The sequence below is a fragment of the Peromyscus maniculatus genome, chromosome 18 (genome assembly GCF_049852395.1).
Source record: "Peromyscus maniculatus bairdii isolate BWxNUB_F1_BW_parent chromosome 18, HU_Pman_BW_mat_3.1, whole genome shotgun sequence".
NCBI lineage: Eukaryota > Metazoa > Chordata > Mammalia > Rodentia > Cricetidae > Peromyscus > Peromyscus maniculatus.
Genome location: NC_134869.1, coordinates 2,299,610 through 2,443,275, shown reverse-complemented (window position 1 = coordinate 2,443,275; position 143,666 = coordinate 2,299,610). Strand labels below are relative to the sequence as shown.

General features: G+C 45.7%; 2 protein-coding genes across 18 annotated transcripts in view; both read left to right on the top strand.

Annotated features, from left to right (window-relative positions):
• Rfx4 (regulatory factor X4) overlaps window positions 1-14,002 on the top strand; it is a 154,480-nt gene extending 140,478 nt beyond the window's left edge. For all 5 annotated transcript variants that reach the window (XM_006986974.3, XM_042263156.2, XM_076554462.1 and 2 more), the window contains 2 exons: window positions 1,475-1,613; window positions 12,730-14,002. In XM_006986974.3, coding sequence (XP_006987036.1) covers window positions 1,475-1,613; window positions 12,730-13,002 — 412 coding nt within the window. In that variant the 3' untranslated portion in view covers window positions 13,003-14,002. The remainder of the gene's footprint in view (window positions 1-1,474; window positions 1,614-12,729) is intronic.
• A 10,520-nt stretch (window positions 14,003-24,522) lies between these two features.
• On the top strand, window positions 24,523-131,498 carry Ric8b (RIC8 guanine nucleotide exchange factor B). Of its 13 annotated transcripts, none has more exons than XR_013045776.1 (13): window positions 24,549-24,660; window positions 33,091-33,138; window positions 56,088-56,696; window positions 67,332-67,426; window positions 81,261-81,489; window positions 82,170-82,265; window positions 90,763-90,907; window positions 105,416-105,560; window positions 116,382-116,501; window positions 119,529-119,612; window positions 123,639-123,777; window positions 124,369-124,544; window positions 130,147-130,352. XR_013045776.1 is itself a non-coding variant. In XM_076554456.1 (11 exons), exons 1-10 carry the CDS (start codon window positions 25,383-25,385, stop codon window positions 119,566-119,568), a joined length of 1,611 nt encoding a protein of 536 aa, XP_076410571.1. In that variant the 5' UTR covers window positions 25,238-25,382; the 3' UTR covers window positions 119,569-119,612; window positions 130,147-131,498. The 13 variants fall into 13 exon arrangements, 9 of the variants coding, with proteins under 9 accessions (XP_076410576.1, XP_076410575.1, XP_006987035.1 ...); XR_013045773.1 differs by lacking the exon at window positions 24,549-24,660 and adding an exon at window positions 24,661-25,466 and having other exon boundaries at window positions 130,147-131,498; XR_013045775.1 differs by lacking the exon at window positions 24,549-24,660 and adding an exon at window positions 25,986-26,084.
• Window positions 131,499-143,666: the final 12,168 nt, after the last annotated feature.

The window sequence follows — 143,666 nt, the reverse complement described above, 5'->3', positions numbered from 1 at the left end:
CCCTCTGGTTAGTCTGCATGCTTTCCTCAGCCCTATAACCGTGGAGAACTGTTTTGTGTGACCCCCACAATTGCAGGTGAGGAGGAGGGAAGAAAGAGGGAATGGTCCCGTAGCTCCCCAAGGTGGCTGGCAAATTGTGGCGCCCCAACTGAGCATGTCTCACCCCAAAGCTGGAGTTTGTCCCCCACATCCCCTTCCCAGCAGCTCCCTGTGTAGCTTTCTGCTCACCTTGTAGCCTTATAAAGCCCCACAGTGTGCCCTTGTCTCTTTAGACTCTATTTAGAGGTTGTCTACCCCACCTGTGGTATGGAGGTCTCTAGAGGACTGCAGTGATGCTCCAGCTTCAGGGAGCCCCCACAGCTTCCAGGGGTGCTCTGTAATCTGGATCATTCATTTTGCCCATGTTGTGGGCAAACCTGGTGAGGTGGCCCTGTGATGCCCAGCCTGCACATCCATTCAGAAGATTACCTGAACTTCAGCAGTCCTTGGCCTGCTCTCTCCATCAGGAGCCAGCGACTACACTACACTGTGCTTACTAAGCATACTCGTGACATTGAGAAGAACCCCACAGTGCAGGGAGCCTCACCTGCAGCTGCTCACAGGCCTGCAGACTGGCTATAGAAGCCCCAGAGTAGCTGGGGTGCAGGGGCATCTCAGGCAACTCCCAAACAGGTGGCCCAGAAGACAGAGGGCTTAAAGGTGTACATAGGCCTGTAGGTCAGTATGTGCCCACAGTTCAGATCCCCGGGGTCTCCACGTGGCAGGCATTATTCCCTGAGGCATTTCCCTGCATAATCACAATGAACTCTTAGAACTGTATTTCAGACCTTTTTTGAATCTACAAGGATGGCAGAATATAGACTCATGTGGCCACGGGTCCAGTTCTTTGCCAGGACAATGTTATGAGATACAGTCATGGTAGTAGCAGCATGTATGCATGTGTGACCCTATGTGCATGTGGCATTGCCCTCACATGAGTGGTCCCAGTATAACCTTGTGCATCACTTCGCAGATGAACTACAGATCACATTGCTGGGCAGTAGCAGAGCCTAGCTCTGAACCAGGATCTCTGACACCTGCTTTTTCTCACCATGAAGTTCCCTCAGGTTCTTCACCACCACTGCCCAGCAAAAAGTCCAAGGATTGCAAAAACACGAGTCCAAAGCAAATGTTTTCTCCCTGTCTGACTTCAGGACGTACGATGGGCTTTTGATCCGATGGGAGGAGAGGCTCCCATCAGAGTGATGTTCCACGCCCTGAGTGCAAGCTTGCCGAGAGTGCTGAGGGAAAGGCAGCGCCAACCTGGGCTTTAGACTCGCACAGCGTGCAGCGGGGAGTGGAAGGAATCAAGCAGGAGGAAAATGGGTGGTGGGGGGACAAGGAGAAAAAACAGACGCGGTTGATTTTTTCAAGGTGTCAAACTGACTGTTCTCTGATGTGACTCACAGTATTCATTGTGCTTGCCGCATTTTAGGTACACGGGAAGCTATAACTACGGGAGCTATGGCAACCAGCATCCTCACCCAATGCAGAGCCAGTATCCAGCCCTGCCTCACGACACGGCCATCTCGGGACCACTCCACTACTCCCCTTACCACAGGAGCTCTGCACAGGTGAGCACAGGGGGGAGGTCCTGCTGGCTCAGGGCACTTGGTGCTCCGTCAAGTCAACTAAACACAGTTAATAAGTCCACTGTGTATGCCGCCCGTAGGTCCCCAAGGACAGCAGCTCGTTGCCCTTGAGTGGTAACTGGCCTACCTTGGGTGCTTGTGATCACACGTTTCCCTTATGCATCCAAGTCACTTGACTCTTAAGTTCTGACTCTCTTTGACCTCTCTGATGCCATGATCCAGCTGTTTCCATTGGCCCTTTCTAGGCACCCACCTCACAGTGGGCCTCAGTCTTCTTTCCCATCACCACCCTCATGGCATCTGTCAGGATCTCTACATCATGATAGCTGGTCTCTTGGTTTTCCCGGTGTGTTCAAGCCTGGCCCTCACAGAATCTTATCCAGAAGCATCCTGAAATGGACCCTCTCTTGATTACTCTCACCCACCACAGCCTAGCAAACTGATCCCTCTACGGCCAGTCTGGGGTGGTGGGAAGTTGAGGAAACATCTAGATCACCACTGTCGGGTGTTCTAGTTATCTGAGACACCCTCCTGTGTGCTGTCCCAAGCAGGACTGATCACCAAGCCCATTCAGTTCTGTTTGTTTTTTGTTGTTTTGTTTTGTTTGAGACAGGGTCTCTCTCTACGTAGTCTGGGCCATGACCTTGAACTCATGGAGATCCACCTCCTTCTACCTCTTGAGTGCTAGGATTCAAAGTATGTGCCACCACACCCAGCCTCAATTTTGTATTCTAAAATGTCTTTGGCATCCTAGCTGTCCGGCCTTAGCTCAAGACCTTCATGCCTAACCCAGATAACAGCAGGCCCTCTCTGTCTCTAAAGCTTGCCCTGTCTGCAGCTAGAGGGGTCTTTTGGAAAAAACAAAAACAAAACGCTGAGTCTGGTGCCATATTGCAGTCATCTCCTCAGCTCACTTCTCAGTATTTTGTTCCTTCCTGGCCACCGTACCACCCTCTATCCCCATGCAGAGCAGCAGCAGCAGCTGTGCACAGGTGTAGTGTGTGCATGCCACACACCAGCGCCCCAGGCTGCAGGCACTGTTCCCCAAGCTGGGAATCTTTTCTGCTGACTGTCTGAACATCTTGTGGCCTTGTGGGTCTCCTGAGAGTACCCCCTTCCTTCCTCCAGGTCCTTAGCAAATTCCTGCCACTCTCTGGGCTTTCTCTTTCAGTCACACTCCCCACATCCTGTCAACTAGCCACTTCTAACTCTGCAGGAGCGCCTCCAAGGCAGAGATGAAGTCTCCATCCCCAGGACATGGCACACAGAACCCTTCAAGGTCAGCTTACTTCTTCCAGATACTGCAGTATGGCAGGCTCTGTACTGAGCACTTGGCACACACTCTGGATCACCCTAGAGGAAGAGGAAATGAGACAGAGTAACTTGTGCAGGCATCAGAATCCAGGAACTGAGCCTGCTTTCTGGCTCATAAGCATCCCCTTGCACTGTTTCTCAGATGCGGCTCTCGCTTTTGGAGTGGAGGGAAGTAGCTCTAGGCAGACCCAATGGTTGCGGTGGGCTTTGTCTGCTCTGAAGGTTGAGAAGCCACAGGTGGTTTTCGTGTCAGAGAAAGAGAGCTCTCAGGACCCCTGTAGGATAGACACAAAGGGGGGCTGGTGTGGGCAGGGGCCTAGGAGTGCAAGGGCAGGATGGAGGCTCTACAGAGGCCACATTGCATCAGCCTGCAGCATACAGATTGGCCTCCAAGGGAGGTGCTGAAGAGAATGTATCCACAATACAAAGGCACTCAGGGTAAACAGGCATCTGTTTTGATTTCCATCTCTGTACCAAGGGAAGCCTGGTTTAATCCCAAGACAAGGCAAGAAGTTGATTCCACTAAGTCATCACCTAGGGCATTCATTAGAGAAGGATCTGCGTAAGAGATGTCAGCTCCTTAGGCGCAGTCTCTGCTGGGAGCAGAGCCTGGGCTTCTCTGGCGATTCCCTCGATGATTGAGTTTCTGTCAGGATCACACTCAGCGCAAGCTAGGCACTCATTCGTTCACTCCTTCCCTCCCTCCCTCCCTCCCTCCCTCCCTCCCTCCTTCCTTCCTTCCTTCCTTCCTCATGTGGTTGCTGGGAGCCTGCTTTATGCAAGCAGAGCTGCAGCTTCCAGAAGTCCTGTAGGGAAGTAGGCAGAAGCATCCTGCTTTAGTGAGCATGTGCTCCAGCCAGAGACGGCATCACCACACCACAGCTTTGGGTGTTATCTTCCTTCTTTCTCTACTGCCTCATGCCCCTGCCCCAGGAAGTTTCAGGAGCTCCTTTTGCGGGGTGATATTTTTAAAACCATCACCATAAAAAGAAGCCAAGTTCTCCTCAAAGCCCACAGAGACCCTGGCGATTAAAGATAGGTCTGCAGTGTCCGTTTGGAAGCCACAACAGTACCCAACTGGGACCTTTATCACTCAAAAGCTGGTCTTAATAGAAATGGCCAAAAACTAAGCTACAGTCAACAGAGAAACACTGTATATATAGATGAGGACTCAACCAGCCTCTCTACCATCTTGCCTTGTGGCTCTCAGACAAGGGTGTTTGACACCCTGCCATCCCCATAGACACACACACACACACACACACACACACACACACACACACACCACTTTATGGTTCATGGTTTAGTTAGTCTCCATCTGTAAAGTGGGGTGGGTAAAAGTTAATTATATCATATCTCTGTCCAAGTTGTTGGGCAAGGTCAGCATTGAAATGTCCTTCTCTTAGGGAAGGTCCTGTACAAAGACAAAGCTGCTTTTGTTTCATTTTCCATTAACATTTAAGCAATTTGCACCTCTGGGCACTTTGAAATAGATGGGTGCATTCGTTCCCATAACAACCTCAGGAAGACTACATTTTCTCCAGTTCTTAAAGATGGAGCAGCAGGGGGCTGGAGAGATGGCTGAGTGGGTAAGAGCATTGACTGCTCTTCTGGGGGACCTGGGTTCAATTCCCAGCACCCACATGGCAGCTCACACCTGTCTGTTACTCCAGTTCCAGGGCTTCTGACACCCTCACACAGACATACATGCAGGCAAAACACCAATGCATGTTAAATGAAAATAAAATATTGAAAAAAAAAATGAAGCAGCAATCTCAGAAGGGCCATGAGCCCCATCCAGCAAAGCAGACTTGCGTGCAAATTCGCCAACTCTCAGCCCCAGCCCCATGCCAGGGCTTAAAACCACTGTGTTGGGGGCAGCAAAGCCTAGAGACTGGCACTAGGATTCTCACTGAATGTCAAGTTCTGAGAGAGAAGACACACGCACATTCAAGGTCTTTGATTGAAAGTTGCATGTGCAAGGCTGAAATCCATTAGGGCTGAGAGGTCCTGGCTTCCCAGAGCAGAGGTCAGCAGTCTGGAGCACCATGAATGGATAGCACACTTCACTGTAGAAGGTTTGTGGGGATGAGGAAGAGGTAGGTCTAAACTCAAGAAAATTCACAATCAATGTTTTTTAAAGAAATGTACTTTGCACTGGTGGGGTGGCGTACACCTTGAATCCTAGCACTTGGAAGGCAGAGGTAGGCAGCTCTCTATAAGTTCAAGGCCAGCCTGGTCTACAGGGTGAGTTTCAGAACAGCCAGGGCTACACAGAGAAACCCTGTCTCCAAAATCCAAAAAAAAAAAAAAAAAAAAAATTGGTTCTCAGCAGAAGAACACCTACAAGTCAAGACAGCAAGTAAATACCTGTTAGGTTGAAAGACACATCTATCCATGGACTGTGATATTCACATGCATCCCAGCACTTATGTGATCAAAGTAATCTGAACTCACATGCTTATCACATGGATGTGTGTATGCTTGTCAGAGAACTCATTTTCACAGTGTGTGCTTGCTTATGGCCAATATAAAGGTGAACCTCCTATCCAGCTTGAGTCTCAGAACTGCTGAATTTGTGGGTGGGATATTTCTGAGCCTCAGTCAGTACCTGACCATGCAATCCTTACCCTGTCAGCAACCATAATTGTGAACATGGCCCAAGAGTTCAAAAGTCATGTGATCACCCAGCATCCATATGGCTAGGCATGCACTCCAGGAGGCAGGAAAGTGTTTCCTTTCTTCTCATTGGAATGGCTCAAGGGCAACATGACCCATGCGGTCTTCATCTGCCTGGCTCCAACCAGCCCACAGCCAGTGCTCCACCAATCTTCTAAGGGTGCTCCACCCTGGGAGCATCTTGGACCACAGTAAAGGAACACACACACACACACACACACACACACACACACACACACACACACACACACACACACACACGGCTAGGAAGACAGCTCAGGAAGGTACTTGCTTGAGTTTGTCCTCTAGAACCCATGTTAATGTAGTAGAATGTGTTTATAGCCCCAGAGCTGGGAAGCAGCTGGGACCCACTGGCCAGTCAGCCTACTTGGCAAGTGCAAGGCCAGTGAGAGACCCTGTCTCAAAGAAAAAAGAGTGGTAGACAGCACTAGAGGAAAACACCTGAGGTTGTTCTCTGATCTCCACGTGCACATGTACACACATGCAGACATGTGCCACCGATGCATATGTGCACACTCACATACCAATCAACCATAATGTTGCAAAGTCTTTAAGTACAGAGCTAGTTTCCCTGGGCTCAAATCCCAGATCTGCCTGATTAGTTCTGAGCTTCAATTTATTCATCGGGAAAATGGAGATAAGTTATAATACCCATTTCACAGGGTGTAGTAGCCATGCTCAGTAATTAATAAAGATGAAAATAAGATCTGGCTCGCAGTTAATACTATTTGCATTTATCATATTCCCCTTTGCCATCCAGTTATAATAGTCTTCTATTTTATGTAATTACACAGTATCTGTTCTCTGCACGGCACTGGTTCTGCAGAGGTTCTTCTTCTCATCCCACTCACACTCCCAGGACCTAGCACAGAGCTCAGTCCTTAGTGATTGCCAGGATGTCAGTGAAATGAATGAGCCTTGTTTGAGTACTGTAAAATCAGCATTGGGACATTCCAGGCAGCCACTGAGGCTCTTTGGCTCACTAATAAACCACAATCCTATGCCCTTCAGAAATGAAGAACATTGGTAATGGTTAACACATTTTGAAAACTTACAACATGGTTTCTAAGTGGCTTCACACCAATTCATTTGATTAATCTTGACCCTAAGAGCTCAGCAGATGTGGACAGTCTGACAAAGAGTTTGGGGAGCCACATCCTACTTCAGAAGAGGCCGCGAGGAAAGCTGCCCGGGGCAGCCCCTGGCAGGCCCTGGGTGCAGTGAGAGCCGCCTTTCACAGGAAAACAGTTTGCACTCCTGACTCAGCCACCTTTCACCCCCTGCCCAAGCAGCAGGCCATGTGGTGGGAGGCAGGGATAAAGGGCTCACTCTTCCCTTTCCATGAGCAGGAAAGTCCACCCTGGAGCAGAGAGTCGCTTCCCAAAATAGACTTCCTAATACAGTTCCAAAGAGGCCAAGAGTCAGTCACTACCAAGATGGACTTATACCATAGCCTCTTGCCAACTGCTTTACACACACACACACACACACACACACACACACAGAGAGAGAGAGAGAGAGAGAGAGAGAGACAGAGAGACAGAGAGACAGAGAGAGACAGAGAGAGAGACAGAGAGAGAGAGAGAGAGAGAGAGAGAGAGAGAGAGAGAGTCAATAACACCCCTCATGCACTCACTCCTTTCAAGAAATGGTAACTAGTGATTTATCTTATCTTTAAAAATCAGCAGCAACAGCTTGTGATTTGATCCAGAAACTGGTAACTTCCTGTCATAGGCTCTCAACAAAAGCCCCTTTATTCTGGCCTGAGCTCTTGGTACCCAGAGTTTGTACCCAGCATGCTTAGAGGCCTTGCATGGAGCCAGATGTGAAGTGTGAGAGGTGAGATGGATGCTGCTGTGGTACAGCCTCCGCCACTCCAGCAGATGACAGAGAAGTCTTCACTGGTCACATTCATCACTCGGCCAAGGCAGCCGGCACTCCACTGTCTTGCCTTTCAATGGTCTCTTACACCAGGGGTAAGCAAGTCACTGACTCATTTGCAATTAGCTGACCTAATGGGACAGACTTTTCCACGCTGGTAACAGAATTGTATTGTCACACTGCAGATATTTTGAGCCATTTCCAGGCAATTGCTCTTTTGATTCTATGACACAACCTCTGGGCACAGCTGTGCTGAGGGTCCTTGATGAGGCACAACAACTACACTCTCTTGAGCTTGGTGGGAAGACTTCCAAGTCCACACTGTGACATTTTACCTACCCAAGTCAAGGCCAGAGAGGCCAGCAGGCTTCCAGTGGCCTGGGTCAGCACTCCAAGGCCTAGCTCCGTGGAGGAGGAGAGGTCTTGATGAAGAAAGATGAGAGAGGAAAGGGTTTTGGGAGTGGTAGGTAAGCCAAGTTTAGGTCAGTCAGATTGATATGGGGAAATCGTTCTGGGTTTTTGTCATGCTCTGTGACACCCGGCTCGGCTCCAGCTTTTCCCACTTCTACAGTGTGAGTCTAGATTTCATGACCCTGAAGGTCCTTTCTGCTGGGAATGTTCCAGTGTACATTTACCAAAAATGATTGGCACCTGTTAGGTGCCAAGCACTGTACCAAATTTGGGGGACACAGTATGAACAAAACAAAGCCCCACAGGGAGCCTCTGAATGTAAGCCAGTGGAGAAACGGCTGCCAGGCAGGGTGGAGGTGGTGGGGCATTTGGCTTCTTGAGATGGGATGTCCAGAAAAGTCACTCCAAGGAGTTGATGTTTGAGCTGAGAGCTAAAAAGTGGGGAAAAGGGCAGATGTGACGGGAACTGGGGGAAGAGTAGTCTGGGAAGGGCCTGAGGGAGGACCAGCTCAGTGTACCTCTAGATGAAAAGGGAGCCCTCTGTGCCAGCACCATCCCAAAGAGGGGCCAGGATGACATGTGCCCAGCTGTTTCACTTAGGAGAGCATCACTGATATTTCTTCATATTATCTTTCTAGTGCGGCTGGGATCTTAATTCTTTTTTCTGAGAATCTCCATTCACAGGCCTGAGGGCCCACCATGACTCCACCCAAACAGTGTCCTGGGGCCTCATTCTGCACAGCACATGGGTCTGTGCCAGTGCTGGAGATCTGATTTGGGATTATGAAAACCTTGGCATGCTGTCTGCAGTCTCCTTGGCAACAGCACTTGGTCCTTCTCCCTGGAGTTCCCAGACACCTCCTACACCCTCTCTCTTAACTGTTCTTTTCTTGTGCAGCGGCTGCCCTTTGCTGTGTAAGCACGAGGTCCTACCTGAGGGAAACTCTCAGCCCTCCACCTGAGACCCCTCTTCTCAAGCCCTGAGTAGTCAGCTCTCTTCACCCATGCCAACCTCCTCTCTGTCGCCTGCTTCCCCTGGGACACAGCTCCGAGAGGCAGAGGGGCTCCTTTGCCCATCTAGACTCAGGGGACAGCCATTGTTGTCTGCAGCTTCTGCTGTCTAGGCTTCAGCCTGTCTGTCTCCCTCACAGGAGGCACCTCCCACCTAATCCCGGGGTCTCCACTCTCCAACTGTCAGGGTAGACATATGGGGGGCAGGAGGATCCACACACCCTCTCCTCCATGGTGCCCTTGTCACTCTTGTTCATTGGCTCCTGTCCTGTTGGCCATAAGCACAGTGAGGACATCTTCATGCTGACGACCTGGAAACATGAACTCCAAAGGGAGCCTCAGCTCCCCCACCCCTCCCTCGCCATCATTCCAAAGAGGCCTTGTTTCCATAGCGTTGCTTCCGACAGGGAAGAATGTAAAGGGAGGCCCCTCTCACTCCTGACTCTCTCCAGAGTCCTCTTCCACATGTCTCCGCCAACACCTGCTCCTGGGCCTGACTCGTCCCAGAGTCCCCTTTCCTGCTGCCCCCCGCCTCTCCTGACAATGTCCTCCCCGTCTCCTGACAATGTCCTCCCCGTCTCCTGACTCTGTCCTCCCCGCCTCTCCTGACAATGTCCTCCCCGTCTCCTGACTCTGTCCTCCCCGTCTCTTGACTCTGTCCTCCCTGTCTCTTGACTCTGTCCTCCCCGTCTCCTGACTCTGTCCTCCCCGTCTCCTGACTCCGTCCTCCCCGTCTCTTGACTCTGTCCTCCCTGTCTCCTGACTCCGTCCTCCCCGTCTCCTGACTCTGTCCTCCCCGTCTCCTGACTCCGTCCTCCCCGTCTCCTGACTCTGTCCTCCCCGTCTCCTGACTCCGTCCTCCCCGTCTCCTGACTCTGTCCTCCCCGTCTCCTGACTCTGTCCTCCCCGTCTCTCCTGACTCTGTCCTCCCCGTCTCTCCTGACTCCGTCCTCCCCGTCTCTCCTGACTCTGTCCTCCCCGTCTCCTGACTCTGTCCTCCCCGTCTCTCCTGACTCTGTCCTCCCCGTCTCTCCTGACTCCGTCCTCCCCGTCTCTCCTGACTCTGTCCTCTCCGTCTCCTGACTCTGTCCTCTCCGTCTCCTGACTCTGTCCTCCCCGTCTCCTGACTCTGTCCTCCCCGTCTCTTGACTCCGTCCTCCCCGTCTCCTGACTCTGTCCTCCCCGTCTCTCCTGACTCCGTCCTCCCCGTCTCTTGACTCTGTCCTCCCTGTCTCCTGACTCCGTCCTCCCCGTCTCCTGACTCTGTCCTCCCCGTCTCCTGACTCCGTCCTCCCCGTCTCCTGACTCTGTCCTCCCCGTCTCCTGACTCCGTCCTCCCCGTCTCCTGACTCTGTCCTCCCCGTCTCCTGACTCTGTCCTCCCCGTCTCTCCTGACTCTGTCCTCCCCGTCTCTCCTGACTCCGTCCTCCCCGTCTCCTGACTCCGTCCTCCCCGTCTCTCCTGACTCTGTCCTCCCCGTCTCTCTTGACTCTGTCCTCCCCGTCTCCTGGCTCTGTCCTCCCCGTCTCTCTTGACTCTGTCCTCCCCGTCTCTCTTGACTCTGTCCTCCCCGTCTCTCCTGACTCTGTCCTCCCCATCTCTTGACTCTGTCCTCCCCGCCTCTCCTGACTCCGTCCTCCCCGTCTCCTGACTCTGTCCTCCCCGTCTCTCCTGACTCTGTCCTCCCCGTCTCCTGACTCTGTCCTCCCCGTCTCCTGACTCTGTCCTCCCCGTCTCCTGACTCTGTCCTCCCCGTCTCTCTTGACTCTGTCCTCCCTGTCTCCTGACTCCGTCCTCCCCGTCTCCTGACTCCGTCCTCCCCGTCTCTTGACTCTGTCCTCCCCGTCTCTCCTGACTCTGTCCTCCCCGTCTCTCCTGACTCTGTCCTCCCCGTCTCTCCTGACTCTGTCCTCCCCGTCTCTTGACTCTGTCCTCCCCGTCTCCTGACTCTGTCCTCCCCGTCTCTTGACTCTGTCCTCCCCGTCTCTCCTGACAATGTCCTCCCCGTCTCCTGGCTCTGTCCTCCCCGTCTCTCTTGACTCTGTCCTCCCCGTCTCTCTTGACTCTGTCCTCCCCGTCTCTCCTGACTCTGTCCTCCCCATCTCTTGACTCTGTCCTCCCCGCCTCTCCTGACTCCGTCCTCCCCGTCTCCTGACTCTGTCCTCCCCGTCTCTCCTGACAATGTCCTCCCCGTCTCTCCTGACTCTGTCCTCCCCGTCTCTCTTGACTCTGTCCTCCCAGCCTCTCCTGACTCTGTCCTCCCCGTCTCTCTTGACTCTGTCCTCCCCGTCTCTCTTGACTCTGTCCTCCCCGTCTCTCCTGACTCTGTCCTCCCCGTCTCCTGACTCTGTCCTCCCCGTCTCTCTTGACTCTGTCCTCCCCGTCTCTCCTGACTCTGTCCTCCCCGTCTCCTGACTCTGTCCTCCCTGTCTCTCCTGACTCTGTCCTCCCCGTCTCTTGACTCTGTCCTCCCTGTCTCTTGACTCTGTCCTCCCTGTCTCCTGACTCTGTCCTCCCTGTCTCCTGACTCTGTCCTCCCCGTCTCTTGACTCTGTCCTCCCTGTCTCTTGACTCTGTCCTCCCCGTCTCCTGACTCTGTCCTCCCCGTCTCTTGACTCTGTCCTCCCCGTCTCTTGACTCTGTCCTCCCCGTCTCCTGACTCCGTCCTCCCCGTCTCTCTTGACTCCGTCCTCCCCGTCTCTCCTGACTCTGTCCTCCCCGTCTCCTGACTCCGTCCTCCCTGTCTCTTGACTCTGTCCTCTGCATTCACACAGAGCCCAGTCATTTACCATTTCCTCCTTGCATATCTTCCAGGACTCCTGAATGTGAACCTAACAGAGAGACGTTCTTTAAATGACAGGCACTAATAATAACCTTGGAAGCTGTTGGCTTGCTTTCTCTTCCACAGCCTGCTCAGGGCTGTGGTTCATGACTGAATTCGACTGTAAAATGCTATTTTTAATGTCTTGTGTTTTACCTGGTAGTGCTGTTCTCTTGGATTGATGGAATAGGACTTACCACATCTCCATGGGTAACGATAAAACTCACATCCATCCAGCAATCACACTTATCTGGACATACTTGCTAGTGTGTATACACAAAGGCACACCCAGCACCAGCATCCACCACCACCACCAGCAACATCTCCACTACCACCACCCATCACCACCACCACCACCACCACCACCACCAGCACCTCCATCCACCATCCACCACCACCACCACCACCACCACCAGCAGCAGCAGCACCTCCATCCACCATCCACTACCACCTCCACCACCACCAGTATCACCACCACCAGCAGCAGCACCTCCATCCACCATCCACCACCATCACCAGCAGCAGCACCACCACCATCCACTACCACCTCCACCACCACCACCCGTACCACCACCACCATCCACCACCACCTCCATCCACCATCCACCACCACCAGTGCCACCACCACTACCATCACCAGCATCACCACCACCCAGCTGGGGATAGTTCTCTCTTTGAATTTGACTGCTCAGAATGTTGCAGACTCTGAGCTCACAGATAGTCATACTGTGTAAGCAGAACACCAGCCAGCCTCTAGTCATGAGAACTTCTGTGACTCTCCCACTCATTGCTTCCTTGGACCAAAGTTGGACAGAAGCTCCCTGATTCCTTTCCATCAACTCTTGTGAATAAGTATCTTGCATTTTTTTTTTTTAGCTTAAATAAGTTTGCTTTTGGGTGCAGGGTGCAGGCAACTTCAAGCTAACCTTAATTTTGTGGACTTTCTTTCTTCTCCACAAGTACCCTTTTAATAGCCCCACTTCCAGGATGGAACCTTGTTTGATGAGCAGTACTCCCAGGCTGCATCCTACCCCAGTCACTCCCCGATGGCCAGAGGTGCCGACAGCCAACACGTGCTACACAAGCCCGACCGTGCATTCCACGAGGTATGGAAACTCTAGTGACATGTACACACCCTTGACCACGCGCAGGAATTCCGAGTACGAGCACATGCAACACTTTCCTGGCTTTGCTTACATCAACGGAGAGGCCTCCACTGGATGGGCTAAGTGACTGCTTTCATAGGAATCCATATTTAATATTAATAATTAATAATAATAATAAACCCAATACCCACTCTCCAGAAGACGTTATCTCTATACATCGTAACTTGCGGGCTGTTCCTAAGCATCCATTTTCCTAATGAACAAGAGGATGTTCAACATGGGATGAAAATAGACTTTAGTTCAGAAACAGGACTTACTAAAAGTCACTGGGATTGGGTTCCTGTAGCCAAGCCAGACTTGACTGCTTCTATAGAGCACTATTGTGGGCAGGCCAATCTGTGCCTTTCCCCTCTGTTCCATGACCTTGCATGGCAACCACTCCCTGTAGGGAACTTACTTTCCTGTTGACAAAGCTCTTTAGTCTTGAAGGATGGATACTGGAGCCAGACTCTGGTTTGTGCTCTTGGATGGGCACATAATTTACCAAGAGCATTTGCCTTGCCATGAGTGTCATCTCACTGTCCAGTTAGCAGCCCTCAGCCATGTTCTCCACCTCCTACTTCCTGGTGGTGTCATCACTACTTCCTGGAGCCCTAGGGCCAAATGGAAGCTCCTGAAAATGCTAAGCAACCTGTTCCACTCATACCTGCATAGCACCTGCATTGTCTTGGAATGTAAGCACTGTTCTGAGGACCGAAGAGGCCTGTTGCATTTGCCTTTAGTTGATTGATGTCTGTAGGGACCAGTTCTTCTACGTTCAAGGATTTGTCCTACATTTGCACAATGGCTACCATCAGCAAAAGGCAGGAGAGGGGTTTCTTAAGTTCTGTGGGAAATGTGGATTTATGGCACTAAGTATCATTCTTTGCTGTGTTGCTTTGTGAAGCTGGATGGATCAAACTTTCACTTAGCAAGCACCAAGTATGAAAACAGCTGTCGTGGTTCCTTCATAAGACTAGAATACTTTCCGACACTTTGCTAGAAAAAAAAAAAATCAAAGCTGTGCCTTTGAGTCTATACTATACTGTGTATGTGTGGAAATAAAAGTGTATTGTACTTTGGGAAAATTTTTTCGTAGGTAATTTTTTTTTGTCAGATTTGTAGCTATTTGTGAGGTTTGTTAGAGATTAACATAGGTTTTCTTTCTGTATTATAAGATGCACCAAGCAATTATGGTGGACCTATTACCCTATGGGTAAGAAATAAATGGAAATATGACATCGGATGTTTTAGCAAATGTTCTGTAAATAAAATGTTTGATCACACCACCCAGTGTGATAATCATGTCTACAGCTAAAATGGAAATAGTTTCACTATCTGTACAGTTGTGCAAGATATGAATGGTTTCACACTCAAATAAAAAGTATTGAAGTGACTAGCTTCCGTTTGTTTTTCATTTGCATTGATGTGCCAGGGGTGTGTCCACGATATAAATAACATTCGTAAATTCTTGGGGCATGAGTAAGCAGAACAAAACTAAAGCCAGGCGGTGGTGGTGCACGCCTTTAATCCCAGCACTCGGGAGGCAAGAGGCAGGCAGATCTCTGTGAGTTCGAGGCCAGCCTGGTCTCCAAAGCGAGTTCCAGGAAAGGTGCAAAGCTACACAAAGAAGCCCTGTCTCAAAAAACCAAAAAACAAAAAACTAAAAGGTCTTGCTGGGTGTGGTGGGAAAGCCGAGGGTAGAGAATAGTGAGTTCAAAGCCAGCCTAGGTCTGGTCTTAAAAATAAATAAATAAATTAAATAAATAAATAAATAAATAAATAAATAAATAAAAGCAACTAAACAAACAACAAAAGCCTTGTATGACTGTGTGGTTTTGTTTATTCAGTTCCCTTTCAACTTGTCATAAAATAATAATACAGTTCGGGTAGGCCCACACATCCCGTCCTGACAAATGACCGAGGGAGTGTAGTACCTATAGCCCATTGAAGGTTTGTAGATCTGCTCTACAAACTGGGATCTGTCCTACATTTGCCTTGCAGCTCTTGCAGGAAGCATCTTCTTCAGCAGCAGCAGCATTAAGCATTCCCCTGGTACTAAATTCATCATGCTTCAGTGATCATTGGGTGTAAAGATATTCAGGTGCCTTGCTTTAAATGAGAATAAACAGAGCAGTAACGTCCCTGAATACTTAACAAGAATGGAATTCTTCTCCAGCACGGCGTTTTGATTCTGTGATGAAGGGGCGTAGGGTACAAAAGAAGTGGTTTCATTTTACCCGAATGTTAAGGATGCAGGAGCTGAGAGAGTCCGAGCCAGGAACTTCTGGAAGCCTGTACAGGAGAGACTGTGTTAACCCAGAGGTATGAGGAGGTGACAACTTCATTTGCATCTTGAAAGCTTTATTTTAAAGCCAAGCCCTTGTGTGCTATTACATAACATGTTTATACCTGAAAGATAATTTTAAGATGGAAATTATTTATGTTACACATAGCCTCCCCTTATTCTAAAAAAAAGAACACAGACGCTGGATCTCATTCTCTCACGGTAAATTAGTTTGACCTTTTGTTCACAATCCATTAGCTTTATATGATGAAAGCAAGAGAGAGGATGAATGAAATTTTGAATTTAGCCACTGTTAAGAATAAACCTCAGGATGCCGGGCCCTATTGGTCTCTCAGACTTGAAAGTGAGTGCTGTATAAACAAAGTTGTGGTATGTCTGAACTTTGACTTAATGAGCACAAAAACAAAACACAACACAACAAAAAACCCAAACAACATCAAACCACAGTCATTATCAAATTCTCTAACCAGGTAACAGGTTAAGCAGCACCCATTTACAAACAACAGCCACTAGTTCATGAGCTGCAAGGGCTCTAGGTGAAAACTTGTCAGCTTTGACGAGAACCTGAGGCTGAGAGAGAGAGAAGCAAGCGGTTCCATGACTTTCCAAGTAAGTGCATGGTCCTCACAGCATAACCAGGAATGAGTGATACTAACAAAGAAAGCAGCTTGAGATGAGTGCCAGCGGGCACAGGGCATCCTCCCCAGGAGCTAAGGGCATGATCTGTGTTCCCAAACATGCTAAAACCTTCACCCTAAGTCATGGAAAGGTTCTAACCAGGAAAGGCAACAGCGGCTGGGGGCAGGACTCAAGGTATCTTCTCTTTCTGGTGGTTCCTCTCCAGTCGGCAGAGCGGGGATGGGCCAGGCTGGCAGCTGGGAGTGGGTCCAGTCACTTGTCAAGAAAAGCAGAGAGTCCTGGCAACAGGACATTTTCTTGAAAGGGCCTCTGACAGCATGAGGCTGGCTGAAGTCATGAACATTAGTCAGGACATCACCCACGCTGCAGGTCCATGGCGTCCTCAGCTTTTGTCCTGCTGTGTCCTTTGCCAGGGCTCGAGTTATCCCACATCTAGACAGAAAGGGGACATGTGGCCTCTCGGAGAAGGCAATCCATGCAAATTGGGAATGCTTAACCACGGGGTTAAAGGCCCAAAACATTAGGGTAGCCAGTGGCTCCTTGTCATTTGACCTTGGATGTATTACTTCCATATTTTGGACCTGAAGCAGGCAAGTTAACTGGCACTGAGATTTCAGATCATGGTGTGTATGCTCAAAGACCAAGGCTAGCAGATTTGGGTAAGGAGAGGGACAGACAAATTAGATTGCATGATTCAGGGAGGCATCTCCAGCTGGTGCCAACACTCAGACTGAGGTCCGTCCCTGCAAGCTCAGCTGGTACACCTGCCTATTACCTCCAAAAACCCCACCGCTGTCTCCTATCCAATCCCGTTACCCGCCTTCCCCCACCAGGAGTCTTTTGCAATTTTCCCTCCATTCAGAACTGGCTTTGATCCATTTGCCTTGAGATCCATCAAAATGTCTGCCCTCAAGCTGGAGATGTACAGGGAGCCTTGGGACTCTGTTTCTCTCTCTGGTAGATGGCAAAACTTTAAAATATTAAACCTGGGGAAAGGGCATGACATAAAGATGCTATTATAGGCAGATGGAGAAAGGAAGAGTCGCCATGGGTCTCCAGGAGCCTAGGAGGAAAGCTCTCTGAAGTGAGAATAAAGACTTTGAAATGAGACTGGAACAAATGCGAATATGTAAATCGCCAGAAGCTTAAAAACACAAGTGATGGATATTTTTATTCGTTTATTCTTATTAAAGTGAAGCAGTGGTGAATGAGGCCGAATCCTGGTCCCACCAAAGATGAGCTAAAGCAGGGACATTCCTATTCTAGAAGGGATGTGACTTAGAGCCAACAGTCCATGTGGTACTGTAGCCTAGGCACCAGCATTTTAAAGCTCTCATATGTATTTAAGGTTGAGAAACATGACCTTTCCACCTTGAAGCTTCAAGATTCAGGGACCTACTACACCTGAAGTTCTGTTTTTGTTTGTTTGTTGTCTGTTTTTCCTACAGGGTTCCAGGGTAGCCAGAGAGGAGAGCCATTGACTATGAACAATTGGCCCTTCTCTGCAGCCTACACTGTTCTGTGTCCTCAGCAGCCAAACCTCCCCCTCTCCGTGCTGTGGACGGCCCTCCATCCACACCAGTCCCCTCTCCGTGCTGTGGATGGCCCTCCATCCACACCAGTCCCTGCCACTTTGCGCTGCTCTCCTAACCTGGAACTTCACAGCTTTGGTTCCTTGGCCACCTCTCAGGCTCAGCCAGCCTGGACGCTGTCCTCGGGGACTCCGCTTCTTCCTGGGAGGTCAGGGCCTTCTGTGCTCTGCCAGCCTCCTTCCTGGGCTCTTGTCCCACTCTCTTCCTGAACCTCAGACCCCCCTCCCCCAACACACACACACAGTTTGCTGCTGCTGCTGCTGCTGTAGGCGGGGCAGAAGACGTGGGCCACGGAGTTAAGAGCTGTTGCTAGGAGTGTGGGTGATGAGAGGTGGTGGGCGAGAACCAGGACTCCCCATCCTCCGCCTCCCTTTCTCATTAGAAACGCTTCAAGAGCTAACACCAGTTCTTTGAGATCCTTTATGAGAAAGAATCAGGTCTGACCATGACAGCAGGGGTGAGAGAAATCAGCTTCAGAAACAGCTGCCGGGCCGATGTACGGTATTTATAACAGTATAATAGAAAAGTCGGAGGAAAGTTTGAAATAAGTTCGTTCTCAAGAAACTGCCAACCTGTGCCCCTTTGAAGGTCGGTGTCCAAAAGGTCCCGACACAAGACTAACCTCTAAGAGGGCAGGAATAGATGGTGTCTTAGGGGCTGAGATGCAGTCAAGGCAAGACAATCGTTAGGAGGCTTCTGCCTCACTCTTAGCTCACACTCAGTGGTCTGTGAGAGCTCTGAAACCTACCTAGGCTATCACTTGGGGTCTGCCAGGTACCAGGCACATTAAAGACACCACATTTACACCTAATCAACTCCCTGCCTGGTCAGCGGTTACTCATTTCAGTTTACACCCTTGTTCAAGGGCACACAGCTTAAAGGACAGAACTGGGATTTGAACACCCACCCGCCAGGTCCATCTGAGCTTTCTATGACAGCACACGGCCTTCTTCCTTCCTCCCTTTGTCCCCATACTACCCTACCCTGTTCCTCCCTAAGCAGCTTTGCAGCTTTTAAATCAAGCTTGACCGGAGTAATACAACCTACTGGTGCCCAAGAGACGCTCAGAAGTTCTGGGAAACTGTGCTCATTAAACCAAGGCAGTTCCTAAGCGAGGCTCCAGATCTTCGCCTCCACCCAAGGTGGCATTCCACACACTGTACAAGAATGACAGCTTTTCCTCTGTCATTTTCCAAGGAATGCATGGCCAATACATGATCAAGGACCAAGATTTGGTCATTCTATGAAGAAACAGGAACAAAGGAAATCAATAATAATGTTTTTCTTTTCTTTTCCTTTTTTTTTTTTTTAAATCAGGTCTCAAGGGGATTTTTATTACCAGGTTGGGGAAAAAAAAGCACCACAGGGAAGGAGGAGCGCAGAGCCAAGCATTCACTAGAATGAAGTCACTGGGGTGGGGGGGGGGTAGGAGAGGCTTGGCCACCTCTTGCTGTTAAGGTCACCACCCTTTGACAGAGGTGACCTCTGACCTCCGCAACCCTACAATTCTATTTTGACTGATCCTGAAACCCATGAAATTCAGATGTAGGCCCTGCCCAAAAGTTGAGCTAAAGCTGACTAATATGGGAAAAGCTCCCGGTATGTGCCCCCAGCTGAAAGGAGCTGCCAGCTCTTTGGCCAGGGATGCAATTTATTCCGTCCTGCTCCTTTCAGAGAAATGCTAATCCTTCATAGGCAACTGGAGGGGAAGACTTAAATGTGTTGATGATGAATGACAATAATCCTTTGTCCAGTGCCGCCTCCTCCTAGGGTTGACCCTTAAGAGTTTAATCAAATGTTGGTAAGTAAATTAATGCTTTACTGCAAAAGGAGGTGCTGGGAGGAAGGGTTGTGAGAATATATTTCCTCTGACATGTGAACTTCAATACACTTAATTGCAAAGGCATTGGTTTGAGGAGGTGTTGAAAGAGTGCTTTAGATTCTTTCTTTATTTACACACACACACACACACACACACACAGTCACTTTAGACCCATACAAATCACGCATCACATTGGAGTTTTCTTTCGCTAACAAATGCAGCAGGACAGTTGGTCAGGCAGTGTGGCCTGTCCCAGCAGCAGCAGCAGGCAGTTCACAACCACCTGTAACTTAGCTCCGGTGGACCTGACACTCTCCTGAGATCCTTGGGCATCTGCATTTACATGTGCACATATATAATGTGTACCTATGCATACAAACACACATAATTAAAAATAAATCTTTAAAAAGGAGTAACAACAGCAGTAGCAGAAAAAGAAAACAAAAGTAAAAGAATAACCCAGGAAAAACTATCTTAATTCTGAAGATTCAGAATGTTATTTTAGGACACCGACTCCCCTGGCCCCTCATTTCAGTCCAACTAACACTGGGCATGGCCACTCCATGCCAAATCCCATATGCTGGCCACACGGACAGCCATCTTTTTTTAACCCTATGACATCCCACAAAGTAAGTTCATTGCAGCTGAGAAAATTAACATCCCAGGAGTGCAAGTGATGTGCCCTTAACACCCAAACAGAGTGAACATCCACGAAAGGTTTTTTGTTTTTTGTTTTTCTCTGTTGGTTTTGAGAAGGGTTTCGAGACATTTGACAAGCCATAGGCTTTTGAGACTCACAGTGAGTTGGGACTGAAGACTAGGTGTCTCCATCCCCTAGGCCAGGATACATGTCCACAGTTCTGCACTGCCACCCAAAGGGCTGGCTTCCCAAGAGGAATGTGAATGGGATTCCAAGTCAATAAGCTGCAAATAGAGCTGACCAACATTCCAGAACTTGGATAAATAAAAACTCCTGAAGGACAGGGCCCATTTCCTGTGCTAAATATGAAAACTTATTGTATCTAGCCAGTGTAGATCAATTATCTGTATGCTTGCCAATGGCTAGTGGTATAGGCTCTGAACACCGAAAAGATTACTGAGGCTGGGCATCACACATTCTGAAGTGTGCACGCCACCACATGCTTGTGGAGGTCAGAGGGCAGCCTGCAAGAGCTGCTGCTTCCTTCCTTCCCCAAGGGAGGACCCAGCCATCAAACTGGGGCACTGGACTTGGCAGCAAGTGCCTTCCCTGGCTGCGCGTCCGCCGAGCTTTCCTCCCAGCATTTCTGTCTCTCCAGGAGTCCCTACAGCACACCTCCTCTGGGAAAGCTCTCTGATTCCCGGATCTCCCCATTACTTGTTTTGATTTGTGTGATAATTATGTCCAATTTCCCTCTTATCACTAAAAAGAATTCATTTCCATCTGGTTGTTTCTTAGATCCGCAAAAGATGGGATCAATTGTTTCTACTTGATTTTATTTATTTTGTATGGAGTCTAACACAATGTGATGTTTCCAAAAAAAAAAGGAAAATATTTGTTAAAGGAACAAACTACATTAATTAGTTTGCTATGAAAGGGGGACGTCATTCTTCATTAAAAAATGAAATAAAGATAATTCATTTTGCCATTTTATTCAATTTCTCAAAAACCTTTATATTGGAGGTCACCCAAAAACTAGTTCACTGAGTCATCTTCTTTCAAAAATATTCACTCACTGGTTTTTAAATCCCAACTCTGGCTTAAATCCACTGGAAAGCTTCTGAAATGACCAATACCCAGGCCTCAGGACAGACAGACTGAGAATTCCTCATCTCTGCACATTGGTAAGCAGAGAATCGACAGGTCATTTTCACAGCCTGTCTCGTGAGTGTGCTTTTCTACCGGATGCATGCAAATACGGTTTTGTTGTATGCAGATGTAGTTTTGTTGGTTTAGAAGCACGGTCCTTTCGAACTAAGCACTAGAATAAGACCCCAGTCAATCCTGGTGCCCACACTGAAACCACTGGGTGAAGAGAGGCTGAGTGGCTGTCTCGAACAGGAGTGGTTGCCAAGTGACAGGTCCTGTCTTTGAACAACTGGAGTTTTCTGAACTCCTGTTCTGGAACTACAGTTACCAGGCTGAGCTGTCTAATTTCTAAATTTCTGCCTCTAAGGGAAATGGCCGAAGAAGTATGGCACCTGGAGTGTAAGGGTTGGTTGTCAGGGCTGTCGTGCCAGGAGCCCCTTCAAGGCTTTCAGTGGCACATTCCAAATACCCTGTTGTCGTGGCAAGAGGAAATTCTACAGCAGGATATATAAAGTCCCGAGTAAAAATAAATAAATAAATAAATGACTAGTATCTGTTTTTAGGCCTTTTCATTGGTCCCAACTCAAAAGGCCACGAATCTTGAAATCAGAATACAGAGCACACCCATCCCTTAGCTTAACCAGCAGATTTGTTCATCTATGAGCAAGATAATCAACACCCAAACTTCTCTTTTCTTTATAACAAAAGATGGTGCCTGTCCTATTGACCTTACATTTTCCTGCTATTGTAAAGGTTAAGTCAGATGATTTATGTGGAAATATTTTGAAAATAGCAAAGCTCTATATATGTATTTGCACGGAAGCTTTGTGTTAGTATCTCTCAAAAGTAATGGCTTTTAAGTGTTTGTCGCTTTGATTACCAAAGTTCTACATCCTAATAATTTCTTGGTATCATGCCACCTATACAATCAGACAAACTAGATTACGTGCTAGACTAGAGTTTCCAGTCACTGAAAGTATCACATGACCAGTATTTAGGGAGGTGAAGTGATGTAGTAGTCTAGTCTAGGCTCTGTCCCAGAGTCTGCTTTAACTATTGACTTTGGACAAGTCACATCATTTTTTCTGGGACTAGAGTCTCATCAGTGGTTAAAGAACAACTTGAGTTAGAGTCGAAGATAATTTGATTCATAAAATTAGAATATAAACACTTAATTAAAGTTACTAAAATATAATTTCTCAAGCTACTAATTCATGTAAGTCCACATTTTTCTATTTACTCTGAGAAACACAGAATTGGAGCCTAAAAAAATAGCCTATTTCTGCCAAACCAACATTTCAAAGATGTGTAGGAGCCCCCATTTTTTTTTTCTAGACAGGGTTTCTCTATGTAGTTTTGGTGCCTGTCCTGAGTCTTACTCTGTAGACCAGGCTGGCCTTGAACTCACAGAGATCCACCTGGCTCTGCCTCCCGAGTGCTGGGATTAAAGGCGTGGCCACCACAGCCCGGCAAAACCCCCTGCCCCCTTTTTTTTGAAAGAAAAAAATCTTTAGTAGGATACTTTCTTCTTGTTAATATTCTCTTCTGGAGACCTTTGGCTCCTCTACTGGCTAGTTTTATGTCAACTTGACACAAGTTAGAGTCATCAGAGAAGAAGCAGCCTCAACTGAGAAAATGCCGCCATAAGATCCAGCTGTAAGGCATTTTCTGAACTAGTGATTCTTGGGGGAGTCCCCAGCCCGTGGTGGGTAGTGCCATCCATGGGCAGGTGTTCCCGGGTTCTATAAGAAAGCAGGCTGAGCAAGCCACGGAAAGCAAGCCAATAAGCAACATCCTCCATGGCCTCTACATCGGTTCCTGCCTCCAGATTCCTGCCCTGACTTCCTTTGGTGATGAACAGTGATGTGGAAGTTTAAGTCAAATTAAATTTTTTTTTCCCCAAATAGCTTTTTGGTCATGGTATTTCATTGCATCAATAGAAACCCTAACTAAGCCATTCCCAAATAAATAATTACCCAAATAGGACTTCATGAAGTACTGGACAGCTTTCATTTGGATTTCCAGTTTGTTACTTAATTTACCTGGACCTGTTCTCTATTAAATAGGAACAATCCTTTGTCAATGATCCAGTAAGTGCCGTTTCAATGACCCATTTAAATCATGGGTAGTAAATGTCTGTAGACGTAAAAAATGGCTACCTATTTTAATCTTAGGGCTGTAGTTTACAAGACTTTTCTTATAAGTATTCTCCTTTGAGAGTCAGATTAAAATTTTTCTGACCTAATTTACAGATATTACAGATACATACTTTGGATCTGAACTATCTGGGCCTATTTGTTAAAGGCTTGGCCCCCAATTCGTGGCCCATTTGTTAAAGGCTTGGCCCCCAATTCATGGCCCATTTGTTAAAGGCTTGGTCCCCAATGCATGGCACTGTTGGGAGGTGGTGAGACATTAAAATCTAAACAAAAGGAGTCAGGTCTACAGCAGCATGCTGTTGGGGGGATATTGAATCCTAGCTCCCTTCTGGATCTTTGCTTTCCAGCTGCTATGAGGTGAGCAGCTTCCTCTGCCATGCCCTGCCAGGGAGCCATGATGCACCACCTGGCCACAGGCAACGGCACAAAGGAACCACAGACACAAACTACATCTATGTCCTTCCCTTCACTGATTGGCTTCAACATTTGTCTCAATAACAAAAGGTCAACAATTTCCTGCTCTTTAATGATTGGTTCAACTGTATGCTCAATAAAATGCTGGCTCCATTTGAAGTACAAACTGCAGGAAATCTTGGGGTCCATGGGCCCAGCTTCTGTGTTGTTTAATTCTAAACTCCCAATATCTACCACAGTATAACAGAAACCCAAGAAAACGAATCACCATTTGCCAGCTCCCCTTCCTCTTCAGCAAAGCTGAGAAGGCAAACAGGGAAGACACCAAAGATGATTACTTGGCGGTAAAACGCTTGACATTTTCTTGCAGAATTCTTCTATTTTCTATGAAAAAGCCTGGGATCACAGAACAGGCTCCAACTCCAAACTTAATTTTAAAACTATGCATTTTAATTTTTCAAGACTGATCATTTTAAAATAAGAACAGGAGGGCCGTTGATGGCGATGTTCAGGAGAACGGACCTCTTGGTGAGGTTGAGACTTGCTTTGAGGGTTGCTGTATTGGATAATGCCCAGAAACGCACAGGTTCTCAAATACTGGTTGAATTTTTGAGGAATTAAGCAAATACAGGTGAAGTGTGAGTGCCTGGCAAAGAACTAACACTCGGCAAACATGCCCCTCGGTCGTCACCACTGCCCTCATTCCTACTCTGTATGACACTGACGGGTGGGTGGAGAGTGGCCACCTTTGGGAAGGACCTGGATTCAAATCTCTACTTTCTCATTTACTAACGCCTGGGACTTAGGCCAAATTGCTTTATCAGTTTGGGTTCCACAAAGAACTATGTGCAATTTCCCACGTTGCTGCAGCCTAGTGGTAACACAGCCGCAGCCAGACGAGAATTCCATTCACCGAAACCGCTAACTGAGCATAGAGGGAACTCAACCGGCGCTTGACAGCTCCCACCAGGGGCCGGCAGTTTCGCCAGCGCTAGTCGGTCCAACCAGCCACGTCTGGTGCAGGTCAGCAAAGGAAAAAAAAAAAAAAAAAACAAAAAACCAGCCAGAACACGGCTTTGACCCTCCCACTAACGGTCCCTCCTCCTCTGGCCCCAGGCGGTCGCAGGACTCTGGTTTCCGGCCTTCGGAGGACTACAATTTCCAGTATGCCCTTGGTGGGAAGTCTTTCTCGATGGATGACTACCAATCCCGGCATGACATTCGGCTCACTAATAACTCCGAGGACAGCGTGGGATGACCCCGTTGTACGCCGGGAATTGTAGTTTAGTAGCCGTGGGCTGGCAGATGGGTGGGGAACAGCCCGCCAGTTCTTGTCCGCTAAGGGGAATGATTCATAGAGTGTCAGGAGGGACAGTTCTGCTTGTGAAAGGCCAGTACGAAGCTGAACTCTTCTCCAAGGCTGGTAGGCCGAGGAGAGTAGGCAGGGGCTGGGCCTGACCCGGTCCCTGGCGGCTCGTCAGGCCTCCGCCGAGCCCTGGGCCTTGCAGGGGGAGGCCTCGAGGCGCCGGTTGCTGGGGGAGCGGTGACGTCTCGGGGTGAAAGTTGAGGGGCGGTGACGTACGGCTGCCCGGGCGGAGGCTGGCGGGTTGGAGACTGGAGGGAGGGAGGGAAGGAGGGAAGGAAGGAAGCTGGGAAGGAGCGAGGTAGCGGGGGCGCGAGGCGTTTACCTGGGAGGCAGCGGCTGGGGCGCGCACAGCGGCCGCGGCTCCCCCGCACCTGCGGCCATGGATGAAGAGCGCGCCCTCTACATCGTCCGGGCCGGCGAGGCGGGGGCTATCGAGCGGGTCCTGAGGGATTACAGCGACAAGGTAAAGAGCTCTGGCCCCGGGCGTTCGCTGTCTCGCCCCGGGCCGCCCTCAGGGCTTGCACTTCGCATCCTCCCCACCCCCCCACCCCCTCATTCCGGGGATGCGCATTGCTCTCCCCCGAAAACGTTTCCGGCTTGGGCATGCGTGTTTGTGCCCCCAGCCTTTCCCACCCGTGCATCCTGCATCTCTGCCCCCTCCCGCACCCCCCCCCCCCAACTGTAGTGCCCACTCCTCCGATTCCTGGCCCAGCAGCCTGTGCTGTGGTCTTCTTCCTAAGCGTGCAAGTCACACCCCCAGGATCCGTAGATGCGCATCTGCCCTGTGCCCCACTCCTGGACGCGTAAAATGCATGCGAGGCTTTCTCACCTGTATACTGTAAAAGTACATGCTTCTCTGCATAAATATGGCCCTTGACGTGCATAAAACATACCAGCAACGATGGCAGTTCTTTATGTACCAATACTATTGTATGGTTTTCCAGGCGTTGATGTCTTATATGTGATCTCCTTTGATCCTCAGATTATTTATAGGGTAGATGGTATCATCCTTCCCATTTTATAGATGAGGAAACCGAGGTGCAAAGAACTGAAATCACGCCCAAGGTCATGGACATATGTTGTAAGTGGGTGGAAAATCCTACTCCTAATAATACCTATTACTTGTATCGCATTAACAGCTTTCTATTCATTATCTCATTTAATCTTGACAGCAGTCCTGTGAGGTATTACCTGTGTTTTGCAATGGAGACTCTAGATGGGCTACATGACTAGCCCAAGGTCATTCTCGGGAGCCAGTCTTCCCACCTAGGTCTTCAAACTGTCCATTCATTGTTCTTTGACTTTACAGGGAAATGGTGTCTTGTTGTAAATACCACTTCCTTCTCTGGAGAGTCTTTCTCCAGAACCGTTAGCTCTCCCTTTCTTTTCCAGGGGCTTACCATGCTCACCTGAGTAAGTGGCCTGCCTGGCACCTCTAGCCTTTAGGAGACTAGGCTTGTCTGAGGATGATTGATGATGATTTGTGAAAACACACCCTAGATATGACAGATACCTTAGTCCTCATAGTTCCCTTCCTGCTGGTCAGCCCCCTCTCGTCCTGGTCAGTGTCCACTACTACACTTTCATACAGCTGCCAGGATGCCATTTCTGCCCTTAGTAGAAAACACCCCCAGAGGAGACATACTTCTAAAAGAACCTTCGTTCTCACTTAATCTTCCCAACAACCTTGTGAGCAAAGTGAGGACATTCCTCGTTTCACAAATAGTGAAATTTAGGATGATAATGGAGCCCCAAACTCACGCAGCCAATGAAGATGGAACTGGGGTTTGAGTCTGGCTGTCTAGGGCCTTTTTTGCTGTGCTGCTTTCTTTGGGGGCACACATGGGCTGTGTTCTAGTCACGTCTTAGCCCCTTCACCTGACATGCTTCAGGGCTGAGCATGCCTGCCTGACTTAGGAGAAACTCATTTCATGTGTAGGTGTACATATTTCGTAGATTGTATTATTTTAACTTGATTTATTATTGTTTTCCAGAGAAGATATGGGGGAGCCACAGACTGGTTTTCAAAAGGAAGTATAATAATTTGGCTATTGTGTTGAATTAACTAATGTTTATTTAGCACTTACTATATGTCAGATACCCAGCAATAATGGGAACTTTCTTCTACAGGGAAGGGAGGAAGAAAAACCTACACTGAGATCTTAGTCCACTAGTCACTGTTTTGTGGCAAAATCGATTAGGTCCTCTATTTATTGGCTTCCTCCAGTTTATCCCTTCCTCTCCTTGATCTCCCTTCAGGGGGATCTCCTTGATGTTCCTGTCACTCATGGCCATGTCTTGTCAGAGCTTAGCTTCCCCTTTCATACTGTGAATGTTTGCACTGTTGTCAGGTCATCATCATCTGTTGTTTAAGGTGCTGTCCCGAAGTGCTTCAGAGGATTCCCAGACGCACTCTGTGGTCAAGCCTGGGAATGTTCTGATCTGGCGTCAAGGGGACCAGTTAGCTCTTTTAGGAGAAAGCACTCAGTTTACTATCAGTTATAGTAGGAACAGTAGAGTAGGGCTGACTGGAGCATGAAGGAAACAGGCGAGCTTCACGTTGCATCCAGCACTGCCCCTCAAAGGGAGGAACTGTGTGACATGAATAGGAAGGTGATCTGTGCTGTGAGTAGTTGGGCAAGAATAGAAATAAACCCATTTATGTGTATGAGTCGGAAACCCCGAGAAAATAGATGGACGGCATGCCCTTCAGTTTTCTTGTCTGGAGAAATGGATTTGAAAAATGTTCTGATGTAAGAAGTGATTGTGGAGCATTGAGTCCAAACAGAAGAGGAATGGATGATGCCGAGAGAAATTAGTTCATTGTCTGGAAGAAGAGGAGGAGGGCTCTTTATGTTATCTTTTCTCATAAGCTGGTTGTTGCAAGTAGACAGAAAGAAGACAGGGTCTGGCATCAGATAAACCTCAGTTCTGGTCTCAGTTCTGCTGTTAATAGCTTCATGACTGTGGATAAGTTATTTCAAGCCTCTAAGTCCCAGTTGCCTTGTCTGAAAAGGAGGGATTAAAACATTCTTTTTATTTATTGTGTGGATTAGATTCATTGAAATGCAATGCCAAGCACTGAGCATCGTGTCTATGAGGTCTTCCCTGTTAAGTTATGAGGAGTTAATAGTCTGGGTCTTTGATGAGGTGGTGTGGCCAGAGGACAGGCTCTAGAGCCAGACTCCCTGGGTGCTGATCTTCAGTTTACAATGTATGTGGCCAAGTCCGTGTTGCTTAACTTTGCTGTGCTCTCTCTGTCAAATGAGAAGAGTAGCCTCCCACCCTAGGGCTTTGGTCAGGACTGAATGGGTTCTGTGTCTAAAGCACTTAGAACAGGGCTGCTGCTGAAGGAGTCCAGGGCTGTTGGCCTTCAACAAGGCATGTGGCACTGAAGTGATGTAACACAGTTAAGACACTTGGGGACCTTTCCCACTCCTCATCTTAACCTTTGCACCTCCAGTGGCATCATCATCATGGTGTATCTCCTGCCGCTTTCAGAGCAGCCAATAGCTTTGTGACTCCAGAATACACCCAGTTTCTACTGTAGTGCAGAAATTCATTTCCAAGCATTCTTGCTTCATTCGCTGGCCCTTATTATCCTAGAGAGAGAAATCTCGATCCCAGAAAGAAAAAAACTTGTCTGTTTGTCAAGGGTAAGTTGCTTCAGAATAGGAAGATAATTCTTTAAATTAAGAGTAGCTGTTTCTTGTGTGGTGATATTGCATGCCTTTAATCCCAGCACTTGGGTGGCAGAGGCAGGTGGATCTCCACTTTGGAGGCCAGCCTTGTCTACAGAGCAAGGTCCAGGATAACACCAGGGCTACACAGAGAACCCCTGTCTCAAAAAAGAAAAGAAAAGAACAACAAAATCACAATGTTACAATGAACCTCAGAGCCCATGTCAGTGAAGCTAATGATGGTAAAGAGCCTCTCTACTAACCCTGGTGTCAGAAAAGACGTGAAGGAAGACCGAGAGCTTTGGTAGTCTAAGCTATAGCAACACATCTCAAAATAAACAGTTCACTCTGTAACTAAAGGAAGAGGACTTAGGGCTCCACAGTTGCAAAGGAAGTAGTACAGTGCTCCTAAAAATAAAACCAAACCTGTCACTTAATAGGTGAGGAAACTGACTTGATCAACTGTGACTGATAAAGCCAGAGATGACATGCAAGCCACAGAGGCCACCTGGGCATGTCACTGTCCCACCATCTCCAGCAGGATTCCATTTGGGAAGTATGGCACATTGATGGTCAGATGAATGATGAAAAAGTTACTTAAGATACTGTCACTTAAGTAGGTCTCCAAGAGTTAGTTACGGGACAGGAAGACTGTTGGTAGTCTTGAGCTCATCATTATATGCTTGAAGAATGTGACTAGGGGAAAACTAACAAGGAAACAGTTCTAGAAATGCAGCCTCTGCATTTGAATGGGGATTTAAATATCCTGAACCATGTAGAAGGATGTTTTGCTTTCCATTTTTGAGGCTGAGCCTTTACTTTGAGCTTGCCCTAGGTTTTTGCATAGAGATATCCTTGTTACACATTGTACTTATTTCCAAATTGTTTTACAGTCTGTTTTGACTCCTAAGAAGTAGTCTTTGAGTGTACTTGTAGACATCACCAAATTCTCTAGTAGGTCAGCATTTAGCCAGATACTAGAGCAGAGACCATGCAGTAACAACAGTAGTGGCCATTTAATGCCTACCTACCATGTGCAAGGTGCCAGCTGTACCATGTAAAAGAATAAGGAAACCTTATGGATTGTCAAGTGCAGTATGACCAGGATTGCCCTTAATGAGCAGTATCTGATGGCTGAGTTTTCTTGGGGGGGCCTCTCATAGGTAATAAAACCTGCAGACATGAGTCTGGTGTGTCACCGAGAGGTTCTTGTTTGCCTGCCTGGTCTTTAAGTTGAACAGTGATTTTACTCTTTGATTTATATTCAACTTGCTCCTGTTCTGGAAATGAATGTTAGTTGGCTAACAGCTCTAGAGAGGCACGTGTTCCCATCATTTGAGCTTTAGAAAGGGGAGGAAGGCGACAAGATTGAAAAGCTCAAGGCCAGCCTGGGACATTCAGAAAGCCCTGTCTCAAAACATTACAAGTATTTAAGAAGCATTGGAAGGAGAGGTAGGAGAGTATGTTAGGTCTGATCTAGCTTGGGTAAGTGAAGCCAGCCTTCACTTCAGCATCTGCTGGGTACAGTGGTCTCTGGGGTTGAGTTTCTAAATAGCTTGATCCATTGAGAGTTTAATGGATCACTAATTGGAAAATACACTAGTGCCCCCCATGCTAGTATATTTTCCAGTTAAATTAAGCTTTCATGCTGGCTATATGGGACCTTTGAGAACTTCTGTTATTTTTTAAAATACTGTTTTTATTATTACTTTAAATTTATTATTTGAAATTATTATTTTCGATCAAACTTGCTATGAAAAAGCAACAGAAAAGTGAAAAATTAGCCCTTGGTACTATTCTAAATTCTCACCTAAAAAAATAATTCTATGTAGGAAACACTTAGAAGATATTTTTGTAACTTACTGAGTATCTTTCCAAATAAGAATTACTTTTTTTCCTGTCCTCTGCTTATAAATGCCAAAAAAACATTTAGGAGAAGTATTAAGTTTGAACAACTAGACACATTTATTCCAAATAATTTACAGAACTAATATTTTATGTAGAGTGGCAAAAACTGAGCCTTTTTGGTTTCTAAGTATAAATATTTTCATTTATAGGGAGCCTCTACTGAGCAGCCCTGAGAACATTAGCCTGCTGCCTCCTCATCTTTAATGTAGGCTTCCGTGACCCCGGCTCTGTGAATTCCTAAGTCTGGCCTCAGATTCATGACCTCCTCTACTCCCCCTTCTTCCCTCCCCCATTCACTTACTCTATCCTTTATTCTTAAGATTTTTATTATAAAATAACCCCAGTGCGTCACCTTTCTTTTAGTTGTACACAGTATTTTATCGGATGGATAGGATATATTCAGTAGGATATTTTGACATACACGTTTTTCAGTGTTGTATATTCAGCTCGCCTCTTACTATATTAGAAAACACTGTCGTGAATGTGCTTACATAGATGATTTTTCTCTCACTCTACATGGCTTCATTAAAATAAACTCACAGGAGGAGGAGTTCTGGGTCAGATGGGGTCAGTATTTTTGTGGCTTGTCATGTGTGCTGCCAGTCCCTTCCCTTCAGAGGTTTGTGTCCAGTGGCATTGCACTGCACCAGCTTGTGATGCTCTCCTCACACGGCCCTCTGCCTCGTCTTGCTCCGCTTGGGCTGGCCTGTGAGCTGCCCAAAATACTCTTCCAGAAGGTTGTTCCTGTTCTGTCCTGGACTTCCCCCGGTCATCTGTAGCCTATGCCATTTCCGATTTAAAGTTTTACATCTCGTCCTCGTCTCTCACATACCTGTTTCAGTTGGTCTGATCCATTTGTGAGTCGCCTCTTTGAGGTTTCCTTAAATGACCCTTATCTCTCTCTTTTTTTTTTTTTTTTTTTTGGTTTTCCGAGACAGGGTTTCTCTTGTGTAGTTTTGCGCCTTTCCTGGAACTCACTTGGTAGCCCAGGTTGGCCTCGAACTCACAGAGATCCGCCTGCCTCTGCCTCCCAAGTGCTAGGATTAAAGGCGTGCGCCACCACCACCCCCGGCGACCCTTATCTCTTAACCGCCTGTCTTCCCTTTGGCCATTTCTCACACTCAGACCGCCTCCCTCCAACACTTTTGTAGCTCATTCTGTTTCAAAAACTGTTTCTGCAAAGCTACAAAACAGAACTACCAAAACGATGTCTTTCACACATACTGTTCTTAACTGTGGTGGGTTGCCACTTGTGTTGGGCGAATGGACAGTGAGAAAAACAGGGAAAGCGGTAGAGAGCTCGGAGGAGTGGCTTGTTGGTTTGCCTTAGGAAGAAGAGTTCAGGTGGGCTTCAGGAGAGTGCTCCTGGTTAGAATGTGGGAGCCGAAGTCTGTGCTCGTCTTGTGACCTCCACTCTTATGCAAACAAGCCGCTTATTCTGTCCATTCTCCTTTGCTTCTGCTACAGAGTGGAGAGGACACTGTGGCCAGTCATTTCAGGGGAACCATGACACTCTCTTCCCTTCCAGTTAATTTTTTGTTAATATCATTAGCAGCAGCAGCAGCAACAGCAGCAACAACAGTATCCTAATATACACTGCTTACTACTTGTCAGGCAGTGAGACGGTGTCTTAATGTACCGTAGCTATCACAGCCCTCACAATGACCTCTTAGCTAAGCACTATTTTCACAAGAGAGCCCAGGTACAGTTTACTTGCTGAAGTCACAACTAGTTAGAGTGAGGGAGCCTCTTTGTCTTCTCTGCAGTTCTCTGATGATTTCCTCCTCCTCTCTGTCTCTCTCTCTCTCTGTCTCTCTCTTCTTTTTTTTTTTTTTTTTTTTTTTCCCCCCACTGAGACAGGGTTTCCCTGTGTAGCCCTGGCTGTCCTGGAACTCGCTCTGTAGACCAGGCTGACTTCGAACTCAGAGATCACCTGGGCCTGCCTCCCAAGTGCTGGGATTAGAGGTGTGCAGCACCACCGCTGACCTCTGATGATTTCTCAAAGCATAGAACACAGCATAGAAAAAGCTAGTGCACTGACGGGTGTTTCCAGTTTCTGTCCATCTGTGTTTGCATTCCCGTCTCCCTCTGTGTGCCATCCCCTAATGGGTCCCATTTCTCTCTCAGAGCTGCCAGCTTCCTGAATGTATGGTTCACATCTCTACAGCTAACACCTGTTTATCCCTCCAAGTCCGGCTCAGTTATCCAGGGCCGTGTGCTGCGTCCACCTCCTCTTGGGTGGCCGCTGCCTTCATTCCCTCTTCTCACCTGTATTTCCGCCATGGTCTTTTCATGCAGCTCTACACTTATTTTTTTATATTATTACATCAGTCTTACTTGAATAAGAATATTGAGATGAGTATTGAGATGAGAAAGCACTATTTCATAAGAAAATTAGTGTATATATATATATGTATATATATATACATATATATATTTGTTTGAAAATCTTTAAAATGTATTATTAAAATGACAATGTCTCCTTTCTCTCCCCCTCAGCATAGGGCTACTTTCAAATTTGAATCAACAGATGAAGATAAAAGAAAGGTAAGGTTTGGTGTGTGTGTGTGTGTGTGTGTGTGTGTGTGTATGTGTGTGTGTGTGTGAGAGAGAGAGAGAGAGAGAGAGAGAGAGAGAGAGAGAGAGAGAGAGAGAGAGAGAGAGAGACTGACTGACTGACTCCTGGGTGTTTTAAGTGGTGGACTTGTTTTCATCTGATGGTTGTTGATTAGTTTTTGGTTTCACTTCAATTTCTCAGGAATCCTGAGAAGACAGAGGTAGCAGGTTTAGGATGGGTTACACATAACCCCTCCTGTTTGTCCCCACAGAATCCCTGGGCTTAAGTAGGGGAAAGGTTCAGGTGGGACTGTCAGTAGATTTTCTTACTGCTGAAAGGTTGCCTTCTTTTGGTGGCAGAATTCCAGGTTGGACAAAATGTCAGGCTCGTGTAAAGCTTGACTCTGATGGCTGAGTTTGGGGAAAGCACCTTTTCCTGCTGCTGTCCCCCAACCACGTCTTGGCACTGTACCTACTTACATTGTTACAGTTGTCTCGGTCACCAGCACATAGTCACTGAGGAGAATGGAGTCAAGAGAAAGTAAAGGACTTACTACAAGAGAGGGTGCATCAGACGTGACCATTCAGTGTGTGGTTGCCTTCCTTGGTGGGTGAAGGCCTGGTGCTGAGGATAAACCTGCCCTGCCCTTTTGTTTTTCTGGGCACCATACCTCTCTCCCAGCCTCACAGATTCCAGTGTCAGACAAGACTATGGCTGAGTCCGTATGCATCTCTTGCTGATGGAGGAGTGGCTCAGATGCTGGAGTGTATTGATTACCTTACATGTATCCATTTAGTTCTCTACATTCCATATCTCATATCAATGCCTGCCTCTCCACCTCCTAAGATTGATTCTCCTAATTCAAACTTTCATCTGGATCATCACATTAGTTTTTTTTTTTTGTTGTTGTTGTTGTTGTTGTTATTGTTTGTTTTTGTTTTTGGTGTTGTTTTTGGGACAGGTTTCCCTGTGCAGCCCTGGCTGTCCTGGAACTCACTCTGTAGACCAGACTGGCCTTGAACTCAGAGATTCACCTGCCTCTGCCTTGAGTGCTGCAGTAACCTGCCTGGCACTCCATTAGTTCTTGCTCTGTCCTTTCGCTTTCTGGTGACCTGTGGGTCTCGCTGCTTGTCCATAAATCTCAGACAGCAATCTGGCCATGTCATTTTCAGCCTTAAGATCTTGCAGTGACTGCCTACGCTGACAGAATGACATAATAGTATCAGTGATCTGATCTTTGCCTACTTTTGCAGCCTGATTTTTCTGTTTCCCTTATATTTGTATTCTAGTATTAAATGTTCATAGCTACACATACAGACACATTATTTCTTCCCTTCTACATTGCTAGTTTTCCTCTTCTTATCTGTTAACTCCTCCATGATAGACTCTGAGGACCCATCACAGCTGCAGTTGTGAATGCACGGAAAACACTCAGGAAGTCATCTACTAAATGAGTGCCTTGGGTGCAAAGAGGACTGCTTTTGGATTTGGACAGAGTTAATAAGACAAACGATACCTTTTGCAGTAGAGATTTATGGAATGAATATGCTTTTTGGATAGCTTTAGAATTGGCCTTCTTAGGAACAGTCAGAAGCTGGGAAGTGGGCAGCAAGCGTGTGTGTATCCTAGACAATCTTCAGGAACTAAGTCTTCCTACAGAGTGGCACAGTGTCTGTGGAGGAGAAACTGGTAGGTGGTTATTTAATTAAGATGCTTTTTGCCCTTTGACCAAAAAAATACATCACTTTTGGAGACCTGTCTTATGTTCAGATTGAACCCAAGTGAACAAAATTTTTTCATTAAAACATACACAAACAGAAAAGATTGGAACCAGCCAGTTAAAGGATACTGGGAAGAAACAATGGCCATTGACAGAATGCTATGAAGTAGTAACAAGAAAAACTGAAAAAGAACAAAGTAAGGTATTTAAACAGAGCATATTGGATGTTAGACTCAAGATAGAATTTCAAGTTAGGAAGGCAGCTACTATTTTTTGATTGGGAGAACCCATCTTGCATTTGCTTTTACTCATCATAATAAGTACATTAAGAGCAGGAGAGATCACCTGGTCAATAAAGTGTTTGCCTCACAATCAGGACTCAAGTTCAGTCCATAGACCCAATGGACAAGTGCCAGGAGCAGTGATACATGCTTGTAATCTCCACGCTGGAAAGAGAGAGATGAAAGGATCCCTGGAATACATACACACACACATACACACACACACACACACACACACACACACACACACACCATAGAAACCACACGTAGATGGAAGGATCCCTGGAACACACACACACACAGATGGAAGGATCCCTGGAATACACATACACACCTGCACATACATACATGCATATACACATATGCATAAAAATCTAAATACAGTTGCTTTACCCCGTAGAAATATTAGTTGAGAAGGGAATTTTCCTAAATTAATTATACATGTTGTTTGTTTTCTGTGGAATAGTAGAAAAACCTGACATTTTCTAACTGTTCTTCCCATTTGCTGTCTACATGAGTTTGATTCCAGATACTCAAGTTCCTCACCTTTCTAGTATTTGCATATAAGTATACATCGTACCATATACTTAAATCATCGCTAGATGCGTGTTAGGGTGTGAATGCTTTGTAAAGTTGTAGTGCGTTGTGAATAATGATGAAAGTCCCTATATGTTCCGTGCAGAGACAGTTTTTTTCCTAAGAGTTTTGGTCCAGAGGTTGTTTGAATCTGTTGGTGTGGAGATTGCGCTCTGCTACTTTTAGATCTCTGGAGAGTGACTTGTGCACTGGTGTTGACTGCAGTTTGTGTGGAGGTTTCTGCTTCCTGGGAGGTCTGTTATAAACAAGTGTCATTAGGGACCTAGCTAGGTGATCTTCATTAATGGAAAACATTGGCAAACAAATCCATCTCAGTCTCCAATGGTTCGAACCATTAGTGACTCTGATGCCTACGGTGCCTTGTAGACACTGGCAGGCAAACTGTGGGACAGCTCCAGTGCCAGCAGCGTTAGAAGGTCTCTGTGGAAACGGTAGTAGGACTTCACTACACTGAGCCCAATGTGAAAACACAAGGAATCGAGTTACTGTGGAGTCTCTGTCCTTGTACTGTCCTAAGTGTGCGTCTAGAGCAGTGGTTCTCAACCTGGGGGTCTCGACCCCTTGGGGATCGCATATCAGATATTTACATTATGATTCATAACAGCAGCAAAAATTCAGTAATGAAGTAGCAATGAAATAGTTTGATGTTTGTGAGTCACCATAGCATGAGGAACTGCGTTAAAGGGTTGCAGCATTAGAAAGGGTTGGAAGCCCCACTCTAGAGCCTTCTGTCAGTACCTACTTGGTCACAAAATCCAAGACCTCCCCTCCTTTCATAAAGTACAGTGCTGTGCCAAAAACATCAGCTGAAAATGCATCCACAGTGATACCTTCCTTATACTAAAAAGGAAATTTGGTGACAACCTAGAATAGTGTAAGGGGCAGTATCCTTCAAACAAAACAAAACACCTTCATTGTACTGACTCTGCGTGTGATGACAAATGAGTGCGCTCTAGATCTGGTTCCCGACACACCGTCGTGGTGTTCAGTTTTACAGAGATTTACTTCCCCCACCAGTGCGTGAAGTATGGAGACGGTTGCAGTGAGCCCTGAGGTTTATGCTCACACTGCTGGCCGGAGTGTGGTGAAGCCTCGTGTGGAAGGGCTTCTCCAGCATGTGGGTTCTCAGTGCCCACTGCTCTGTGGCTCTGTCCCATTCTTTACCTTTGGAAGTCTAGTTCAGAGGACTTGAAATTATGATCTGATACCTTGTCTTGTCTCCTGTCTCATCACTGTTGAGCATCAGGCTGCAGTGGGGAGCCACACAGGGAACCAGCAGATGGAAATGGGTGTGTTTTTCTTAAGGAATAGTCAGATGTGGTTCTCCTGCCTGTGTATCCGATGCACACTGTGACAGGTGCGTGTGAGTCGTTGTGGGTTTGGATGGAAGCACCTGCACTTGCTTTACATCCTCACCTGAAATGACGGCTGTGATTACCTGTCACACATAAACAAATGTGTCACGCAAATATGTGAGATGGGGAAGGGAAATGAGGAATAATCTAGAAACCCACGCCGGGACGGTGAAAGCTCTTCCTTTGGTTTTAACACAAAACGTCCCTCACACACCAGTAGAGAGTATTGCAGTAACAGTTGAAAAAGGTATGTCACAAAATGAATAGGGCTGGATGACAGCTCGGAGACACAGTTGGCCTAGCGTGTGTGAGGCTCCCAGTTCAGTCCTCAGTACCGGGGGTGAGGGGAGTAAAACGCTTGCAGCTCCTTAACTAAGAACACAGATTATCAACTGTGGAGCAGCTTCAGGTGTCTAAGATAACTGTGTAGAAGGAGTGTTACCATACCCAAACCTCAAGCGTATTCATCTTTTCTCTTAAGCCGTCGGGGAGTTGCTAAACTAAAATTGTGAGCTCTAGGACACAAGAAGCCTGAGTTACTTGTGTTCTCAGCTCCCACCACCGTAGGTGGGAACTGCAGTGATGGGTGTGGTGGTGCACGCCTTTGATCCCAGCAGTGATTTCGAGGCCAGCCTGGTCTACAGAGCAAGTTCCAGGACAGCCAGGGCTCCACAGAGAAACCCTGTCTCAAAAAACAAACAAACAAAACGACAACAAAGAGATGAGGGAAAGGAGCCTGGAGGCCGAGTGGAGGCCAGAGCTGCTGTGATTAGGGCTTGCGGTGTGGTTTTGTTCTCTCCCTTCTCTTAGTTACACGTCAGGGTTGCAAACACGGCTCCCGATGTTGTTCACTGAGGGAGCAAGGTAATGTGTCTGAAGAGTGGTCAGAGCTGTAGCTGTGATCAAAACTACACAGAAAAATGCAACAAGGAAATTCACTAACATTGCTACTTGAATATTACTGCTGTGAAATAGCTTCTTTTGTAAACTTTTGGATTACAATAGATTGCATTTATTTAAGAACATAATTATATAATGGCACAGTATAATACAAAATAGTATTTCAGAATAATACGATTGGATCATGAACATAAAGCAATGCTTTCTTTTTTTCTTTTTTCTTTTTTGGTTTTTCTGTCCTGGAACACTCTTTGTAGACCAGGCTGGCCTTGAACTCACAGAGACCTACCTGCCTCTGCCTCCTGAGTGCTGGGATTAAAGACATATGCCATCACCACCTGGCTTACTTTTTTCTTAATTGTATATTTTTTCTAAAACTGAACTTTCTTAATTACCTTATTAAATTAGAGTAGTATTATTTACAAAGCCAGTTTATATATGAAATAAATGTATATGAATATAAAAGTCCATTTTGTTATTTCAGATCTTTTTGTTTGTATGTTTTTACTAGACTAGGGCCCCCCACCCCCACCCCACCCCCACCCCACCCCCCGACATTAGAGCACCGGTAACCACACACATCTCAGTAACCCTGTGCACTAGGCCTGTGTAGGCTTAGGTTCCTGAGGTGGCCTGTGGGTTTGCCTCGGCCCATCTGCAGTTGTGTAGATGCTGGCGTCACCATGAGCTATAGGAAACAAATGGCAAATGTTTGTGTTACCTTCCTCCAAGGAAAATGTGCCAAGACAGTTAATCCTCAACTTGGAATCCACTCTTAGGAATAGCCCCAGGCATGGGTGCTTGTTCTGAAAGTCTTTGTCAAACTTAAAGAGCTTAATGTGGCTTATAAATCTGAATCAAATTTACTTGATGACTTTAGGTACATAGTACAGATATAGTGCTCACTCGGAAACTAGTCTCTTGACAGAAATTTTCAGGCTGGGGACAGAATTCAGCTGTAGAATGCTTTTCAGCATCGTCAAGGCTCTCAGAGTCTTCCTTCCCCTCCCTCTCTCCCTCCCTCCTTCCCCCTCTCCCTCTCTCTCCCTCCTTCCTTGTCTCCCTGTCTCTCTGTCTGTCTCATAGTTGAGCTGTAAAATGCTTTCTAGCATATCCAAGGTTTTGGGTGCCACCCCTAGATGGTAACTTAAAATATTTTTTATCCCATTAAAATGTGCACACAATACCAAATTCACACCTCAAGTTTTTGTTTTTAAAGCTCCTGCCTAGCAGCAATCTATTACAGGTCTTGACTTTTAGGCAGAATGAACGCGTAGTAGCAGTTCAAACCAAACAATTTGAGTTTTATTCCAAACTGTATCTTTCACTGTAGATATTTTGCCAGAGAATCGAAGGGATAAATCTAGGGGAGATGGACAGAAAAACACTTCTGATTTAGGGTCTTTATGTGATCTTTAAAAAAAAGAATTGTGTATGTGCAAGCTCATCCCCATGTGCCTGTGTGTGCACATGGGGATGGGCATGACACTGTACATGTGGAGAGCAGTCTCTTCCTGGAGTGGCGCCTGCACTCCCCACCGCGTTAAGAAACAAGGTCTCTCTGGCTTCTGTTGTGGGCTGCCAGCTTTTGCGGTTCCTCCTGTGTCTACTTCTCCTCTCTCCAGAGCAGCTCGGACTCACGATGAATGCATTCTAACACGTCTAGCTTTTCCAGGTTCCAGCCTGGAGCTCAGATTGTCAGGCTTGCCAGCCGTCTCCCTGGCCCACCCTGTGTGATCTTTATGTTTCTTTTTGGGACTTCTGGGTGAGGTGATAAGAATAGTGTCTTTAATCTACATTGTAGAGTTCGGGATATATTTTCTCATCTAAACATGCCAGTGAGTTCGTCTTTCAGCCATGGTAGTGTATGGAGCTCTATAAGCCCTCACCCCAGTGAAACCTATGAAAATTATTGTTAAAATAAACACAAGGTTCACAAGGTTTTTGTTGTTGTTTTTTAAAAAACTAATCCAAGAGTATATAATGAGGAAAACATACTGAAAAACTTCTGGAACTCAATAAGAAAAGTGAATTGGTGGTCTGTGTACTGAGCCCTCCAATAAACAGGTGCAGTTAAGAACACTCCAGCTGCTAGTTGGAAGGCTGTCTTCTCAGGAGGGATACAAATTATAGTTCTTATCTTCCGTCAAGATTTTCTCCTTAGCTTTAGCTTTCAGTGGTTGGCTTTCTCCTTCCACATGGGCTCTGGGGATCTGATTCAAGCTGACAGGCTTGTTTTCCACGTGCTTTGACCAGCTGGACCATCATGTGGTCCCCAAAAGCATCTGTAAAACAGTATGTCTGTAATGTGATGGTGTGCAGAGAGCATATATAAATACAGTGTTTTTGCCCAGCTACCACAAAGGTGAATGGTAGCAAAGCTGTATTGTACTAAAGTGATTCCAGATGGTAACTGGAATCCACAAGAACAAATCGGAAGAAGCAGAAGTGATAATAAACAAGGGCAATAAAACAAATATTGTGCCAGGAGGTGGTGGTACATTGTTGCACAAATCCTAATTGATAATAAAAACTCTGAGCCAGATATTGGGGCAAATACTGAAAGATCAGAGACAAAGAAACAAGCCAGTGAGAAAACTTCTCACCACTACCAAACCCTCAGGCCGAAAGGGAGGCAAGATCCTGTCTCCATGAGTCCTCAGACTGAATGCCTCTGAGTCCTCAGCCAAAAGGGGCACCGAACTCCTGTCTCCTTCTACCTTATATTCCTTTCTCTGCCCAGACATATCACTTCCTGTCTCAAGCTTCTTAGTGATGGAATTAAAGGCACGTGACTCCCAAGTACTGGGATTAAAGATGTGTGCTACCACTGCCGGGCTCTGTTTCTCTTTTAGACTGGATTAATCTCATGTAGTCCAGGGTGGCTTTGAACTCAGAGATCCAGATGATCTCTGCCTTCCAAGTGCTAGGATTAAAGGTGTGTGCCACCACTGCCTGGCCTCTATGTTTAATCGAGTGGCTGACTCTGTCCTTTGATGTTCAGGCAAATTTTATTTGTTAGAGTACAAACAAAATATCACCACAGTGCATGCCTTTAATCCCAGCACTTGGGAAGCACTGAAACATTGTCTTGAAACCCCCCCCAAATTATTCATTTTAATTATTGTTGTATTTGTGACATTTGCAGATATAATGTATATAAAAGTATTTCAAAAGAAAAAAAGGAAGATTACTATATAGGAATGATATTTTTATAACTTCCAAAAATGAATATTAATCTGGAGCAGATCCATAAGGTGCATATAGTAAGCCTTATAGCAGTGGTTCTCAACCTTCCTAATGCTGTTACCCCTAAATACAGTTCTTCATAGTGTGGACCTTCAATTATAAAATTATTTTTGTTGCTACTTCATAACTGTAATTTTGCTACTGTTATATAATGTAAATATAAGTGTTTTCTGATGGTCTTAGGTGACCCCTGTGACAGGGTCATTCCACCTCCAAAGGGGTTGTGACCCACAGGATGAGAAACACTGCCTTAAAGTGACAGCTTAAGTACATATCTCAGGATTAGATATTAAAGACTATGAGACTTCATTGAGAGGAGTTGAAGATCTAAATAAATGAAAAAACCCATGTTTATGAATTAGAAGACATATCAGTATTCTTCCCACTGATCCACCAATTCAGCGTAATCACGTCTAGAATTCTGGGTAGCTTCTTGTTAGAAGTTAACAGGCCAGTTCTGAAATTAAATCAGGCACAGAACAGCCAAAGGAATCATGGAGAAAAATGTGGTGATATATTGTGGACCCTAATAAACTTGCCTGAGGATCAGAGGACAGAGTCAGCCACTAGATTAGACACAGAGGCCAGGCAGTGGTGGCACACACCTTAAATCCTAGCACTGGGACGCAGAGATCCATCTGGATCTCTGTGAGTTCAAGGCCACACTGGAAACAGAGTCAGGCATGGTGGCACACACCTTTAATCACAGGAAGCGATATCTGGGCAGAGAAAGGTACATAAGGTGTGAGGAAACAGGAACTCACTCTCTTTAGACTGAGGATTTCATAGAGGTGAGAACTAGTGGCTGGCTGTTCTGCGTCACTGATCTTTCAGCTTTCACCCTGATGTCTGGCTGTTTTTGTTGTTGTTGTTTGTTTGTTTGTTTTTTAATTAAAAGATTTGAACAACAGAAAAATAAAAATGGTGGTGTGTATGGTAGGGTGTGCTTGTAATCCTGAGGACAAGGTGTCCAAGGCTAGCCTTGACTACTTTGAAAGTTTGAGTGCATCCTGAACTGCATGTCTCAAAGAGGGGTGGGGGCAGACTCAACAGTTTCAAAATGGACAGAGTGAGCCATGGTGGCCAAGACTGGCAACTGGCAGGAAAGTCAGTGTGGCTGTTAACCAAAGATAACTGTGTGTAAATGATGGGGTTGGTCCTTACCTTACCCCACATCTCACTCAGCATGAATATGGGGGCTGCAGGGATAGCCCAGCTCTTAAGAGCACTAGCTGTTCTTCCTGAGGATCCAGGTTCAATTCCCAACACTCACATGACAGCTCACAGCTGTCTGTAACTCCAATTCCAGGGGATAGACACCTGCACACAGACATACATGTAGGCACAACACCAATGCACATAAAATAAAAATGAATAAAATGTTTTTTTTAAATGAAAATTTAATCAAAGATCTGAACCCAGGAGGTAAAGACTTAAAACTCACTGGGGAAACCAGAAATCTCCATGTTTTCAGATGATATCAAAAACATAAACAAAAAAACAGACAAACTGGACATTTTTGAAGTTAAAAACATTTGTGCTTTAAAAGATACTATGAGGAAGAAAAAAAGATAATCTGCAGAATTAGTGAAAATATTTGAAAATCATCTATCTGCTAAAAATTTCACCTAAATATATAAGGAACTCTTTAAATTTTTTTTTTTAAGTTTTATTTATCCTTTTTATGTGTGTGAGTGTTTTGCCTGCATGTGTGTTTGCTTACCAGGTGCATGCCCGGTGCCGATAGAGATCAGAAGAGGGCACTGGATCCTCTGAAACTAGTTGCAGATAGGTATAAGCCTGTAGATGCTGGGAACCGAACCTTGGTCTCTCTGCAAGAGCAACAGATACTTTTAGCTGCTGAGCCATCTCTCCAGCCCAAGGAACCCTTAATCAGAAAACAACTGAATAAAAGGAACAGAGAACTGAAGAGCTAGGTTTACAAAATAAAAAGTTGGCATCATTAGTTATCAGGTAAAGGTAAATCAAAACCACCATAAAACCCAGCTCACCCCTACTGGGCTAGAACAAGAGGTAATAACAAACACTGACAAGAATGCCCAATCACCAAGCCTTCACACACTGCTTGTAGGATGTGGTACAGCCAGTCTGGAAAATAACCTGGCAGTTAAACCAGTTACCATCTAACATACCACTTGCAGCCCTAAGTATCTAGAGTGGCTGTCTTGAGTGTGTTACAAAAAGAAATGTGGGTATAGTCCACGTAAAACTGTACACACACAGGTTTGCTGCCTAATAATCAAAAAATAGAAACTACGCAGATGTCCAACAGCATGTAAATGATGAGGAAAATATTCCTACAACAGAATATTATTCAGTTAAAAAAGAAATAAGTAACTGGTGTGTGCTACCAATGAATGGACCTTGAAAGTGTGCTAAGTGAAGGAAGCCAGACAGATGTGTGATTTCTGTTAGTGTGAAACATCTTAGATAACAGATCCTTAGTGACAGAAAATAGTGGTTGCCAGGGACCTAAGACTAGGGAAAGAGAGGAGCCGAGATTTACTGCTAATGGGGATTGAGTTTGTTTTGGGAGTGATGAAAATATTCTAAAATTAGATAGAGATGATAGCTGCACAAGCGTGAATACATACTCTAAAAACAAACAGGCTGTATACTTTAACAGTTGGGCTTTTTGTGAATCTATCTCAACAAAGTGGTATAAAAAGAAGTGTTAGTAGATAAAGTCTACTATACACCTTTCCTCTTACGAGCCCTGTATGTCTGTGTGCACCTTTAACCGTCACGCAAAAGCTTCACAGGCTGTACTGTGGTTCTTCTTGATTCAGACCTCAGCAGCCTAGTCCCATGGCCCTGGGTTACACCACATCAGGCTGCACTGGCCCGTTATGTGCCGTATAGCTCTGCTGTCTGACTTAGGTGTCTAGGACTCGAGGGTTGTGGAGAGCGCAGACTTGGACACTGAACTATTACCAGCATTGAAGGGTATCAGAGCATGCTTTCCACCAGGGGCTGGATGGGTAACTAGAGCTCTTGGCCTCTAGAGTTTTGTTGTGTGGCAGACTTTTTCAGAGACATCAGAATTTTGTTGTTGTTGTTGTTGTTGCTAAAAGTGTAAGGTTCCCTTATTCAGTACTTTATTCATTTCTTAGAAATTTTGCTTATATGTCAAGGAAAGTGGAATATTTATATGTCTGTGATTGATAGAACTCATAGGGACTAGACATTGCCAGTGATCCTAATTATTCCACTTATCGATGAAAAATTGAGATAATTTTTTCCCAACGTCATGGCTTGTGGGAGAGCTGGGGCCAGAACAAGTCTCCAGTTCTTCTTCTTATCTTTAATGGTCATCACTGTGTAGCCCATCCTCAGAGAACCTACGTTGTAGTAAGGGGCCCCGAATATCTTCCTGTACAGGGACACTCTGAGGTATCCTGCACCAGAGATGTCACATTCTGAATACTTCTTCTGAGGCCAGTTTCCCAGCAGCGCTCTGCATGTTGATGACAGTGTGGAGAAAGCCTTTACCAGGTCTGCTCTGGTCGATTCTCTTAGTTTCTCCACGGTCCTCTCTATTTCTGTTCATGTTTCACTATTCTTTTGTTACCCACATCCAGCTCCTCGGCAGCCTTCTTCTCCTGCCCTCATACCACACTCACCAAGAGGCTTCTCAGACTCAAGTCCCTGGGTTATTTATTCAGTATTTTAACACCTAGCTAAGTTGTTGTGTATTGAAAGACACTTAGCACTTACTAATTTTACATATGTTAAATCTCTCTAATATTATAATTTAATTTGAGTCATGTTCTGTTATTGCTTACTAACCCTAAAGAGATGTTTCTTAATATTTCTCTTAAAACTTTTTTCTTATTTGGGGAATCCTGGCATGCAAGAAATGAAGATATTTCTGTAACTGCCAGTATTAACTTAAAAACCTCAATTTTCTTAAAAGACTAAAGTTTTTCATCTACATTGGAGAACAGGACTTTTTAGAAAATAAAGACACTTAAACAGTAAGAGAAACATAGTGGACTGGTTTTAATGTTTGAAGAGAAAGCATTTTTACATGCGCTTTTCTGCTTTCAAGAAAGGAGGGGCAGCTGAGAGGTTTCTAAGTTTTCATTGACACCCAAGCTGTCTTTCCTATCTGTTAATAAATGTTCAGCATCTCATTCTCAGGATTGCTAATTAGCAAAGAAACTTGAGCCAAACCAGTTTAACTTAAGATTGTTACTCAGAACACTTTTCAGTCTTTCCAGTAGATAGAGAACCTCACCAGTGGGTTTGTGCTACTGAAAATGCACATGTCCAAAAAGAGAAGGTGGAGATGGAATTTTTTTTTTTTTTTTTTTGGTTTTTCAAGACAGGGTTTCTCCGTGTAGTTTTGGTGCCTGTCCTGGGTTTTGATGTAGACCAGACTGGCCTCGAACTCACAGAGATCCGCCTGGCTCTGCCTCCCGAGTGCTGGGATTAAAGGCGTGAGCCACCGTTAGGAAAAGCCCCCAAATGTATAGGTGCAATATTGATGTAAATAAACATGGACTAAGATGAGTGAGTATTCATTTAGAAAATCTGTTTAGCTTCGTCTTTTTATATAAAAAATATTCAAATTTGATCCCCAGAATCCTTTTCTATGACCTTTATTAAAAGCATGTTTTACTATTCTAGTAGTAATTCATGAACTGTTTAGTATTTTTTAAATACAATTTTTGAATAGTTCTCTTACAGAATGGACAACCAATTTACTAAGTTATTTCCCACTACAGATGCAGTAACTTCCCTTGTCTCCCCTCTCTCCCTCCCTCCCTCCTTCCCCCTCCCTCTTTCCTTCCCTCCCTCCATCACTCTGTCCCTCCTCCTTTCTTGCTTTTGCTCACTTGCTGTATACAGAGGGCAAAAGTTTAGAACTATCAGATTCAGGTGGCTGACCTTCAGTTCCGGTTAAGAACTAAAATTAGATCCCTGTGGAATATATATCCACTGACATCTGGTGGAGAGCATAACCTTGAGTGGCCAGAAAGACATCATCCAAGGGACTTTGCTTTGACTATAAAAATTCCTTGGACATCTCTCTTCTTAAAAAATTTAAAAATTCCTGTGACTTCTGTATTGTAATTTGTAACACACGTTTAACATACACATCCCACGTCCCAGTATTTTAGTATCATTGTGGTCCAGAAGATGCACTAGGACCGTGATGTGGGGCCACATCCCCAAATGAATGTATAGAGTCTATTTAAGATTAGAATCCTATGCTGTCACTCTAGAGGGACTGGTTGATGCCAGTGAGTCCAGATGAAGTAGCACTGTAGTCAGGATGGGGAAATAGCAAGGGGAAGTCCATGGTCATTGATGAGAAAGTAGCAGACGAAGTAGAGCAGTACCACTGCAATAGAAGAGCAAAATGTTAAAAAAAAAAAAAAAAAAAAAAAAAAAGGAAGAGAGGAAGCTTGCAGGACAGTGTTCAAGGACTCAGGTCTGTTTAAGGGGGAAAATCATAGTCACCATCTCCCTTCACTGGCCTAATTTAATACACAGTAATGATTAATGTTAAGAACACCCATTTTGACTTCATTTCTTGTATATGGCAAGTATCATATTTAATTCTCCTTTAATTCTCCCAACAACCCACAAAACAGGTTCTCTTGGCAGATGAGGATGTTAAAGGAGTGTGCCATTTTATCTGAAGTCATGAAGCTGGGAATGAGACCCCGAGCTTTAGCAGAACCTGTTAAATACTGGGAACGTACTATTCTGTAGCTCGCACTGTGTGAGTAGTAGCGTGCTTGGTACGTGTATTTGCTGACATTCAGTGTGTTGGACATACCCAGGGAAGAGCAGAAATACATCGCAGGGCCTGCCTTGCTCCAAGCTGATAAGAGATGAGTCGCCCCAGATCCAGTTCAAGGTCACAGCGTTCAGTTCTGCAGCAGTAGAGATTAAGTTCTCGGGACTTAAAGCTGTAAGAGATTACTTCCTGCTTTGGGATGGAGAAAAAGATGGCATCATTTGAAGATAGGAGTAATTTAGCAAGCTGGGCAGTTGAGAAGACACTAAATATGGGAAATAAAATGAGAAGGCAGAGCAGTTCATACAGCTCTTGACAAGTTACTGTGCCTGCACCAAGGGTATTGTGTCACTGGTAGTTGAATTAAGTTTATACAGGTCACTTGTGGGGACTCTGAGCTCTGCTAGCTATTGAGCTTGCTCATGTTTTGTTTGACGTGACCACTGTGGGACTATGACAGCAAAGTCCGCTATCAGCACTGATACCTTCTTGCTGGCAACTTTAGGAAAAAGTCACCTCAGTGGGTAGTACTAGCCAGGTTAGCCAGCTGGACACCAGGGGAGTTCATGGGCTTCATTTTCTTTTTCATCCTTTTCAAATCATCCAGTTCAACTTTCTTTGTCACTGTACTTTCCCCAGGTCACCTCCACTGTCTTAATTCAGACCTCTGTCCTTTCTCACTGGGCTCCTGCACAGCCTTAGCTGCGTGCTGTGCCTCTGGTCCTGCCTCCTTTTTTTTTCTTTTTCTTACCCATTTTCCACATTAAGTCAGAGTGCTGTTCCTTCCCAAGGTCCACGTCTCACGTTCTCCAGCTTAGCACCCTCCCGTAAGTTCTCATTTCCCTTTGGAGGGATCCGACTCCATCCCTCCCATCACACAGTCTAGTCCGTCTCATCTTTACAGAAAGACAGGAAGACAGCTTCTCTCCAGCAGATGGTCCCTCTGCATCCCTCCAGTGTCTCTTGCGTGTCTTGAGAGGTCTACTGTCTACTTCCCCGCTTCCAGGTGTACTTTAGAAAGGTCTTTATCAAGGGCCTTGTGGTCCAGCACTGCCAGAGCCTTAAGCTGTTTGATCTTTTGTCTGCATTTGAAGCCGCTGAGCATTCCATCCATAAAACGCCCTCTTCAGTCTCCCAGAACACCCACACTTCTGAGTTTCCTCTTCAAGCCCAGTCGTTGTCGTGGTGTCGGCATTTTCCAGGGCTCCTGTGCCGTTCCTTTCTGTTTTTCTCTATGCACTCCAATCCAGTCATAAGTGAAATGTTCGACTCATACAGAAAGCATAGTTTTGACAGCTGCTTACGGCTCCAGCACATACATTCAACTTCCTCTTTGTCATTTTTATGAGCATTTTAAGTGTATTGGGACCTTCCAGAGTTCCCTAAGCCTGTCCTCTCCCCTCATCCCTCTCTTGTAAGTGTGTTGATGGAGCCAGAAGTTTTCTTACACACAGTGAGCCCGTCAATCCCCTGCTCCCACTACACCTGAAGCCTTCCCCAGTCTCTTCTCCGTAGGTAGCCAGGTTGGTTTTGTTTTGCTTTTAAATTTTAGCTGGGCTTAGCTCTTCTTTGCATAAACTCTTTAGTGACTCTTCATAGCAGTTGAGCTAAGTCTGTGAGACGCCACATGGCCGATCCTGCTTACCTTCAGTTTCGTCTCACGGCAGCAGCGTGCCCCAGACTCAGTGCGTGGGCTTTCGACACCGCAGACATACCTGGCTCTGCCTGTACTGCTGTCCTCTGCTCTCTGCGGTTAGCAGTTTCTCACACTCAGAACTTGCCGAAGCATCACCCAACTCACGTTTCTCCAGCTGCTTAGCAAAGCATCTTGCCTCCTTCTGTTATAATGCTTCATAGTATTTTAGCTGTTTATACTTATTTTCTGCTTTCTCCATTAGTCTGTGATCTGCTTAGCATCACAATTATGCCTTTGTCCACCCCCCACCCCCTCTGGCCACACACACACACACAGAGTACCATGAAAATCCTACATACTCAAGGTATGTGCTAGGTGGCTGGCTGATCAGTGTTTCTCAGTGAGGGGAGAGGATTGTGTCTCTTGGGAGACTTTTGATAACGTCCATCGACGTTTTCTATTGTGATGACTTGGTGGCAGTGCTGGTGTGTTATTAACACCCTCTAGAAACTGAAAATTCCCATAAATGTCATAAAACACAAAACAACCTTCCAAACAAAGAATTTTCTAATCTAACTTGTCAATAATACAAGAAACTTCTGGTGAAGACTGTGAGAAGCTTCGATTTCCTTGTACCTCTCCACTTGACTCTAAATCCTTAGACCTTTGCCATTGTCTCTCCTCCTCACCTGGACTTATAAAATAGACACTTAGGGAATTCTTGACTGTGGCGAAAGAGAGGAACAAATGAATGTACAAACCAGCCATGGTAAAACCAGCTTGTCTTTTGGTTAATATCAAAATTTCTATTTTTGGTTAATACCAAAATTTCTTTTTAATAATAGAAAAAGTCGCTGTTAGACTCTGCAGTAGACCATACTAACTTCTGTTACATACAAATTGCTGGCATAGAAAATTGTGGAAAGATCATGCAGGAGACCCATGCTTCAACCGTGCATTCTGTTCAGATGATAACTTAACTATAAAAAAAGCATCAACACATTTAAAAAGACAAAGAGCAAGATAGAAGTGGTTTAAGGAATTAAGGTGTTACCTTTGACTCTTTTTGCATGGAACAGTTTTGAGATAACCATATGCAGATTGCTCTGCTCTGTGAATTGATTGGGGGTGGGGCTCATTTCCTTCCAAGTTGTCAAGTCAAACTTAACTGTCTAAGCAAAGTCCTGGTCTGGACTGGGCTGCCATTTCTAAGTTGTGCTGTGGACAGGAAGAGAAAGTGAAAAAGCCGAAGCCACGGTCTTAGAACATAACGGCCCTGATTTGGCAGGACCTCAGTGGCATTGTCTCTGACTAGCTGGAAAAGTGGCGTAGCCAGGCAGCCGTGGCTGCTGCTGCTCTGTTCCTCCCTAAGAAAGGGAAGATGGAGTCATTCGTGAGCAGCTTTCCATTTCTACCTCAGTGCCTAATGATGAAACTCTAGTCAGCACACTTAGGAAGCTTTATCTGTTTTCTTCTCTGGATCCCAGTTAGTTTTCGTTCTTGTTATATTAATCAAAGACAACTTACAAAAGATAAGATGCTTATCTATAACAGAGCCTCACAGATGATTTGTGATAAGGACTGAGGGCTTTATTGTGTTCATTTTCTCCTAAATGCTGGAGCATAGTACTTTTGTGAAATGCAATCGAAATTAACCACTAAAAGAAATAACCATATTCTTAGTTGTCCCAGCAACATTAACTTACTGTAGAGATTGCTAAGTGAGCACTCTCAACTTTTATACCTGTCTCAGTCTCTGTCCTCATCTCTCTATGGTCTAGTAACTGGCTGTGAGTGGGCAGTTACCCACTTGACATGGTTTCAGAAGGGTTTTCTGGAAGTCTCTTTCAGGTTTGCATGGAGATTGTGATGTCAGGTTTTAAACAAAGGTGTTCTCTTTATGTTTAAAAGTTGAAATTTGCTTTTAGAATAGTTTTAGGAGTCTCCTAGGAGTGTACGGATGATAATAGATCGTTGGGATGTTCACATTCGCCTCCTAGCTAACCTTGCTTGTTTCACAGCTGAAGCCAGAGCTGACTGAATTCTACAGATGCATAGAGAAACCCTACCTTTCCGAGCTGCGAATCCACTAGTTTGCTGGCCTGGCTGCAGTTCACGCTAAAGCTGCAGTGACAGCATGGATTGCATTCGGTGTATCCACTTCAAGTTCTGTTTGGGAAGCCCTGGAGAAGTGGCTCCGCAGTCCTGGTGCCCACATGGGCAGTTATCACTGTCGTAACTCATTGCCAGGGCTCCTGAGGGTACCAAGCATGTATGTGCCGCACATACATACGTGCAGGCAAGATACTCATAAACATGAAGTAAAAATAAATCTTTTTAAAAATTACCTTTATATAAGGACCCTGTAGTAATTGGGAAAATGAGATTTTTAAAATGTCAGGAAATAAAATCAGGTATACATGGTTATAATTGTTTGTTAAAATAATATGCATGTTATTAAAACTCAAGTAGCTTGGCTCAGGTTAAAGACCTTTGTCTGATACATAGAACATAGTATGGTTGTGAGTATTGTTTTTGTTATTATAGTTTTGAGAAGTTTACACATTCATGCAGTGTATTTGATCACACTCATTTCTTTCCCTGATTCCTTCTGATCCACACCCCTGCTCAACTTCTTAAGTTTGTATTTTAGACAACATATGCATTTAGCTAATCAAGCCCTTCTGGAGAAGGAGCCTATGTGGAGGCTTTTTTTCACCACAGAAGTCACTGCTGCTTTTTTCCTTCCTCAAAAGAAGCATTAAAACAGTGTTAATAAGATGATAATGTTGGCAGCTTGGGAACTTCCATTAGTTCTGTGGCTGTTTCCTGTGCTCCACCTGCTCCGGTAACAGTTACAGAAAAGTGAAGTAATGAAGGACTGTTGTTATGTCTATCCATGGCATCGCTCGTGAGATGCTTGTGTTGTTATTCCCATTATACAAGTGGGAACTGAAGCTTAGAACATAACTGTTCTAAGTTAAATAACATGCCTTAATTATACAGCTAGACACCCCCCGCCCCCCAAGCTCATAATGGCAAAGTCAGATATTAAGGCAGGCCTTCCTGGTTCAGACAGTAGTACAGTACGGTTTCTCCTTCTGCAAAAGCAAGTCCTTGTGCTGCCGGACAGCTTTAGTTGTGAGGCCAACCGTAGGAAGACAGGACAGATGCACTAAATACAGGATGGCCACAATTGTGGCTGTGATATTCCCTGGGAGGAGGAATGTTGGGGTTAAGGTGGTTAGGGCACACTGACAGTAAAATGTAAGCTGAGCTCAGAAAACGGCTGAGCTATAGACAGAGAGGGGAGAGGGTCAGAACACAGACGAGCTAAATGTGAGGACTCAGAGGAGACCTAGTTAGCATGAGAGAAAACTCAAAAGACAGGTTAGGCCAGCCAGATCACTGTGTAGGTAAAGGTGTTTGTTCCCCAGAACTCACATGTTCACTTGTTGGAAGGAAAAAACGAAACTCCCAGAGTTGTCCTGTGACCTCTGCTCGCAGACACACACACACACACACACACACACACACACACACACAAATGTTTAAAAAAACCTTAAAAACAGTTCAGAGGGTCTTAAATGCCAAACTGAAGACTAGGATATTTTATCTTGTGAGTGTGCATAATAGAAACCTGTGCTAAACGTTTACCCCATGCCAGGCATTGTTCTGAGTGCTGTATCTGTGTGATGTTAAAGATAAGTGCAATGTCCAAAGAAAAAAGAGCTTACCAAGTTCACACCAGGAGTAAATACAAGAGACAAGCATGGGATACAAACAAGTTAAATGCCAACTCCTGTTCCTGATTACACCATCCTATTCTGGTTGTAGGGTCCTTGGTAAGACGAGCAGGTTTCATATGCAGAGTCAGCCTTAAAAAGTAATGTGCCTCACACATGGATGGTTTCTAATATTAAAAAAAGACTTGTGATCCAACAACAATACTCATTCCTATCCCTGCCCTGCTTACATATCGACAGCCAAGGACACTAAAGAGTTAATGTATCTGTGCCCTCGGCCTTCAACTCTGCCTACTGTTCTGTGTCCATGTGTCTGCATTTCTGCATACATCTGAGAGTGAACCTAAGATGTGTCAGTCTGTGTTAACTGTATTCAGTAGTTCTCAGAGTGTGGTTTCTGGACCACCAGAGGAGCAACATCATCAGAAAACTTGGTAAAGGTACCAGTTCTGCAGCCTCTCCCCACGTCTATTGAGTCAGAAACTGGAGGTGAGGTACAACAGCTTTTAGTGGGCCCTTGAGTAGTTATGATGCATGCTGATGTTTGAGAACCATCATTACAACTAGACTTTCAGTTCAGGAACAAATTGCTTAGTTTGTTTCTGATACTCCATGGTATGGGCATTGGAGAACTGTTGGGCTCTTACTCTTTGGTTTTTGTTACTGGGACTTATGCTTTGACTTTGTAAGCATACAATATGTTTTAAGAGTAAAATCAATTAGAAGAGTACTCATCTTTGGCTCAGTGATAGAGCACTTATGTGCCTAGGTCCAGTCCCCAGCACCACTGCAAGCTTGATAAATACTGGCAGGGCAGAGTGAGAGAAAAGCACAAGAGGGTCGTTGAAATGCGGAAGTAGTCCATGCAGTCAGAGTCACAGAGAAGGCTGCCTCTTCGGCCCTGTGCTTGGTTTAAACATAAACATCCAATTTTTCTGACTGATTCAAAAGTGGTACATAATTGTTTTCTTTTAAAATTCTTTGAATAGAAATTACTGTGTCCAGTAAAATAGTAAGTATATCTATTCAATACTACTTGCTTCTTACTTTTATATGTTCTTTTTCATGTGTTTGTGGTATGCATGCTTATGTGTATGTGTAGGCACATGTATGGATACACATTTGTGTGCAAGTCAGGTGTGTGTGTGTGTGTGTGTGTGTGTGTGTGTGTGTGTGTGAGAGAGAGAGAGAGAGAGAGAGAGAGAGAGAGAGAGAGAGAGAGAGAGAGAGAGAGAGAGAGAGAGAATGAGAATTCAAGATTGATGTAAGGTGTCTTCTTGGTCACCCATAATCGTATTTATTGAGGCAGGGTCTCCCATTTGAATCCAGAGCTCACCAGTACAAGTAGTTGAGCTAACCAGGTTGGCCCAGCGATCCCATTTCTGCCTCCTGCCCCTTGGGTTCCAGGCAGGCTACACGCTCACCCAGCACACGTGTGAAGTCTAGGGCTCTGAGCTCTGGTCCTCATGCTCGCATGATGAGCCACCTCTCCAGTCCTGCACGTTCTCAAGTACTTACGTTTTCAGAAGTCAGTTGAGATCTAAAAGCTGGTATTGCTTTTTAAAAGACAGAAAAGCTATTTAACAGTCATTCCATGAAGTGTGTCTGTCGGTCATAAGAAATGGCATGCTCAGCAGAAACCAACATTGACAACTGCTGGAGAACAGAGACTTGTCTTTAGTTGCCAGGTGATCTTGGCTAAACCTTTAGGTTTAAAGGATAAACTCCTCAGCATCTCCGACTTGGTATGCTTTCTTCATAGGTCTCAGTTTCTCAGTGCTTTTGGTAGGTCTGTATAGCCTTGGCTGTTCTAATTCACCTTCATACTGTCTTCCTTCTTGTGTCTGAAGAAGAAAGGGACTGTGTAGATTTCTGTTGTTGTTTTTGTCTTGGGTTTAGAAGGTAAAGATATCTGTGTACTATACCATATTCACATGTTACATTTTATATTTATTTAATGCCATAGTTATTTTCTTATTCTTTTTTTTTATTATGTGTATGGGTGTTTCGTTGTTATGTATGCCTGAACCATGTGCATGCAATGCCCATGGATGTCAGAAGAGGCATTGTATCCTTGGAAGTGAGTTACTGATGGTTTTGAGCCTCTGTGTGGTTGCCAGAAATCAAAGCCAGGGCCTCTGGAAGAGAAGCCAGTGCTCTTAATGGCTAAGCCATCTCTCTAGTCCTGTATTCTGGGTTTCTTATACAGAAAGATAGATCATTTCTTTCTTGAAAAAAATTGTGTGGTGGTAAAGATTGTTTGATTTTACTCCAGGATTGTACCACATGAGAAATAGTATGCACACTATGTGTGATTGTTTTAAATTTGACATATCTTAAATGGAAGAATTTCCCTGCCCAATGTAATTTTAATAACTGCCATACTTTCTCTAGCCCTAGACAACACCCATTTAAAATACTGCCTTAACAGTGACGTTAAGACATTAAAAGAAAGCCTTGTTACCAGATGAGACAGGGTAGAGTTGCCATGGTTATGGAATTTGGTCTTTAGCTTGTCAAGTAAAGCTCCTTCTTACCTTTATTTCGAAAACATTTACATTAGAATTAGTACTTTTGTTAGTTGTATGAATAGTCTGTATCAGGAAGTTGCACATGACCTCAGAGTCTTGGCAGAATCATGTTTGACCCCAGGTAGCTTCTTTTTGAAGAGTTAAAGTCTAATGATAAGACTAATAGAAATTTTATTTTAAAAAAATCTTATTGGTGCTGGAGAAATGGCTTAGTGGTTAAGAGCACTAACTGCTCTTCCAGAGGACCTGGGTTTAATTCCCAGCACCCACATGCAACTCAGGGGGACACAAAACCCATGGCAAAACACTAATAATGCACAAAATTAAATTTTAAAAAATCTTACTTCCTTTGTCTGTTGCTTTTAAAAAATAATGAAATACAGAAATGTCTTAATAGAATGGTAACACTTGCTTGGTCTATATATGAGATTAAGTTTGAGAGATGCAGACCTGCAGTTTAAGAAGAAAGTTAACATTGATTTTGAGGCAATGTTACTAAATTTGGTAATACAAATACTTTTGAAACACAAGATAAGGGCTGGAGAGAGAGCTCAGCTGTTAAGAGCCCTTGCTGCCCTTTCAGAGGACCCAAGTTTGGTCCCAGCACCCACATCCGGTGGCTCACAACTGCCTATAACGCCAGCTCCAAGGGAGCCAGTATCCTCTTACCTCCCTGGGCACTCACACACAGCTATGGGCCAGTTCTCCAGCTAAAGCCTTACCTCTCAGGAGGGAACAGCTGTGTTTTGCCTTGATTCCCCTCTATCCCAATACTACTCTTTTTAAAGTCCTGCTAAGATTAAAGCTATAGAAAATACTTTATTCTAGTGATCTAAGATAAAATACGTGGTTTTTAAGAGAAAAAACAGTGGACCAAGAAGGCAGTGACTGCATCTCCTAGTTCTACCTGTGCCACCAATCCACTGCCCAGTGCAAGTTCCTCACCCTCCCTGGCCCTCAGTTTCCATAGCTGTAGAAGTTAAAGATGTGTACCAAACAGAAGCTGTCTTCTGGTTCCGATGTTTTTGTGATTGATCTAAAAAATAAAGTCCTCTTCGAGCCAGATCTTTAGCCTACACTGGTAGAAAACATTCTGTTTAAAATAATATCAGCAAAGTAATGATTTTTGCAAACTTGTTCTTGTTTTTCAGAAACTCTGTGAAGGTATATTTAAAGTCCTTGTAAAGGATGTCCCAACAACATGTCAAGTGTCCTGCCTGGAAGTACTCCGCATTCTCTCCAGAGACAAAAAGATTTTAGTTCCTGTAACAACTAAGGAAAATATGCAAATACTGCTGAGACTAGCCAAGCTGCATGAGTCGGATGATTCTTTGGAGAAGGTGTCAGAGTTCCCGGTTATTGTAGAATCGTTAAAGTGTCTGTGTAACATCGTGTTCAACAGTCAGATGGCCCAGCAGCTCAGCCTGGAACTGAATCTTGCTGCAAAGCTCTGTAACCTCCTGAGAAAGTGCAAGGACCGAAAATGTATCAATGACATAAAGTGCTTTGACTTGCGCTTGCTCTTCCTCTTGTCACTTTTGCACACTGACATCAGGTCACAATTGCGCTATGAGCTCCAGGGACTCCCGCTGCTAACCCAGATCTTGGAAAGTGCCTTTAGCATCAAGTGGACCGATGAGTATGAATCGGCCATAGACCATAATGGACCTCCTCTCTCACCTCAGGAGACAGACTGTGCCATTGAGGCCCTCAAAGCGCTCTTCAATGTGACGGTAGACAGTTGGAAGGTGCATAAAGAGGTAAGGTTGGGAAGAGTACACACGGCTACCTGGAATTACTTCTCTGGGTTGCTGCACACAGAGAAGAATGCTAAGTTGGGAAATGAAAAAAGTTCCCAGTTCCTTCATTAGTCAGTTCTCTAAACTGCAGGGTATTTCTTAAGTCGTATTTTTTCAAGGGTTGGAGAGTTGGCTCAGCAGTTAAGAGCACTAGCTGCTTTTCCAGAGGACCTGGACTCTATTTCCAGCACCCACGTGGTGACTCAGCAACCATCTGTAACTCTAGTTCCAGGGAATTTGATGCCTCTTCTGGCCTTTGTAGGTAATAGGCATGCATGAGTTGCAGATACACGTGCAAACATAGCACGAATGTGCATTAAAAAAAAAAAAAAAAAAGAATAGGGTAAAGAAGGACTACCATTTTGTAGGATGGCAGATGGTCTTCTGAGTTGTGTAATCATTTATCTTTTTTGAGTGCCCTTCAAGAACGAGGTTCGAGTGACAGACTGGAGAGAAAGAGGAGGCTAATGACAGGACTTGCATCTTAAAAGTTACGATAAACCCAGTCAGTTGAACTTGACTAACCAAAGCTGATAGCTGCTGAGAAGAGTAAAAACCATTGAATGCACCTGTCATTAGTCTCCAAGGTGTGACTTTGTAGTGCCATGAAGCCCTCAGAGGCCTAAAGCCACAGCCAGATATTTATGTTTCCATACAGCCCTAGGAAACAGGCTGCTTATACCAGAAAGGGGGAAATGCTGTAAACCACTCAACTTATTTCTAGATGAAGATCTTTCTCTGTGGCCTGGACCTTCCAACAACTCCAAGTGAGGTGGATTTGATAGTTTATATTTGAGTTCCCACAGGAACAGTGTACTCAACATCAAGTTTAGTTTGAGAAAGCCCACAGTTTTAAGTGAAGGGGACATTATCGTTCATCAAGAATCCTAGCATTTCACGTTTTCTTTTTCATGAACTTGAGGAAAGCCAGTGCAGTTCAGGACCTGCCTCTGCGGTCACCGTTTGTCCTGTCTGTTTGAAGTCATTGTCACCCGTGTTTTTGCCGGCAGCCCGCTGGAGAAGGGTTGTCTCAGCGCAGCTATGGTGGGGCACGCAGGCATCTGATTGCACAGCACGGATAGGTCTGTATTGGGAAACCAGATATTTGAAGCTGAGTGCTGGCAGCTGTTTCAGATGACTGCAGTGTAGTCAGCTTAGGAGACTTGGCAGGAAAGGATGTGGGAAGCCCACATGCTCCATTTATGCTTGGAAACCAAATATTTGCAAGTATTTAAACTGTTACGTCTCTGCTTAGATGGTACCTTCTGTGGTTATTTTCCTTACGCTGTTTGTTTTGGTGTTTTTAAGATCTCCCTTTAGTTGTGAAAGCGCCTCTGAGACTGTTGGTTTGCCATTGTTACACTACACTGTTTGGATGCCTGACAAGATGGCTTCTGCCTCAGTGGCTGCTCTGCAGTGTATGTGTGGGAGGCACGTGGTAAGAATCGGTGCATTAAGATGGGCTTTTGGTAGTGTTTCAGCTAAGTGACAGTGGACTGGAGTGCTCTAGAAATGGTGAAGTAGCAAAGCCTCGTTCGGTGTTCCAGAGACACGGGCTCTCCCCACAAAGGGTCAGTGGTCCTAGAATAGGTTTATCTGTGTGAGCCAGGGCGCAGTTAATACAGCTTTATGAAGTATGTGTCATGAATGTGACACTGGGCCAATACTGAAGTTTCCAGAGATATAAACAGTACTGAAAATAGGCTCTTTGACAACCTATTTATAAAAGAATGTCTTCATGTGGCTCTGCATTCAACAGTCGCTCAGCAGATGTTTATAAACAATCACTAGACATTGTCCCAGGCATTGGAGAATGCACTGGCAAATGCTGAGCATTGTCTTTGCCTTCGTGAAACTTTAGTTGTATAGGTAGAAAGTCAGCAAATAGTCGTGTTTAGTGCTAGGAGAGGAGAGTGCCAGGATGGAGACACTTCTGGATTAGCCACCTGCAGAATGCAGGACAGAAGTTTCCTAGAATTAAACACCAAGACACAGAAACCAAAGCACAGAGTGCTTTTTCTGGGGTACTCACTCCTCAGCTCCAGTACAGAGAGGCTGGGTGGAAGAGTCCACTTCCCTGGAACCCACTGTCTTCTGTTTTGATCAAACCAAGGACAGTTACTTCAGTTCAGTGAGCCAGTGGAATGGCTGATGCTTTACATACCAACCAAAAAAGCGATATGAAAAAGCTACTGAAGAATCCACTTTTAAAATAAATACAATTTTTCTTCTTAGGGAAATAATATAAACTCATAGACTATATAAGAAAAAGCCACATAAGAGACCAAAAGTGGCAGACTGCCTGTAAGCTTGCCGCGCAGAAGACAAGCGCTGCTTGCTTTTTCCAGTCCTTCTTTACTGCGTAATGTGACCAGAAGGAAACATCTTTACAAAATGCAGTCACTTTGTAATCCCCATCTCTTCCACGCTGTTCTGAAGAACAGTGGTCTTCGGGGCTGCGTTTGGGACTCAGGTTCACCTCTAGCATGTGTGAGCTCCAGATTTGAGTCTCCAACTTACCAAAATCGTTTCTAAGAATAAAAGTTTCAAAATGTGTTCCTTCTGGCAGAAAGGTCCCTAGGAGCGGCCTCTGGGGTTGAGTCTCCTCGGTTCCTCATCTCTACACTGAAAAGAGAAATTTTAAAAAGAAAAAAGGAACCTTTGAAGAATTATAAACCTTTGGGAAACCATAGCTATTGCTATGGTTGTCTCTTTAACCTTGTATTGTAACTAAGACTTTGTTTGGAGAAGAAAAGGTTCTGCAGCCAGGACAAACTTGAGGACTGCTCTCACTCAGAGACACTAGGATGATGACGCTTATGAAAGAATCCTTGTAAGTTTAAAACACTTGTGAGTATAATTATAAAATAGAAGTCTTTATACTTATCAACCTTTAACAAACCTACTTTCTCATTTAAGAATGAATATAGTGAATTTTCTTGTGAAGTCTATATTCCTGAAATTGATGGGCCAAAGAGTTCAAAAGTTTCCAGTTTTTAAAAATATGTATTGCCAAGTGTGTCCATCCACACTCTTAAACCCTAGGCACCCCACTGGAAATCTTTATGCCTGTGTTAGAAACAGCTAAAGAAAATGGAGGTGGTCGGCTGTGGGTTGAACTGTTGAGCAGGTGTTTCATGACTTCTCTCATTTACGTCTCACCAAAAGCAGAAAGTTAATGACTGAGTTTTTCCTGAGGCTTCACAGATCAGTGCCCTTTCTTCCTGCCTCCTGCAGATGCATCATGGTGGGTCCTGAAGAGTCCTCCTTAAAGCTGCTGTGCTTGCCACATGGGGATTGAGCTTTCCTCTCTCCCCTCCCTCCTGCCCCCTTCCTCTCCCTCTCTCTGCAGTCTCCCCCCTCTCTGCAGTCTCCCCCCTCTCTGCAGTCTCCCCCCCTCTCTGCAGTCTCCCCCCCTCTCTGCAGTCCCCTCTCTCACTGCAGTCTCCCCCCTCTCTGCAGTCCCCCCCTCTCTGAAGTCTCCCCCCTCTCTGCAGTCCCCCCCTCTCTGAAGTCTCCCCCCTCTCTGCAGTCCCCCCCTCTCTGAAGTCTCCCCCCCTCTCTGCAGTCTCCCCCCTCTCTGCAGTCTCCCCCCTCTCTGCAGTCTCCCCCCTCTGCAGTCTCCCCCCTCTCTGCAGTCTCCCCCCCTCTCTGCAGTCTCCCCCCCTCTCTGCAGTCCCCTCTCTCTCTGCAGTCTCCCCCCTCTCTGCAGTCCCCTCCCTCTCTGCAGTCTCCCCCTCTTCAGTCCCCCCCCTGCAGTCTCCCCTCTCCCTCCCTCTTCCTTTCTTAAGGACTTGAGAGAGTAAGGTGGCATCTCTAGCAGGATTACTTCCAGAAGGGTAGTTTTAAAACAGTCGTTTTTCCTATTTTATTTTCCCCAGGATCTCTGTTGATGGAGCAATTCGTGCTCTCCAGAGATCCCTGACTGCGTTCCCATTCCCTTCCCTTGTGCCCAAGTGTCATGCAGTAAGAAGAAAGCCCGGGGCTCAGCAGACAGCTGGGAGACAGACAGCTGGGTGTAAAGGGAGAGGTCAGAAGATGAAGCGCAGGGAACAGGAAGCTCTAGAAACAGTAGCTGAGCGTGCCACATAGGAACACAAGGCTTGTCCTAGAGAATTCAAGGAAACGTGGAAAAGGATAGGAGCTCAGCTGTACAGTGTTTGATTGTTGAATCATTTCAGCAATTACGTATTTCGTGCTAGTTTGAGCCAGGTTTTAAACAAGGCACAAATCCAAGGCGAAGAAGCGTAACCTGCTCTCAAGGCACTAACAACCTAATAGAGAAAAGCATACAGACACAGGTAAATGCACAGTTGCGTCTTACTGCATGTCTGTAATAGAGCTTTATTTTATGTCTCTAGAGGCTGGGAGTCCCAAATGAAGAGGTCATATCTGGAGAGGTCCCCCATAGTGTGTCATGAGGTGGTAGAGACGTCACATGGGAGGAAAGCCTGCATAAAAGAGCATGTGGATGTGTGAGGGGCCTGGAGTTCCTCGGGATATATTCTAGTGCACACCTGCTGACAGCAGAGCCCCTGTGACCCCGTGACTTAAAGCCTGTTGTTTTGCCGGGCAGTGGTGGCGCATGCCTTTAATCCTAGCACTCGGGAGGCAGAGCCAGGTGGATCTCTGTGAGTTCAAGGCCAGCCTGGACTACCAAGTGAGTCCCAGGAAAGGCGCAAAGCTACACAGAGAAACCCTGTCTCGAAAAAACCAAAAACCGAAAAAAAAAAAAAAAAAAAAAAAAAAAAAAGCCTGTTGTTTTCTGTCTTGGTTTTTCAAGACAGGGTTTCACTGCATAGTCGTGGATCTCAAACTCACAGAGATCTACATGCCTCTGCCTCCCAAGCGCTGGGATTAAAGGTGTGCACTGGCTGACCTTAAACCCTTCTTAAGAACCCTATCACCCATGTCCATTGCCACAGAAGTTAGATTTCAGTGAGTATGAGAGGGGCTTTTCAAACCATGAGAAGCTGTTTCGTACAGTGCGCACTATTTTTTCAATATTCTGTATACTTGCAAAGAAAGAACCTCTTTAACCATGCATAGCAGAACCAGATGCCATATATTCCAGGTCTGGGCTTCTCTCAGGCATGGGTCAGCTAGGCCAGCCTTTGGATGACTGTTTCTGCTCCTAAAGTGGATCTCAGGCATGGGTCAGCTAGGCCAGCCTTTGGATGACTGTTTCTGCTCCTAAAGTGGATCTCAGGCATGGGTCAGCTAGGCCAGCCTTTGGATGACTGTTTCTGCTCCTAAAGTGGGTCTCAGGCATGGGTCAGCTAGGCCAGCCTTTGGATGACTGTTTCTGCTCCTAAAGTGGGTCTCAGGCATGGGTCAGCTAGGCCAGCCTTTGGATGACTGTTTCTGCTCCTAAAGTGGGTCTCAGGCATGGGTCAGCTAGGCCAGCCTTTGGATGACTGTTTCTGCTCCTAAAGTGGGTCTCAGGCATGGGTCAGCTAGGCCAGCCTTTGGATGACTGTTTCTGCTCCTAAAGTGGGTCTCAGGCATGGGTCAGCTAGGCCAGCCTTTGGATGACTGTTTCTGCTCCTAAAGTGGGTCTCAGGCATGGGTCAGCTAGGCCAGCCTTTGGATGACTGTTTCTGCTCCTAAAGTGGGTCTCAGGCATGGGTCAGCTAGGCCAGCCTTTGGATGACTGTTTCTGCTCCTAAAGTGGGTCTGGCCCAGTTTGCGTGAGAGAGGGAGGGGTAGTAAATGCTTAGACTCTGACCCAGGAGGGACGATGCGGAGGAGGCCTCAGTGTCCTGTCTTCAGTTCCCTGTCACACTCCTGCCTGCCTGCCTCGCTCTCCTCCCTGTCTTTGTTCTCTTTCTGGGGTGTCGTGTCATTTCAGCGGAGAGATGAAGCTACTGTCGTCCTAAAGACAGCAAGTCTGATCAGAGAGACAGTAAATAAGACGTGTGTGTGTGTGTGTGTGTGTGTGTGTGTGTGTGTGTGTGTGTGTGTTGGGGGAGGGGTGTTGTACACATTCAATCAGACACATAACAGAGATCAAAGAACAGCTTTGTGGAATTGGTTCTCTGTCCACCTTATTCAGTGATGGAACCCATGTCATCAGGCTTCTAAGACAAGCATTTTTACCTGCTCAGCCATCTCTCTGGCCCCCTGCTCTTTGTGGATTAAAAGTTGTTAATGATACTAGTTCAAGTGCATGGGAAAATAGATTTTAAAAAATTAACCTGAGTTAGAAGAGAGATCCAAATATAAAAAATGAAATATTAAAGCTTTATCTCAAACAATTCAAACATTTCTGAACTAAGCAAAGACTTCTAAAGAATATAAAATAAGGACCAAACCATAAAGGAAAATTGAGCAGTTGACCTTGATTAAAATAAATTCAGGTCAAGCAGTGGTGGCACACGCCTTTAATCCCAGCACTCAAGAGGCAGAGGCAGATGGATCTCTGTGAGTTCAAGGCCAGCCTGATCTACAGAGTGAGTTCCAGGACAGCCAGAGCTACACAAAGAAACCCTGTCTCAAAAAAACGAACAAATCCATCCATCAGTCAATCAGTTCAAAAGATGACAGTGTTGCCAAGGATAGGAATAGGCCCCTGGAACCCCAGCATGCAGGAGGCGGAAGGCAGTCTAACAAGGCATCCGGTGAAGGACAGAGATCTGCAGCACAGCGCCTTGAGCACACTGAGAGTGCCTGCGGATCCGTGCACGGTCAGCCCCGCGGTGAAGTAGGCAAAGGGCTTCAGTGGGAGCTGTCCAAAGAGCTGCGCGGTGACCGGGAACAACAACGTGGTTCTGCTCTGTCATCTCAACATGCTACACCAAGAAGCGAGCACGTGTGCAGTCGGGACCCTGCAGCTGGGAAGAGTGTGCAGTTGGCTGCGGAGGGTGGGGTGCCCACTTTGTGAGGAGTCTCCTAGCTGTATGCTTGGAAATACTGCTTGGCAGTGCTCTCTAAAAACTTGAGAATGTAAAGTGTTATGTGTATACAGTCCCCATGATGCAGCATTCCCTCTCCTGGGCGTGGCAGTGAACCCAGTACATTCCAGATGACATGTAACAAGTGCATTGATGGCGGCAGTCTTCAAAATACCCCAGACAGGAAACAAAGTGTCCATTGAGGAGGGCGGATAGGTACACTGTGATGAAATGTCTTCAGTGCACTCATGGTAGCAGTGCTATTGTGAAGAAAAAGGGCAGCCTGCATATGAATGGAAGTCTTCCATGTCCTGTGTCAGGCATGATGTCGACTGCTCAGAGCGTCGTCTCTCAGGCTCCCATGCTGCTGCTGTGACAGATGAGGGTGGGTCAGCTCAGCACTTCAGTAGCACAGCTGTCGAGCACCAGAAAGAACCACTCCACTACAGCCAATACAGATCGTCTCAGCCGGAGAACCGCGAGTCTGTTCTAGTCCAGCCAAACCAAGTTCAGGGGCAACCAAACTCACTAGTGTGGTGTTGGAAGTTAGGGTTTCGGAGGATGCTGTCTGCAGTTAGGAGAGTTCGGGGGTTCTTAATACTGGCATTGCGTGAGTCTCATGGTGCTTATGATCACTACTCGTTTTGTGAAAAGTCGTTCGACTGTACACGTAGAGTTTGGGATGCTTTCCCTATAGTAAACTGGACACTTGGAGTAGAATTGACTGTTCACCTATTTAAACACAGGCCTTCTGTCTTCGTGAAGAGAATCAGTGGAGGAAGTATATGAAAATTTAGTTAAATATGTGCAACACCAGATTATCCCACAAAAGAAACTTTAACAAGACACAATGATACAGATCAGGTAACCCAAAAAGGAGCTTCCTGGGGGTCAAAAAGGAATTAACAGCAGAAAGTAGAGGCAGCCCGGCCCATGTTTAGAAGTTGCTCCGGACAGGGACACAGAGACTTAAGTAGATGCAAGGTCAAGGGGACATTGCAGACAGAAAGTACAGCTTGGGAACAAGGGGTATGGAAGGAAGGGAATGTGCTGGAAAGAGCTGTTTGCAGTTGCAGATTGGGGAAAGACCACGTGGATAGTTTTGTAAGAGGCTTGTCATGATCACAGTGAGCAGAGTTTGTTACCTCCAGAACAGAGGGCTGTCTGCTTTAAAAGGAAACAGTCTGGGTGTTGGGCTGCACACCTGTAATCTCTAGCAGTGAGCAGGAGCAATGCAGGACGTGAGTTCAAGGACAGCCCGGTTTACGTAGTGAGACCCTGTCACAATGAAGCAAGATCTGGAGATGGGGTTCACTGGCTTAGGCAAAGCCCAGGGTGCTACCCAGTTTTCACAGCTGAGCAAGAGATCTCTTTTCAAGACAGTTTTCTCTGTGTAACAGCTCTGGCTGTCCTGGAACTCACTTTGAAGACCAGACTGGCTTTGAACTCAGAAGAGATCCACCTGCCTCTGCTTCCAGAGTGCTGAGATTAAAGGTGTGCGCTACCAACACCTGGTATAAATATCTATTATTATCTGTTAAACATACATATATTTAATGTGTATATATTTATTAATATCTTAATAAATACATATTTATTAATATATATATATATATATTTTGGTTTTTCAAGACAGGGTTTCTCTGTGTAGCTTTGCGCCTTTCCTGGAACTCACTTGGTAGCCCAGGGTGGCCTCGAACTCACAGAGATCCACCTGGCTCTGCCTCCCGAGTGCTGGGATTAAAGGCGTGCGCCACCACCACCCGGCTAATATATGTATATTTTATATATAACCTCTTATAAGAGATAATCTTATCAATGGTTAAGTAGTAGTTTAGTTTGACGTAGGCTTCATGTGCTTTAGGGCAAGTAAGAGAACACTTACTTATGAGAATTTTCACTCAAGAACTGAGGCCGGGTGGTGAATGCGACAGCCTTTGTTCCGGCCCTCCAGTTCATCGCCCTTGGTTCCCACTCACCTCCGCTCCCACAGTTGCTTTTTCCGCACTGATTCAGTACTAGCACCCCATTTTCTTCCTCCCCTCCCCCCTCACCTTCATATTTTATACAGAGTTTTATAGTCCTATTATGCACACCATTTTCTATCATCCTCACAGAACCTGATGTTTGTGGGAATATGTGGGAAGAGACTGGAGATGAGTGGCATGTGACTGATGTGAGGTCATAACCTAGACTCCTGCTTGACTCCAGGTGTAACCCTGTCCCATTCTGTGACTGAGGCCTTCATCTGTCTCAAATCTCTAAGTGATGTGTTTGTTTAAAGTGTTTTCCAGCCTTGTTATGAGTAATGAAAGTGTGTCCTATTATCTGTTAGAGTCTGAGAGAGGAATCTTGAAAGACTGTGAATTACGTGTGTGTTTAATAAATGCACACGTATTTCACTTTATGTGAACTTATTTATATACTTAGAACCTTTTAAAATTATTACTTCTCAATTAGCTAAGAGACTTTCTGTAACATATCCAGTCTATCATAGTTACCTCTTCTTTGCTGTGTCCTCTTTATTATGTATAGAGGACCTTGATGCAGGTGGTTAAATGTATTGTAGTTGTGCTAGGGACATGGTTTACTGTGTAAAGCGCTTGCTGTACAGGCGTGAGGACCAGATTTCTGCTCTTCAGCACCATCATAAGAGCCAAGTGGGTGTGGCAGCCCGCCTGTAGTCTTCATGCCCCAGTAGTGGAGACATGCTCTCTGGATCAAGCTGGCTCACTAGACTAGCCCTAAGTGAGTTAGAGATTCAATGAGAGACTGCCTCAGTAAATAAAGTATAGAGCAATAAAGGAAGACATCCAAAATCGACCACTGGCCTCTGCACACAAGTGTGCACACATGTAGACACACAGCACATATGCATGTACATTGCACACAGACACACAGACACACACACACACACACACACACACATACACACACACACACACACACATACATCAGAAAAGGAAACTGTAATGGCCCACGACCTCATTATAGATACAGAGGTAGCAGAGGTAAAAGAAGTAATTATTCAGAACTTGGTTTATTTCTCATTGTCGGTCTCCTCTCTAGCTCTGTGTCTTTAATTCACTGACAAGAATAAGTATGGGGAAATGAAGGGGATATACAGTTTTGACCATTTGTGGTACTATGTGGGGCCTGAGAGGTTAAAAAGATGGAGAAAAATGAAATGGGTGGCCATCCATGGTGGTATATACATATTGCTAGCACAGTACTCAGAGGTTCACAGGTCTATATAGCAAGACCCTATCTCAGAGTTGTTGTTGTACTCATGACTTTTGAAAGCTAAGAGATGAAACAGTCGTTAAAAGCGGACAACCAGTTATAAAAGAACTGTCTCAATAGAGCTCACGTCTGTCTGAACTTTTGTAAGGCTGGTAAACTGGCATGGTCTACTCCAATGAACAAAAGACTAGACTATGGAAATTCTTACGTGGAACTGGGTTTTCAGAAACATAAAACAGGGTAGCTAGATCAACACCAACTGGCACCAGCCATTTCTGCAGGTGGTTGTGGCTATTAATTCATGTGGAATGGCAATGATTTGCTTTGGAAATTTTGGAATATCTTGCCGTCTCCCTGTGTGGCAGAGGAAAGTTTGGGGCACGGTGATGTGTTATTGCACCAGACTCCTCCGTTAAGGCTTTCAACCCCAACTCTCCTCTCCTCTCTTTCTCTACTGCAGGGTGATTCTCATCAGTTCCGTGTCATGGCAGCTGTCCTTCGCCATTGTTTACTAATCGTAGGTCCAACTGAAGACAAAACAGAAGAGCTGCACAGGTGGGTGACCTCTGCTGACACCTCGGTGAAGCACACCGTCCATTCTTGTTATCACTGTGTGCTGACACCTCAGTGAAGCACACCGTCCGTTCTCGTTCTCGTTATCTCTGTGTGTGTAGTTCTGGTGGTTAATACGAGCACAAGAAAGTGAACGGATTCTATTGAATCAGGGAGGCCAGAACCGTGCCTCTGTGTGAAGTTTATGTGCTGTTTCTGTGACTGTTGTGTTAACTCCAGCGAAGGACTTTGGCACTTGTACCCGACACTGAAGCCCAGAACAACAGCATCACAGTGACTGAACAGTTTCCGGGCTCTGTTGTGCCCAGTGCTTTGTGGAGGTTAAGTTAGCAGTGGTAGAGTGCTTGCCCGCCGTGTGTGAGGAGGTTAAGTCAGCAGTGGTAGGGTGCTTGCCCGCCGTGTGTGAGGAGGTTAAGTTAGCAGTGGTAGAGTGCTTGCCCGCCGTGTGTGAGGAGGCCCTCAGCAGTAACTTATTTTAATCATCACACCCACCTGTTGAGGTAGCTTTTTTTAAAAAAAATAAATAAAAAACAACTGAGGTTTCCTTTTCATTAGTACAACTTAACTAATATTTTCATTATTTCATTTAAGGATATTTAACAAAAGTATATTTTATACAGTAATTTAAATAAAAAACAGCAAAATAAGAATATATTCATAGTGTCTCTTTTTATATTAGGTAAGGCTGGGGAGGATTGGCTGGGTTGGTAAAAGTGCTGGCCATGTAATCGTGAGGGTCTGCGTTTGCATCCCCAGACCTCATAGAAAAGCTGGGTACAGAACAAGTGTTTGTAATCCCAGCGTAATCTCTTACGGGGACATGATAGGTGGAGACAGCCCATGGGCTAGCTAGCCTGGTGCATGCAGAGACCCAGTATCAGAACAAGGTGCAAGGCAGGCACTAAGTTGACCTGGGTTGATTTCTGACCTCCTCATGTGAGCAGCCACATTCACACACAACAGTGTGCACATACACCACACTTACAGAGTGAAGTTTTATATGTATGTATGTATATATGTATATATAAAATAAAAATAATTCCAATTATGTAACGTATCTGTTAGAGACATTAGGGAGTATTGTTAGAGTTCATCATCCTCTGGGGCGGACAGCTCAGTGGAGTGATCGTCTTGCTGTGCACAGGTCCCTGGGTTTAGTCTCCTGCTCCTGCACGGAAGAATGAAAATTACTGTTCTCTGAGAACAGCTGAATGAGAGGTAACACAGTTTCCAGTTCTCTGACTTGCTGTAACTTAGGTTTGTAGTAACAAGATGTTTGACTTCATGATAAGACTGCTAGTGCTGTGTTCTGAAAGAATACTAAGGACGGCCAGCTGTAGAGGCACACGCCTTAATCCCTTCATTTGGGAGGCAGAGGCAGGATCTCTGAGTTCGAGGCCAGCCTGGTCTTCAGAGTGAGTTCCTGGACAGCCAGGGCTACACAGAGAAACCCTGTCTTCACAACAACAACAACAATGCCATGTTAAATAATTGAGCTACAAAGAAAACTCTGCCATTAACTCAGCTTTATAAAGAACTTAGTATGAGCTTCTTCTGTTAAGTTACCTTGTGGGCACTTAAAATTTTCCAGATAGAATTTAAATAAAAACTTTATGAAAACAACAACCATAGAATAAATTATACACATGATAACCCTCAGCCATTATTTTTCAATCAAATCTATATTATTTTAATTATGTGGAGTAGTATATTTTGCATCATGCTGAGTTTATAGAAAGGTTATTTTTATAAACTCTCTATCCTGTAGCCCATCAAATGTTTTCTTCTTGATTGAGAAGTGTAACTTCGGAGGTGGATGAGGTGGTGCACATCTGTAAAAGCAGCGTTCCAGAGGTGAGGGCAGTCAGCCTGGGCTCTGTGCTGTGAGATCCTGACTCCAAAAATTGTGCAAATACTTCCATACCACAGATCAAACATTCCTTTAATTTTCTGAAGACAGTGCCTGCATATCTGCCATAAGTCATATTCTAAATGACTGCATTAAGTGTTTTTGCTATTTATGTCCCCCCCCCCACAATCAAGAGACACTAACAGTTCAACATTAAAATTAAAAGCGTTTTTGGCTAAAAAAGCTCAGAAGTGAATTGGTTTTTTTTAAAGAATCAGATACCCCAGGCTGAGGAGCACACAGGCTATAAAGAGAGAATTGTGGTGGGCACAGATAGTTCTGCCAGGAGTCTCTGAAGAAAGGATTTCAGATCTTAGCACAGTATGTTGTCAAGAGAGTGAAACTGCAGAGATTGTTCAGATTTTAAAAGGAATCAGATTCCTTTTCCTTCCTTTGGAGACTCACCCTTGTAAAAACCTTTTTCTTTATCTAAAAAGTTACTGCACTGTGAACATAAAGGTGCATCCCAGAGCTAGTCAGGATTATGACATGTTAATATAAAGGTGCATCCCAGAGCCACAGTCAGGATTATGACATGTGAATATAAAGGTGCATCCCAGAGCCACAGTCAGGATTATGACATGTGAATATAAAGGTGCATCCCAGAGCCACAGTCAGGATTATGACATGTGAATATAAAGGTGCATCCCAGAGCTAGTCAGGATTATGACATGTGAATATAAAGGTGCATCCCAGAGCTAGTCAGGATTATGACATGTGAATATAAAGGTGCATCCCAGAGCCACAGTCAGGATTATGACATGTGAATATAAAGGTGCATCCCAGAGCCACAGTCAGGATTATGACATGTGAATATAAAGGTGCATCCCAGAGCCACAGTCAGGATTATGACATGTGAATATAAAGGTGCATCCCAGAGCCACAGTCAGGATTATGGGTATTTCTCAGAGGCTTTCCTGGGAGATTGGGGTTGCTGCTGACTTAGCAGTGCCCTAGAATGGCCTTGCCTGCCCTTTTAATCAGAAGAAAGTGATTAGTATCAGTTTGGACAGTGATGACTCCAGGATAATCCACTTAGATGCTGAGAGCTGCACCAGGGTCAGGAGCGCTTTTGAGAGGGGTTCAATCTGCCCCTGCAGTGTCCTGAACACAGCACCGTGTAAAACTACAGGTGCCCACCCGGTGCAGGCTAGGTATTTAAGGTGATATTTAAGTCATTTTTTATTCTTTTTAAATAATATTTTTATTAATTTGTTGAGAATTTCATAGTGTATTTTGATCATATTCACTCTGTCCCCATTATATTTCATTCTTTAAAAGTTATTTCCATTTTTTTTACTCCTTTTTCCAATGTTTTGGTGTTTTTAAGGAACATTGTAGTACAGGTAACCCTAGACAGGGTAGTATGTAGGTATGTGATGATTACATAAGAATCCGTGAGGCCTCCTGGCCTTGGCGCTCAGTGAGCTGCTAACAGCAGCTACTTCTGCTGTCTCTTCTCTGCTGTAACAAGTGTATTGACTTTTAATGTAATACTCAGCCCAAAAGTTTGTATATTGCTTCCTGAGTTTTCAATATCTTGTTTAGAAACTTGATTATCCTTTGATCATATAAAAATACTTGTTTTCCGATGCTCTAAATTTTTTCCCGAAGCCAAAAATTCCATTCATATGAGATGGTAAAGTGCTTTAGAAAAGAGAAAAAGAAAGAGCCTGGCAAATCTCTGGTCCATTTCTCTGTAAGTCGTTGTCATTGCTTTCTCAGGAAGTGCAGGCGGCGGCGGCGGCGGCGGCGGCGGCGGCGGCGTGCTCTAAGATGGCCACGTCAGCTCGAAGGGCAGCGCAGCCTGACCTCCATCTCCACTGCTCGTTCTAAGTGTGCTCCTGCTTCTTGACTTTTGTCTGTTCCCAGCAGCTAGAATGTTAACAGTATTCACTACCTTTGTATTAATCGATGCCCTACTTCTGTTCTGTCCCTACTGTTGGCTGGAAAGTATTTTCAGCACTCCTTCCCACAGTTAATAAGCTTACTCATTAATACATAGGCCCCCAAACTTGGATATTTATGATTTATTTTGGAAAGGAAATAGATAAGGACAGCCTCCATGCTTCTAGGGAGGGTGGGACTCAGACACGGGTTAGCTGGTTTGAGGCGCTCAGTTCCAGTTTCTTGTACACACTAAGCACATGTGCTCATCCATGTCTGGTCCATGTTGAATGAATGGTGCATGGTGTATAAAATCCTCTTCTTTCGTTTTCATGTTAGATGTCCAGCTTCAGCTACCATTTATGAAAAAGGCCTTCCTTTCCCTGTTGATCTAGGTGCGTGTGTGTGTGTGTGTGTGTGTGTGAGAGAGAGAAGCAGGGGGGAGGGGGGGCAGGGAGAGAATATTATATTTCTGGGTTCCTTATTCTTTCCCATTGGTCTGAGTATCTTTAGGCCATTTGTATACCTTTCTGCTTGAAGTAGTGTATTGTTTTCAAATCAGGAAGCGTCATCTTCCAGGATTATTCAGGCTGTTGACATTCCATGTGAGTTTAAAGATGACTTTTTATATTTCTATAAAAATATCATTGAGATATTGGTAGGAATTATCTTGAATTTGGAATATTCAAATCCTAACAATATTGTTTCCTAATTATATGTATCATACTTTAAATATTTGAAAATGAGCTGATTTTATTTCCATTTATATTTATTTGTTAGTGAGCACTTCGCTGTGTGTTAGGTACTAATTTGAAGCTTTAGCATTCAAAAAACGATCAAAGCATATAGTCCATTCTCTGAGGCTCACCAATTAGTAGAAAAGTGAGTAAATGAGCCATCCGCTCCCCCTCCCCATGAGCACTGTTTCAGGCGTCGTCAAGCTCCTATGAGAGTACAGAGCACGGCACTTCTTTGGAGAAGTCAGAGAAGGAGGTGCTTGCTGCTCTTGTTCACTCTGGCCCCTTTAAACCTCCTCTCTGTGAGTCTTTCTCCACGGCCAGCTGAGGACTGCTCTAACGTGTCCAAAGGACGCCATGGTGCAGGCCCTGATGGGTCTGACACTAAATGGGGAGTCAAGACATGCATGTTATGAAAAGTTAAATGGCAATTCAAGGAGAGAATAGAAAGAGACCACAGGATACTTCTGAGTAGTGACCGAGTCCAGTAACAATTGCTGAAGGACAAGTCCACTGTGGTCTGGAGTGAGGGCATTCCTCACAGGTCTGTCTCTGCCTGTTCTTCCCCACCTCCCACCTCCAGTGAATAATTTTTCTGTTATCTTGTTTTGTTTGGTTGATTGGTTTTGTTTGTTAGTTTGATTTGGTTTTGGTTTGGTTTGTTTGGTTTGATGTGGTTTGGTTTTTTGAGACAGGGTTTCTCTGTATAGCCCTGACTGTCCTGGAACTCACTCTGTAGATCAGGCTGACTTCCAACTCAGAGATCTGCCTGCCTCTGCCTCCCAAGTGTTGGGATTAAAGACGTGCACCACTACACTTGGCATTTTTCTCTTATCTTGAAGATTTACAGTTTACTTTCTTGCCTGCCTATCCCTAAACATCAGTTCATCATTTCAACCTCCTTCTCCCTCATGTCCTATAAGTCTCAACATGGCCAACTCCAGATCAGACAGGCAACCCCCACAGCCCTGTGGGAACTTACCTAACTGACAGACAGTTTCATCTCCACTACACACATAGTAGGTCTGTTTCAAATTTCTCATGGCTCCTCTCAGTCATAAGGCTCAAGAACTCTTCGTTTCGTTATGATGCATGCGCTTAGGACCTGCAGTCCCATCTGAGGAAATGGTGTCACCTGATCAGTTACCGCTTCCTTCCTCTGTACATGAGTCTGCCAAACCTTAACAACCTTCGTGAGGCCTCACATAGCCTGTCAGCTAATACCATGCTTTTACTTAGCGAGACGGCTTGGCAACATGGGGGAGGCGGGTAAGGTTGTGGCAGTCCTAAAAGCCTCCAAACTGTGTCTTGGCATAGCCATAGAAGCCTTGAATTGTCTCAGCCCTTACTACAAGACTTCAGGGGAAATACCGTGCTAAGTGTCCCACAGACTCTGTATAATGAATCAGGCAGTAGATTCCCTTCATGGCAGCGTGCCAGTTACATCAATTTCTTCTGAATGAGAACTGTCCCTCATTGTGTGAGATTGGATGACTCCATGGAATTAGATCTGAGGCAGTGGCCTCACTCTTCAGGGAGCATTCTGCTTTGACAATATCCTTCTTCCTATTGTTAAGGAAAACATTTTCATGGCACTGATCCACTCTTTCTGCTGCCTCTGAAAGCCTACCATTCTACAAACCAGATGGCTCTGTATTCAAAATAGTCTGCCCTTCTTCTTTCCTAGACACAGTCTGCTTAGCGGGGCCTTCGCATTCACGCCATCTGGAAATGCTCAAATGCTTTTTACCCAGGTATTTGAGGGCCTGGCTCCTTCTCACCGTTTAGAACTTAGTTCAGATGTAACTTGCTCAGTTAGGCCTTTAGCAGCCTCCTAATTTAGACTAGTGTACACACACATAAACACATCCTTTCCCTGTTTTATCATCTGCTTCGTTTTTTCATGGCAGTTTTCACTAACTAAAATAATACTGTTCCTTTATTTTCTTGCATGTTTATTATTTTCCTTCTGAAGTAATAAGCTTTAAAAAAAAAAACCAGATGAAGCTGGAGAAATGGCTCAGCGGTTAAGAGCGTGTTCTGCTTTTCCAGAGGACCTGAGTTCAGGTCTCAGCACCAATGTCAGGCAGCTCACAACTATAACTACGTCAACTCCAAGGGATCCAAGGCTCTCTTCTGGCCTCCGAGTACACATGCACACATGTGCACACCCACATATAGACACACAGACAGACACAAATGAAAGTATTTCCTTTTGAAGAGGAATAAAAGAGCTTACCTGCCTTATCCTCTACTATATCCCTGACACCTAGGCAAGTACACGTATGTGCATATGAACATACATACATGTATGTACATACATGTACATATACATACACACATACATAGTAGTAGGTACAGTAAAAAGAAATTGAATGGAAGGGTAGATGGGTAGATGATGATCTTGCCAGCCATTTGGCAGTAATTGGAAACTCAGGCAGGAACTTGCTCAAGTCCTCACCCTTGGCAGCAGCAGTAACTGTTGCAGTCTGTATCTGTTCTTGTTTCCTGCCCTTCTCACCAGTGAAGTGGCTCTTCCTGTCCATGGCTATTCTATACCTTTTGCTTTTGCCTCCTAAGACCTCCTTCTGGATCTTCCATCTCCTTGAGGGTAATGTGGAAGTCTTCAGAAGGTGGACATGCTAAGAGCTGTCTCATTTGTAGGAGGAAAACAAATCCATGTCAAAACTTTTTTCCCTGGGCTGGTAGATGACTCAGTGGCCAAGAGCGCTTCTTGCTCTCCCAAGGCATCTAGCTCACAGTCATCAGTAGCTGTGGCTTTGGGGATTCCAGTGCCCTCTTCTGGCCTCTGGGGGAACCTACAGTCACACATGCATACCTCTGTGCACTCACAAGCACACGCGCACACACCCGTACACGTGTGTGCACATACATATACACTAAATAAGATGTAATAGTGTTTTAAGCTTTATCCCTCAGCTGTTATATTGTTTCTGTCCCTTTACAGCAGTGTTTTGAGTGTTTCCTGTGCCATTGGTCTCCAGAGGTTTTGTCATCTCTAAGCCTAGTAGGAAAATCCTTTTTTTTTTTTAAAAAAAAAAAAAAAAAGTGATTCTTTTCTCATCCATCACATCCTGACTGCAGTTCCCCTCCATCCACTCCAGCCATTCCCTCCCCCACTTCCCCTCTCCCCCAGATCAACGCCTCCTCTGTTTCCCTTTAAAAAAAAGAGCAGGTCTCCCAGGGATATCCACCGAACACAGCCTAACAAGATACAGTAAGACTGGACACACACCCTCATGTCATGGCTGGCAACCCAGTAGGAGGAAAAGGTCCCAAGTGCACACGAGAGTCAGAGACACCCTCACTCCCAGTGTTGGGAGTCCCAGAAGAAGGAGGAAAGCCTTTTTGAACACGCCCTCAAGTATGTTTACTTACATGTAATTATGTTCATACACAGCTGTTTTATGTGTAGTAAGTCATGGATTACATATAGAAATAAACAGTAAAGGGGATAATAAATTAATTTTTGAAAATAAATTTTAAAATTAACACACCACAAGCATATTGTATTCTCAGTTTATAGCCTTTTCTGTATATTTTACACATTTGGCATTCAGATGTGTTGCTGCTTATGATGGCTTTATCGTTATCTCACTTCTCAGGATATATTGTATGTATCAGGCAAAACTGATCAGTCCACACAATGGATGTAAGCTCATGTTTTGTATAATTTCCACCTTTAAATTTTTAGCTTTCATATTTATGTTTTATTTATTAGGTAAGTTCTCACAATATAACCTGGCTATCCTCCAGCTGACATCTTGCCTCAGCCTCCTCAACGCTGGGGTTACAGGAGTCTGATATCATGCCTGTTTAATTTACAACTAAAAGTAAAAAATTATGTGTGTATTAGATGGGTCTGTGTGCTAAGGTGCTCATGTGGAAGTCGTGCTTTTTATACCAGAGATCAGCCTCAGGTTGTCAGAGTTATACAGCAAACACCTGTACCCCTAAGCCAGCTCTCTGGCCCAATTTTTAAATTTTTAAACAAATTTCTGGTGGTGCCTTCTGGTAATTCCAACACTCAGGAGACAGAGGCTAGAGTGTCAAGAGTTCAAGGTCACTGTCAGCTGCTCAATGAGCTTAAGGCCACGCTGGTGTGTGGGGGACTCACTCTCAAAGTTGTGAATTCAAGGCCATCGTAGGTCACATGAGATCCAGTCTCAAAACAGAAGCTTGATTCCATGCTGTAGCCAGTTGGGTTGCCCTGGCTTTCCTTGCGGTACAGCAGACAAAGAATTCTGCCATTTCCTTGTCAGAAAGAAAATAAAATGTACTACTATTGTAAGTAATGTCTTCAGTTCGGGTTTCCTTCCTAGGAGTCACTTAAAGTGGTTTGCCTGTTTTGTAAGAATTGGCTCAACTTAAAACTTAGGAAGCAAGGCTGAAGATTTTGTGCAGGGATAGCGTGTTTAACATATGTGCGGCCCCAGAGAGCAGCCCACAAAAGTATAAAGCAGTATGTAACCTGCCTAAGCATATGCCAACTTCATTATGACCAACCAATTCAGATTACAAGTGAGTGACCAAGGAAAAGGGGGTCACGGCTGCCCTTCCTGTGGCCCAGAATTTTTCCTCTTTCCACAACTTCCCTGGTGTTTGTGAGTGGGAGTACCACATATGACTCAGGTGTGGGTGCCAGTGTTAGTGCATTGGTTAAATAGCAAAGAGAGACTTCTTTTCAACTTTTCAAACGGAACTAGACCAATGTCTGTTGTCTTTTTCTGCACCCCAGTGGATCATTTTATGTACCTCTCTGCAGTTGATGTGCCCCACCTCACTTGATAGGACATGGCTTTGAACGTAATGTCTCTGTGGCTTACCCTATTCGTTTTGATCACACAAATCAATTAACATGCAGTAGTCAGAATCGTGCCCTGCTACTTTGCCTAGACAACTCTAGTTTATGGTGTCAGCAAACCATGTCACCATGAAGAGAAGCAGGAAGCCAGATAGTCTGGGTGCTGGCATCTTCCTCCCTCCGTGAACCACCACAGCAAGGCCCGGATAGTGAAAGTTACGGAGTCAGAACAAGCTGGAGAGATATGGCAGTGCCTAATGTCATTAGGAATTATGAAGCTTCGGTAATCAAATTACTGTAGTGTTTCCATGAAAATAGACATATTGACCAGCGAAGCAGAATAGAGAACCTGGAAGTAAACCTATATGCTACAAATGTGTAGTCAGCTGTACTAACAGGTGTGAAGAATACATGTTATTCAAGAAGTGGTGTTAGGAAAACTGGGTCTCTATGTTAAAATAATGAAGTTACATTATGACCCCACATTGTACACACACACCACAAGAACTAAGAGAGTATTAAAGCCTTAACTATGCAGTCTAAAACAGTAAAAGTTCGACTACGTAGGGTAAACAAGCTTGTAGAGCTTGGATTGGGCGACAATTGGTGGCAAGGATAGCTAGGTGGGATTCATCAGCTGAAAACCTGCACTGCATGGGACACGGCCCGAGTGAAAGCACACCTGTGCACCAGGGAGCTGTTACAGGCTCCCCTGCTGCCCCCTTGGTAAGGAGAGGCATCTGAAGTGTATATAGGGAACTTTTTGATTTGTTTTGCTGTTGATACAGTGTCTTGCTTTGTAGCTCAGGCTAGTTTTGAACTAACTATGTAGCCTTAACTAGTCTTCGGTTGATAATCCCATGCTTCAGCCTCCTGAGTGCTACCGTACCCAGCACAGGACTCTTAAGAGCCGGGGGGGGGGGGGGGGGGGGATAAGAGAAGAGAGAGAGTGGGGAGGGAAGGAAGGAAGGCAAGAAGGACGGACGAAGGATCTGAATAGACATTTCTCCAAAGAAGACATGCATACGAAAGCATGTTTAGCATCACTAATCTTCTGAAAAATGCAAATCAAAACCTTAAGATTCCCCTCACATCTGTTATAGTGGCTGCTTAAAGAACACTACAAAGCTAGGGTGTTGGAGAGCATGTGGAAAAAGAGAATCTTCGTACCCTGGCAGCAATGTAAATTAATATAGCCCTTGTGGGAAACAGAATGAAGTTTCTTCTAAAAAAATTGAAAATAAGAGTGCCGTTTACTCCAGCAATCACACCGATGGACATATATCCAAAAGAAATAAAAATCTTTGTCCTAAAGAGATACCTGCACACTCACATTCATCAGATCACTATTCCCAATGTTAGGGACATAAAGACTACCTAAATGCCTCTGAATGTCTCTCCAGCTTGTTCTGACTCCGTAACTTTCAGAGGGGGGAAGGGCAAGGACCAAAGGGGAGGAAGATGCCAGCACCCAGACTATCTGGGGAGGAGGGAGGGAGAGAGGGAGCAGAGAAGGGGGTTATGGAGACAGCTTAAATGCTTGTCAACAGATAAATGGATAAAGAAAGTATAGGGGAAGGGAAGGACAGAGATAGACAGAGGAGGTAGGATAGGGAGACAACCTGAGTGTCCAGCAGCAGCAGGTAAGCGGATAAAATGTGGGAGGTGTGTGCACGTAATGTGCTGTCATTCGACCTTTGACAAGAAGGAAACCCTGCCGTTTGCAAGAACGAGTGTGGGTATAGAAGACACTGTAATACTACCTTAAATGAACCAGATACAAAAGGACAGAAACTCAGGGCCAGGAAGTATGATAGTTGTGACCAGGGACCAGGGGAGGGTGTGGGAGTGGTGTCAGTCAAAAACCAGAGGTTGTAGTTGTGACTTGTAGTGTTGCTGTCCAGCAGGGTCTGTAGTTAACAGGACTGTAGCATGTATTTAACATTTGGTAGAAAGGATAGATCTTAAGGTTAAGTGCTCTTACCACAAAAGAAACAAAAATTAAACCTTTTTAAAAAAAAAAAATAATAAAGAGAACAGAGGAATCTTTTGGGATTTGTTTTGGCTGGCTTTCTTTCCAAGCTTGAAAATACGCATGTAAACGTCAAATATAATATAAAGAAACTATATTTGATCATAAGGTTTGTTACTGATGAGTGTGAGCCGTTAGCATGCTCCTCGCTATCATTTGGCATTCTGTTGAGGTCAACCATTGATGGAAGACTAAATTTCAGGTTGTCTTCCCCTTCTCACAGCTAGTAAGGGTCAGTCAAGGCACCAAGGAACTGTAAGTAAGCCTTGCTTTTGAATCTGCATATCAGGAGGGGGCTGGGAGCATGAGCTGGAGGATGTCATGGCACAGTGATTAATGGTCTCCAGGAACTGAAAAGGAGAGTAATATACACAGCCTTTCTACCCCCTGGAGGAGGAATGCAAACACCATTGTGTAAATGTGTGCCTCGTCACTGACTTCCTGGTAGCTGGGGATCTCATGCACTCTTCTCCCACAAATAAAACTGTCAGAGAAGTGACAGGGCTCAAAGGCTGACCCTCCTCACTTAAAAAGAATAGCTCAGACACAGTGAGCCAGAAAATTAATTTTGTAGCCGTTTGAGAACTGAGTTGTTTAATAAGAAATGAAAAAATGGGAACTTTTCTTGAAAAGCCCTAAACATCAAATATTTGCTGATTCCAGCTCTACATTTTGCTTCTTAAATATGCTGAATTCCTGGAAACTCCTCCTTTAGTGAATCTGAAGGAGAGGCATCCCTTTGTAATGGAGTGACCATCTCAAACTCTGTCGGCCGGTCTGTGATGGATTTAGAGAGTCACACTGCTGATGGATTCCAGAGCTGGCCGGCTTGTGTTGGGGGTGCTAGCATTTCAGAATGGCTTGGACCGTTTTAGAAAGTGATTCTTCAGTAAAGTTCTTCTCTCTTCTCTCCAGTGACTGTGGTTTTTAATAACAGTTTCCAAATGCTTAAGTGACAAGCAAGCCATTTTAAACTATAAATAAGGAACTATGGATGTTTGAAAAGAAAATCTGAAGTTTGTGTGAAAAGCGGTATTCTCTAACTGCCTTTGAGTGTTCACAAAGGACAGAGCAGAGACTGTGACAGGAACAGCTTCAGTGAGGACAGCAGGAACTTACACTTTACCAGAAACCATTGAGTCAGAAAGATTGTCCAGTTATTTTTTACCTACAATTTATATTATTTTTTATTCCCACTCATTTTCTGCATTATCTGATTTGTAATGGATTTTTTACTAATTTTTATTTTTCTGTAATATAAAAAGAATGAAATTTTGATTCGTGGAGAAATAAAGCCATGCTTCAAAGTAAAAGAAAGAAAAACGTCTGTATCATTCTTATTTGTTTGTCTTATTTTTTAGTGTCACTATAAATGACAGTTTAAATTGCTGGGATCTAAATTAAGACAACACCAGCTGGATTAAGCCCTGGCTGTGGTTCGACTTGTAAACTGTATTTGCAAGAGTTTATTTTTAGTCAGGATGTGGTTATTTTTAGACTCCCTTCTGTGTCACTGGGAAATGCAATGCCTGTCTTTCCATTGTTTATCAGGAAGTCCTGGGGTACAGGCTGTTAAGATCCAGTTCCATGCAAACACTGCCTCTCCTGGTAGACAGAAATACGAAAGAGTACAGGGAGGAAAGTATGCACACTGAAAACATGCCTGATTCTGAATTTCTACACACATTTGAGCCTCGTGTGTACTGAGCAACAGAATCGACTTAGGGAATGCCAACAATACAAGGTTTGGGTTCCCCCTGCTGGTGTGCGTCCTAGGTTTGGGTATAGTCCTTGAAAAGCAGAACAGCCTGGGCTAGAGACTGGAAACAGGCAGTGTTGGCCTCTTCAACAGACCCGATGATGAGAGGGGGGGGGGGGGGGAAGTACCATTTCTTTTTCCCTGAAAGTGTCATATAAAAAAATAAGATAACTTAAAAACTGTATTTTGTACACTAGAAGAAACTAATCCTAATCCTCTAGTGTTTATTTGGATGATGTTCCCCTGATAAGCTGCTCCCACACATTGCTTCTCAAGGGTATCATGTTGTAATCTAAGGGGTGGTAAACAGTATGGATCCACAGAAGGAGTCCAAGCCCCTGAAGAGAATTCAGAGCCAGCGTTATCACAGAGAATTAAAGAGCTGGCATTCCAGCTGCTAATTCCCGTCTTAGCATTCCAGAGAGTGACGTGACATCCTGTGATTGTGTCTGTCCATTTAACATCGCTTCTTTTTAATCTGTCACATGTATGCTTGAGACGGGTCTTTATTTTCCCTTAGTAAATGCCAAGTAATATTAATGGCTCATTTTGAAAAAGAAAAATTTTAATTGACTCCTAAAAGTCACCTCCAAACTTTGTATTATGCTTGCATTTTAAAAGCCTATTCAGTCAAACTAAAATATTGTATTTTCAAATTGCCTTTCAGCAATGCCGTCAACCTTTTAAGCAATGTTCCAGTCTCTTGTTTGGATGTTCTCATTTGTCCATTAACCCATGAAGAAACAGCTCAAGAGGCGGCGACTCTAGATGAACTGCCCAGTGATAAAACAGCCGAGAAAGACACCGCTCTGAAAAACAATACCCTGGTATACAATGGCATGAATATGGAGGCCATTTATGTTTTACTCAATTTTATGGAGAAGAGAATTGACAAGGTAAGGCTGCTGGAGTGGAGTCCTTGGAAGGTACATCTAAAGACCAGTGTGCCCTGCACAGAGACAGGCCACACAGCACGAGTTCACAACTAGCTTGTTCTTTGTACTTGGCATGGCCGATAGTTGTACTTTTAAAAGCATTTTATCATAATAATAATTACTTGGTAGAAATAAAGTGAGTTTTTTTATGTTGAAAATTGTATTTTTACACCAAATTTATAACTAGTGTCTGAAAGCAAAGGAAAAATGACTAACTGCCCTGCATAGCTGCTTTGTAAATGTTAGTACTAACTTACTCCGAAATGACTTGTTCAGAAGTGTTTCCTTCTCAGTTTTCTCTCCTCTGTCACTCAGCTCCTCTGTGAATGTGCTGGAGGCAGCAGTGTGCCTTAGGCGGGTCCCAGAATCCTTTGCTTCATTGAAGTACGTTAGCTGAACTAGTGTAAATTTTAGAAAGTGTAGGAAAAACAGACAACACTAGATAGTGACATGGAGACAACTTATGGAAATACTATTTAAAGTAACTTTACAAATTGTTTGTAAGCTTTGGTATCATAAGATGTGTCCTCCTCCTCTCCCCCTCTTCCCCTCAAAAAAAATGTCTTCGTATTCTCAGGTTATGGAGGAGAGGCGTACCTTTAGGAACTGGACTAATACAGCATGCATGGTTTTCTTTATAGGGAAGCAGCTATAGAGAGGGTCTAACTCCAGTTCTCAGCTTATTAACAGAGTGTTCTCGAGCCCATCGGAATATCCGAAAATTTCTCAAAGATCAGGTAATTGCTTACATCTTAAATTTAAAACTTTGTATATATGTTGTTAACATAGAACTAATGAATTCTAATCGGAAACCTTCCAGCCAGGAGTAAGTGATCTTGTGAACATTGTTTAGTCATTCATCATTTATCCAGACAAGAATAAAGGATCTTGTGTACATGGTTACTCAGTCATCATGTATCCAGCACTGAGGTCTGTTATGTGCTGCTGTTAAACAGTTCTGAGTATTCAGTATTCATGAGTTCTTTACTCTTACAGGCTTTACCTTATGGGAGATAATTTTAAATAACTGTAATAGAAGGTATGCTAAGTGTTCTAAAGAAGGGAAAGGAGAATTGAGATACGAGAATGCCTCCTGAAGAAGTGACGGCGAGCAGCAAGTCAGAGAAATAAGAAGTGTGTCTCTGAGAATGTTGAGAAGAATCTATCAGAAAGGAAATGTTTAGAGTTCTCAGATGAGAAGCTTTGGTGTGCTTCAGGCACACACGACAGCCAGTGTGCCTGGACAGAAGGCAGAAGGGAGGTGCAGTCAGCGCAGTCCAGGGTGCACAGGGTGATGGCTAGGTTGTCTAGCACTTTGGATTCTCTCTAAATAAGATGAGAAGACACTGGAGTCTTTTCCAAGGGTTTGTAGGACCTTGTCGGTGTGAAACATACTTCAAATGCTGTGTGTACGAGAGCATAGTGGAGCGTGAGTGGATGCCGCCCTGCGGCATAGTTAGACCAATCCTAGAAACAGCTGGCAAAGGCTTAGAAAGGACAGTAGTGGCCAGAGTTCATCCTTTGGGCTGTGTCTTGAAAGTGCACGTGATGTACTGATGGATTGGGACATAACCTGAGAAGATATAATAAGCTTTGAACTTTTCGATTCTATCTTAAACTCAAGACAGTAATAGACTCCTTAAAATTTCAGTGTCAGACACCTTCTATTAGTGCCCCTTAGTTAGTCCAGGCTTGTCTCGTCCCACGAGGAACATGCCACTCTCTTCACTCTTCGGTGCCCTTGCTTGTCTTGCTGCCTAGACAAGCTCACGTGCGGTTCAGAACTGTGGTCACTGTGTCCAGACAGCTGTGACTGCACCCATCCTGGGTCTGCCCTTCTGAAAAGAACAACCAAATGGTTGAGTAAGCCTTCTGCCCACCGTGGCGAGCTACTGGACACCAGAACTGACTAGTCTCCTTAAATTTAAAACTACCAACCCCCAAGTAGCTTCCCAGGATGTTCCAATATATTTTACAACTCCTTTTCCTTCAAAAGGAGACAGAGTTCCCCGGAGCTCACACTGTCCCCTAACTCACTGTATAGCTAGGGATGACCTCAAACATCTGATCCTCATGCTTCCACCTCCAAAGTGCTAGGATTACAACTGTGCGCCACCACACCAGACTTATGCAGTACTGGAAATCCATCCCAAGACTTGGTGCATACTAGGCACACCCTCTGTCAACCGAGGCACATACATGCCTGCCCTCTGGAGCATCTGGTGTAAGTTCCCACTTCCTTGAAACACTTACTTCATTTGGATCTTGGGACACAGTGGAGACCATTGCTGGTCATCTTCCAAACCCCGAATGTTTGTGTGCCTCAGACGAGTGCACCGTGTCTGCCCCTCTCCTCCCCTGTTGATCACAGCCCAGTGTGCTGGTTCTGAACCCATCTCTATGCGGATGACTCCCAGGTATGTATGCTGAAACACAAACCTAGCGATCCTCAGAGCCCTAGACAGTCAGGGTGCACTGCTCATTGTGACTGCTGGGCGTGTAGTGGTTTCCTCTCGTGTAGCCCACATTAATACGGTCATCCCCCTCCTCCTCTCTGGTGCTCCCTCTTCTCTCCCATGCCTTTCCTGGCAGCACCTTTACTTCATGGCTGTTTATGAACTACTCAGGGTCATTTGGACACGTGGTGAAAATTAAGTCGATACCTTACTGTGTGTCAAGCGCAAGAACAGTGCTAAGAGAGGACATGAGAAAGCAGGGCCTCGGATCCCTTCTAAACAGACACCTTAAAAGCATGACCACTGCTTCAGCCAGAGAGCCTAATCAGCTCCACTTATTTATGAGTTTGATTACTTTAAAGCATTCTACCTTAACCAGAAGAACTCGGTGAAGAATAATAAATGAAAGTATTTGATGGGGCTGGAGAGAGGGCTCAGGCTAAGAGCACTGCTTGCTCTTCCAGAGGACCCAGGTTCGATTCTCAGCACCTACAATTCAGCTCACATTCGTTTGTAACTCCATTTCTGGGGGCTCCAGTGCCCTCTTCTGCCCCCACAGGCATTGCATGCACATCTTGTGCAGACACACCTGCAGGCAAAATACCCATACACATAAAGATAAACATTGTTTCTTTTTCTTAAAAGAAAATACTTCATTTTTCATGTTTTTTACTTGTTAGTATAAAAGCAAGGTCAAGGTTCCAGTAAACTGGCTGTATTTACTTTTTCTAATATGGACACCTAAAGAAACCTATTTGTTAGCCACATCCTGTACAGATGCACAAGAGTATAAAACCCCGTCTCTCCTTGGGAAACACCGCAGTGTAGATGAAGGGTTGAGATAGCACAGGTAAAAAGGTAACAAGCTATAAGGTGTGTTAGCCTGTGGAGATTACCGCAGGAGAGGGGTGCGTCTCATCATTCTGGAGGTCCAAGATTGAGAGATGACATCCAGTGACAGTCTTCTCACTGCCGTCCCCAGGGAGATGCAGGACATCACCTGACATGGAAGTCCCGACGTGTGTGGCTCCTGGTCCACCACAGTAAGGAAGGCTCGGCAGCACAGCATCTTCTAGTTGTGACCTAAGGAACATGTAGCTCTTCGTTCCTGTCTCAGCAAACAGGGAGCAGAGAAAGGGAAAGACAGTGTTCGGCTGACTTGTTCATGTTCCGTGTTTATGTCTTCACAGTGCAAAATAGTCTTCATTCGTTCTAGCATCCCGTAACAGTCATAGTGATAGCTCCAGAGTGAGACCCCATCTCAAAACAGTAACAGGTGGCTGGGGTCATGGCCCAGTGGATAAGAACACTTGCCACATAACCTGGAGAACCCAAGTTCAAATCTTTATTGCCCACATAAAAACGTCGGGCATGGCCATGCATTAACCTCAAGCACTGTAGGGGGCATTAGCAGGGTTGATGAGGATTACTGGCTATTAGTGTAGGTCCAATTACAATGAGAGACACCGCCTCAAGGGAATAAGGCAGAGAGTAATAAAAGACACACAATGTCCTCTGGCCTCCATGTATATGCCTGCATGCATGTGCACACACAATAGCAACAAAAAATACAAAGTTTTGGAAACTCAAGGCAAATTCCTCCAATCTGTAAAATCAAAATGACTTTTTACTTCCAGTATGCAGCGGTGCCACAGCCACCAGGTATATATTTCCATTCCAAAAGAGAAGTCAAATTAGGGAATCGGCTCAAAGCCCCAGGGACGGGGAGCAGTTTGGGGAGACAGTAACATTTGGCATCTTACGCACTCTGTAGTTTCCTACAGTTTTGTGGCCGTGGCCCAGATGACTGACACATCCATGGCCTTCCTCAGTAAGTGCGACACATTGATGTTGCTGGTCACCCTCTGTTTCTTGGGTCCCTCCTGTAGCTCCACTTCAGCATCTCCACTGTGCATCATCCCACCAGGCCCTCATTGCAGGAGCTCTGAGCCTGCAGCAGATTTCTGCCTGCCTTCTTTGAGGTTGTGGTTGACGCCATCACGATCTCACGAGTCGTACATTCTGCAGACCTGAGAACTAGCACCGCGTAGGTGGAGGAAAATCTGCTCTGATGGGAAAACTCTGCTCCTGTCTACCTGAGCCACTCACTGCTGCAGGCAGAGGACTTGACCCGCTGGACAGGGACACAAGTCCTGAGACGGTCGTGGACAGTGAGCCAGGAGAGAGCACCCTGGCTCAGTCCCTGAGACGGTGCTCTCCTGAAAGTCTCTTGGCCTGTGGCTGGGGTGGAGAGCGGCCTCAAGGCTTTTAGACAAACTCATATTTGGCATTCTTGCCAGTCCCTAGCCGTCGCTCAGTGTACCTTCCTAAGCCGTTCCTTCAGTCGAGGTTTTTATTCCTTCCTTGGCAAGCTGCAAGTTTTATAAATCTTTCTATTCCATTTCCTCTTACTTCCAACTCTTACTATAAATCTAACAGTAGCCATAGCACTAATATCATAACCCAAATGTTTTATCGTTTTGAAATTTCTCCAGCCAAATAAACTAGTCCAGCATTCCTAATCGCAGCCTCTGCAGTGTCTTAGGACAGGGATTCACTGTGGTCAGAGTCTTTGTAACAGTCTAACAGTGATGGCTTTCTTCTATTTTCACATCAGAGTCTCATCTCCACCTAATATTCTTTCCTAGTTTCTTCCTTTTCTGAGCCTTTACCAGAACCTTCAGCTGAACTCTGTTTACAGCATTCAAGCCTTTCTAACATGTTCTTCCAAATTCTTCTAGCCTCTTCTAGTCACCCAGTTCAAAGCTGTCTCCATTTTCAGATACAGTGACAGTAAACAGCCCTACCAATGGTACCAGTTTTCCATGTCAGTCTGCTCATAGTTACTATAATGAGATACCTGAGGCAGCCTAACTCGACAGAGAAAGTAGATTCCTTCAGCCCTGGAGATTAAAGAATAAGGCTCTAGTGAGGACCGCATGACATGTGTCAGAAGCATGTGTGCAAGGAGGAAGGAGCTCACCCTGGCTTGTAACATCTTGCTCTCCTGCAAGCTTGAGGCTCTCATCAGAGTTACCTTGATGCCCTTGGGAACAGCTCCTCGGTGAACCTGAAAACCTTCCAGTTGCCTCAGCTCCTAAAGGTCAGCTCACCACCAACTGCCACACTAGGGATCGTACTTGAACCCAGGAAACCTTAGAGAACGCACAGAGCGCAGTCTATTCAGCACGGGAGACGGTGAATGCACTCCCCTGTCCTGGACTCCCCTGCCCCAGCTGCTTTGCTCACGCTTTACTGCTCAGCCTGCCACTTTTCTGTCCTCTTGCCTGTTCCGTGGAGATTGGCCCTGACACTCCCTACCCCCTTTCCACAACTGTTTACAGACTTCCAGTGCTGGTCTAACTCAGAGGACACGTCTTCCTCTGCCTCTTCTCCATCTTCCTCCTAGCAGCTGCCAAAACATGCAGCTTGTCTGTCCTGTTGTTTTTCTTTAGGACTCTAATAAATGGTCCTTGGGCTTCAAAGAATGGGAAGAAAGGGAGGAGGGAGAAGAAGAAAAGAGAAGGAATCAAACTTCTAAAGAGGATGCACTGTAGATAGTGCTCAAGACAGCAGAACTTAATGTAGCGCGTGGTCTCAGGGTGTGGCTCACAGGTGGAGCATGTGCTTGGCCACAAACTCAATCTCTAGCACCAAGGGAAAGTGACAGATCATTAGCTTTGGTGATATTGTAGTGGAAGTTATGTCTAACTAGTTACTACATGTAGTAACAACTGCCTTATTAAGTCTAACTCATGCATGCCCAAAGGAAACTGGCCTGGAGTGCTCTGTTTGAGCAATTACAAATGAAAGCCATGGAAAGGGCTGACCCAGGTTGTACTAGTCTAGGGACTTACAGAAGAGATACTGTGGTACAAAGAGAAGCTAGATACAACTTAGCAAAAAATTGTTGAGGGATAATGTGAGGGGAAGTTCATGTGCCTTTTGGGAGTGACATGCAACAACAAAGTAATCAAGAGCCGGGCAGTGGTGGCGCACACCTTTAATCCCAGCACTCGGGAGGCAGAGGCAGGAGGATCTCTGTGAGTTTGAGGCCAGCCTGGACTACAGAGTGAGTTCCAGGAAAGGTGCAAAGCTACACAGAGAAACCCTGTCTCGGAAAAGAAAAAAAAAAAGTAGTCAAATCCTTAAGAAACCCAGGAAAGGAGCTAACAAATTTTTGCATGTTAATCTTTGTCTAGATTTGTGCACACTGGATGTTAAGGTATCTACTGTAGACATCACCTATCATGTGTCTCATTCTTCTAGAAATAGGAAATAAACCCAGTAGAATTAACTCAATCAAATAAGAATGTATTGTGCAATTACCTTATCCCTGGTGGGGTGTTAGCCCCACCCTTCTAGAGATGTTTATAAACATAAGCATTTGAGTAGTTTACTTGTCTGACATTTTTTCTCTCTGTTTTGATTTATAGCTGTATTTCCAATCACTGTACTTTCTGATACATTCACTATAGAAAAAGAGATGGGAGGGGAACAGTTAGTTAAATAGATTAAATAAATGCTATATGTATATAGTCTGAATAGGTGCACAGTAAATCATCCTCCAACTTGTAATGTGCTTCATTTCCTAGCACAAGGACTCATTCTTCATATAGAAGGCACTTGCTATGGTTTGGGTGCAGTTTTTCCTCCATGAACACATGTTAGAAATCAGATGTCCTCAGTGGCAGTGGTGGGAGATGATGTGGAACTTTTGGATGTATTGCCTCATGGAGAGTGCACAGGTCGCTGGGGCGCTGCCTCCGCGGGGTTAAAGATTTCCTGCGGGGCCTTTGGCTCTCACCAAGCCAGCGGAGCTGGCCTGACCCTTCCTTCAGTCACCGGCTCCCACAAACGCCTGCCTCTGTGACACTACCCCAGCAGGGCCTCACCAGAAGTAGAGCCAGTGGGGAGGATCACCTGATCTTGAGCGTTGAATCTCCAAAACTGTAAACTAGATAAAACAGTTTTCTTTGCAAAGTGAGCATGCCTTGGGTCTTTTCTTACAGGGACAGAAAATAGAGCAGCACATCATTTAATGAAAATTACTTGGAGTTATTCATTTTCCCATCTAAATCAACAAGTATTTATTGGACACTTATAATATTCCAGACACTGAGAAGAAACTAATCAAGAAAGGGGGAAACTGTCCTTATAGAACTTACTTTTTAAAAAAGATATTAGGGGCTGGAGAGATTGCTCAGTGGTTAAGAGCACTGACTGCTCTTCCAGAGGACCTGGGTTCAATTCCCAGCACCCACATGGTGGCTCACAACCATCTGTAATGAGATCTGGCGCCCTCTTCTGTGTACATAATAAATAAATAAATCTTTAAAAATAAATAAATAAGATGTTAGGATGAGCATTGGGCTTATGAGAGGAATGCTGAGAAAGACGGACACACCCTAGAGCATGGGCGCTGCTTCGTAAGAATCAGAACAGGAAGAGGCAGCGAGCACTGGCTGTGCAGGTGGTTAGAGCATGAGAAGGACTGGAGAGGGCTGGTAGTGGGGGTGGGGAAGGAAGAGTGGAGTAGTGGGGGGATCTCAGGGCACAGAGACCTGCAGAAGGCGTGCGTGCGTGCGTGCGTGTACATGTGTACGTGTGTGTTCTAGTGCAGCTAGCATGGAGAAAATCACTGAGTGGTGAAGAAAGGATGTCTCTTCCCCAAATGCTTGGGTCTAAAAGTGTTTCAGATTTATAGTTTTGAGTTTGGGGGCTACCTGCATAGATTACACAGTGGAACCCAACTGTAAATATGAAATTCTTTCATGTTCTATATACACCTTATACCCGAGCTTTAAGATACTTTACACCTTTTTAGCACACCTCACTTAACCATCACATGAAATTCATTTCCCTTGTCACATGGAATTTCTATTTATGGCATCATGTCAGTCAGTACTCAAAGGTTTCATATTTTGGAGTTAGGAATATTCAACCTGAAATAGCCATTTTTAATATAAAATTAAACAACAAAAAAGCATAAGTACAGATTTAAGAACAATAAATGCTGAGTATGCTGCTAGACTTAAAAGAATCAAGTCAGTATGTTGGGGCTACTAAGGAAGTGTGTGGAAGAGTGAGTGGGAAAGTGTAGGCACTGGCGCATTGGAGAGGTGCGGATGGAGTGTTGGTTCTTAAACGCCATCTGCTTTCTCTCCTCCCCTTCTCTCTCCCTGTCCTGAAACTGTCCAGCTGGGCTAGACTGGCTGGCCACTAGGCCCCGGGATCCTCCCCCGGTGCTAGCATTACAAGCCGACAGCCCACACCTGGACTTCCCATGGTTTCTGAGTATTGAAGTCAGGTCCTCATGCTTACACGGAAAGCGTTCCACTGGCTTCGCCCCTCCTGTTGGCTTTGGAGGAAGTCTTGCTGTGTCCCTGAAACAGACTTTGTGCTCTCGGCCTCCTCCCTCAGCCTGCCATGTGCTTGTGGGTGCTGCCATTCCCAGCCAGAAAGAGAAACCGATAGGGACTTGTAAATTGATTTCGCTGGGCACCAGAAGCACTGCAGGTGTTGAGATACCGGGTGACACAGGAAAGACGTGGTTCGTCCACACAGAACCTTACTACACACATGAGCTTATCTGAGGTCTGCTTGTTGATGATGATGATGACGACAGTCTATTTCATTTTATTTGGAAGCTAACATTATTTTGTTACTCTTGTAAAATTAAGTGTAGTATCTTCTAAGACTGACCAGTTGCATGGTACCGTTCTCACGTACCCCAGGACCCTCAGTCGATGATGGTTGTTTTCATTTGTGCCGTCAGGTTTTACCGCCATTGAGGGACGTGACAAACCGACCTGAAGTTGGCTCAACTGTGAGGAATAAGCTGGTGCGCCTCATGACACACGTTGACCTTGGAGTCAAGCAGATTGCTGCGGAGTTTCTTTTTGTCCTTTGCAAAGAGAGAGGTAGGTTCAGCTCTCTTTGCCTTGTTTGTTTATCTTTGGAGGAAGTCGGAGAATTTCCTGTTGGCTGTGGCATTTGATTCCACTCTGCAGAGCTGAGTGCTTACCTGTTATTACAGCGGCTGTGCAGTTAACAGGCAGTAGTAATGGGACAGCATTGTTAGGTGCTCCCAAGTTCCCTAGGACGTGCACAGACGTACTTCCCAAACACAGCATCTACACCCAGACCTTTTAGTATCTCAGGCCTGGAAACCATTGTAAGAGGTCTGCTACTGTTCTAGTGGCCAGGTGCAGTTCTCGGTCGGTTCCTGGCCTTCCTCCTAAGAGCTTTCTTCCCTGAGCTCTGCAGTCTGTAGTCACAGGATGGTAACTGTATAACATACTGCATAGAAGTCCAAAAGTCTAGTAAGGTGTGGCTTTACCCTTGAGATAACAGCAATATATTTCGTCTTGTTTATTAATAGCTTTGTACAAAAATCACATCCAAGTAGATTTTTATTTCACTTTTTGAAGAACCCCAGATTTATGCGATAGTTCAGTTCTCTCAAAATATTTATTCATTTGTTCATTTATTTATTAATTTTTCAGTGCTGAGAGTTGAATTTAGGGTCTGATACATGCTAGGCAATTGCCCACCACTGAGCAGTCTTCCCAGCCTCAGAATCTTAACTCTTCTGTATTCTTAAACCTTATTTCTGACTTTTTAGTTCAATCACTTAACTTCCTATAGGGTTGGTGCATTATTAGCAACATAATTGAAATGTTGTTATAATGTTGATGACAGCTTTTAGAAATGACAGGTGTCATGTGCCTGACATCCTGTGCCTAAACCCACTTAATCCCGTAAGGACACTCTTAAGGTAATACTGCTTCAATTTCATCTTCTTGAACTATTACCTTCTTCCATGATTTGAAAGAAGATTGATTACCATTTTGTCATCAGATAGTTAACTGTAGTTCTTACATGTACTGTCAAAATAGTGGCTGATTGTGTCTATTTTTCTTAGATCAAAAATGAGCTGTATGGAGGCTGGGGGGAAGAGTTAGAAGGTAAAATGCTTGCAAAAGAATCTGAATTGAAGGCAGGCAGGCAGGCGAGCCAACCTTGGTAGCACACACTTAGAATCCCAGTGGAGAAGCAGAGACAGAAGGGTCCCTCAGAGAAGGATCCCTGCCGCTTGTTGGCCAGACAGTTCAGCTTGATTTTCAGGCTTCAGGCCAGTGAGAGACCCTCCCTCAAAAGATAGTGGACAACGTTCCAAAGGAAAGACACCTGAAGGTGTCTTCTTGCTCCCACATGCTCATGCACACACATTTACACCTGTTTAAAAGTGTGTGTGTGTGTGTGTGTGTGTGTGTGTGTGTGTGTGTGTGTGCGCGCGCGTATATGCACGTGTGTGTACATTTATCTAAACCAACATGTTACCCATTGACTTAAACATGGATGGCAGAGCTGGGGCGGTGTGCAGCCTGAGAACGGCAGCTGAGAGCCTCAGAACTCACGTGACGCCAAACACAGTAGTGCCTGTCTGTGATTCCAGTGCACCCTTAGCGAGTGTGGAGGTGGAGATGAGATAGTCTTGGGAGGGTAGAGGGCCAGCCACCTGGCTTACCCAGCTGCAAATGAGAGACTTCAAACCTACCTGAGGCTGCTCTTGCACTTACACATGTGCTGTGGCACACGTGCCTACACTCACGTGCCCACACGAAGGTATTAGTACTGCTGTTACTTTTGACTAAGAAGATTGCTAGTTCTGTATAGATTTTTTTTTTTTACAATCAACACACATTTCTTGTATACTTTTTAAAAATTCATATATGAGCTGGGCGGTGGTAGAACACGTCTTTAATCCCAGTACTCAGGAGGCAGAGGCAGGCAGATCGCTGAGTTCAGGACCAGCCTGGTCTACAGAGTGAGTTCCAGGACAGCCAGTTACACAGAAAAACTATAAATAAATAAATAGATAAATAAAACAGATAGATTTTTATCTAAGAACAGTCTCCCCTTACCACCGATGATGAGTCAGTGAATAGCAAATGTGACACATACCTTTGCAAGTGAATTCTGTCAGTGATTTTTATTTGAGATAGTTGGCACTGTTCCTCCTAGGGTATCTAGTACTTGGGAACTTTTATAATACAGCTGAACTCAGACCTAGGCCAGCTTAGTACAGTAATGTTTGGTTCTTTTTTTTTTTTTTTTTTCTTTTTTTTTTTTTTAATTTTGAAACTTGTGTGTGTGGTCATGTGATTTTTCTTTTCGATTACTAGAAATGTGCAAATGTATTGGAATGAAGCCCATTCCTTCGAGGGCTCCTGAGATGGTTCTTGAGCTTCAGCCCCTGGGTTTGATCGTGGAATGGACATGGTAGAGGCAGAGCTCCGAGTATTGAGGTTGTTGTTGTCCTCTGACCTCCATATATGTGCAGGCACACACACAAACTAATTAAACAAGTTAAATTCATCCATCCGGAAGGTGTTCTTAAGCTAGACACAGAAGTGCACAAGACGGTCAGGCTTTTCACCCTCATGTTATTTACTCATGCAAATACCTACAGAGCCAGGCTGCTCACACTGAAAGTCAGACACGCAGTCCACATGTAAAGCGGCAAATGAAAATGGACTCTTTCCAGTAGTTTGCTGTTTGGAGAACAGGGCTGGAGGGCAGGGGACGTAAGGACTGGAGAGGAGGCACTGCTGGTTAGCTACAACTCGGTACTGCCGTTAAGAAATTGTAGGAATCAGATAACTTCCTCTTTATTATTGAAAATAGATTCTTCTCTCATACAGTACACCCCAACCATAGTTTTCCCTCCCTCCTTTCTCCTCCCCTCTCCCCCAGATTCACTCCCTCTCCAGCTCTCATCAGAAAACAGCAGGCCTGAAAGAGACAGCCACCAAACACGACAAAGCAAAACCCAGGACAAGGCAGCCCAACAGAAGAGCCTCAAGAGCAGGCAAAAGAATCGGTGACAGACACACTGGCTTCCACAGTTAGGGGTCCCCCAAAAACGCCAGGCTAGCAGTCACACCGTATGCGCAGGACCTGGTGCAGACCCCTGCGGGTCCTGTGCTCCTGCTTCAGTCTCTGTGAACCTTGAACCTGCCTCGTTGATTCAGTGGGCCGTGTTTTCCTGGTGTCCTCCATTCTCTGACTCCTATAATCTTTCCGTCCCCCTTTCCGTGGGATTCCCTAAGTGGCAGGGGAAGGGACTTGATGGAGACCTCTGATTGAGACTCTGTCTCTGCATAATGTCGGGCTGTGGGTCTCTGCACCCGCTCCATCTGCTGCCAGAGGAAGCCTCTCCGGTAATGACTGGATAAGGCACTGATCTATGCGTATAGCAGAATATCATTAGGAGTCATTTTATTGATTTTTGTTTTTTAGACCAGTCATATTTGGTTCCTCCCCAGATCTCTTGGGCCATCCAGTTTCTGGTTCCTGGCCACCCAAGCAGTGTTGACCATGGGCTCCCTCTTGTGGAGAGGGCCTCAAGTTAAGTCAGACATGGGTGGCCTCTCCCACAGGTTCTGCAGCACACTGCCCCAGCACATCTTACAGGCAGGACAGATTGTTGGTCAAAGGCTGGTTGGTATCCAGATTTCTCTTTCTGTATCCTGAAGAGTACCTTCCTGCACCAGAGACTAGAACATAGGTGTGAAGGCTCCATGTGGGCACCAGCTCGACCTCTCTGCATTCAATGAACTGTGCAGATGTTGTCCTTGGCAATGGGGCCTTGCTGCCAGTTTGTGGAGAGCGACTCTCTATTAGCACATCTGGGATCTCCACGGGAATCCCTTGGCTAACAACTCAACCAAATACAACCCAGTCCTGACACCGGAAGCCTTTCCCAGTCACAAAAGATGGCCAGTTTAGACTTCGGATCCTCCATCACTAGGAGTCCTCACTAGGTCACTGACAGGTTCCAGGAAGTTTCCATACCATACCCCAGCTACCCCCTAATTCCAGCTGTCTCTCCCCATAGTCTTGGACAGTTTTATTGGTTTCCTTTAACTTTTTTTTCTTGGCTTTCTTTAAGGGATTTATTCATTTCCTCCAGTTGTTTGTGTTCCTGGCTTTCTTTAAGGGATTTATTAATTTCCTCTGTAAGGACCTCTGTCATCCTCATAGAGTTGGCGTTAAGGTCTTTTTCTTGTTCTTGGCTATGGTGGAATGTTGAGGGCCTGCTGTGTAGGACAGCTGCGCTCTAGTGGGGACATACTGTCCTGGCTGTTACTGTGTCCTTACGCTGGCATCCGGGCATCTCAGCTTGGGGTGATTGCAGGTCTAGGAGCTGATTTCTGGATTTGCCTTTGTTGGGTGGGTGCTTTGTTCCTTGGTTTCTGTTTCCTGTCTGGATTTTCCGAGTGTGTTGCCTGTTTTACTGGCTTGTCCAGCTAGTGCGTTCATAGAGAGTACCTGCTGGTCTTGGAGGTTGGGGGTGGCAGGGCAGGGGAGGGAGGTCAAGAGTCATGGTCTGTGGGCTCCACAGGGGGCACGGACACTGGGGTGGCGAGCCGAGCCGTAGTTGGTGGTGCTGCAGTGCTAGGGACGGACGAGCCTGAGGGATTGGGTCGGGAGAACAGAGAGCAGAGAAGGCCTGTAGCAGATCAGATAACTTTCAAACAGTCAAAGGAGCTAAAATGTCTCAACTTAGGAAAGCCAGCTTGAACGTGAAGGTACTGTGATCTGTGTTCAGACCACAGAGTAGAGCAGTAAGCAGCAGTCAGAAGCAGGACACAGAGGGTAAAGTCAGGCATGGTAGGAACACCCAGCTGTCTTAAGTATCGTCTGTGCCAGGGCAGCCCCCTCTCCAGCCAGCAGGAGCCAGCCTGCTAACTTGAGGTCATGCCACCAACTTGTGTTGGACTGTGACAAAATTAAAATTGTATTATCCTCCACAGAGTCAGTGCTTTCTGGAAATAATGCTAAGCAAAAAACCCTAAATTCAGAAAAACAAACACTGCTATGTATTGCCTCTCATGTGAAGTCTAAATGAGAGAGAGAATATGAATCATAAATACAGAAGGGGACGATGAGAAGGGAGTATAAAGAAGTGTCTGGGTATGGACTCTGAAGGCAGTAGGGGAGGCAGTCTATCAGGGAGAGGTAACCTGCAAGAAGGGGGTGAATGGGATGGAGGGGGGTGAATAGGAACCAACTATAGGGACATATGTGTGGAAAAGACCATAAAGAAGCTTTCACTTTGCATGCTAACATATTAATAAGCATTTTCTAAAAATAATAATTCTCAAACGGCTTTCTTCCAGCTCCTTAAAATAGTCTACCTAGCTTAACCAAAACAAAGTGATTTGTGAAATGGCGCACTGCTTGCAGTCTGTGGCAGGCACAGTGGTAGGGCTGAATTAGCGCAGTGCGCTCAGCCTGAAGCCCGCTGCCTGGAGCTCACACGTCCACTTCTCCTTGGGCCTCCATCCTGGTGTCGGGCCGCAGGCAGCTCTCGAGCTGGTTGCTAAACTGCCCTTTCCCGTGGACATTTCCCCTCCCTCCCTGAGGTGGTCCTCTCTGTTCCTTCTGTGTCTTTCTCCACCTGTCCATAGCCTTTCCCACCTTGGCATCTCAGAAGACTGACTGCCTTTCCCAGGATCCCCACTGTCCAGGGAGACGTCCCCTTGCCTCTGTCAGCCATTCCCTCCCAGTTCCAGGAGGACATGCTTCCCACTGCCACCCTGCCCACTCTCTCAGCAAGTCCCGGGGTTCCCGGTTATCTGAAGCAGTGGGTGTTTTTCATCTGTATCTGCTGTGCCTTTGGTAATAGTTGACACTTGACTGCTCTCAGTATGTCTGTTCTAGGGCCGTCCTGGATGTCCTTGGACAGCTGTTCTTTTCAGTCTCATTTGCTAATAATTATCCCCGTTCCACGTTTAAGTCCCTGTAGTCATCCTCTGAACCCCATTCTCTCTACCAGTGGCTTCTGCTTCAGGACAGACCCCTCGTGTGTAGTCTGCGTACTGGACGTCTGCACCTGACTTTCAGGGTGAACCCTCGTGTGTAGTCTGCATACTGGACGTCTGCACCTGACTTTCAGGGTAGACCCCTCGTGTGTAGTCTGCGTACTGGACGTCTGCACCTGACTTTCAGGACAGACCCCTCGTGTGTAGTCTGCATACTGGACGTCTGCACCTGACTTTCAGGGTGAACCCTCGTGTGTAGTCTGCATACTGGACGTCTGCACCTGACTTTCAGGGTAGACCCCTCGTGTGTAGTCTGCGTACTGGACGTCTGCACCTGACTTTCAGGGTGAACCCTCGTGTGTAGTCTGCGTACTGGACGTCTGCACCTGACTTTCAGGGTGAACCCTCGTGTGTAGTCTGCGTACTGGACGTCTGCACCTGACTTTCAGGGTGAACCCTCGTGTGTAGTCTGCATACTGGACGTCTGCACCTCACTTTCAGGGTGAACCCTCGTGTGTAGTCTGCATACTGGACGTCTGCACCTGACTTTCAGGGTAGACCCCTCGTGTGTAGTCTGCGTACTGGACGTCTGCACCTGACTTTCAGGGTGAACCCTCGTGTGTAGTCTGCATACTGGACGTCTGCACCTCACTTTCAGGGTGACCCCTCGTGTGTAGTCTGCATACTGGACGTCTGCACCTGACTTTCTCACAGCTGCCTCCGTCTCCGGCTGAAATCGGTGCCACTGTCTCCAGTGCCCATGCTCCTCAACTTCTGTGTCCTTTGCTCACTTCCTCTGGGAAGGGACCGCTCTCTAAAGTGCCCTCCCTGCCTTCTCTGCATGTCACACCAACTACATCTTACAGATTTTACTTCCTAAGTACCGTTTTTGTTTTTCTCTCAGTCCGTTTCCACACCACTTCTTGTTAAATGACTTTAAAATCATTTTCTTAAAATATTAAAATAGTCAGATCTCCTGTTTCTAATCAGATTTTCTTATCTTCCAGGCGGCTGTCAGAGGGCTTGTTGTAAAGTGAGGACACAAACTTGTCATTGTCTCCCTGTAAATGTGTAGTGATGTCTCATTCCTTACCTGAGGAAATCGAAACCTTGCTCCCACCCGCTTGCCTCTGTGATGTTACTTCTGCTAGTGTGCCTCCCTTCCTGTTTGTACACGCTGGTCCCTTGTCCTTGAAGATCAGTGTGGACGTCCCTCTGAGGAGTTCTCTGGCCATTCAAGCAAAGTTGACGGTTCTCCGTTGTCCGTTTTTACTCACTTGTCTCCTCTTCAAGCTTCCCCGTTTGTGGTACTTTGTTTCTGTGGAGCTTCATTCCCAGCATCAGGTTTCTCTAGGTGGAGATCTTCCATCTTACAGATAGCAGTTGTTCATAATGTTAACTAAAAGAGCAAACATTTGTGTTCCCTATGAGTTCAGTCTAGTGGGCATGCTATCTTGCGCACCCCCCACAGTGAGGAGTGACTTCCTAGAGAGAAGGTTGTGCTTGCCACAGTGGCAGCCTAGAGGAAGGACTTTGGATAAGAGGTCAGAGGATGGGAACTAGTTACAGAGCAAGACATTTCAGGATCTGAGGTGTGCAGAGCCGAAGAGAGCTTTAGAAAAGAAAACAGGCTGTGAGACGATGAGCTTTTAGACCCGTGGCTGGGGCTTGAGCCTGTAGGGGAAGCAGGAGAGGCTACCTCAGGAAGGTAACACACCCATGTTTGTATTGAATGAAGCATGTCCTGGGCAGCTGTGTAGAAATAGAAATGGAACTGGAAAAGAGTACTAGTGAGAGTTGCTGCTGGTCTGGATTTCTAGAAGCCACGGATTTGACTGGATGGAAAGAGTCCCCCTGGGAAGGGACAGTGGTCTCTAGGTGTGCTTTCCTCTCGGAAAAAGGGTGGGAGCTTGCCCCGTGGTGAGATGGTAGAGCTCACATCTGGGTAGCCAGTGCAGGCACACTAGTGCCCGCCCGCCCGCTGTGGGCTGCGTTCCTCTAGCATCCTGACTTGAGCTTGCTGAGACTGCTGGATTTCAGCAGCATCTTCATGTTAGTAACAAAAACAGTCACTGTGACAAAGAGTGTGTGTGTGTGTGTGTGTGTGTGTGTGTTACCACCAGAAAAGACTTCCTTCCGTAGTAAGCCGAGTTCAGCCGTCTTTCTCTTCTCCTTGCACTGTGTCAAACAGGAACTGTAGGGTGTATTTTAATGCTACAGTCAAGGTAACCGAAGGCTTCTCCAGTACGCCTCCCTGCTAGGAGTCTGTATCCATTTGTTCCCCTTCTTTGCTTCCCAGTTTTTAGTTATTTAACAGCTTAACAAGATTTCTTTAACTCAATTTATTTTGGAGGCAATAATATATCTTAAATCATCTCTGTAACCTGTTTCTCACAGAATTGGCATACCGTTCCAGTAGAAGATCAGTAAACATTGTTTTATTAAAATAGCGGGGCCATTGTTGCTAACCGGCTTCCAGAGGGTTTCTGCCCAGAAAGAAAGCACTTACTAGCTCTGTGTTTACTTCTCACTAAGCTCTCCTGGTCCCCCAGCCTTTGGGACCTCAGACTGTTCTGGCCTTGGGCCATTTTGTGTCATCTTTTTATTTTATTTGTATGAGTATTTTGCCTGCATGTATGTCTGTGCACCACGGCCATGACTGGTACCTACGGAGGCCAGAAGAAGAAGATGGATCCTTTAGAACTGGAGTTACAGACAGTTAGGAACTGCCATCTGGAATTGAACCCGTGTCCTCTGAAAGAGCAACCAGTGCTCCTAACCACTGAGCCGTCTTTCTAGTCCCTTTTGTGTCGTTCTTTAGTGTATTCATTTAAACCATTTATTCATATTGCTCAATTTAGGCTTTAGATTTTTCAGTAAATGTCACTTTGCTGACACCACTAAACATCCCTATTTACTTTTTAAAAAGCCTGAGGATTGGGTATAGCTCAGTGGTCATCTGTGAGTCCCATATTCATTTTCCAGCCTATACACACCAGTAAAAATAAGCGTTAGAAGTAATGCTTGTGTTAAAAGCATCAGTGTTCTGAGGGCTTAGATCTGTGGTCCTTGATCATCAGCGGATTTGTATCTGACCATTGGCATCCGGTCTGGCCTCTGAGAATCACAGTATGGACACCTGTGTACCTGACATTCCTTTTGTCCCCTTGAATGCTTGCTGTGCGTCTGCTAACTTACTGAGTCCCTGCAGCTTAAGGCACTGGCGACAAGAGACAATATATCAGATTTATTCAAGGGTCCAAATTACTCCCCCTCATTGAATACTTAGAGTGTTTGTCAGTACCACTGAGAAGGAGTGCAGCCACCGGTAGGTTAAGGTTAGAAATGGCTGGTTGAAGCTGAGTGTGGTTTTAGTGCTCTGGAGACCTAGATAGGGGGAAGGTGAGCCCCAGGCCGGCTTGGGCTGCATAGTATAAATCTCATGTAACGCATGCTTCCTTGTTTACAAATGTAACCAGTTGTCTATATTCCTTGAAAGGAGGGATGCCTTCATGTGTCCCCAGAGGAGGTACTTTTTTCCATCAAAGGAGTGCTGTCCAGTTGAAGTATTTCAAAATTTAACAAATTTGTGTCGTCCATGTTCTTTATAATTTCATACTCTGACCGGAATATCCCCTTTTCTTATCTATTTTTCTATCTTTGCCCCTTTTAAGGTCCTCAAGATAATTACTATTGATTTTTAAAATTGATCCAGGAGTACTATATATGTATTATTTCCACCCCTCCCTCTCCCTACCCCTCCCATACTCTTAACCCCCTCTCAAATTCTTGACTTCTAATAGAATTGTATAGTTATACATTCGCGTGCGCGCGCACACACACACACACACACACACACACACACACACACACACACACACACACACAAACATCCAAGAGCCTCCTGAGTCTATTTAGTGTTGATGCTATGTGTATGTGTTTAGGGCTGACCACTTGGGTTGGATGACCTGTTGGGGCTCATCCGTGGAGAAAACTGATTCTTCCTTTCTCAGCCACCATTGATTGCCTATAAATCTTCGTCTGGCGGGGGAAGGCTTATGAAATTTCCCCTCTCGATGTTGGCGTGTTGAGTAATGGTGTCATTATCCAGGTCTTATTTAGGAGAGCCTTCTGTTTAGATCTCATGGGTGCAGCATCCCTTTGTGTCTACAAGACACTGTGTGGTAGCAGACGTCCTGGCCTCTGGCTCTCAGCGGTCTTCACAGTCTTCCCACGCCCTCTTCCACAGTGGCCCCCGAGTCCTAGGTGTAGGTGTTCACTGTGATGTTCTGATGGGAGTGCACGCTCCACTGTCACGTACCCTGCATTCTGACCAGTTGTGGGTCTCTGCAGTGGCCGCCATCTGCTGCAGAAGGATGAGAGCTGTATGTATCTGCGGGCACTGGGTGAGCATTGAGGATGCAGTTAGAAATGAGACTGAATTAGGAAGATGGCAGTCGTACGTCCTGCAGTAGGACCCATGACCAGGGACAGTTAGCTGGGTTTGCAGAGCCAGCTTTGAAGTCCCTCCTATTGAGTGGTCTTAGTCCAATGGACAGCTGGGTTAGCCTCCGAGGGGCCACTGTTGCCCCCCCAGGGCGTGCCCTGCCGGCTCGTCACAGGCTTCACCGCTGGGTGGGACTGTCGATGGCTCTTCTCCCTTGGCAGCTTGTGGAGCACTCTCCGACGCTGTGAGGGTCGGTCCTGCCAAGTCAGTCAGCTCGAGTCCCGTGTCGGAAGTGTGTCGTGTCCAGTAGGAGGGTCTCACCCTAAAATCCTGGCAGGCAGCCAAAGGCAGTGGCCTGTATTGTTTGGGGGGTCCATTGACCCTCCCTGGGCAACAACTCAAAGGGGTTCCCCATGCCTGGCACTCCGCCTCCTTTGCACCTGTCTGCACATCCAGGAATTTTCCAGCACTGTTTTTGAGGTGAATGGTATGAGTTGTGCTGTTTCAACTGTTGGTTTTAGCATGGATTTATACATGGGTAAACATGTGGTTTTGACCTTAGGATGTCATTTTATAAACATTCTACTCAAAGCCAATTTTGACAGTTTTTATTCTTTTTATTATATACATAATTGTGTGCCTTGAAATTGTGCCTGAAGAAAACGAAGTACCCTATATAAAGTTGCCAGTCATTGTTCAGTCTGTTCCTTAAAAGTTTGTCACACACACATACATGCTCATGTGTCTCTGCAGCACAGGTTTTGACCTGTACCCAGTGCCTTAGACTCTGTGTGTGTGTGTGTCTGTGTCTGTGTGTGACTGTGTGTATGTGACTGTGTGTGTCTATGACTGTGTGTGTCTGTGACTGTGTGTGTCTGTGACTGTGTGTGTCTGTGACTGTGTGTGTGTGACTGTGTGTGTGACTGTGTGTGTGTGACTGTGTGTGTGACTGTGTGTGTGTGACTGTGTGTGTCTGTGTGTGACTGTGTGTGTGTGACTGTGTGTGTCTATGACTGTGTGTGTCTGTGACTGTGTGTGTCTGTGACTGTGTGTGTCTGTGACTGTGTGTGTGTCTGTGACTGTGTGTGTGTGACTGTGTGTGTGTGACTGTGTGTGTCTATGACTGTGTGTGTCTGTGACTATGTGTGTCTGTGACTGTGTGTGTGTGTCTGTGTGTGTGTCTGTGACTGTGTGTGTGTCTGTGACTGTGTGTGTGTGACTGTGTGTGTCTGTGACTGTGTGTGTGTCTGTGACTGTGTGTGTGTCTGTGACTGTGTGTGTGTGACTGTGTGTGTCTGTGACTGTGTGTGTGTGACTGTGTGTGTCTGTGACTGTGTGTGTGTCTGTGACTGTGTGTGTGTCTGTGACTGTGTGTGTGTGACTGTGTGTGTCTGTGACTGTGTGTGTCTGTGACTGTGTGTGTCTGTGACTGTGTGTGTGTGTCTGTGTCTGTGACTGTGTGTGTCTGTGACTGTGTGTGTGTGACTGTGTGTGTCTGTGTCTGTGACTGTGTGTGCCTGTGTCTGTGGCTGTGTGTGTGTGTGTGTCTGTGACTGTGTGTGTCTGTGTCTGTGACTGTGTGTGTCTGTGTCTGTGACTGTGTGTGTGTGTGTGTCTGTGACTGTGTGTGTCTGTGTCTGTGACTGTGTGTGTCTGTGACTGTGTGTGTCTGTGTCTGTGACTGTGTGTGTGTGTGTGTCTGTGACTGTGTGTGTGTGACTGTGTGTGTCTGTGACTGTGTGTGTCTGTGACTGTGTGTGTCTGTGACTGTGTGTGTGTGACTGTGTGTGTCTGTGATTGTGTGTGTCTGTGACTGTGTGTGTGTGACTGTGTGTGTCTGTGACTGTGTGTGTGTGTGTGACTGTGTGTGTGTGTCTGTGTCTGTGTGTGTCTGTGACTGTGTGTGTCTGTGACTGTGTGTGAGTGTGACTGTGTGTGTGTGACTGTGTGTGTCTGTGACTGTGTGTGTGTGTGTGTGTGACTGTGTGTGTCTGTGACTGTGTGTGTCTGTGACTGTGTGTGTCTGTGACTGTGTGTGTGTCTGTGTCTGTGTGTGTCTGTGACTGTGTGTGTCTGTGACTGTGTGTGTGTGTTTGTGTCTGTGTGTGTCTGTGACTGTGTGTGTCTGTGACTGTGTGTGTGTGACTGTGTGTGTGACTGTGTGTGTCTGTGACTGTGTGTGTCTGTGACTGTGTGTGTGTGACTGTGTGTGTCTGTGACTGTGTGTGTCTGTGACTGTGTGTGTGTGTTTGTGTCTGTGTGTGTCTGTGTCTGTGTGTGTCTGTGACTGTGTGTGTGTGACTGTGTGTGTCTGTGACTGTGTGTGTCTGTGACTGTGTGTGAGTGTGACTGTGTGTGTCTGTGACTGTGTGTGTCTGTGACTGTGTGTGTGTGTTTGTGTCTGTGTGTGTCTGTGTCTGTGTGTGTCTGTGACTGTGTGTGTGTGACTGTGTGTGTCTGTGACTGTGTGTGTCTGTGACTGTGTGTGAGTGTGACTGTGTGTGTGTGACTGTGTGTGTCTGTGACTGTGTGTGTGTGTCTGTGACTGTGTGTGTCTGTGTCTGTGTGTGTCTGTGACTGTGTGTGAGTGTGACTGTGTGTGTGTGTCTGTGTGTGTGTCTGTGACTGTGTGTGTGTCTGTGACTGTGTGTGTGTGACTGTGTGTGTCTGTGACTGTGTGTGTGTGTTTGTGTCTGTGTCTGTGTGTGTCTGTGACTGTGTGTGTGTGACTGTGTGTGTCTGTGTCTGTGACTGTGTGTGAGTGTGACTGTGTGTGTGTGACTGTGTGTGTGTGACTGTGTGTGTCTGTGTCTGTGACTGTGTGTGTCTGTGACTGTGTGTGTGTGACTGTGTGTGTCTGTGTCTGTGACTGTGTGTGAGTGTGACTGTGTGTGTGTGACTGTGTGTCTGTGACTGTGTGTGTCTGTGACTGTGTGTGTGTGTTTGTGTCTGTGTCTGTGTGTGTCTGTGACTGTGTGTGTCTGTGTGTGTGCCGCGTGCACGTTCTCTAACAATCATTTTACATGGTATTCACCAAAGGTAAGAGAAGGAGAGCTTACTTTTTGCCACATACTTTTCTGAGAAGCTCAGTGGTATTAATTTGTGAGGTAGGTAGTTCTTTCTTCATTTCTACAGATCAAAAAACTGAGGTAGAACTGCCAAATAGTTTACCCAAGTTCTACCAGCTCGTAATAGTAAGCCTGTTGAAATCTAGCCAGTCTGACTCAGTGGCCTTCCTGTGTGTATACGTTGTTGCTGACCTTTGCATATGTGTGTATGTGTAAGTACACACGTGTACATGTGAAGGTTCAAAATTGATGTTGGATGTCTTCCTCAATTCTTAATTTATTGAAGCAGGTCTCTCAATTGAACCTGGAACTTGCTAGTACCTAGGAAATCCTGTCTCTGTCTTACAAGCACCTGCCCAGCTTTTACATGGGTTCTGGGGATCTGAACTCCGCTCCTCATGCCTGTGTCACAAGGGTTCTGGGGATCTGAACTCCGCTCCTCATGCCTGTGTCACAAGGGTTCTGGGGATCTGAACTCCGCTCCTCATGCCTGCATCACAAGGGTTCTGGGGATCTGAACTCCGCTCCTCATGCCTGCGTCACAAGGGTTCTGGGGATCTGAACTCCGCTCCTCATGCCTGTGTCCCAAGCACTTTTTTTTACTATGCCTCTCCCCAGCCTGCCCTGCCCCGCTAAGTGACAAGTCAGCTTTTCCAGTTTGCTGATACCCTTAGGTGTTAATATTTCTTACATATTTTCCTTCCTGTCCCTTTAAGGATTAAAAAAAAATTAAGGTTGTTCATACCACATGTAGAACCTCACTCTGACCTTCATTATCCTTAGTTTTAAGAAAATGAGATTAGAGATGAGGAAGTTAATGCATGACTCCTACCAATAGGGGCAGAGGGGCCCCACATTCCCAGAGTGTGTACCGAAGACTAATTTCAGATTGCCGATTGTCCATAGACAGGATCTCAGTCTTCACGGCAAGCAGGAGTGTTTGTAGGAGTCCAGCCTGACCACTCTGTGTTTAAGGCCTCTCAGAGGTGCCTGCGTGGAGGTAGCCCCGCTCTGTGCTGGAGAGTGGGTGGCGGTGGTGAGCTCCTCAGGAGGCTGTCTAAACCCTGTTCTGTTTTGCAGTGGACAGCCTGCTGAAGTACACTGGCTATGGGAACGCCGCAGGACTGCTGGCGGCCAGGGGCCTCTTGGCTGGAGGAAGAGGAGACAATTGGTACTCGGAGGACGAGGACACGGACACTGAAGAATACAAAAATGCAAAACCAAAGTACAGTACCACATTTCTGTTTACCTAGGGAGGGGTCGTTCAGTTAGCGCTTTGTCTCCACTCCCTGCAGCCTCCTTTTCCAGTGTTTTCTCTTGTGAAGTTGTGAGTTCTTGTCTCCTGCTGTTTTTAGAGACAGCTTCGTATAGTTAGTCCCTTGGAGTGACTTCAAGTGATTGAAGGACAGTATTTCATGAAATGTGCTGCAAGATCCTTTCAGCAAGTTCATTACCCTCTTTGAAGCCGTAAGAGTGCTGGAGCAGTTTTAGATGCTGATCATCATTTTCACAGAGCATTGTGACTGTTTGCCTTCCTTTATATGAGACTTTCTAACAGATGGCTAACATGCATGCAGACATAATACAGCACACAGCTAACACGCATGCAGACATAATACAGCACACAGCTAACACATGCAGACATAATACAGCACAGCTAACATGCATGCAGACATAATACAGCACAGGTAACACACGTGCAGACATAATACAGCACACAGCTAACACATGCAGACATAATACAGCACAGCTAACACACATGTGTTCATAATACAGCACACAGCTAACACACATGCAGACATAATACAGCACAGCTAACACACATGCAGACATAATACAGCACAGGTAACACACGTGCAGACATAATACAGCACAGGTAACACACATGCAGACATAATACAGCACACAGCTAACACACATGTGTTCATAATACAGCACACAGTTAACACATGCAGACATAATACAGCACACAGCTAACACACATGTGTTCATAATACAGCACACAGTTAACACATGCAGACATAGTACAGCACAGCTAACACACATGTGTACATAGTACAGCACACAGCTAACACACATGTGTACATAGTACAGCACACAGCTAACACACATATGTACATAATACAGCACAGGTAACATCAGGTATTGAAGTTGGTCATTGAAGGGTTCAGTCGTTCTGAGCACCCTTGCGTAAGAAACCTGTACAGGTCAGAAAGTATTGCAACAAGGCACAGAGCTGCAGACGGAAAGACGCTGGCCCTGCCCTGAAGGACAGTCAAGCACACACCTGGGAGCTGGGGCTTTAACAGTGTCTCAGAACCCTGGAGGGACAGACCTGAGACTCTTTTGGTGACCTCTCAGTCAGTGTGTGCGATGAAAGACACTCTCATTCTCTTAAGCTCCACCTTCCTCCTCCTCTCCGCCTCCCTTCTGTTCGTCCTCTCCATTCCCATCCCCAGTTTCCACTTTCTGGCAGTCATTGGAGCTGAGTTTCACTGGGTCCCATGACTGGTTGCTACTGTCAGTGATCCTGACGTGCTGTTTTCTACTGGCCTTCTTCTGGAGACTGATAGGGGTTATGAAGTAGGGAACCAAGAATAGAAAAACACAATCTGTAAAATCAAGTATGGATTGTGTTCTGTTGACAGGATAATATTCAATCACTATCAAGTGAAAAAATTACCAATCTCTAATCAGGCAGGAACAACATGACCTATTTCTTGACAAATCAGGTTTGAGTACGTGGTGTTATTTTTAAGCATCCTAATACTCTGAGCTTCAGCAGGATCTTACAGAATGTTACCTAAGAAACAAAAGCTTTGGCTGGGGGAGGAATACTAATGGCAGGTCTTAAGCAGTGAGCTTTATAGACTGCTGTCACTTAGATTGTAGCTGTGGGTTGAACATCTCTGTCAAGTATTTGAAAATAAAATGGGGGAATTGTGCTTATTCAAGTCGATATTCTGAATTAGTTTTGCAAGCTCTTGTTTTTATCATTCCATAAACTACATTTCCATGTCATTGTAGTGCTTTGTGTCTTTTCATGAGCGTTAAAGATATACTCGTTGACAAAGTCCCCTTTTCGTTGTTGGTGTGGATTTGGGGGTGGGGGCGGGTGCTCACTGTGTTACCCAGGCTGATCTCAAAGTCATAGACTCAAGTAGATCCTTACACCTTAGCTCCCCAGTAGCTCAGACTTGAAGCACACACCACCATAACCAGCTTGTCATTGTAAATGAAGATGGAGATAACACGAGCTTTTTCTCAAATTCCAGGGCATGTGGAAACAGTCAGCTAAGGAAGAAAACTCCTAAGTATTCATAGGTGGTTGGTGTCTTTGCATTTCAGTGTATGTGCTTGATTCTAATAGATGGCTTTTATCCTGGCCGTGGTAACTAGGAAGTACAGAGTGCTACCATAACAAGGAGCTCAGAGAAGGCACGGGAACATTGTGCTGCTCCCTCCCACAGTGTAGGAAATTAAGGTTCATTAGGTTGCAGAGGTGACGTTAGACCTCAGAAGGCACCTTTGTTTGAATCAATGTTGATGTCTTAGCTCTCTGCCGTGGGACGAAACCGCTTGGGCTTTGCAACCTGACGGAAATCTTTCTCAGATCTTGGACTTGACCAGAGTCGTCACCAATGTAAAATCTTGGTCTCTGAAACATTGCTCATTATAAGCATAAATCTGAGTTTTCAAGTAATCCACACCCACTTCAAATAGATTAGTGTCTGTTTGTCTTTCAAATCTCCCTCTCGGGGAAAACCTGGTGGAATCTTTAATGTTACTTCAATATATATTCTTCCAGGGGTTCCTGTGGAAGTGACAGTGAATAAAATCCGTTGTCAACAAGGCAACCCTCTGTTACTCTGGGGAATGACCCACAGAGCTTGAAGAACTTGTGTGGAAAACTTTTTACTAGTCTGACCAAACTTAGAAAGTGGGCCTCTGGAGGGATGGCTCATTTTACTGTCCCCTTTATCATTCAGTGTCCCCAGGATCCCACTGAGCTGTTCTTATGATGTGTTTATTCACAACCGTTGATGGTATTAGCAAAAGTAATCACTTTGATCCAGGTGGCCCAAGTCCCGTTGTTAGAAACGTAAATGGATCCTGATTAATGCTCTAAGGTAACCTGTAATCCTTTATGTGAATCTAAACCAAGATAGTCTGGAGCTTCTCTCCAGCTTTAGGTCGCAGTTCCTTTTACAGTGTTTAGTGAACTGAAAATGGCTGTCTGCAGGAGGTACTTTTAAACAAAGTGTACTCCTAGAATCCGGTTACAAGGACATCCAGCCGGTCAGGCTTGTTAAGTTTTCAGATATAGTCCTTTGTCAAAAGGAAACCGTCTAAACTCTTCTTCGTTTGTTTGTGTGTTTTGTTTTGTTTTAGACAGGATCTTACTTTGTAGCCCAAGATGGCCTCAGACGCACAGAGGTCCATCTGTCTCAGTCTCCCAAATAATGGAATTAAAGGCCCGTACCACCACACCCAGCTAAATTTTAATTTTATACTTCTCTCTTTTATGTCTCTGAGCATGGAGCCCCTTGATAACTGATGTGGTTTATGTCATTCTAAACGTTAGTGAAAAGATGGACGTTTAATGTGTTTGACTTACTTTCAACCTTCAGTCCATAGCTTCCAGGCTAGATGCATAGGCATCCAGAGGTGTCTTTCGGGGCTGCTTTATAGAGAGGCAGGAGGGGGGGCAGGGGCAAAAGTGGCCAGAGCCCTGCATAATTTCTGAGTCTTCACGTGAGTCTGTGGAGTGCAGAGCCTTGGAACTGCGCCCAACACTCTTGGGAGAGTTCTCCCAAGTACACTGACCTCAGATGCTGTGGCATTGTCCCCGTGGACTGTCCCTTCAGGGGACATCATCGTGGTGTGATATATTGTGTACCCTAAACTTGCCTGAGGATCAGAGGACAGAGCCAGCCACTAGATTAGACATAGAGGTCAGGCAGTGTTGGCACACACTTAATCCCAAGGAGTGATATCTGGGTAGAGAAAGGTATGTAAGGCTTGGGGAGGCAGGAACTCACTCTCTTTAGGCTGAGGATTTCGTAGAGATAACAACTAGTAGCTGGCTGTTCTGCTCTCTGATCTTCCAGTTTTCACCCTGATATCTAGCTCTGGGCTTTCATTATAATTCTCCTCTGTCAAGGTTTTGCTGTGCTGTGGGGTCTGGTATGTAATTGTCTTGTTGTTGTGTAAATTATGTGGTTTTAGTATTTCTTAAAGTGAATGAACCGCAGATCAACTTAGAGATTTTTATCTTTGCCTAATCTGGACTGTGTTTGTACAGACTAGGATTAACTAATTTAGGAACCAAGGTTTATTGGTTCTATCTGTAAGCACCCAGTGAAACACATCTAAGATCTGGTCATGAAAAGACCCTAGTTGGAAACAAAACCATTACGGTTTCTGCCACATCCACATCACCTCCACACACTTACCAGCCTTTGTAATACTTGCCTTTTCAAAATGTCTCAGTGCCCAGGCTGACGTTTAACTCGCCTTCCTCCTGCCTCAGCTTCCCAAGTGCTGAAATTATAGGCGTGTCCCACACAGCTGGCTTCAAAGAAAGCTTCATCGTCGTCATCGTCTTCTGTAGATAAACCTATCACTGTATAGCCTCGGCTGTCCTCCTGCCCAGCCTTGAGCGTGCTTGAGAGGACTGGGCCGGTTTATCGCCAGAACTTTTCCTCTTGCCCAGTAAACTTGCTTACTTTCCTGTGGCCTCTCCTAGCCTCTTCCCATGTGTGTATCAAGAAACCTCATACCCGTGAAATCATATATAATAGTGTCCTTTGATGACATAGTCAGTCATCAGGCTTCGCCCATATCGTAGTATGTATCAAAATGTCTTCCCACATGAAGACTGGATGCTTCTCCATTTCACTGTATAAACATGGTGTTTACCCACTGGCTATCAAGGGACACTTGAAATGCTTCCATCTTTTTTCTCTTGTGAATAATACTACTGAACATGAGTAGCCTGGCATCTCTTCAAGTCCCTGCTGTCCTTTTTCCTGAGTGGTGTCACCTGTGGTTACATGTTCAGTTTTCTGAAGAACTGCATATTGTTTACACCTCAGCTGCACCGTTTTATATTCCTATTGAAGCCACAGGGTTCAATATGTGCCCTATGAACATAGTATATGTTGTTCTATACTATATGCTCAGAGCATGGGTTGTTTTCCAGGGGGTGCATGTTTATGTTTTCAGTAGTAACTACTGATGGTAAGAAGTGGGGACTTGTGATTTAATTGCTCCTGTACTCTACCTACCACTCCATTCCACTCATCAGAGGGGAACAGGAGCTTGTCCTTCATGCGGCTTCCCTGTTCAGATCTGTTTGACATGGTTATCTGTCTTTAATAATTCCAAAACAGAAAATAAAGGTATCTGCACATGCCCTCATATTCATGCCCACACAGGAGTGCCACGGCGTCACTGTCCTTCAGTAAATACTCACACACACCTGTCTGTCATGGCTCGATCTTTATAATGCACTCAGAATTTAGTTGTGTCTTTTGCTCTTAACTGTCACCAAGCGGAAACTTTGACACTTTCCAAAATCCTTTCCCCTTTGGCTGACACTGGCGACAGACAGGGCTTCTTACATGGAGAGCTGGTGCTCCAGCACCACATCACAGCCCGCCCGCCCTCTGTTATGTTTTCAGTCACCTTCTGACTGACCTTGTTGATCCCACCTTTGAACTTTTCATTCCATTCTCAACACAGCAGTTGAAGTCCTCACCCTGGCTTGTGTGCGCGGCACCGCCTGACCTCTTCACCGCTTGTCAGACACCGAGTGTCTTCTGTGCAGGGCCACACCCTCCAGATGGCTGCCATCTCTCATTCCCTCTCCTCCTCCAGGTCTTGCTTGAGTCTCTTCTCTCTGTACAACCTGTTTAGTCTCTGTGAAGCTTGGTCTCACCCCACATCTCTATTCTGCTCCATACTTCTTTGCACAGCCTTGTTTGTTTGTTTGTTTGTTTGTTTGAACAGCACTTCCTACCTTCATCACACCATAAGCTTCCCTATTCATTAGGTCTGGTTTTTTCCTTTGTTTGCTGGAAGGTAAGTTCCATGAGGGAACAAAAGTTTTAAAGAAAAAATCTGTCTTTATGTAAATGTTTGTTGACTACACTAATAAATTTTTAATTATTTTTATGTTTGCGTCTTTGGCCTGCATGTATATATGTGCCCCATGTGCATGTCTGGTGCCAGTGGAGGCCAGAAGAGCATGTCAGATCTCCTGGAACTGGAGTTACAGACCTTGTGAGCCACTATATGGGAGCTGGGAATCAGACCAGTTCCTCTGTTCTTAAATGCTGAGCCATCTCTCCAGCTCCTACATTAATACATTTTTTGAGCGCTAAGTGTTGGAGTGAGTCAGCACCTCCAATGGAGAAGCATTGGTAGCCAGGCTGGGGCTCGAGAGATGAAGACATGGCCTGTTGCTTTCCCTGTTGCGTGGGGAGGTGCAGCAGCAGGTACTCTGGGGAGGCATCCAGGAAAGACACTGTGAGCTTTATCCCACGGAACTTCCTTCTACCCAGCTGCTCCCTCCTCCCTGGTCTGGGCATACAAAAAATGCCTTTTCCTAAAAACTCTTTAAAGGTTGCAAATTTGTCAGCATGTAAGCAGGATTTTTGCCCACAAGTGTTTGGTTTGTCCCATTAGGGTTTTTGTTTGTTTGTTTATATTTTTTTTGTCATTTTGAAAAGTGTTTCTTAAAATCAATCAGATAAAAAAAATCTGGATTTCTAGCATCCTTATAAAAACAAGTTCTAATAAGGCTTATAGTCTCACATAGCAGCCAGCTGATGGAGTGAGTAGAGTTCTGTCATACCAGGCATGCACTCCTTGCTGACTGTCTCGTCTCTATGAGGATCTGACAGCGTTATATATAACAAGATAGCGAGAGATATATATATAATGACCCCTACTTTCTCTTTCTCCCTCCCGTCCCTGTCACCAACCCTTCCCCACAAATCCCTTCCCACATCCCTGTCTTTTGCTTTGGTTTTGTGACTGTGTTTAACCAGGGCCCTTGTAGTTTGGTGGGCTCATTGGGTGGACATCTGGAGATCCTGACGGCTCCTTCCCCAGAATCTTTAGTAGTCAGCAGTTTAGCAGCAGAGGTGGCCCCTTGAGCCCCTCACCCACTCGAGCCTGATGTTGCCGGCCCGTCCTTGTCCCTGACCAGTGCTGGCCGCTGTGTAAGTCCATGATTGCAGTTGTTGGGTCATGCCACGAAGATAGCGTTTCACTTCAGTCTCTGTTTTCTACCCTGGCGGTCTTCCTCTCTATTCCCTGAGCCTTAGAGATAGTGGTACAAATGTCCTGTGTAGGGCTGAGTTCAGCTGTTTCTTTTTCTTGGCACCTTGAAGCCAGAGTTTCTGCACTCACCACCATTTATTGTAAAAGAGAGCTTCTTCCCTAAGGTAGTGTTTACCTATGGATACTAACATCGACGTTTAGAGGCAGTTGGAGGCCTTGTAAGGTTGGCTCTGTGAGCCTGTGACCCTCCAGCCATGGATTTTGAAACCTGGTTTCAGTACCGGGCTTGAACTCTTGCCGACAGAGCCGTTGTTGGCCCTGGAGGAACTGCCACTGGGGAGCAGTGTGGCCCTTTCCTCCAGAATTGCGAGGGAAATTTAAGTCCTGCCTTTAAAAGTTGAAGCTTTCATACAGCTAGGTTTTCATGTCGTTCTTTTCTCGTTAAGTGATGCTGATATTGACTGGAAACAGCAACAGTTCGAAGAGTCCAAGAATTGAACTGTAGTTCAGCTTGTATCCACATGCTCACTTGCTCTGCCTTTTTGTGTGGCATTCTCCTCCTGGCGCCAGGCCATCGCTGGCCAGTTCATGTAATGGTCTTACTTCAGAGACAGTCCTGGTTAGTGTCCCCAGGAGTTCAGACACTCGTCACCTGATTGGAAGATATAACTAATCACAGGACTGGGTGGACGAGGGGAGGAAAGACAAGCTAAATAAGTAAATATGACCACTCTCCAGAGGTCCGCCACAGTTAGTGTCCTTGGAGGAACTAAGACTCAGTCTTCAAACAAAGCAAGAGTAACCTCAGAATTTCCTAGTTAAGACTCGGAACCTTTGCTGAGTCCTGGCGTGCAGGGTTAATGGTGCTTGGTGTGTGTCCTCCCCAAATACACAGCCTTACGTCACTGTTGCCGTGGTGACTTGTTTTCTCTCCTTCTGGATGGGAAGCGCTAGGAGATGGGCTGGAGGGGAGAGCGGTCCTCTGCCTTCTGGCCCTACACATGGGCATTTTTCTCGTGGGAGAGCAGCACAATTGGCTGGCCTGGCTTGTGCTTTCTGTGGTTTTGTTTACATCCCTCTGGGTGTCATAAGGAAAACAATGTCTGTTTAGAGGGAGAAATGAACCCCGAGTCCCTGGGTTCCTGGAGCATTGTGTTTTCTCAGTGGGTTGGGGAGGGCCTCCCTCTTGGAGAGTAAGAGTGCTGCCTTCATGCTCAGACACAGAGGCTGTGTCACGTGGGGGCCAACCTCAAAGCAGGCCCTGGGTCATTTCGGCAGTCAGGAGACTCCAAATGGACATCATCCCACCAGGAGGCAGAGGCAGGCGGATCTCTGAGTTCCAGGACAGCTGGGGCTACACACAGAAATTCTGTCTCGAAAAACCAAAAAATAAATGAATGAATGAATGAATGAATGAATGAATGAATGAATTAGTGAATGAATGAATAATAAAAATAAAAAAAGAAAGATACCCAGAAAAGAACTGTTGTGCCCAGCCTAGACCGGGCTCGCCAGCGTGCTCCTGACACTGTTCTGAGGTAGATGACTGCTTGTGCTAACTTCATTGTCTTCTGAAAGTCTACCGTGTGGTTCTTCACATCACACCTCTGTCAGTGCGGGAAATCTGCTCTCAAGTGACATGAGTGTGACCAACACAGCTTCTGTACTGGTTTGAGAGGAGGTGTGACTTAGGAAGTACCTGGATTCGCCTCTCAGGCTAGCTGTTAGGAGGTAGCAGGGGCCATCTGCCCGCGCAGATAGCTGCGGGACACTGCATTTCCGTCCCTCGGACGCCTTGTTCCGTTCTCTTTGCTGCAGTTTGGGAAATCTATGACTCATTTAGCAAGTTTGTGAGGGCCTCTAACTGGAGGCCCCTTCTCTTCTGTGGACACCTTTAAAACGGAGCGCACAGAGCAGTGTCTGGTCAGGCAGTGAGTGAGCCCAGGGTATCAAGATCACATGGGAAACTTGACACGTTGATCTAGGGTAAGGCCAACTCTGTCTCTAAAGTTCTCCAAGTGAGTCTAGTCCAGACAAGGAAGAGGTGACCGAGCTGCGTGCTTTCAGGTCACCCCGGAGTTCCTGAGCACCAGAGAGGATACCTAGAAGCAAGTGGGTAGAGCAAACGTCAGGGTCTCTAGGTCCCAGTATCTTCTGTTTGCCCTAATCCCACCTTTTTCCCTGAGGAATTCTGCGACTTTCTGTCCTGTACATAGTCTACTGATGGGAACCAGGGGTCTTCCTGGTTTGTTCATTTGTCATTTTAGGGGAGGAGGAAGACCATGCTAGGGCTTTAATGCATGGCTTCATACCTAGTTTTTCAGCAAGTGCTCTACCACTGAGCTACAGCCCAGCCCCCTTTAAACCTTGGTAAGTTACTCAGGCTGGCATTAGATTTACACTAAGACTCTTGGGTGTGTACCATTAAGTCCTGCAGAGCAGATTTTTACCACAGTCTTAGTCACAGGCCCTCTCTGAGAAGGGCAGCACAGACTTAGTTAAACCTAGTTTGCTAAGACTGCGAATGCAGACCCTTCTGCAAGAATTCGTGGTCTGTAGCCTTTGAGGAATCTAGCAAAAGAAAAGGAAATCTAATCGTAGTAAGTGATAGTGACCCATGAGCTAACCCTCACGACAGTTGAGCAGTCTCAAAAGGAAGTGGGGTGGAACTCGGTGGAAATGACCACTGGAGGAGCCAGGTGATCTCCGTGCCTCTAGTTGGCTCATACAGTATTTTTTCTTCAGTTTACCCCAGGCTCGAACACCTCACAATTTGTATTGGTTTGCTTATCTTGGCCCAGCCCTGAAAGCACTGGCCCTTTATCTCAAAGAGCTTAGAAAACCATTTGTTATCACGGTGCGGTCTGCAGGGCTGTTCTCATTTCCATCATGGAAACAATCCGTTCTGTAACTGTCGGTCACGGCTCCTCAAGAGTCAGGTTTCAAGGGGTTGATATTTAGCAGACACTGAAAAGCTATGTTTTATTTCCCTCCTTGGTAAAAAGGAAAAGATAGGAGTGTGGCCTCTTATTTAAGAGTAGAATTTGGTGTTAGTTAGGACTCCATACAGAGTTTATACAAGAAATCCATTGCTGTGAGCACAGCTTCGCTCTGTTTCCAGGAAGGAAGCGCTGCACCGGTGTCTTGGTGGGCTAGATTGCATTTTTTCCTGATTCAGATCAAATGTAATTAAGATTACTCTTCTCCTTCGTCTTCTGCTGTTTGAAACGCTCCTTGCTCTGTGGTCTCACTGATGGACTCATCTCTTGGGGTTGTAGATCAGCATGCTTTCATTCCAGATTGCAGCCTCTCTGTCATGAGTTTTCCAGTTTTTGGTTTTTCCTCTTTTTTCTTTTTTGGACATGTTTGTTTTATGCTGTATCACAAAATGGATTTTCTCATTTCACTTCTGAAAGTATTTGTCCCCTTACAATTAATTAATGAGTAACATGTGCATCCAAGGATATTTATCCAATGGCACCAATCAAATTTTATATTTTTAAAAGCAGCCATGCCTTAAAAAATAGTTGGCAAGTCATTTTAATTTTTAAAAAGCTCATTTCCCAAAGAAAACTAGTTTAAAAAAATAATAAAAATATTCCTATAGCAATTCTATACAATAAAATTACTATTGAAATTATTGCCAATTTTTGGCTATTATACTCTTTCTTATATAACTTAAAATTTGGACCAGAAAAGTATAGAAAGAGCATAATTCTAAAACATACAGCATAACTTTTTTTTCTTTTTGTAGCATTAATCTTATCACTGGTCATTTAGAGGAACCAATGCCAAACCCTATAGATGACATGACAGAAGAACAAAAAGAATATGAAGCCATGAAACTTGTCAACATGCTTGATAAACTCTCCAGGTATTGTATTCCCGTCCATTTTTTGCTTGGTTTCTAAGAACGGTCGATTTCTTTGTCTCTCTCAGTGAGAGTTCCCATAGCACAGCAACTCTGGCGTCCATGTCTATTGGAACAGGAGCCTGGCGGCGGCAGCGTTAGTGCCGCCATGGCTCTCTCCATGTGCCCCTCGTGGATGTGCATTCCAGAGACATGTCAACACTCAGTGCTGAGCAGTAGAGAGGTGGCTGTCATATTAACTGACTAACCCCCCTGTCTTCCAAAGAGTGCTTCAAGTTAGAGTCAGTGATTTTGCTGCTGCTTGTATTTTTGTTTCAGTCTGTTTTGGTTTTTGTTTGAAACCATGGTGCGCTTTTTCTCCTTTCCTTTTTGATGTGCAAGTTTGCCGTATTGCTTTTTGAGTTGCTGCTGAAACCAAGAATTCTAAAATGCCATATACCCTTCAGGAAGCAGTGAAAAGAAATAGCTCAAACAGAGGACTTTTTTTAATCAGGGACTTTTACTGATTAGGGGTTCCAAAAACAACCAGACCCCCGCCTTGCTTCACACCTCCTTCCCTTTCACAAGAAAGGGAACCAGTAGGTAATTCAGTCAAGATCTGCTGACCATCAAGTAGCTCTTTTGGAGGAGTTCTTAGGAGGGGTTTCCTGCAGGCTTGGATGGGTTGCCTTACTCTCCAGTCATACATTGAGCCACTGTGTCCTGTAAGTCATCTTGAGTGAGTGTTTCTTTGTGTTGGTGACAGCCACCATGGAAAGGTGAATCTCTTCTGCTCATCTCATTTTTCACACAACCATAAAGGCTGCTATTCATCAATCAAGGAAAAGAAGATTTGAAATCGAACAGCCAGAGACTAGCTAGGAAGGAAAGGGGCCAACAGGGAGGCATAGGTTCCATTTGTAGCCAGAGACTTGGCTGAGCTGAGCAGTGGACGGCTGTGGGTTGGTACAGTTAGAGCAGATAGGGTCTTTTGACATTCTGTAGTCTTAAGCTTTCTGGATGATAGCGGCAATGCGTAGAAGCTGCTTAAAAGTAGCTTCTTTGTCTACAAAGTATTCTAGAACTTGGTGACTGCTGGCTGCTCCTAAATTTTTGTCCTTTCCCAGCATTTGGCCTGTTTGCAAATTACATTCTGCTTAACGTTTTCTACAAGTTCTTTCCCAGAAGGAATTAATAACAGTCACAGAGACTGTTACTAGAGCAGACCTATATTAAGCAAAATAATGAGCTCTGTGTGAATATATAGAATAAAATCTGGTAGCTGGAGAAAGAGTTCAGTGCTGAAGCCCAGGCCCTGGGTTCATTCCCAGTACCCTCCCTCGACAAAAAGCGTATATGTAAAAATAAGTTGTGTGGGCCTGACAGCTTCCAGATGGGTCTGGTGTAGCTAATGAGACACGGTGGTATTAGAATGAAATCAGTAGATCCATCTGGTGGAAGCCAGAAAGGAAATTGTTAGTGAGGACCTGAGTGGAACATGTTTGTGTTTTAGCACAGTAGATCATTCAAGTAGTATAAATTTCCTGTTATGACGATAAGAGTCGCTGGCAGTTAACACAGACGCTGCATTACTGGTCCGTTTAACCTGCATGAGGAAACACCCAAGCACAAAACAGAACATGAGGAATAAACTGCCCAAGATAATACAGTGTAATCTGGATACTTGGCTTATTCATAAATATATCACCAACTTCATAAAGTACCCTATTAATTCACATAAAACGATTCTCTTTCATCTCAGGGGAATCTACATCTTTTATACATATTTTAGAAGCTACCAATAAATAAACACGTAGACATTAATTCCGAAATGTCCAACTTCCACCTGATTTAAACTATGTCTCTAAAAAGACAAACATTCACCAAGAAGCACCCAGCAGGTACCCAGCTCAAGCCGAAGGTGGTCCTGATGCTCACACGTATAAAACAGAGCTAGGAAGTCTTGTGTTGGCTTTGATGGAACCTATTTTGCCATTAAAGTTGAAGCGAGAATGAATTTGAGAATAGTCTTAAGTCATGTTGACTTTTTTGCATGAGGTGTGGTAGGTTTTACATCGTCTGCCTGTGTGTGCGCTTTCTAACATTTGCTCTCACTAATAACAGGGACAGCTGTGTGAAGGTCAGCGTAGGCATCCCAGAGCAAGCATGCAAAGAATGAAACCATTCCTTCATGTGTTGTTGTTCATGTTTGTTGTGCTGTATTATTCATTAGTCGTAAGCTTCATCTTTCTTTTCACTGTTTTCTTATTTTTGATAAAATAAGAAAAAATAAGATGCCATGCAGCCAAGTAGACTTAGGTTCAGTACTGTACAAGGAGCGTTTACTCAACAGCTCCCATGGGCAAGGGAGATTTGGAGGTGAGTGAGACAGTGTCTGCCTTTGGAAAACTCACACTCTTGCAGGAGAAATGGCTGTATAATCTATTTCAGAATACAAAGTAGAAACTGAGAAAAACAAGCTCTATGTGTTGAACTGTTTGACCTGGGGAAAGGAGCAGTCTGTTCTGTCTAAATGGTTCAGGGAGTCTTTTCCGGGGAACGGAAGTGACGTGTGGACTGGTCATGAAGTTTAAGAAGTATTCTAGAGAGAAATGAAAGTGGCCATTCATTGTAGGGAGAGAGACTTAGTCCTTTTAAGTCTTTAGGCTTCACTTACTGCATCTTTCTTCCAAAGAGCTCAAGTGGCATGTTAACCTCACTGACCAGTGGGAAATTAAGGACCACAGAAATGCCCAAAACATTTCCAAGGGGATGGCTGCTAAGAATCCATTTTCTTTACCGTTTACAAAACACTCGCCCATTGTGCTGTCTCCAGCTCTGAGACAGAGTGAGACTAGGAACTTGGTTTTCCGGAACTCGGGGCCTCTGCTCTGTCCACTGTGTTCCTGTGTCTGTTGTGTTTGCCAGGACACTGGAGTCACCTCCCGGCAGTGTCTCCTGCCCCGACAAGGAAAGGCTTGAGTAGAGCGTAGGATTGGAGGTGACGTGGCCACGGCATGGACACTAGACACTTCCTTTTCTCATCCATAGGAGAGCAGATGTGAAGGCGCTGCACCAGGATGGTGGTTAGCGACAGTGGCCCGTGCCAAAGCACTTTCCAAAGTGATGACTAAGGTTGGTCACGCCAAGTCCTCTTCCTGAGCCTGGTGTAGGGTACAGATGTTACTGCCCAAAGTGTAAAGCTATACTGTGAATCTGGAGGTCACATTTCCATCTCGCCCACACACTAGACATAGCCCTAAGGAGCGCATGTCCTCAGCATCTTTATCCCAGCTAGTGAGGAGATTAGTGCTCAGAAGGCTCCTTACTGAATATGGACCGAGTAACATTCTCAGTGACGTCAGATCATGTCTGTGTTAGATGTTTCTAGTCCTTTGTAGGATAGCAGTGCATCTGGAGGTTTTCAGAGCTCAAAGGCCATCTGAACCCTGTAAATCCTGTCCTGTACAGCTAGTTCAGTGCCTTTGCCCTATGGTTTCCCCGGTGTGCAAGGATGGAGAATGGAATGGCTCACCTCCAGATTGGAAGTCTGTTGTTTTCTGTATAAAATAACCTGCAGGGTTCAAGGCTTCAGAGTGTACTTGTCAATTCTTAGTACTTAGCCAAACTTCATCAAAGTAGAGACTGTAAAGGAATGTCATAAAAAAAAAAAAAAAATGTGGGCCCGGGTAAGGTGACCTGCTGACGCCCCACACAACCCAAGTCAGAAGCTCATTTTTTAATAAAAGGGGGACCTGTAAATCCCTGGCCCCCGTTTTGGGTAACTGTTGCCTTGTTTGTGGCCCTTGACCTTGATATCCTCCCTGTGCTAATTCCCTGCCAGGTTCCACCCTCCTGAATGCTTAAGGGAAGTTCCTTGTCTGTGTATCCTGAATAATGGGCGTTAACAGCTTAGATGCAAGATTGTAAAACATCAGTAGCGAACTTCTGACCTCCAGGGTCCTCCCATTGTGCTGTAAGCCTGTTTTTAAGACCTCCTACCCCCTTCAAGAAATAACATTCGACATTTAAAATTAAAATATATATATGTAGGCCGTGGCTGGCTAATTTAAATAAGTGATGCGGATTTCTATAATCTAGAGTAAGTATACTATTTAGCAGTCAAGCCTGAGGTAGAAGATTACAGAAAACATCTTGCCTGCCTCTCCACCTCTCTTTCCTTCTCAGACTTTGAAAGCAAAACTAAGGCCCTGCCCTCCAGCAGGAGACTGGAATGGTGGTGTGTAGGTAGGAAGTCAGTCCAGTGTGCCCAGCACGGCTGCCCGCGCTGAGGAGCACTCACGCACTGAGGAGCCTTCACACAGCGTTGGCAAAGGACACCTTATAATGACAGTTTTGTTTCCATTCCTCTAATCCCCTTATTGACACCAGATGAATTGATCTCAGACTCCACTCTCACTCCAGCACTGTTTATCAAGGCACTTTGCCTGTTTGCTTATCCCAATGAAAACTGTTTTCAGTTGCGTGCAAACAAATCAATCAATCAATCAATCAATCAATCAATAACCATGCTTCCCATCTCACCCCCGTTTTTGCCAGCCATATTGGTATATGCGACATGGCTTTCTTAATGCTGGAATCAAATGAAAGGTTATGAGTGATTTATTCCTGAAAGTAACTTACATAACTTTTTTTCATATAAATATTGCTTTATCTTACAAAAATACCAAAATCTGTAATTGCATATGCCTTTGTGAGGAGTTAGTCTAGGGTATGCTTTTTGGGTGCATTTCAGAAACACAACCCACCCTTTTAAAGCATTGTAAGACCTGATGTAGGCACCAGAGCTCAAAGATCATAATGGTTAGGTGAGATCGTTTGGATCTGCACTGTCCATTGTAGGAACCACTATTTCATGACTACTGAACACTTGAGATATGGTTATTCCAAATTAGGATGTCCTCTAAAGACAAATAGAGAATGCAAAGTGTCTCATTAATTATTTAGATTGTGTGTTTAAAATGACCGATTTTTGTATGGGGTTAAACAAAATACATCACTGGAATCAATTTCACCTCACTTTACTTTTCTGTCTAGCTAGTTAGACATTGGATATCAATATGCAGCTTCTGTAGTGTCTTGGCTCGTATTTCTGACATACAGCACTGTTCTCCATCATTAAGGTTCCATGAAAACTCCATTTGGGAGCTCGGTACTGTATATACTGACCCAAGAATGAGAGACCTGCTTTGAGAAGCTCTAGTCTGTGCATCTTTGGGTATAGAGGACCAACTTGGTGGCTGGACATTCGAGCAGGCTGCCGTTTGCCCTTTGTGGTCCTTCTTGGAAGTCACTGAGTGCTTGGTTAAAGCACAAGCTGCTATGGCTCTGGACAGTTAGCAAACGTGAAATAGAAATAGCCTCCTCCTGGTTGCCGCCCTTCCAAGTTCCGTCTTCCTGGCTGGAAGAAGGCATGGGCTTCTGTTTGTGCTGCTCCCTTCGACAGTTCGCTGGCATGCAGACCTCACCTCATTTGTTCATTTAGACAACAGAGCAGAAACGCTCTATAACAAAGTCACCAAGAGATAATAAAACACGCCATTATTTAAGGATAAAACTAAACTGTATGCTTCTAGCAGTAGCCCTAACCTCATCCTCTAATGTGTTCTTAGCTGTGCTAACTAACACGAGGCCGGAGCAGACTTTTAGAAGCTTTGCATGCTATCTTCTAACAGAAATGAGAATAATAAAAAACTAACTTAGTGCTTCAAAATGTAAAAGATGCTTCTGTATGTGCTCCCTGTTGATCATCAAGACAATGCTGTGATCTGATTAGGGTGGGAGGTATTTTATTAAGGAGTGAGGCATCAGAGCTTAAGTGACTGACACCCTCCAGAACACCTCACTTTCAAAACTCCCGAATATTACGCTATTTTGAAAAATTACCAACCACTCTTGAGAAGTTTGTTGGTCTGATTATTTTTAAATGAGACATAAGTTTTAAACAAAGCACCAAAGACCAACAGTGAGTGTGTTTACTTTGTCAGACCGCAGATTATAGTGGAGATGCATCACACACCCCGACTTCCTACTCCATATCAGATATTACGTCATTGGTTAAAGAACTAGTTTTATGAGGGAAACAGTAAAAGTTCTAAGACCCTTTGTTAGAACTGGGTTTTACATTGTTTTTGAAAGAGAATGAGTATTCTAACAGATCCACACACATGTCATCACACTACTAAATCTTAACTGTAAATGGCTTCTCTGTGGGAATTTTTAGACAGTTCCCAATCCCATCCAAGTGGAAGGGTGTGGTGCTCTGAGCAGTACATCATCTCCATTTGTCTTGGGGTTGACATATTTACACAGCATACTTTGCTTTCCCGTCAGTGCCAAACTTAGAATGTAAGGGGAAGAGCTGAAGGGGAGGAATTATCTGGAAGATGCAGTTGGAAGACCTTTTAGTTGCTGTGGAGAAGTCACCATTCCCATTATTCTTTCTCTGTCAGTGTCCTGGTGAAAGAGCAGTGTAACCAGTTGCACTAGGAAGCCATTAGAGAACAGGTAAAGCAGCAGCCCCACCCAAAGGCCACCCGCCCACAGCGTCCAACACCGGTGTGTGACTCTCTAGCAGTGCACGCCCAGTACACTGCAGAGGCCTGTGACTGCTTCCTGCCTGGAGTTCTGCAGAGCTACGCCCTCTGGGCTGACAGGGAATCCATCCCCATAGGCATCTTATGTTAATTAAAATACTCCATTTATATACTAATGCCTCATCTCATCTTTCAGAGGCGAAAAGGAATTAAATATGAAATGGCTAATTTAACATGTCAGGGCTCTTTTTCCAGGCCAACCTCACATTACGAACAGGAATCCCTGGGCCAAAGTAATGGTTCCCAATTATCCAGTCTCAGGTTTTGTTAGACATTGAACAGAAGTCAACAAAACAAGTATGTAACAGAACCTGGCTAAGTAGCAGCACCCTCATTAAAACAGAGAATTAATCAGGGGTGATTAAAGGAAGCAATGCTTCATAGGCTCCCCCTTTTTCTTCTTTTCTAACCATAGAACAAAATATGGTACACAAAAGGATCGGAACTATTATGCAGTGCTCAATTAGCGGGAGGTGACTAGGTCTCTAACATGCTGTTTATCAAAAGAGCAGACGGTGTGTGCATGACTGTTGTTTCATTACAGACCCTGTCATTAATTCCATGTGTCAATACTGCCCTGTAGTACACAGAGCAGACAAGAAAGAAGAGCCCTTGAAAACAAGGGAATGATTTTTGAGTCGTTATCAAGCTAAGTGGCAAGCGGGAAGCTGAGACTCGTATAGGTAAATTCGAAGGGACTCTTGGGAGATCTGCAAGTGGGAAACAAGGATGTGTCTTACCAACTGCTTGACTATGTCCTGCTTTCAACAAGTGCACTTGAGTCGAACGCTTTGTTTCTGTTGCACAAAACATGTGCTGTGGGCAAGAGTATTCTCTTGCTTCCAGGTCAGGTAAGGTGTTACACACACACATCTGGCCTGATCTGTAATGTGCAGTGTGCAGTTGGGCATGTTAATATCTGAGCCCCAATACTGCACTGTCACTGCTGGGGGCGTCACATAGGAAGCCCTAAAACACTGTGAGCATCTCTTCATTTCTGAAGAGCAATCACAAAGTACCATCCCAACAGGAAGATATTAAAATATATCTGGAAAAAAAATATTTAAAGAACAGAAAATTTAAATATGTTTAAATCCTAAAAGTCCCCGCCCCTTTTTGGTTTCCGTTGGCAGTCCCAAGGGTTAGGCTGGGACAAAATAGGGTTTCTTTTCTTGGACGTGCTTTATCTGTGTCCTCTTGCCTGGCCACACCCTTATAGACTATGGTTCCTTACCGTTTAGTAAGATCAAATTTTAAATGATGTTTCGTTCCAGTTGAACATTCTTGGAGGCTTATCTCTTCCCTGGCCAGATGCCTGATCAGATGAGAAGCCCGCCATGATACTGTCACAGTGCCTAGAATGGGCTCTTTATCCAGTAGACATCACTGTACTTTTTGGTGATAACGGGGGCAGTCTTAACTGTGTTAAGGCCTGTGTATAGCATTGAAGGTAAGTATAAAGCAGTTGTTGCTATGTGAATATCTTAATACTGATACACATTTCAACCACGATGTTTATTGGACAATCAGCCATCATTTTTTAGAGAGGACCTTTGTAAATTTAGGACCAGTAGTAACTCTTCATAAAATGACCCAGTGAGAGCTGTAATGCAATCTGGATCCTGCGTGAGGGACTTGCCATTGCTTTAGTAATCATTGAATTACCTGCTGGCAGATTGCAGAAAAGGTTTGTGGTTGCCTGTGTGTCATTGACGGGCAGGTGCTGTGTTTGACTGTTAGATGTAGAATACCTTGACTAGGAAGAAAGTCCTAGGATGGTGATTTTGAGTGTCTTAAAACGCCAGGAACTTTTTGTGTGGTTTGAAATTATTTAGTAACCTGAGGCTTATTCTTAAGATCAACGTAGAATGGTGGGGATCATCTCGTGCAGCCCCTCATTTTATAGCTCACAGAGGCAAATGGCTTGCTTGCTCAAGGGCTTGTAACAGATTAGCAGAAGTTACGAGGCTAGAATCCTGAACTCCTAATGTCTCCGACGTAAGAAGCTGAGTCTACCAAATGGTGGTTGAGAGCAAGAATGCCCGCCTTCTGCTGGGCCGTCAGCATCATCTGATGATGTTGACTCGGCAAGGAAACGTTGCAGCTAGAAAGAGAATACTTCCTGACACATCGTCCTCTGCCATTCTCCATCTATGCCATGAACCATGTACTCTATCCTTTCGGGAAACATTTACCAAGCACCTACTGTGTGCTCTGTCCTAGACTAGGTACATGAAAATCACAGCCCAAGAAGACATGGACTCTGCCTTCAAGTTGAGCACAGTCTACTAGACAGCAAAAAATCTTTGGAAAGCGTTCTGTAGGGTTTCCTGAGGATTAGTAATCCTTTCCTGATCCCGTAGGGGGGCTTCCTGAGGATTAGTAATCTTTTTGTGATCCTGTAGGAGGGTTTCCTGTGGATTAGTAATCTTTTCCTGATTTTATAGCTGGGTTTACTGTGGATTACTAATCCTTCCCTGAACCTATAAATCTTGATGAAAACATCTCTGCTCACAGATTTAGCCTGTGTCTTGTTCGTGGCTTAGTTAGGAGGAACCTGTGTGGTACATGACTTGTGTGGAAAGGCCAGCCGAGTGTGGTTCACAGGTGCTCAACTGAAGACGCTTTGTTCTCTAGGGTCCTGCGCCAGGACTCAGGAGGACATTAAACCTGACTGGGTAAAGCACAGAAGAGTTTCCATTCATGTCAGAGCAGTATTGTTTGCAGCTTTCAAACCTAGAGTGACGGTTATTGTTAATGAATACTCTTTATATGGAAGGTGGCTTTTGAACTAGGAGACAAAGATACCTAGGGTGCAGTCCCTCTCCGCCCTGGAGTCCAGGTCTCTAGCCCTCTTCCATAGCACTGTCCAGCTTTCCTCCTCTTCCTCAGCTGAGCCAACCTGCTTGCCAGTCTCTGCACATGGCTAACTCTCGCTTGTGTGCCTCTGCTCGACTGGTTCTGCTTCTGGGTGCCATGTCTTCACTGCCGGAGTGTGGCCTCGGGGCTGCCTCCTGCAAGGAGCCTGTGATAGCGTGTCTCTGTTTCTTCCTGTTCCTCCCGCACGTGCCTCGCCAGGTCGCGGACAGAACACTGCTGTGGCGGTCATAAAGGTTCCTATTCTCTGTCCATATCTTACTGACCTGGACACACAGCCCTCAGTGAAACTGAACCAATAACCACAGCATCCACCAAGCCGTCAGCAGCGAGTCTAGAGCAAAGATTTTGTTTGGTGCCAGCCTTAGGATAGAGAAGAAGAGCAGAAAAGTCGGACTGGAGAGTAGGAGAAGCAATCCAGGGTTCATGGGTAAAGCAGTCACAAGCTAGTAAGTGGTCCATTCCTGCTCCCAAACAGGACAAGAAACCTCCTTGAACACGTTTCACATACAGCAGGAGTCGACTGGTGAACTGTAAGGCTCAGGGAAGGCAGGGCTCTGCCTGTCAGTCATCCTAAGCTTGTCAATCTGCTGTTCTGAAATCCTTTTGGTGTTGTTTGATGTGTGTATGTTTTATCTTCCAAACGGACTAAAGCTTCTTGAGCACAGGGACCATGTCTTTTGTTTGCTTCTGCGTCTCCCCCCTCATAACACACACTGTTTTATCAGGAAGGGGTTTCCTGTAAACACATAAAGAGCAAGAGTACAGCTTGTGGGTTCTGATTATATCCCAGCCATTACATTGTATACTTTCTGTGTGTAGTCTGTGGTCTGTGCGTTCATGAAGGCTCAGTGAGGTGAGGGTTCCTGACCCAGTTCCACAGAGGATGAAATCAAAGTCGAGAGTTTTCAAAGGTGTTGCATTAATGAGTTATAGATGTAGAATTGAAGCCCAGGTCTGGCTTTAGAACCTGTATGTGCTTTTCACCCCCCACAGTAAACACTTGAGTCCTCTCCAGTTCACAGAACTCTTTGATCTAAACTGTTGCTGTTGTTGCTACCACTGCTGTGCTGGGACTGCATGTCACCACTGGGAAGTGGGCAGAGCTAGTATTTCCATGACCCCATTTCACAGATGGGGAAACTAAGACTCAGAGACTTGCCCAAGATCTCACAGCTGGTAAGTGGAAGAGTCCAGACCTTAGACTTGCTAACTTACAATCCGTTTGCTCTTTCCACACATCACATTGCTGTCTTAATTTATTTGCATGAATGCATGACTGTGGCCAAGCTGCCCCGATGCCTTTTCTACAGAAATGTCAGTACACACCAACATTGCATGGAGCCGTGTGGAAAAGAAAAGAATACATGCCTTCTGAGGAGCTTCCATTTTAATGGAGGGTGACACAGAGCACCACCTAAATGCTTGAGAATGGTTGACAAGTGAGAATTAAAAGATGGGTGCCTTTGGTTCCATAGATTGACTAGTGGAAATGGACCATGAAACTGTAAAATTCTTCATTGTTCCCAGCTGTAAAGTGGGACTAAACGGTAGGAATAAAGATAACAGACTTGACTGGGAAATACTCTTCCTGGGTTTACGTAGAAAGTAGCTTGGTGGTTCACCCCCTGGCAGCTGGTCCCAGAATGGCCTGTTCTTTTGGAAATGTCATTGTGTTAGCACTGTCAGTGGTGGTGTGTCTACCAAGCAGCTCATCACTGGCTTTGGTAGTCCCCTGCCAGTTCCACTTCCGCCTCCCCTTACCGCTCAGTCCCGACCATACCTCGCTGCCTTCGGGGACCAACACCTTTAAACCTAGGTCATTAGGTGTTTAAAGTTTGTGTTTGGTTGGTTGGCTTGGGTTTGGGTTTTTGACTTTTGAGCCAGGCTCTTGTTTTTACAGATGTGTACGACTCCCAACCTTTAGACCTAGAATTGTCTTACCCTTCAGTGTGCTGTCCTCAGCAACTTGTCCCCTTTTCTTCACATCACTTGTTAGGATTCAGTATCACAGAATTCCTCATCACAGTCAGAACCAGAAAAATGTGTATCCAAAATCATGGCTGATGACTGTCCACTGGCATTTCTGTCTGTTTGCCACAAAGGCAGCTCAAGCTCTTTGGGTCCTGAAAACTAGCGCTGTTCCCCCAAATCTGTCCTGTGTTCTGGCTCCTGTAGGTAGTGCCAGACCTCAGTACCTGTCCTGGGGCCATAGGCACACTTTACCACTCACCTTCACCAGCTCCCTTCCACACCTACCTGAGGCACAGTGCCTTTCCTTCCCACAGCTCAGCCATAATCCATCTTTCTCTCATCCTCCATACACCACTACAGTGACTTCCTAAGATTTCCTGTGGGCACCTGTTCAGTGTGTCTGCCACGACCACACCGCTCCCAGAGGGATGAACCTGGGCACTGCAGGATAAAGGCTAAGCTCCTTCCTTTGGCCTTGTCACCCTCCCCTCCTCCCTCACTTCTTCCTTGAACACTGGTCCCTTGTCCAGCCTTACAAGAGCACAGAGCAGCAGAGGCAAATTAACAGTCACAGACAGTGGGGCCTCGCAGTCTCCTTCCCTGCCTGCCACAGGGTCTCCTCTGCAGTGTCTCCCCTGCCTCTCCCAGGTAGTGTGGCCATGCTTCTTCTCAGGAGCCACAGTGTCGCATCTGCAGTCCTCAGGACATGCACCCATCTGGGGCCCGGCACATCTCGGGTCTGTTTGTTTTGTCCACTCATCCAGGGCAGCAGCTCGTCCTCCTGGGCTGCCCAGCAAGTGGCAGTTCTCTTACATGGCTGTGGGCAGTGAACCGACTGCTTCTCCGTGCGGTCAGGACAGCCCCTGAGGTGGGCTTGACAGCAAAGAGCACGGACTAGGATTCAGGAGACCTGTCCTATGCCCAACTCTGCCACTAAGTGGCCTTGGGTGAGCCACTCAGCCTCCTTTTAAAGAAGAGGGTTGGACTAAATGACCTGTGAGGCCCTTCCAACTTGAAGCTTTATGATTCTGATCCTGTTTCCTACATATAACATGCAGGAGCCTCAGTTTACCAGCCAGTCCGTCATCCACATTTCCCAGACTCTGGCCTCAGCAGTCATCCTCTGGCGCTAGCCAGAGCCACTTGCTCCGGTCCTGGGTCCTGTTACTAAACCCAAGTCCCTGAGCTGAGCTCACCTCCCCAGGTTCCAGTGTGCTGTCTGTCACAGCTGCACAGCTGCGCCTTCCCAGGAGGGAGCCCCTCTTTGATTTGCCTGAAGGGACAGTAGCAAGGAGAGGGGGCGCAAGTGCTATTGTTCCCTTCACACCACAGCCACCACATTACAGCTGCTGCTGCTGCTGCTGCTGCTGCGTCCTGTCCTCGGCAGTGGTGCCCATTTCCATGAGAAACAAGGTGAAGCACCACTAGCCTGTGGGAGTGGAAGCAAGCGTTGGAGTTAGCAGCTCACACTCTCCATGCAATAATAAATAAGGCCTAGGAAAAGATTAAAGAAATCTTTCCTGATGCTTTTTGATTGGCTTAATCGATAATCAACCATCTTAGATGAGGCTGTAACTTGTGGAGTGGATACAATTGGATTAGGTGAAGACAGTTGGGGAGCTTTGAAGAGATTAAAAATGGCTGTCAATCCCATAATTAAGCTGCCACAAACAAAAGCAGTGGTGTTTTAAACAAAAAGAAGGAAAGAGAGAGAAAAGGAAAGAAAACTTGGGGGACTCCAGCTGATTCGAAATGAATCAACAAGTGCTCACGAGTCAGAGGCGATGGGAACAAAACCAAATTTGACAATTGATGCTATTAAATGAAACGTGTGTTTAATTCTGAGTTGGGCAGGTGAAACTCCAGCAGCTTCAACTTCTCTAAAACAAATGAATCCACGAGAGGGAAAAAAGTTCATTATTCAAAACAGAAGAGACCTGCTCCTTGTCCTGAGCCCATTTGGACCTTGACTTTTCATACTTTAATTGGCTTAGTAGGTTTGGCTTGTGTGAATGAAGCCTTTCATCCCCTCTTTCTTTCCGTGCCCCTTTCATCTTTCCATTCCACACACAGAGAGCTTGAGAGAAAATACTTGGGTTTTTGAAGACTTCTCTTTTTAAAAGGATGGGGATCTGGGCGGGGGAGGGCGTGTGTGATGCTGGTGAATACTTTTTTTCTCCTTCTTTTATCTCTTTTTCCAGAGAGGAGTTGCTTAAGCCAATGGGACTAAAACCTGATGGGACAATAACTCCCTTGGAGGAAGCACTCAGCCAGTACTCTGTCATCGAAGAGACCAGCTCCGACACGGACTGAGCGCCGTCACCTGCCCCGCTCTCAATATGGCTTTCATCAGCATCTTTTCTCTGTAGCTCCAGGGGAATCTTTTCTCTAAAACATTTATGCCCTTGCTTTGGCTAGAAACACATTAGCTGGTTTACTCGTTGGGTACCAGCGTATGTAAGAGGTGGTCCTGTGTTCTCTGCGGCAGTGAGGCATCCACGTAGAGCTGGAGTTAGGCAGAGGTGTGGGCTAGGAGCAGAAGCAGTCATTCCATTTCATCAGGACGCCCAGCAGCCCCGGGCCAGTCTGGCAGTCTTGTCGCCAGGATTCCTAGCCGAAGATTCAGCCATGTCCTCCACCGGCTCGGCTCGTGCAATCCGCCCCTCTTAGGTTGTCTCTCCAGCAACCCAGGCACACGAGAGGCCGAGAAGCTGGTAACTAAGGGCTGAGGCAGGTGACTCCTTAGATCAGCACTGACTGAGTGGAAGCCAGGCAGCTGCCCTGTACACCTAGTCCACCCTTCATTTCAGTTTTATATAAATGTGGAAACACACACACAGAGCCCCAGACTTACAAACCTGTTACACTCTTGAAAGTTTGTATGTCACTTAGCGAAAACTTCAGACTACAGCTCTCCCTGTGAGGAGTTAGAAATGATGGTTTAGTTCCAGGCAGCTACATGTGCCTATTTATTCCTCATGTTCCTGAACACTACACGTACCGTAGGGCTGGACCACCATCCGTACCGCTGCATCCAGAGCGTGCATTCTGAGGTCTCACTCAGGGTGCCAAGTATACACTCATCCTCCAGGCAACAGAGAGGATGGGGCTCCCCGAGTAGTGGGAGTTCTTTCGTGGCCTGTGCTGGGGGTAGGGAGCCAACAGCACCCATTTGTACATAAAGGTCATTCGTATGTCACATGTTTTAAACAAGGGTCTCTGTGTGTATTTGTGTGTGTGTTCTTTCTACCATATGTGATCAGTTTAATGGTAACTTTATTTATTTAAAAAAAAGAAACACAAATAGTTACTATTAAACTGATTAAGGCTGTTTATTTTTACTCTTAGAAATGGTCATATGAAGTAGACGTGCAATCATGTAGACAGGCCAAGTTGATCAGTGGCTAAAGTTAAAAGGGGGTTGGTTTCCTTTCATATATGTGTGTATGTATACCTACACATACACACATATATGCACACACATAGATTATGTGCTTAACCACTGCCTTTTAAAACTTTAAATTAAATAAAACATTGGGGATGACTCAATTTAGCCATCTGTGTGTGTTTCTTTATGGTACATGGGGTAACAACGCCATTGCACAGTTTGTGTTTCGAAGTGTTTTCTATCTGTTGGCCTCACTTGTCATCGTGTAACCTCTTCAAAGGACAAAGTGTGCACAATGCTGGTGAGAACGGCGTTTACCCTAAATTATTTCTGACAAAACCTCACGTCAAGCGTTGAATCGGAAAAGGCCTCGGAGCTGCCAGAGAGATGTCAGCAAGTTTCTTGAAATTTACTCAGAGGGGAACCCTTAAAGAACAATTGCATCACTAAGATTTACGTCCATTTCTAACGTGTGATTGCTTGGACTTTAAGCCCCACCCCCCACACAGAAGCAGAAAAGGAGTTCACTAGACTTCAAGTAGACACACTGAAAGCAAAAGACGCCAGCCGGGGGTGAAAGGCCGGCAGCACCCATTCATCACAATTCAGATGGGGTCAGAATCCATGCCAGGGTGGAGAGAGAAAAACACTGTCCAAGACCAAGCAAACCTGGGACTCTATTTACCTAAGAACACCCAAGTTCACCCAGTAAAGAACGTGTGTGATGCTGTGGCCATAGACATATTTTCCTAATGTTGGCCCTGAGCTGCTGTAAAAGAATAAATTCTTTGTAAGTGACTAGGAAGAGTATGTGCATTATAGGATTTTCATCCAGTGATTGTTGGGAAGAGCTTGTGGTCCATGTTTTAGCCAATGGCGTTTAAAATTTTTGTTTTATTTAGCAATTCATGCTTTTAGCTTAAGTGGAAAAATCCAGAGAAAGAGAATTATTTTGTTATTTCATTCTACAAAGCGTTTTGAAAGTATTTTTATAATCCCTGGTCAGATAGCTTTGCCGTGAGTATCGGCCTGATAACGCGGGCCGTGCCTGGGGGGACGCTCCGCGCAGGCCCCGGAACAGCGCTTGCCCGGGGCTGCAGCTGTGCCCCTCGGCGCTCAGTGCGTTCTTCCACTTCGCGTCTCTCCAGACCGTGTGCTTCTCTTCTTTTTAGGATTAATTCTTAGAAAGAAGATGGAATAGTTTCACCTTGCACACAGAAAGAACACTGAGCATCGAGTCACATGTCTTCTCTCTAACTTCGCCCATCTCAAGGCAGCACCTCTCCAGAGGACTTGCCCTGAGTCCCCGGCCCAGCAGCCCGCCAGAGTCCAGCTGCAGGCCGGACCTCAGCACCTTCCCCCCGCATGTCTGACCACACAGCCGGAGGCTTTGAGCCGGAAGCAGCGTGGGCTGCCGGAGGTGGTCACCCTCGGGCCATTTTAAGCAATAACTATGTTAGCAGAAGCAGTCTCGGACTTTCCCATCATCAGGGAGATGCCGGCATGGGAGTGAGAAGCTTGGTCAGTTAGCAGAGTTAAAGTGACGACGACCTGGGCACCTTTAGGTCAGAGCAGTGGTGTGGGCTGTCCCTCTCCAGTGAGAGGGATGGGACAGTGCCACTGCAGTCTCCAGCCCTCCGCCTACACTGGCCTCTGGAAGTGAAGGATGGATGGGGAAGCATGTCCCAAAGTGAGGCATTCGAGCTGCTTGAAGGGACAGTTCCCAGATGGCTGGGACCTTTCAGGTGCCCTGTGGCCCTCAGTAGCAATGCTAGCCTTCCTTCATATATGACAGTGTGAAGCTTTGCAAGTGACTACACGATGCCTCGGCACACAAATCTTGCTGCCTCCCAGGACTAGGTAGGTGTCAACCTGCATCCCCCTTGTCTATCAAAGTCATACGTGCTCCTTGTAGAATGTGTGGAAAGTGCAGGAAACAAGCTCATCGCTGGCCCAGAGTCCTCCCTCCCTGAGCATCACTGTTAATGTTTAGTGTTTTCCCTTTCTGTATTTTTTCTATGCATATATAATTTATTTTACTACAAGATTGGATCATGCTGTGTTTACAGATTTGTATCCTGCTTTCTTTAACATAATGTGAGCATTTTCCCATAACAATAAATACTCTTCAAATGTTAATGGCTATGACATTCCATTACGTAAAGTATGGCAAACACTGTTGATCACTGCAGTGAATATCATGACCTATAACCCAGCTCCCACCCATTAAAAAGACGTTGTGTTCCGTCTTTGGGGAAGGCAGCCAGGGCCTCTACACAGTCAAGCTGCAGCAACTCCAATAGCTGGGAGGAGCAGGCTCACGCAGCTGTGCAGCCTGTCCAGGAGCTGTGGTAGCATGGCATAGCAGCAAGATGAAGTGGCCAGAAAGTCTTGCAAAGTCAGTAGCATGGGTGCCAGAGGACTTGGGGATGCAGAGGGTGGTAGCCTTGCTTGGTGGGGAGCCTGGTACCGGCTTTTGTGGAGATATGGTTGTGAGGTGGAGAACATTCAAGGGTGGAGAGAGATGTGCTCTTCAGGAAAACCACCATGACACCTGTTGGAGTGCGAGGAGCACAGTCTGGAGGAGGAAGAAATGAATTACGTTCTAGGAAGAAGTCATGAAGGTGAAGTTGGGAACAGCCAAGCTGCGACTTGAGCAGAGGAGAAGCTCCAGGAAGATGAGAGGTGGTGCTGACATGCTGCGAGCCGGCGCTGGACCCACACAGAGAGTTCTGTGATTGACATTCCAACTCCAGCATGAACTTGACAGGGACAGGAGAGAAGCTGTTCCTGTCAGAACTAGCTTGAACTGAAGCTCCGAGACAAAGGCACACAGTGTGTCTACAGACGCAGGAGACTGTAGGCATGACAGGACAGGTGTTCCGTGCCTTGGAACTAGATAGGGAAGAGCCACATTTCAGGCAAGAACTGGACAGGACAAAGTCCACTGCTATGGAGCAGACTGGATTGGAGAAAAGAAAGAAGATGGAAAGCCATTGCCTCAGCATCTGTAGAGTAAGAAAGGCCTGAAGTAGAGCATGATGGGAGGTGTGGACAAGGGTGAACTCCAGAAATACTTAAAACTGCGATCAACACAATCTAACCTGAAGGTTTAGAAGAAAGAGCTCGGATAGTGGAGCTCGGCCCCAGCGTAGGGACTAATCAGTGGGTTGGAAACAGGAAAAGGTAACTAGTAACTAAGAATTTTTTCCAAGGGACTAGAGGCATGGCTCAGTGCTTAAGAGCATTGGATGTTCTCGAGGACCCTGGTTCAAGTCCCAGTGCCTGCATGGTGGCTCTCAAACATCTATAACTTCAATTCCATAGAATCCAGGGATGTCTTCTGGCCTCCACAGGCACCAGGCACACATGGTACAGAAATACATGCCGGCAAAAATATCATTACATCACAAAAGAATTATTTCCAGGACTTCAACATTTTCAGGTCACTATGTTAGCTTCTGTAACTGAGAAATGATCAAGGTATTCGTCTCATAAAGAGAATAGGTAGGCTCGCTCTTAGCTCTGGCTGTTTCAGTTCACGGTCAGTTGACCTCATTGCTTTGGAGCCTGTGTTGAGACAACACATTATGGTGGGGAGGGAGTGCATGGCACAGGAAACTGAGCTTACAGCCAGAAAAAAAAAAAAAAAAGGAGGTTGGGGTGGGGAGAGGAAGGAGCTAGGATCCCACAATCCCTCTCAGGGAATGGTCCTACTAATCAGAGGCCTTCCCAATAGACTCCACCTCTTTGCATTTCCATTCCTTCCCAGTAGGCCAGGCTGAGGAATAAGCCTTTAATATATGGTCCTTTGGGAGACTTTCCAGAAAAGACAACAGTCCCCAAGCATTTCTATACTGCATAAACAGTGCCGTGGTGTGCAAGCATTGCACATATGCATGCTGATAGAAGGAACACAGTGGAGGGTTGTTTCTAAGCTAATTGCTGTATTCATGGTATCCTTTTGCCTGTTTGTATTTTCTATCAAAACATACCATTTGTAGCAGTTGTGTGGAAAGGAAATGATGGAAAATTCAGGCTTTAAAAAGAAATCTTCTAATTGAAGACTTAAAACTCGATAACCAATATCAAAAGAAAATCAAACTTGGCTTATTTGAAGAGCCTGGAGGTTTTCAAGGGAAGCAGATGAACCACACTGAGGAAAGCATACAGATGTAATGGGTCTCGGTTCTGTTATGGGAGGGGGGCTTATAAAGGGATTTATAAAAACCCTGTGATGTTGGCTATGGCAGGAGAGTTTACACCATAGGAATTGGCAAACACCGCACCCCAGGGCCTTCCCCTACCTCTGCAGCAGTCACTGGGAGACCCTGCAGAGCCTAGAATGGCTGAGGGTGGGAGACAGCAGGGAGCTCTCAGAACGGCTCAGGGTGAGGGTTGGCAAATCCCCCTCCCAGCAGCCCCCAACATGTGCCTCCATGAAACCATGTGATACTTGTTCTGTATGAGCCCCAGACCCCTGGAATCCCAAGAGCTTCCCTAAGAAGAGGCTGGGTCAAAGGGTTCCTGATCTTAGGCCAGCAGAGAAGACAGAGAAGAGTCCCTTCTGGGGAGACGCCTCCTACTGTGAGTCTCTCTCCAGTCAACTCTGAGAATCCTGGCAGCCAGCATTTTCTTCTGGAAGAACTGGCCCAAAGGGACCTGAAGAGACAATCGGGATCCTTCTTTGAAATAGGAAGATGGCTCTTGGTTCCGTCCCCACGCACTCACGAAGCCGCTGGTTCATCAAATACACCATTAACTGCTGCAGAAGACATGAGAGCTGCCTGGCCTTCTGGAGCTGTTCTGCTTCTGCAGAAAGAATTGATGAACACGGTATATTGGCAAATGGGAGATAGCTTCGCATCTGCTGCCGTGCCTGCACAGATACATCCAAAGGAGGCAGCGTGCTCAGGCGTAGAGATTCTGTAGTCCTGAGGGATGCTTCCAACAGAGTGCTGCTTGAGCTGAGTCCTGAAACAAGCTGCAAGAACACACAAGGCCTACTCCCTCCAGTGAGAAGGTGCAGCAGGGGCATAGCCCTGCAACAGCAACAGTCCTGCTCTGACCAGGGGACTGCAGGAGGCCAGTCAAGCCTGAGCAGAGGGGCTAGCAACCTTTCCCTGCTGCCTTCCAGAACAGGTTTAGACTCAGCCATAATCCACACTGAGGCTTTAGTAGAATGCGGCCTAGCCGTCTTCTGGGAAGATAACAGCTTCTCCACACCAGGATTAGGGGTCACCCTGTCCTGAAAGACCAGAGGAAAAGTGGCCCTACTGTGCCAGAAGATGAGGCCAGATCCACAGCACAGCAGATCATGCCGACTTTGGAGGGGATGCAGTGAGCCCTCGTGGAGTTCCCAAGTTGATGTTCCATGTATTTGAAGAGACAGCCAAAGGTCACTGGATCTTGAGGAAATTCTCTCACATGAAAAAAGAGACCAGAACAGAAACGGTGGGGAGCTTTTCCTCCACAGGTTTATTTTAATTATGGGCTTCAGCTCTGTTGCCTGGAAAGGGAAGATGGAGTGAGCGATACCCAAAAGTAAGCCTAGGGCCAAATGAGCAATCATGGAAACGGTGGCCAGAGAGCAGTGAGCACAGCTGTCTGGAAGTCCACGTGGGTGACACAGACTAAACACAGACAGCGTGAAAGTGGACTGCGCGGCAGCAGTCAGCACGCATGTGCATGCAGGTGGGGGGGTCATGTGTGCATGCACCTCACCTCCCTTCTTAGGAGTGATAATGAAGTACAGTATTTACCCTGTGGCGGGGTCTGTGATGGGCTCCTGGCATGTCTAATCCTTCGGTCTTCACAACAAGCTAGGGCACAGCTACTGTTCTTATTCTTCATCAGCTGGTGGGAAACGGAGGCTGAGAAGGCAGGTCCGACCTGGTTAGCAGTGACTTAGCACTCAGCACAGCCGAGGCTCTCTGCCCACAGGTGGGCGGGGACGGGGGCACTGCGGGGGCGGGGGGGGGGGCACTGTGCGGGGGGGACTCAGCCTTGCACTTCCTTGTGCCTGGCAGTGCAGGCGGCTTCTTAAGCACCCTCAGTGCCATCCCCTTCCGGAGTAGATCCAGCTATCCAAGGTAGAACCTGGGCTCCTGGGCCTGGTGCCACCTCAGCCTGGTCAAGCTGAGTCCCCTCCCACACGTGTGCTGGGTGGTGGGAGCTCTTCACTGTCCTCATTCCACGGTGTCTCAGAGTGGCCAACAGCACTGCCCAAGTCTCCAATCCAGCTCTTTGGCCTCCATGGTCGGGGTTCTGTGGGCCACGTAGGCACCTGTTTCTCGGGAACTGATCATCCTGCCCTCACTCCAGATCCCAGGAGAATCTTTCGTATGGCCCCGCTTCACATCTGTATCCCTTCTCCAGAGACAGCCTCAGGCAGGAGATCCAGCCTTCGGAGTGGGGGTCTGGACTGCAAAGGGGGGGGGCGGCTGGGGGAGAGGCCCCTCTTCACAGTCTACAGGGGTATCTCATCCTGCTGCCTCCACACTCTCACCACAACCCGAGAAGCCCTCTGTAAATACGCTAACTTTAACGGGAGGCCCGTCACCCCTCACACTTCACACCTCTGTGTACCCCTGAAATCGCAGCCCGGGAGCCTCTAGCAGGTTCTTCTTGGAATTCTGCAATTCAAGAGTTTCCTCCCCACTAGGACTGGACAAGCCATCCCATCCTGAAAGACCAGACCCCAAGCCCCCTACTCTAAGTACTTTCTGGGATGAAGTAAAAAGAAAAATGGCCCGAATAGTTTGCGGCCACCATTCCTGGCCTGGCCGATGCATTTTACACGCTCTTCTCTGGAAGAAAAGAAGGGAGTTGCAGGCAGTGTTTGGGTTGGTTGGAGATTACCGCCCCCACCCCTTTTCCTTGGTGTCAATTAGCATAATTTAAAAGGCAAAGGCCGAGGGGGGGAAACCGTCAATATCTTTGGGGCCCGCTTTGGGGCTTTGAACTTTTCTGTCCTTTGGGGCTGATTATGGCCAAGTGACCCATATTTAAAAAGCATTTACAATAAAATGATGCTCTTCCTTTTGTGCCTTCAGCTTTCTGATGAAAAGCAAAAATGTTTTAAAATTGTTCCTTTTTGTCCGCGGTAATGGCTGTGCTATATTTCAGCGCACCCCTTGCGGCCATAGAAAGGGAAGGGTAATAAAGGCACAGCTGTAGACACTGTATGGCCTGCGTGGGGGGCTTCGTGGGAGGAAAGGGGAGTGGAGGGAAGAAACAGATTGACTGTGTGTCAACAAATGCAGCTGGGGAAAGAAGAAAGCTTTTAAAGACCTCTGCAACTTAAAGTCCAAGATAAATGATGCTGCTCTTTGGGAAGGAGGAAACATGGAGGTGAAATTCAATAAAGACTGGCTGAAAAGAGAAGGCTTCCAAAGGCTTTTCTCTGCAGCCAGGCAGCTCTCAGGAGAATGGGCGAAAGTGGCCACAGTGAGGGGGTGCAGCTCAGCGGGACAACAAAGGCCCATCCCTGCTAGCTTGCCCGCCACCGCCGCCCCCCCCCCCCCCCCCCCCCCCCGGCCCGATGTGCTGCCGCAGCCTCAGCCCCAGCCCTGCCTGCTCGGGAAGCCTAGCCAACGGGAAGGCAGGGACAGTCGGGCGGGCGGGCCGTAGGACAGTCAGGGAGGATGCCCTGGAAAATGAGTACAGTCCTACTTCAGGGCCAGCTTGAGCTTTGCCTCGGAGGAGAGGTCAGAAAAGCGTAATGTGACCCCACCACCCCACCCCCTCCACCCCCCACCCCACCACCCCCCATCACCCCCACCCCCCACCCCGTGGAAAGATGCTGAGTCACACCTTATGGTGAAAACTGCTCCAGCTCTGACAGGGACTAGCTGTGTGAGGTGAGCGTGTCTGTGAGCAGTGGGGGCCTGGGCATCCCTGAAGTCAGTGACAGTTCACAGAAACCTTCCCTTCCCCTTTCTCCACCTGAGAGGCCAGGTGGGATCCTTGATCCCCAACTAAGGACTTGCGCATCTGTCCAGGTGATCTCTTTGTGATTGGTGAATGGAGAGATGGGATTCCCCAAGGGACAGCCAGAGGAAGAAGAAAGCAAGGACCAAGAGACTTTTCATCTTACCCTAACTGAAACTCCAAGGTAGTTGATTCAGCAGATATGTGATGTTGAAGTGAACATTGGGCTGGTGTCTCCAGGGTGAACTTCAAGCCAAGAGGGAGATGCTCTGCAGAGCACACACATCTAGACAGCAAAACCTGGACCCAAGAACAGTCACTCAAGACATCTAGAAGATCATGCTGTCTGACTGCATGGCTAACATAAGATGAAATGTGCCAGAAGATGCACTGGTCAGTGAAAAAGAGAGGCAGTTAGGTCTCTGGGACATGGTTAATTGCAAGATTAATTGTTGCAGCCACTTTAATAACTACTAAAGCTAAGAAGAAAATGTGTGCTTGTAAATTTGAGCATCTCAATGTTTTAAAATATGAACTCTGAAGTCACACAATCTTACATGTGTCAGCCATTTGCAATGGTGTGTGTGTGTGTGTGTGGTTGTTTTTTTGTTGTTATTTTATTTTGTTTTTTGGAATAGTGTATCACTCTGTAGTCCAGATTGGCCTTGAACTTGCGATGTAACCCAGGCTTGCCTGAACAGCTTCCAGAGTGCAGGTATCACAGATATGCACCACCATGTCCACCATGAATCGGAGTGAGTGATTCCACCTCCTTGAAGCTTGGTTTTTCATTTCCGAGGGCAATTATAACACCATTCATCAGAGGCTCCGTGAGACAGTGTACATAAAGTGCCTAGCAGCAGAATCCGGCCCCTGGGAAGAAGGCTCTTCGTTGTTATCAGCATAAGTCACACGGGCTGCAGCAGGCCAGGAGGATATTGCAGGGCTCTCAGGACTTCTTAGACTTTGCTGGACACACAGATTCCTGGGGGTGAGGTTATACGAAGATCTAGACTCAGAGGGGCAGGGGACCTGAGATCCTACATGTCCAGGTGAAGGGAAGAAGCTGGTCTGCTGCCCCTTTTGGTCTCCGGGAAAGTATGGCTGAGGAATGTGAGAAAATTAAATGAGGTTGGGGGGAGAGCTTCCATAGATGAAGACAAATCTAGAATATAATGTTCCCAAATCACTGTGAAGACCCCATTGAAATCTGGGGTGACTGAGAAGCATAACATAAAATAACTAGTTGCCACATAATTAGAAAAATCAATGGACGCTGAGGACCAACTCCCACAAATGGTCCTCTGATACACACTGTACCATGGTCCTCATATGCCAGTACACAGACACACAGAGACACATTACGGTCCTCATATGCCAAAATGCACACACACACACACACACACACACACACACACACACACACTCACACACACACACTCACACACACACTCACACACACACTCACGTCTGCAGTAAGCCTAGCACACAGGCTTCAGCAGACATGCTCAGTGGGAGGAGCCACGGAGTCCTGAAACTTGTGGACTCTTTGGGGATTACCTAGGCCCATTTCCCTTATTTCACTGATGAGGAAACCACTGTGAAGTCCAAAGTCACGTTTTGTGGCCAAACCAGGGTGCCAACTGACATTCTCTGGCCCTGGACTACAGGGCCTCACTCACTGTCCTCCCTCGGGCAGGAAGAACTACGCTGACCCTGCCAAGACTCTGGAGCCTCAGCCGCAGCTGACTGCTCACACAGGCGCCTGGAGCCGCTGATGCAGGGGAGCAACCTCTGAGGCCGAGGTGGCTGAACGCCAGCCAGAAAGAAGCCAGGCTGTGGGTGAGGACGTCAGTAAGAAGAGAGTGACTGTGGCCGCCTTCACTGGGGACAACAGATTGCTGTTTCTAGGTACCTTCTCGTCACACCTACCTGGTCGACGTTTGGGATCTGACTGGGCCGTTTCACGTGATTCTCACTGGTTCGTTATCACAGCACAGCGTCGTTTGTCATTGTACCTGCACTGTAGCCTTACTTTGCGAAGCTCTCCGACACAGGCATCCCCACTGCAGGGTCATGAGCTCGCTACCTCAGTGTCTTGTTGCTGGGGCCTAACTGCAAGGGCATCCAGGACCAGCTCTGCAAACCCATGTGTCCCTGGTTGTTTGTTAGATTCCTAGAAGTGCATTGCTTGGGAGTCAGGAGTCAGATCACGCAGGCTTTTTGCTGCATCCAGCCAAACTGCTTTCCAGGAAGCAACCTACATTTTTTCTGTTAAGGGACCGTTTAGGAGATTAAATTCCTGTGACTAGCTTTATTTCTCTTTAAAAGATTGTTTCACCTAAAAAAAATGAGTCTTTTTATTCCATAGCAACTTTCCTGTATTTCTTGGCACAGCATTCAACCCATTCATTCATTCATTCATTCATTCATTCATTCATTCATGACATCACTAAAATGTCTATATAGTGTATGCATTAGCATTAGACATGTAGGGAAACACATACATCCTATACTCTGACTCTATGAAATGGTGTGATTATTGTCTTCATTGTACAGGTGAGAAACCAAATCCTAAAGAAACAAATGGTCCCTGAAAGTGGTGGAATTGGAACTCAAGCTTGATTCCAAGACCCACTGGCTCTCTGGCAGCAAGCAGCACTGACCTCAAGTGGGTACTGGGCTGGACCTGCAGCACTAACTGCTCACAGATGGTCAAGGGTTTTATCAACCCTTTGCCCAGCATCTCTCTTACACTGACCTCATCATCCCCAGTGTGAGGCCTCCTGGCCTCTCCCCTCCACCATTCCTGGGCAAACACACTTTGAGCGCCTCTTGTGTCCGGCCAATGATATCCAGCGCTACACAAGAAGGCCCAGTCTGTGTCTCTGTGGAGCTAACAGTCTACGTGTTGGGCAACAAAGAGTTAAGTAGGTAGCCTGGTAAACAATGACATCACTACAAACTGGCAACCTGCTTGTGGCAGTTTGCTTTCTGTTGATACAACAAAATCCCAATAATGGACCATTTATAAAGAGATTTTGTGGTAGTTACTTTTCTTGTCCTTGTAATAACATGTGTGAGAGAAGCAATGTAAGGCTTCTTTTGGGTCACAATTTTAGATGGCAGCCATCGTGGTATGCATGGTAGGCATGGCAGCTGGAGGGCTTGCTTCACTGTGGCAGGAGCATGCAATGCAGGACACAGATGGACTGGTCTATGACCTTCACAGGCCTGCTCTCTGGAGCCTATGAATACTAGCTAGGCCCCATGTACCAACAGTTCTATAATGGTCCCAAATAGGACCACCAGCTAAAGACTAAGTGTTCCGCTAGGTGAGCCTGTGGAGGAGGGGCAGAGGGAAGGGCTGGAGTTGGACATTCAAACCATAACAGGTGTGTTTGGGCTTATGGTTTTGGAGGCTGGGAAGTTCAACATCAACAGCCAGCAGGTCTTGTGCTGTCTCTCTTCCTGATGGAAAAGCAGGAGGGAGCAGAGGTAGACAAGAGGAGTCCTGGGGAGGATGAGGGCAGCTACGGCCCTACCCAAACACCTACTCTTGTGCATTGCAGTCCAGAGAATCAACCCATCTCCAGAGAAGACCTTCATCCCTTCACGGACGTGGAGCCTGCAAGATCTAAGCTCCCCTGGAGGCCCCATCCCCCAACACCTTGCATTTGCAATCAAGTCTCAATGTGCGTTCTGGCCGATTTGCAAGAATCCAAGCCATAGCAAAAGAAAAAAAATTCTGGGGGCTGGAGAGATGGCTCAGAGGTTAAGAGCACTGGCTGCTCTTCCAAGGATCCAGGCTCAATTCCCAGCACCCACATGGCAGCTCACAACCATCTGTAACTCCAGTGCCTTGGGATCTGGCACCTTCACACAGACATACATGCAGGCAAAAGACCAGTGCATGTAAAATAAAAGTAAATTATCTAAAAAAAGAAAGAAGGAAGGAAGGAAGGAAGGAAGGAAGGAAGGAAGGAAGGAAGGAAGGAAGGAAGGAAGGAAGAAATACTATTCTGTGAGAGGGTGGGAGACATACTCAGGAAAGTTGGCGTGGAAGCCTGTGTCTAAAAGAAACATCTAAGCTGTGTGTTTCAGTTTCTTCCATCCAGGACTCAAGCTTAAGTCCCTCAAGGAAGCCAAGGGACCATGGGTTGAAGATGGAGCTCAGTTGGTTGAGTACCTGCCTAATGTGGACGAACCTTAGTTTAGTCCCTAACAGCATATAAACCAGGCATTGGAGCTGCCCTGAGAATTTCTTCCTGAGAAGATGAGAAAAATGTCTAACCTTCCTGCCAAGGTCTTGGTGACAAACCAAAGGCTGAGTCCATCAGAATTCACCCTGGGGAACCATGAGTTTGGGTTACGAGTAGGAGTTTGTGCGGCCCTAAAGCA

Excerpts from the sequence above, each read along its gene's own strand:
- Ric8b (XM_006986969.4), top strand. The coding sequence starts at position 25,383 with ATGGATGAAGAGCGCGCCCTCTACATCGTCCGGGCCGGCGAGGCGGGG. Across the intron at positions 90,908-105,415 it reads TGTCCTTTGCAAAGAGAGAG|TGGACAGCCTGCTGAAGTAC; the intron begins GTAGGTTCAGCT and ends TCTGTTTTGCAG. Across the intron at positions 116,502-130,146 it reads ATGCTTGATAAACTCTCCAG|AGAGGAGTTGCTTAAGCCAA; the intron begins GTATTGTATTCC and ends CTCTTTTTCCAG.